General features: G+C 41.2%; 7 protein-coding genes, 1 long non-coding RNA gene and 1 other non-coding gene across 11 annotated transcripts; 3 read left to right on the forward strand and 6 right to left on the reverse strand.

Annotated features, from left to right (window-relative positions):
* Nucleotides 1-2252: 2252 nt before the first annotated feature.
* Nucleotides 2253-6281, forward strand: ccnk (cyclin K). Of its 2 annotated transcripts, none has more exons than XM_023952894.1 (11): nt 2253-2400; nt 2856-3085; nt 3288-3369; nt 3463-3594; nt 3701-3806; nt 3881-3938; nt 4071-4240; nt 4318-4526; nt 4617-4647; nt 4759-4827; nt 5126-6281. In XM_023952894.1, exons 1-11 carry the CDS (start codon nt 2392-2394, stop codon nt 5629-5631), a joined length of 1602 nt encoding a protein of 533 aa, XP_023808662.1. In that variant the 5' UTR covers nt 2253-2391; the 3' UTR covers nt 5632-6281. The 2 variants fall into 2 exon arrangements, with proteins under 2 accessions (XP_023808662.1, XP_023808661.1); XM_023952893.1 differs by having other exon boundaries at nt 2254-2400; nt 2853-3085.
* A 270-nt stretch (nt 6282-6551) lies between these two features.
* Nucleotides 6552-46118, reverse strand: ccdc85c (coiled-coil domain containing 85C). Of its 2 annotated transcripts, XM_023952895.1 has the most exons (7): nt 44687-46118; nt 20033-20112; nt 19164-19205; nt 11905-12006; nt 9983-10075; nt 9809-9907; nt 6552-8109 (listed from the first exon to the last, which is right to left on the reverse strand). In XM_023952895.1, exons 1-7 carry the CDS (start codon nt 45393-45395, stop codon nt 8020-8022), a joined length of 1215 nt encoding a protein of 404 aa, XP_023808663.1. In that variant the 5' UTR covers nt 45396-46118; the 3' UTR covers nt 6552-8019. The 2 variants fall into 2 exon arrangements, with proteins under 2 accessions (XP_023808663.1, XP_023808664.1); XM_023952896.1 differs by lacking the exon at nt 19164-19205 and having other exon boundaries at nt 44687-46117.
* Nucleotides 46119-46852: 734 nt separating this feature from the next.
* Nucleotides 46853-51130, reverse strand: LOC101165021 (cholesterol 24-hydroxylase). Its single transcript, XM_004083352.4, has 15 exons — nt 50901-51130; nt 50726-50803; nt 50522-50603; nt 50375-50448; nt 50209-50295; nt 49982-50120; nt 49787-49897; nt 49556-49718; nt 49392-49457; nt 49169-49241; nt 49014-49098; nt 48095-48205; nt 47846-47934; nt 47427-47493; nt 46853-47333 (listed from the first exon to the last, which is right to left on the reverse strand). The coding sequence occupies exons 1-15, from the start codon at nt 51047-51049 to the stop codon at nt 47184-47186; spliced, it is 1524 nt and encodes a 507-aa protein (XP_004083400.1). The 5' UTR covers nt 51050-51130; the 3' UTR covers nt 46853-47183.
* A 91-nt stretch (nt 51131-51221) lies between these two features.
* Nucleotides 51222-51294, forward strand: trnat-ugu. The gene has a single exon. It is a non-coding gene; the product is annotated as a tRNA-Thr (tRNA).
* Nucleotides 51295-52101: 807 nt separating this feature from the next.
* On the reverse strand, nt 52102-56839 carry LOC101165274 (cholesterol 24-hydroxylase). Its single transcript, XM_004083353.4, has 15 exons — nt 56269-56839; nt 56105-56182; nt 55930-56011; nt 55788-55861; nt 55607-55693; nt 55394-55532; nt 55201-55311; nt 54970-55132; nt 54792-54857; nt 54540-54612; nt 54368-54452; nt 53621-53731; nt 53391-53479; nt 53092-53158; nt 52102-52998 (listed from the first exon to the last, which is right to left on the reverse strand). The coding sequence occupies exons 1-15, from the start codon at nt 56415-56417 to the stop codon at nt 52849-52851; spliced, it is 1524 nt and encodes a 507-aa protein (XP_004083401.1). The 5' UTR covers nt 56418-56839; the 3' UTR covers nt 52102-52848.
* A 7603-nt stretch (nt 56840-64442) lies between these two features.
* LOC101155895 (isthmin-2) lies at nt 64443-74820 on the reverse strand. Its single transcript, XM_011491456.3, has 6 exons — nt 73988-74820; nt 70947-71198; nt 69565-69880; nt 67800-67937; nt 67639-67707; nt 64443-66118 (listed from the first exon to the last, which is right to left on the reverse strand). The coding sequence occupies exons 1-6, from the start codon at nt 74093-74095 to the stop codon at nt 65601-65603; spliced, it is 1401 nt and encodes a 466-aa protein (XP_011489758.1). The 5' UTR covers nt 74096-74820; the 3' UTR covers nt 64443-65600.
* Nucleotides 74821-74919: 99 nt separating this feature from the next.
* Nucleotides 74920-85559, reverse strand: LOC101165525 (serine palmitoyltransferase 2). Its single transcript, XM_004083354.4, has 12 exons — nt 85278-85559; nt 83336-83530; nt 83038-83192; nt 82395-82543; nt 82101-82225; nt 81052-81145; nt 80600-80705; nt 80298-80517; nt 79644-79770; nt 78154-78289; nt 77915-78044; nt 74920-76361 (listed from the first exon to the last, which is right to left on the reverse strand). Exons 1-12 carry the CDS (start codon nt 85419-85421, stop codon nt 76248-76250), a joined length of 1695 nt encoding a protein of 564 aa, XP_004083402.1. The 5' UTR covers nt 85422-85559; the 3' UTR covers nt 74920-76247.
* Nucleotides 85560-91596: 6037 nt separating this feature from the next.
* Nucleotides 91597-98881, reverse strand: snw1 (SNW domain containing 1). The gene is made up of 14 exons (XM_004083355.4): nt 98755-98881; nt 98179-98332; nt 97943-98104; nt 96831-96926; nt 96578-96684; nt 95517-95621; nt 95183-95252; nt 95013-95078; nt 94785-94901; nt 94555-94696; nt 94220-94322; nt 93882-93999; nt 93591-93754; nt 91597-92178 (listed from the first exon to the last, which is right to left on the reverse strand). The coding sequence occupies exons 1-14, from the start codon at nt 98766-98768 to the stop codon at nt 91986-91988; spliced, it is 1611 nt and encodes a 536-aa protein (XP_004083403.1). The 5' UTR covers nt 98769-98881; the 3' UTR covers nt 91597-91985.
* Nucleotides 98882-98981: 100 nt separating this feature from the next.
* Nucleotides 98982-102096, forward strand: LOC111947077. The gene is made up of 2 exons (XR_002872876.1): nt 98982-99588; nt 100994-102096. It is a non-coding gene; the product is annotated as an uncharacterized LOC111947077 (long non-coding RNA).
* The last annotated feature ends 39745 nt before the right edge of the window (nt 102097-141841 follow it).

Consider the following 141841-nt stretch of genomic DNA (forward strand, 5'->3'; position numbering starts at 1 on the left):
GAAAAGTACTAAATCATTATAATTTCCTCAAAAAAGCAGTTATTGCTCTATTAATGCTCATAAACATGCTCTCTGATTTTGGACTTTCAGAGAATACCTTTTCCACGACACATAAAATATTCTTGTTTGGCACTTCAGTAATGTTGGTCTTATAATGTTACTTATTAGAGTTACATTTCTACATATGAAATCTCACTGTAAGTATTTGATGTAACAATAAAACATGTAGATGAGCAATTTCTTTCCCATTTTTAATACTAGTGAACTTTAAGGACAATACACTCTTTCACACAACAGAAACGTAATCGCGAATACTTTTAGCACCGAAAAAATAAATCTATATAAAGTTAGAGGGAAAAAGACTGTGATTGTGAAAAGCAGAAACAGAATTAAGCAGAAAAGTACTTAAAAATGAAAATAATAAAATAAAAATCTAGGTCATAAACCTGTTGAATAAACACACAAACACAAATATGTATTTTTTTTGTGTTTATCTGAAAGATGTATACTGATGATTTTTGCTTTACAGTAAATCCCCTTTTTTAACCAAACTTTATTGAACGCAACAATCAAATACACAACAGTTCAAGACAACAACAGGAAAGGAACAAACCAGGCGGTTAATATTAGATTTTACACAAACTGACGCACAGATCGAATGTTTTAATGGCCTTCTTATTGTCATAGTTTCTTATTGTCTTCATGCATTGTTTGAACTCATTGATAAAGATAGAAAAATAAGGGGTTTGATTTGTAACTTTGGATTTATGAATGTGCAATTTGTATAAAAAAACAATAAGAGATTAATGCTGTATGATTGTTCTTTTTATGAGATGGACAGTGGGTGAGGCCAAACATAACATGTTCTAAATAGAGTCTGTGTCAATGTGGGCGGATATGAAATTGCAATCTTTAGACCAGAGACTAGTGGAAAAGGGACATGATCAAATAAATGTACAGCATCTTCAGGGTGTTCTTGACAAAAAGAGCAGGTGACATCAACATCCTTTTTGAACCTTTGGAGATACAGTTTGGTTGGGTAGACTTATGGATTAGTTTAAATGAGATTTCTTTCACTTTATTGGTTAAGAAATATTTTTCTGGTAGATTCCAGATCTTTTTCCATGATTGGTAAACTCAATTATTCCAATAAAGTACATAGGGAATGGACACAACATCCTTCTGAAAGAGTGAGCACATGCGGCGATTTGTGTTACGTGAAGAAGAAAAACAGATTTGACCTATTTGTATTTTAGTTGGGTCAATTGGTAATAAAGTTGGACTCTGCAATGATGTTAAAAATCACATTTTTCCACCAGTGTGTTACTGTAGCGTTTCCTCTTTTCTTTTTTTTCTTTCAAAACTTTATTGAAGATGTACAGGATACAAAATCAAGTCAGTTTTTAAGTACACAGATAAAAAAAGAATAACAAAATGTGCCAGGGGAACATAAAGAATAAAGGACGAAAAAAGATTATAAACAAGAGCAGTCAAAGCAGTAAGTTGCTATTCTATACATTTAAATAACGTTTTCTCTTCTTTTTTTTTAAACTTTATTGTACAAAACGTAAGTACGATACAAAACACAATTTTACTAAATAAAATTCAGATATGCCAGGGGAGCATACATACTAAATACATTTTACATAAAAACATTCAGGTTTCTGCAACTTTCATATAGACATACTGCTTTCTGATTAAGACTCTTGGAGATGTTACTGATATACATTTCAATTTGTTTGATTAAAATAGGGAAAAATAGAAGATGGAGAAAATTTAAATGTATGTATATAAAATTTGCCAAAAATAATAACAAGATTAACTATGAGTTTTTTTGTTTGACTCCAAATTTTTATTATGAAGGCCAAAAATTATATGTTCAAACTTTAGATTAAAGTTGGGGTGAATGCGATTTCTAATAAATTGCAAACATTTTTTCCAAAATATTCTAATTATAGTACAATTCCAAAAAAGATGGTCAATTGTTTCTGGAAATTCTTTGCAAGAAGTACAGTTAGGGTCAATTGTTTTAATGTATTTTAGCATAAATTGATTGGTGCGGTAAATTTTGTGAATTATTTTATAAGAAACTTCTTTCATTTTATTATTTATCATAAATTTTTGGGTCACAGTCCAGCCTTTCTTCCAGATACTGTCGGGAACAAAACGTCTCCAGTAGGTTCTACGTAGTACACGGTAACGTTTTCTCTTCAAGCAGCGCACGCGGTTGCTTGTGACGTCATGACGTCCGTCAGCCGCACTTGACGTTCTTCAAAATGGCGATTCTGTTGTGCCAGCGGGTGTTCTGTTCGAATCTGTCGCTAACTTTGGGTGAATAACTGAAGTCTCGTGTCGCGTTTGTGCTCTCCGGTTAATCCTGTCGTCGCCTACATGATAAAGGTACGTGCTGCGTCCTTCCGCCGGAGTCCGGTGACTCCAAATTTGACTTATTTATCGTAGCTTGTCGGCTCCGGCGGCTTTGCTAGCCGTTAGCGGGTACATTCATTCAGTTTCATCGCTTTACTGGCCGGCATGTTTTGGGAACATCCCCCCCCCCCCCCCCCATTATGAGTTTTTGTTTTTTTTCTTCAAAAAAAAATCCCAATTTTTAGGTTTATTTATTAATATACTTGCATCATTAAAGAGAAAGCGGTGAACACTGGTGATCATTTTCTAAGCTTTTATTAATTTGTGAATCTCTGGCTTTTATTTTATTTTTTGGACGTTTTTACACGACTCTCTAAATAAATTTAGGCCCATTTAAATACAAAATTGTATTTAAATCAGAATGAAAGAGCTACATCTGACTGACCAAAGTTGTCCATAATATCGACATTTATTGCTATTTTCAGCAGTCCAGCAGCACAGCAGGTCCATCCACCACCTCCCCTCAGTCAATGAAGGAGTCCAAGGACTTCTCGGGCGGCCAGTCCTTCCTGGATCACATCAAGCCGTGCTGGTACTGGGACAAGAAGGATTTAGCCCACACCCCTTCCCAGTCCGAGGGTCTTGACCCCGGGACCGAGGCCCGGTACAGGAGAGAAGGAGCCCGCTTCATTTTTGACGTGGGGACTCGACTCGGCCTGTATCCTCGATGGGTTCAGTAATCTGAGCAACGGGTCTCAGTTTGCAGCTATTTGAATGCATTCTCTGTACATTTAGCTCACTTGTTTATCATGATTGGGCGATTTTAAGGCTTCTATTGTGCATGAAGTAAACTCCTATGGTGAGGGATTTACTGTTTCTATGCTTCTGTCCTTCTGAAATGGATTCTTAACTGCCAGCAGACATTATGACACTCTTGCAACTGGCATCATATATTTCCATCGCTTCTACATGTTTCACTCCTTCAAGCAGTTTCCCAGATATGTATGTTCATGATTTATTTACTCTTTTGGTATTTTTTTTTTTTTTTCATTAACACAAAAGCTAATGTGGGATTTTGGGTTTGTGTTTCTACAGGTGACGGGTGCCTGTTGTCTTTTCTTGGCTGGGAAAGTGGAGGAAACGCCAAAGAAGTGTAAAGATATCATTAAAACAGCTCGCAGTTTACTCAACGATGTCCAGTTCGCCCAGTTTGGAGATGATCCGAAGGTGCAGTTCTATTTTAATAAACAGTTTTTTTTTTTTGAATCTTTCATGCCACACATTTCTGTGAGTCTGAAGTGCAGGACAGTCATGTCTGACCTTGTTCAAACAGGAGGAGGTGATGGTGCTGGAGAGGATTTTGCTCCAGACCATCAAGTTTGACTTGCAGGTGGAGCACCCTTACATGTTCCTGCTGCGTTACGTCAAACAGCTGAAAGGTGGGACGGGGTTCGTGCAGAACCGCTGCCCCAATGGAGCTCAGAAAGACTCATGTTTTGTTTTGGTGCTTCAGGAGACAAGAACAAAGTATGCAAGGTGCTCCAAATGGCCTGGACCTTCGTCAATGACAGGTAAGAGGTGCTGATTCTCGCATTGAGCTTTTAAGAATCTTGTAGTTGTTGCTAAATGTGTGTTTGAGTTAGAATAAATCGATCTACACAGTTGAGATAAGGCCTTCACTGCTTTATTTGCGTCCCTGGCAGCCTGTGCACCATGCTGTCCCTGCAGTGGGAGCCGGAGATCATCGCCGTGGCCGTCATGTACCTAGCAGGCCGACTTTGTAAGTTTGACATCCAGGAGTGGACCTCCAAGCAATCGTCGCGGCGTTGGTGGGAGCAGTTTGTGCAGGACGTCCCAGTTGAGCTGCTTGAAGGTTAAAAAAAAAAAAAACTTTATTGTTTTCCTCAAAAACGTGGGGCTTTCAGTCACAGCTTCCTTTGGTCCCTTCAGACATCTGCCACCAGATCCTGGACCTATATTCTCAAGGGAACAAGCCCATCCCTCAGCAGGTCCAAGAGAAGGAGAAGACGGCGGCTGTCACACCCACTGCGTCGCCGGTGCCGCAGGGGCAGCTCCCAGTTTCCAACCCGCCTCCCCCACCGCCAAAAAAGACGTCGCCGCAGGGGGGCAGTCCCGCACGGCAGCTCAAACGCTCCCACGTAAGCAGGAGTCGTCTACGCAGCAGCTGTTTAACATCATTACGAGCTGTCAGATGGTAAACTCGCTTTTTTTTTTGTAAATTCTTTCAGACATCCCCTAAAGATGAACCAAAGGCTCCAGGTGAAACAATTTCTTCGTTTTTTCGCAGAAAAAATCTGCAAGAGAGAATATTTTAAATATTTGTTCCGTTTTTTTTTTTTTTTATTAATTTTTTTAATTTTAAATTTGCAGAACAAACTGGATCAAAAATTCCCCGACTGGAGAGTCCCATGCCCCCACTACCGGCTGTTCAACCACCAGGTGAGCAGCTGTTCCTGAACTTCTGTTTGTGTTGAACCGAACAGGATTAGTGTTTATACTCCAGTTTGCTGATCTGATGGCAGATTTATTGTTTGCATGTTTGGCTAGATAGGAACTGAAGCTCATAAATCAGACTTATGTAATCAGTTCGTCTGTTTCAAAACATGCAGGCTGTTCCAGACCAATCTGATTAGGGCTTAATCCAAACGAGGAGGGCTCCTCTTTTCATTGTTGGAGAACTGAGGTCATTCGAGGTCATGAAACATCTAACTTGTTGTTTTTTCTCCTCCTGTACCAGCTCCTCCTGCAGAAGCAGAGCCAGGAAGTGAAGTGGCTCCTCCTCCCCCTCATGCTCCACCTCCCCACCAGCCCCCTCCCCTGCCCCATCGCCCTCCACCTCCTCCACCCTCCAACTACCTGATGTCCACCAACGCCTCGTACATGTCCGGAGAGGGCTTCCAGAGCCTGCAGTCCATGATGAAGACAGAAGGTCCCTCTTATGCCCCCATGCCCCCCGGCTATGCTCCTCCAATCCCACCATACCACCCGCATGTCTATCCACCGCCTGCAGCGCCCCCTCCAGGACCCCCACCGCCTCCTTCCACGTATCCACCTCCCAGCTTGGCCCCAAACTACCCGCCGCCGGGCTACAACAGCTACCCTCCGCCTCCGCACATGCCCCCCGGGATCGGCCTACCGCCTGCGGGATACCCTCCCCCACCACCCGTGCCCCCGGGACAAGCCCAAGTGCCTTTGCCGCCCCCACCTGGCATGCCCTTGAACCGTGGAGCGTGGATGAGATGAGGACGTTTGAAAGACTGTTGACACCTGAGCTGATGAGGAAGAGTGGGAGGTCTGTAAACGTTGCTTTTCTAATCTAGAAGGTGAATTCTCCAACACCCAGTAGCTCAACTTACAGTCACCGCTCACGTCTTGTACCTTCACCGCCGTCTGCTTTTCCATTGAAATTTCCTGTGAATTAGCATCTTTGTCTTTGATTTTTTCTATGAAATCCACCATAAAAACTGGGCTGCAGGATCTGAACGAACGTTTTCATTTTATACAAGCAACACTGGCTTCAGGAGTATTTGTGCTGCAGTTGAGACGCTTTTGTTTGAACTTCTGTTTTGTTTTTTCAATAAACTGTGCTTCACACAGTATTAAAGGAGAAGCAGTAGAGAAAAGATTTCTCATTTAAGTCTCTGGACCATTTCTTTTATAGGAAAGCATCGATGTGCTCCTTTATAGCGTTTTAATGACAATTCTGATTATGAAATCACTTCATGCCGACGTTCTTTCTTGAGTTAATCCCACAGGTTACTTTTGAAAAAGGAGTTTCAGAACGAAACCCACCAGTAAATCTGGCCTTTATAAATTCAATAATTGTTAGAGAATGAAAAAAGTTAAACGAATGTTTGAAAGTTACCTATAACATTAAAGGCGCACTTTAATCATCTTTTGATCCTAGTGGTTTTTTTTAGGATTATGCAGTTTTTAGCCAATAGTATTTGTTCACTTGCTGCTGATTCCCAACGATTTGAGTAAAGAAATACTCAAATTCAACTTTGAGCTTAACTTTTCTTCATACATGTCCTCCATCATGGGAAAAGTACCACAATGGTGTTAAAAACACCATTTTCATTATAGTGGTGCAGCTGTACTTATTCACCAGCAGAGGGCAGTGTGACTTAGGCAAACAACTGTTAAAAAAAGAGTCCACAGTGTTGTTAAGCAACTGGTTTATTTCATTTTCTCAGATTTGAATAAAAATGTTCTCATTTGTTTGTATCAGTGAAATTCATGAAAAGAAGTCATGCTAGTTGCAAGAATACACATTTATACTGTAGGTTTGCAGGGTTTTTTTTTTTAGTATATAGATAAAAGCATCATAAAAGTTAGAAATAAAAAAAGTTGGGTTCCAAATTAAAACGCATTGGAAAACAATGCGGAACATCTCAAACCAAATACCATTTATTTATTTATACAGTATCCAAAATTGTGTCATGGCTTCAAATCGGTTCCTAGAAAAAAGGACACTTTTAAAAAATAATACATTTATTTCTCTTTTTGACCCATTATTTAAGCAATGGGTCACTTCAGAAATGTTCTAATTTGGAACAAAATTGTTCTAGAGACGGGAGAGCTTGATGAACGGATCTGTTCAGGTACTGGTTGCTCTCGATTCTCTACGTTCACACTCAACAATAAATACACGGACAAACTTGAGTTTGTTCACTCTGACATCAACAGATACTTATTGTTTCAAAGTGAAGACTTCAAAAAGGAAGACTTGCCTGGTCTAGAAAAAAGCACGGACACCTGCTGAATCCAGAAAACCTCAAAATCAGGAAGAGGTTCGGATGGGATTGAACGTGTTTTCTTTTTTTTGCAGTTAAAGTACTACCGCCTTTGTGTGTGAATTCAGAAAACTGTTCAAAACGAGCCCAAAAAAACCCAAAATCAATGATGCTACAGCTGCAGGAGAACGGTGTCACCTGAAAACACAGTCACAGATGGGTGAAGGTAAAGCTGCAGCCCTCCAACCTGAGAAGGTGATTGTCTGGCATGCACACAGCATACGGGGTTTGTTAGTTTCTCTTAAAAATAAATAACCTGTGCGTTCGTCAACAGAAGCAACAGATCAAATACATTTTTTCAGGGTTTAAAGAGAGGAGAGGTTAAAGTTTTATGTGGAAAGAGAAGCAAACCCTGTTTCAGGTCTGGTTTTGTGCACTTCTACAACTGAATTCTTGATCGTATGGCCATGCTAGAATATAAAATAGATCAAATGGATAGTTCTAATGAAGTAGTGCTATGGTTCTATACATCATATACACGACAGTGATCCCCGTACATGAGCGAAATGTGCTAGATCACAGGGGTGCTTCACTTACACGTGACAGAAGGTCTCTACAGGAGGTCCTATCAAAAAAAATAAAACAAGAAAAAGTCTCTACGCAACATTGTTGCAGCCACATGGTCGCCTCGGCGGCGGTGGCCTGGTAGACGGTCACACGGGTGAGTCGGTGAAGCTAGCTGCCAGTTAACATAAGCCTGGAGGGATGAGGAAAGGTGTAAAAACTGTACATGTAAATATGGACGACGGTCCGTTCCTCTCAGCCAGTCCTGGAGCGTCTGCCGGATCGTGGGGGGGCCGCGGTACGGCTGGATCCCAAGTCGGTTGCTAGGGAACTACAGCGGCCCCTTGAACTGGTTCCCAGAAAGATGCTGTTTGACGGACAGCTTTGATCCTGCAGCGTCGCCCAATTTCCGCCACACCACCTGCACACAGGAGCAAAAGACAAAGTGACTCTCAAGCACCTGTCATCGGTGCGGAGAAGCTACCTCCACTTGAAAAAAAAAAACAAGGGGGCCCCCTGTGTTCCACAGAGCCACTATTGTCGCACTCCCTAGATTTCTGGCCTGTCACATTCCTCTGGAGAGGGCTAAAAGCTCAATCTCCCCCCCTCCCTATTAAGCAGATCTTCTATTCTGGACCAGAAAACGGGGGAGGAAAATGAGGGGCGGAGGGAGAGAAGTGCTCTTTTCCCTGCCGCTCCGCTTTAATTACCATGACAGCTCGAGTATGAAGCTCCACCGAGGGCCCCCGATGTGGGAAGTATGGATTATGGAGGGGGGGGGGGACACCGGAGAGGCTTCCAAGTGTCATTCCAAACTTAATGAGTCTAAATGATTCCCTCATTAGCAAAAAAAGAGGGCTCCTACCCGGCAAAATAACAAAAAAACAGGAATAATGGAGGTAAATATTCAAATATTAAAGTCTGAACTTCCAAAATAAAAGCTCTGATTATTGCTTTCAGTGCTTGAATACCTTCTAATGGGTTTAAATACTTTTCTGCAGGTCGCACTTTAGTTTTTTCGTTTTGTTTTCAGAAATGTTGCACCAAAGGTTTTTATTTAATTGCAGAAATGAGGTGAAGTGTGATCATTTGAGGAAAACGTGATCAAATGTAAATAATGATGAATGCTTTAGTCCCAACTGCCCTTATATGGAGTGATATGTATGCCACCATGTTGCAAACAAAACTTTGCGAATGAAAATACTAAATATTTGGTTTCGGTTTTTTCGGGCTTTTAAATTTGTTTTTTTCTACAAATTTATTTCTTTTTTTTGATTTCAAAAAATATTTTTGCGTTTGCAAAACAAATGTTTTCGCATGCATTGTGTGTCATCTCGCTTTTTTCCTATTTTTGATTTTACCGACAAAAGGTATAGTTTTGCGTGACAAAGCTGCCAAGTTTCTACAACAGGTTTTAGGTTCTATGTGAACTTTGACCAATCAGGGACCGGGATTCAGTAGTGATGGATGGATGGAAGTGCCAAGCATTTCAAAACGATGAAAGGAAAAGTTAGTAATTGCAGTTTGTGGGGTTTTGTCTTTGATATATCTGAATAGAGCTGTAAAAGTAAAAGCCTGGAGCGACATTCCCGAGATTTGCACCTTTTTTTGACACCAGGTCTTATCAAACTGTAGGTGGCGGGCATTCGCTAGTAAACGATAGAAAAAGAAGAAGCCCCTCCCTGTTTGTCCAGTGTGAACACTATATGTTAAATGTACGGTCAATGCGGCCGCTCCCCTCTACAACCCTTCTTAGCAAAAAGGAGTCTGTTTAAATATACTACAAGTATACTTGAATCTTACTTTTTATACACTATATATAAATTGAAAATGTTCTAATGAAAAAGTATTCAGTGAATATGCATCCTAGACTACATGTACATGGTCTATAGTATGTTTGCTATACTTCTACTCAAGTATACTTGATAAGATACACTTCAAATGTATATTTTGCCATGGGTCACATGGACCCAGACAACACAAAAACCTGTGCATGTGACGAAGGCTCAAATTGGAATTTTGACTTCAGTATTTCAGATTTTTCTTTACTTTCGCCATTTCTAACTTTTCTGGGAATCCGTAATTGCTATGGAATTGTGGGAAAAACATGTGGCACCCACGTTGCACATCTCCCGCACGATGGCCTTCTCCTTCTCGCTGAGATCGTCTTCATAGTCCTCCACAGCCTGCTTGTCCAGGTTCTCATGGACCTCCAGCACCTACAAAAAGAAATGTACGTTTTTTTAAAAGCGTAAAATAAAATGGTTATCTTTTCAAGGATAAATGAAATGTACCTTCATAGCATGCACCACTGCTTCTGGCTTCTGCACGCAGGACAGGTATCCTGTGGCAGGTGAGGATTCGCTGGTGGGTAGACGGCGCGTTGTCTACAAGAAAAAAACACACATGGCGTTATGACTTATATGTCAAAGAAGTAAGCATGATTTAGAAACTAGAAGACCTGCTCAAGTCCTCCTTCACATCCCACTCAGACGGAGACAAATCTTGTGCTCCAGCTCTGAAAATGCCATCCCCTTCATTTCAACTCGAATCACCTTGATTTGTTTCTCCGTTTTGCATTGAACTCCCACGTCTGCTACCTGCACAGAGTGATCTAACCTGGCATGATGGGAGCAGCCAGCCAGCAGAAGCACTGAGGGGAGGGGGGTTTGCTTTGACTCATCACACCCCCTGCTTCGTTCCAAACAGTGGCTCCCTGTTTGAGGGAATCAGAGATTTCTGGGACACAATGGCAGCATTCACCGCGACCTGGCATCGGGACGCTGCATTAGACACAGCTCCGAGGATCTGTAAGCCCCAGTTCAATACGTGTGTGCCCGCCGGCCCGCCGCGGCTCCTGGGAACCCAGATAACCCGATGGCACCAAAACAATAACCGCCCCGCTGCAGCCAAGAGGGACGATTGTGGAAAATGACAAGTCAATAAATTTCACGTCCGATAGGAAATATTTTGTCCAGGTTGTTGGGCTTTAGTCAGCCGTCTGAACTTCCACAAAACTGGAGAAAACATTTGATTTCTCCATCAGGAAATGACAAAAGTGAGTGGTTCTTCCTCATAGAGTTATTAAAGGCTACGTCACACAACCACTACGTACATTTTGCTCAAATTTTTCGTGTGAAACTTCGGCCTTTCGTGATACGCGCGTTTCTTGTGTTCATCGTTCGTCGATGTGTGCTAATGTCTGTTGAGGGTTTCGGCCAACGGTCCTTTCCTTCAATTTTGTTAGGAGCTGTTCAAAACCATTGATCAGTTATGAAGGTTATGCGTATTTTACGTCGTTTATATGCAACACACGGTAAACTGTACACAAATGTGCGTTATTTTTGCAAATTCCACAACCGTTCCATGTATCTTTTAAGACTTTTCCCGCATGTAACACCGATGTATAACTTTTATATCAATTCCAAATTATGTAATTGCCAAACAGATCACTAATGAATTGCATAAAAACAAATAATCGCGCTCGGTTCGTGCTCTACGTTGATTTCCGTGTTCTTTGCGTGGTTTATTCGGACGTCTTCCTGGATTCTAACGTGGTTTATTCGTGATACAATTTCAAGTAAAGACCACAACTTTTCTCACATTTTCCAGGAATTCACTTATGACCATTTTTCCTCCATGCTCAAATGTACGCAGTGGCGTTGTGGCATGGCCTTTAGGTTGAGCCTGTAATCATAATCGAACCATCTTTCCTCCTCTTTGTCCCTCTACAAAGGTTTGGTGCCGTCAGTCACGTAGCTCTGCTCTGAGCGACCTCCAGCACTCGAAAAAAGAAAACACAACCTGTGTCCGCCTTCACAAACACAGACCGGGTCGGGGCTGGAGGTAAGCTGAAGAGGGTCATTGCTTTCAGGTAAATTCTGTTTATACAGGCTGCAGAGAGCAGGTTATCTAATCCATCCTTGTTCCTTTTTTCACTCATTATCCGTCATGACTGAAGAAGTTTCCGTCCTGCCGTGCAACAGATAAAGACAGGTTGCCTGTGGAGGTTCAATTAAAGACGGAGAAGTGGATTAGAGCTCACTTAACTTGATTTCAGTGTGGGAGAACCACCAGCACAGTCCTCCCAAAGAACCACTGTCTCCGTCTTTAACCGGATTTCTAAAAATAGCACCATCGCAGCGATAGCAATAATTTACATCTTGATGTGAGAGTTCTCAGCGAGCATCTGCACGCCGGTCTCCTGGGTACCCACCACGTGCATGGCTTCCTGGCGCTGGGGCAGCGAGGATAGCTGGGACTCGGAGTGGTACAGAGTCATTCCCTTCCTCAGGGCGCGGAGGTCACCTGGGTTACACTGCAGGGAACACAAAACACACACGGCTCAACAACAACACACAAAAGACTGCAATGTCATGTGACCTAAAAATAGAGAAGGATAAATCAACACGCTTCATTCAAAGACAAAATGCAGACGTGCTGCTGCAGCGAGAAGCAGGTACATGACTTTGTAGGATGTCCTGAAGTCATCCAAGCTGCTTGATTTAAATGCATAAAGCTTAGGGTTGGTTTGTAAATTTAAATATTTATATCTGTTGCATGATGAATAATAAATAAAAACATAAATAAAAGCAGTGTAAAGCGTTAGTATCACCTGAAAGCAGTAGGATTTTAACACTTTGTAGTTTTTGTTCATACAGTTCATTGCATTATTGAATATTATAGGGTCACCTTATTGCAATTTAATATATATTTATACGATTTGAGTTAAAAAAAAATGATTGTCAAAATTTATTTGCTTTGCTTTAACACTGCACTTTCCAGGGAGGATTAAACTGCTGGAAAACACTGTGGAGTTGCAATGGCTGCTTCTTTGTGGGTAAAATTACAGATCACACACACAAAAATAAAAAGCATTAAACAAATGGCCAACAGACATTTTCCAACTTTTCTTAATTTGCATCTCCTCAAAAGATTCCAGCGTGCTCACATACTTTTACTGAGTATACACTGTAAATAAAATACTCCAGAATGTGTTTGTTTAGTCCACAGCTGATTAGAGATAAGATTTCGAACCTGCCCAAACAAAGTCAACAACCCAAAGAATGTAGCTCCAGCCTGGTCAAAGAAAACTAAGAAAAACGTTTTACACAAATTCTCCTTAAACATGTCTGTAAGCAAAAAGAAAAGATAGTCACATCGTGAGTAAACACACCAAAGGTGCCTCTGATTTTTTTAAAACCAATAACCATTGTCTGAGAACTGGACTGAGTGACTCCTCCCCCTGGCATTTCAAACAGGAAGTAACCACTGGCTTCAAAAAGTCAAAATCCCATAGACCTCTATAGAGAAATAAACAGCTATTAGTCATTCTATTTGTCAGAATACCCATTATTGGTTTGCCAATTTCTCTTGATAATTCTCAAATTTTCACTATGTATTTGTTTGCAGCACAAGTTATTTACGTGACAAACATGCCAGTCAGATGCCTCAGTAGAAGAAGGTCGAGCCAAGGATCGAAACCTTTTTGTAGCCCGCTTTCAAGTCGTAGGGGTGTGGACTTCCAAGAAGCTCAATCCTGGTGGCTGGAATGGTTGTCACAGCAACGAGAACTTAAAGTGACTCGGACCAAACAGTGCTAACTGGTGACGCATGGCTCAAACATGGCGGCGTTCATATCATGGAAAACATTGCTGCTTTTCGTTGGAGCATTTTTTTTCCTTTGGTCGAATTCTCAGATACAGTTGATGTCAAAACCTCAAAAAACGAAATTACCCACTCTAAAAACTTTCACAAATATGTTGGCCCTTTTTAAAAATAGTTTCTTATTTTTTGGCCACATTATCACACACGACTGAACATCAGTCGGTAACATGTCGGCACCTTCTCATGTTTTCCAGTCCTGCAGATGCGCTCCAACCGTCACAGTTTGTTTGAACCTGCAAATACCTGCACCTGCCGATACTCTGCACATGAGGACCCAGAACAAGGCTTGCTTCATCTCAAAATCTGCACCACACACCTGGCCTCTTCTCACTCTGACTCGCCATATCTGGCTGCTCAGAAGGCACTTCACTGCGGTGGGCGTTCCGTCATCGAGGCCTGCCCTCTTCAGATCCTCATTAGCAGCCCGAGACTACCAGTTCCTGGCGGCACTAACTGGCCCTGCTTGGCTTCATCGGCGGGAACATCGCGGTGACATTTCTTGTGTCACGCACCAGTGGAGCCTATGTGCAAGGCGCTGTGTTTGAACACACGTGATGCCCGGGAACTCTCAGGCTATAAATAACCCAATGAGCCGTGTGTGTGTTTTGTAATGTATTGTCTGTGTATTAATGCTCTTTGAGCCACATGCTCAGGTGAACATTTTCCCACACACCCAGCTGCAGTCAGCATTCCCGGAGTCTCTCTGTCTTTTGACGTTTACCTACATTTCCTTTGGCAAATCTATCGTTTGGGTCAGGGACTTGATTCCCAGCAGTTGCCAACGTCTCCCATTTCACAAGGTTCCGCATCAGAAGATCTTGAATATCAGGAGGAGAGTTGAGTGGACACGAATCCCAAAAATATCTATGAACTGTAGGTCTTTCATAGATGCCTTATTCAAGATCTGAACCTTTCAAAAAAGGGTTTGAAACAAGAGAAAGTTTTCTGGTAATTATGATCTACTATGGTTGGTTTGCTAGAAGTACCTGTAAAAGTTCTTATTTATCCAGGTGACATCTTGAAGTTCCGTCAGCGCATCTGGAAGATGATTTAAAAATTGTTTTTTTTTTTAGTCCCCAGGCCTCAACTTGATGACACGTGTAAAATCCCTGTGTGTATGGTGTTGGTCATGTAGCATTTTTCTGATTATAGAGGACATATAACAAGAAAATTAATATCAAAATTGAGCAGACAAATAATGCTGTTTGAATGCTGTGATGTAGCAAATACGCTGGGCGGCACCACAATTCTTCTTTTTTTGTTTTTTTCTGCTGATAACTTGCACTCGTCTGCCACCTACAGTGGGATGACACTTGATGATGAACAGTCAAAGCGGTGCAACTCCTGCAAATCTTGCTCCAGGGTTTCCGTTCCAATAAACGTTCATCTTAGTGTCACCTTTGTGTTGGGCACAAACCACAATTATACATTTCTCCTTCGTGATCAGGTTTACAACAGTTGGCACTTCCGTGTTACTACCAAATCCAACTGCCTGATTGGTCACAGTGCAGCGTTGTCTCGTTATAGCAGCCACGAAGTTCAACCGGTTGAACTTTCAGCACGTGATCAATGAACGCCTGTTCTGTATGTAGAGCCTGTGTCCAGACCTAAAAACCTGCATAGTGACGCGTGTATGCAAGTGTTCTGGACACGGAAGCCCCAAATTTGGGCCTACGCGCGTTTACATAGACTTTTTATTGATAGCGGCTGCCTAAAGCTGATGTGAACACAGCTTTAGGTTGGGGGTGTGAGGGGCTGTGAGCTAGCTGGAGAGCCCATAAACAGAGAGCTCTCAGCAACAGGAAAAGGGCGGCGGAGGGTGAGGGGGGTGTAGCTCTTCACCAATGATCCTGCCCACCACTTGGAGGCAGACCTCTGATCAAGTACGTCCACTGTCCAAAAACTATGTCCTAGAAGACGACACTGTTTTTTTTAATTTTAGCTAAAACGGCATAATGCTAGTTTAAAAAAAACACTGGGAACACTTTTAAAACAGTTTAAAAGATTTTCAGAATAGGACTTTAAGGGCGCAGGACACAGCCAGAACCGTGTAAGTCTGATAGGATTTTCAGATCAGCCTTATTCTAGTCACTTAAAGACCACCTCTACACTTCCAAGCTTGACTTGACCTTGACCACTGAGACCAAAAAAGCCATTTGTTTCCCTGACAGCGGGGGACGGTTAGCTAAACCTCAGGGTCTTCTGAACATCCATCCATCTATCACAGTGTCGTTGGTGCAGAAAGGAAGAAGCTGTGGACGTCACGCATCGGCTCGTCGTTGAGTTATGAACACAAGAGGGGAGAGCATCGTGATCCATAACTCTGAAAGGAGGCAATAAACAGAGAACTTTCCTTCACAGGAGAGGCAGATTTCACCTCAATACCAGAGCCGGTAAAACAGTTGGCGCTCATTATCATCTTCTAAATACCTCTTGGCAAAGTGTGCACTCCTGCCATAACCAGTTATTGTTTTCTTTCAGCTCCACATGAAGTTAGGCAACACGTCCACTGAGGCAACTAATCCACCGCAACAATTCCACCTGCTGCTGTTCAATCATTAAAGGAGACGTTACATAAGAAGTTAAGCAGCTAATGCGCTCATACGAAGACGATAAAAGGAACATTTCTTAACTTCACTTAGGAATTTCTTCAATTACGCACCAGCGGTCGACCATGCATGACGGATGGATGGATCAACCGCTGTAGCTCCTGTTTGTTAAATTATTCAGTCAGCCAGCCGTCTGGACAAGCCGGAACAGGTGCACGTCATTCATGCACCAAAGCATTGGTTCATTGCAGCGGCTAGATAAGATGGATGCGCTTCTTTAAGCCCTAAAAGGGCCAGTTATACAAAGCAGGGACAGCGGGTCATAAACACGGCATGCCAGCAGGGCATACAGAGGCCTGGACACAAATGCCACAAGGAACCCAACTGATTAAACTCCTACAACAGTTATCTGGTTCTGGGCTAAAGTTCTTTGACGGTTTAGGGAAAACCAGGAGGATAAATAGGCAGGTGTCTCATTGGTTAATTTAAAACTATCAATAAGGTGAGATTAACTTTGACTCGTTCTAAGAAATAAGCCAATAAAGTTTTACCTGATAAAATTTAGCAGGAAATAAAAAAGGTTTTTGTTGACAGGTTACAGTAGTTAGGGATTCAATCCAGAGTCTTTGTGTTTATCACCACATCACACCCCCCCCCCCCCCCAACTATAAATGTACACTGCTTTGAATTAAAACAAAACTAAAAATAAGATTTTTTACGTTTTTTTAGGGTGTTTTCAGTTTGTTCCTGCTAGAGAGTTTACACTAAAAATAAAGTAAAAAGCCCTTCAAAACATTAAAAACATAAGATATGTTAAGATGTTATTACAATTCAAGCTATGTTCTCACAGTCCATACCTAACATTTAGTTTTCCACATTTTAGAAAAATTAATAAGGTAATCAGCAGACGGATGACTAGACAGTAAATATTCTTCAATGGCACCAAATCAATGCTGGTGGAAGTACAAAGGCCAATTCTGACCCCATCTTCAAAGACATTAAAAGTGCGTCAATCCAAATATCTAAATCAACATTTTCTTAAAAAAAAATTAAAAAAGAATTTGCAGATTCTTGGATGTTATTTTTGTTTAACCAGGTGCACGGAGGTTGAAAAACTCGAGCAGTCTGACCTGAACCCTGCATTAAAATGGACAAAGTGCACCTTAGTCGCAGGGGGTTGACTTGTACGGGTTCAGCGGGTCTCTGGGTTGGGGGGGTTGTAGAGAGGAGCGGCTGCACCTTAAGAGGAGCACAGGTGCGTCTCGCAGTTCCCTTAAGACTCGTATGGCCACTTCAAGGGACGCCATAAAAATGCGACGTAGTACTGGCGTGCGTGTGGTAAGTGTATCCTGAAGTTTTTATAAGGCTAACGTAGTGTGCCGTGGGAAATAGTCAGGTGTGCTGTGGGAAATTACCCATTCACTGATCTAAAAACATTTCCCATCTCCAGGATATCAGCTCTGTGTTCATCCAAACAGGCCCTGATAAAACAGAGTAGTTAGGAATATGAAAGATCATAAAATACTTTTTTCTTTGTGTTAATTTGATTCTATTAAAGACATTTTGATAAGAATGACGGTACCGCGATTTAGCTGCAGCTTCAGCTCTGTTTTCTGAAAAGTCCCGCCCCTTTAACTGTCTCCACCAATCATCCCTGGAGGCTTAATCACACGTCATCAGTCTGACCAATCAGAAGTGGTTAAAGTCTTCACTTCCTTGTTCTGATTTAGCTCGTAAAGTCTCTCAGTTCCAAATCTTTAGTGGCGTAGCTTTCCACAGAATCCAGTATCAGACTGTGGAACAAGTGAACAAAACAATGAAGCTCAGAGGAGAGAGTCTGTTTGCCATCTGTGGCAGTTTTTGCACTACATCTCCCATGATGCATAGGGTTAAAGTGACAGTGTCTCAGCGCACGATGAGTCTTCCCTGTTAAACGTCTTGAAACCACAACAAGCACACATCCAACAGTTTTTAAATCTTCTTGATGAAATCAGAGGTCAACAGTTTAGTTCTCCTTCTAGGTTTGTGTTCATTAAACAGCCAAACATCCCAGAGTTTGGTCCAAGTCATCTTTCTAACTGAAACACTTTTCTAATAATGTCTGGAATATTTTATATGTTAAAGTTAAGAAGAAGTAATAACAACATTTAAGGAACAGACTTAAGGTGAAGTGGCCAACAGACACAACTAAACTAAATTGAAACAATTTAATCATCTAAGAAGAAGTTAAACATTAAGACTTCATCTTAATCTTAATCTTAACTAGTAAACCTTCAACATGTTCACTCTTTGTGTAGCTGCAGAGAACATAAATATAATCTGAGTTTTATGTGTAAATTTTATCAAAAACATTATGATCATATAATTGTTCAAAAAATTACAGTTGCCTTTGCACTAACATTGAAATAGATAAATAAATAAATAAAAAAAATTAAAATAAATCACTGTTTAGAAATAATATATTTGGTTTTTGCTGAGGTTAAATAAAATTCCATGTTAATAAACTGAAGGGAAAAACAACTACCAGGGTCAAATTTCAAATAATTTAGTTGAAAATTATTACGGAAAACTATAATTTAACTATTATTACATCTTTTAGAAAAACAGCTGCAACTTCCACCTTTTTCTGTCACAATTATCACAAAAATACATGAGAGATTGCAGAGGGACTGTACATCGATACAGACTATGAGTTTCTCCTTTTTTCTTTTTTGGATGCTGGTGTGCAGCGGAATTTTTGTCAAGGATAAAGTGTGCCTTGGTTGTTTGCTACAACCTGTCGCTGGCAGCGTACCCATGGAAAAAAATGAGTATAAACCTTTTTACTGTCACCCACTCACCCAAGGCACTATGACCTTGATATTTTGTGCTTGTCCCGTACAGGTTGGTCTTTTTTTTCTGTGTGCTAACAGCCCATATCCACCCGTGGGGGCAGTTGTATGACTAAAGCTCTGGCTCTTCCTCAAAAATCTGACAAAGTGGTACAAAACTCAACGTGCAGATGGGATTTCTGAAGTGTTGTTAGGATTCAGAGAGAATCTTTAGAAAAGCTTCAAGAAAGGAGTTTGTGACGATACCCATAACCGTGACAGAAATCATCAAGAGGAGCTGTTGCCGTCATTGTTTCCAGCTTCGTTGGGACAAAAAAAAAAGCTTTAAAGCTCAAAGGAGTGAAAAGGTCCAGCCACCACACAGGACAAGAAGTGGAAACAAGAAGTCAGCAGCAGAGCCAACATGCATTGACATTTGAGAAGGTTACCTTCTTCATCTGTATTTGTGATAAGCTATAGCGGTTATGAGCCTAGGGAGAGAGAACAAATGGAGAGGTTTCAACTTTCTTTATCCAAAAAAAACATAAAAACAACAACCTCAAATCCAGTTTGAAGAATGAGGCTCCTACTGTCCACCTAAAGACGTGCAGCATAAGCATTTAGACGCTAATTATAAGGAGCACGTCAGATGCAGCCTACACTCTGTCTGCCTTTGATTCAAGCTGGGGAACAAATGCAAAAAACAAAAACAAAAGGTAAATATAGGTGGAAAGAGTAAAAGCGTTCACAGTGAACGCCAACCTCTTTCTGTAGCCTGGCTTGCATTCAAATGAAGAGCGTTGCATCATGCAAAGCTGTGATGAAATTATTTATAAAAGGTTTGATGGGCTTTGCATGTAGTGAACTTTATTTCCACTAACGAGGAAGCCGTCAGTCTGGTGTCTATGGTGAAGTGTCTGAACACCTTTGGAGATTGACATGTGACCTCTTGGTGAACCATACCACCCCCCACCCCCCCACACACATTCCTCCCACCTCTACTCTCTCAGCTCCCCATCCTCTAAATTCTTGACGAGTCAGTGTAAGGTCAACTTTGAAACCCTTTTCCTCAGTCGCCGTCGTCGCTTAATGCCATCTTCTCATCTCTCCTCCGCTCCCCCAGCTCGTCGCTGGGGCTAACATCGCTGCTCGCTACAGAAGACTTCAGATGCATCATGAATTAAACATGGATAAACATCCTACGACTAACAAGCGGTCTGGCGCTCCTCATGGTACAACATCACGTGTGTGGGTGAGCTGAGCGGGAGGAGTTGGGAGAATTCCGGCCGGCACAGAAGTGGGACACGTCGGCCCTCACCTGCGAGAGAAGCTTGCTGTTATCGTCCTCCAGGATCCGCACTTTCGTCTCCAGCTGCCTGATATAGTTGGAGGAGGAATCTGGAAGAGAGACGAAGGAGAAGGAGAAGCCTTTAGCACTTCAAAGATCTCAAAAATGAAAAATTTAAATAAAAATAAGCAGGGCTAGAGTGGCAGAAGGACCGCAACGATTAGGAAAAGTTGAACAAGATCCATCCCCATCATGATTTCATCTAAGCTTTTAACAGTTAGACACACTCACTTGCAAGTTAAAGTAAAATTAGCATCTAAAACGGATAAAAAAAGTGTCTTTCACCTTATCTGCCATCCATGTGCCTGCAGCCTAATATCAAGAATCAACCACAGCGTTGATTGATAAGAACGGAAAACCTCAGAACTGCAGAGGTTCCTGCAACAGCCCATATAACATAAAAAAAACCTCCTTCCCTCCTTACGCGAGTTTAACTCACAGGGTTCAAGCCGGGGACAGGAGCTGTTTAAGGGAAGGAGGTGCAGTCTGACTCAGTGGGTGGCACGGAGCCCGTTATCTCCAAAGACATGTTTGAATTACACAGAGATAAAAGCAGAGTTGCATGGCAGAGATGCACTTTGACAGCCAGGCAGATGCACGCTGCTGCATGTTATTTAGCCTTCCTCCTGGAACAACAGAAACATGACAGAGAGGCAAGAAGAAAGCGGCCAGGAAGGACTGCAGCTGAAGACTAACTGGACCCTGAAGTCAGGGCTTTAGGCAGAGGAATTCAATTTGTTCCGTCCGTGAAGTAAACGCTGACCTTAGTTTGTTTGTCCTTAACCGAGACTAACAAGTTTAACCGCCACCGGCGCCGCTGGAAGACACGCTCATAAGATCTTCAGTCTCATCATAAATATCAGCCACTGTGAAAACATATTTATAAGTCCCAATCCGATCATTTATTGATCTACTTTTCAAAGGGTTTGCAGTGGTCTTTTCATTTTGATTCCATTATTAGCGAAAATCAAAAAACTGCATTTTTCTGATCCGATTTGGATATACGAAAACTCAGAAATGCAATTTTAAACTTAATTTTCTTATTATATGTCCTCCACCCTGAGAAAAATGCCACAAGAACATGTCAAGTACACCAAAAACCCCAAATTCATTAGAGTGGGTAAATGAAGCGAAATTAAATGTTGGGGTGGGATTTTATAAGCTTGCTTCTTCCCACTCCTTTTCAAGCAATAAATCAAACTCTACTTATACCTCAGTTAATTATCACTGTATTTAATTAAGCATATATGATTTAAGTGACATTTTTGTTTTGTTTTCTGTCTTTTTAATCTATGCATTTCATCATTTCTGTAATGAGTTTGATAAATATGTGTAAATTCTTTATTGCTTTGACTACAATGCTTAAAATCAATCAAAATCAATCAAAATCAATCAATCAAAAAACAGATTTAAAATTTGAAGAAAAAAAATTTAATTGTAAAAACAGTTTTAAACTTGAGAGAAAAACAGAAAATTTGGGGATAAATAACTATAAACCTAAAACATTTTCCTCATAAAAATGTTCTTTTGTAACAGCTGAACTTTAGTATTTTCAATTTTTGTTTTTATAATTTTTCTCTTTGCTTTGAATCCACAATTTACAATTTCAATTGTGTCTTGCTTCATAGGGGTAAAGCCTAATTTTCCATGGGGGTGGGGCTTTGAGCCCATTGGGTAGAAGTTATTTCCGCTCCAAAATGGCGTGTGTTTTTGCCGCCGAGTCGTTCCCTCCTCTGGTGTAGCAAACTTCGGGAGAGCATTTTAATTACTGCACGCCACATCAGTGGAGGGACAAAATGACGTCACCATGATGTCAATCACCCGATGTCAATCATGTCCCAGTAGCCAATGGGCACAAAGCTCCACCTCCAAGTAAAATTGGGGTCACTTCCAAAACAAAAAGTCAGAACTGAAACTGTAAATGAAGGACTAAAAGCGAAAAGGGAGAGAAAAATAAAAAAAACAATAAAACAGAAGCTGTTTTTCAAATGTAATTTTTTCCCAATTTCCAATATGTCCTACAAGTCTGCAATGTGTACTTTTTATCAAGTTTCTACTTTTTTAAACTAATATCTATTTTTCAATCTGGTTTTCCATTCACTTGAAGCTGATCCTAATTTTGACCCCAAACATTCCCACCTTTTCTGCAAACTCCCAGCAGATCAATCGAGCAAAGCCTGACAGTAAAAAGAGTCGAGTCAGCCTTTAATCCCGCCCCTGCTGGATTTTAGGAGACTGCTGGTGGAGGCCATGCTTGAACAGCTACAGGAAGAGGTTGGAGTGACCAGAGCTGGTAATCCTCTCTCCCTGCCTTGTAGCCCCTCTAATCTGCAGTCATCTGCTGGCTTGACCTGCAGCCAGATCTCAAGCCGATTAGGATGAAGGCTCCTCGGCCTTCAGCATATTTAGGCGAGCTCGCAGACAAAGAAGCATGGCAGATCGCGACGTGTTTTGATGATTTGATTCATAAAACTATGAAGTAACTTCTAAAATTGCACATCTATTTGTATTAGTTTGAGAGACAAAGTGCCGGAGAGCTCCACCTCTACATCAGTGATGATTTATAGCAGAAAGCATGAGGTCATCCCACAGCAAGAGGCTTTCTAAGTGGAGTTTGGATGCTTTAAAGTTGAATGGTCAAATTGTGACTGTGAACTGGCCTCAGGACGAGTAGTGGAAAGAACAGACGGACGGACGGACGGACGGACGGACGGACGGACGGATGACTATGTGGCCCCTAAGTGACAGCGGATCAGCTGCACACACAGAGCCATAGGGATCTGCAGACATCACCCACTCCTTAACACCCAGCTCTGGGGGAGTCACCCTGGTGGGAAAAGGGTCAGGCAATTAAAATGTTCCCCTGTTCCCCTCCTTTTATCCACTCCATCCCTCTGGCTTGTTTTTGTTCCCATTCCTCTCTACCCAGCCGGCGGGAAAAGCTGCAGATCATACGGGGATTGCACTGCTGAGCCAAAATAACTACCCCACACTTCCACAGAGACACATGCTGCTGCGTTTGTGGTACAGCAATTTTAGGAGCTGCCAACACCGTACAAGGAGGCGTCAAGACAAAGAAGAGTCAGCATAAGCATTGCATTTTTTTTAAACCCTCTGTGAATGTGTTCTTCCACGACTTAAGGTGCAGTTTTTGGAGGTACACACAGTCAGTGGTGCCAGTCCATCCCCCTCATGTCATGCTGCTCTGCATCACATCCGTCCTGCTGTGACCCACTTCCACGGGCCGCTCCCTCATGAGTTCTACCCCCCCCCCCCCCCAATCCACATCTAAAAGTCTATCTCCTGCTTTCTTATAAGGAACGGCATTTTTAAACGACTGGTCCTGCAGCTGCTAAGTGACGAGAAAAACAAAAACCACAACAACGAAAAAAAACTAAGTTGAACAAAACGCAAACACTTTAGTTTTAAAAATGGGTCGTGTCCCCCTCTGGCCCCTCTTCGCCTTCGACTGGCCTCCCAAACAAACCCTCCCCATCTGTCACTAACAGCTAATCATGCTGCTCCTGCATGACATCAACTTAGCATTTCCTAGTCAACATGTTTTTATTTTTCTTGAAGTTAATTCCAGTTATCCACCAAATAAAAATAAGGAAAGAAATCCAACAGCTCGGAAAAACTCCAGTTTTTATTTACTTGTTTTCGTTTACAGTTTCAAGACCAGGCCAGGTAAGTCTGTCTTTACTGGAATTGGCATCCTGAAAATGACATTGATGGAGTAAATAAAAAGACGGCCATCTTTTCCACCCATCTGTGACGAGCAGTATTGGAGCTATCCAGCCGTACAGCCAGACGAGGAAAACACAGACCTATCTGGATCTATTGGTCTACAAGTAAAGGCATCAGAATAGAGTGGAGCAGGGAGCTTGTGGCCCACCCAGCATATTTTCTCAAATACAAGGTTTTTCAAACCGCATTTTTTCATCTGCCCCCCCCATTCACAACGATTGGAAGAAGAAAATTCTCCAAAATTCACTTTTGAGTTGAATTTTCCTAATATATGTCCTCCATCATTGGAAAAACGGCACAAGCACAAGTTAAAAACACCAACTTTACATCAGAGTGGGTAAACAGAGTTCAGAAGAACCCATCATTTAAAAAAAAACACAAATGGTTCAAATATCCAAAAAAGAAAGGGTTCCTCATCATGTTGTGGTAGTTTGGTTGGTCTTTGCTCCCTGGAGTGAGATGATGCTAATTACTGGAGAAGTTCCAAGTCTGCCGTTTGTAACCTTCAGCTCATTTACAATGACACTTTACCAGTCTCTCAAAAAGAAGGCAAAAAAAGCATTCCATGTATTTAAAATATGCAAAAGAAAACTTTATACGTCATCAGATTAAGCTGTGTTTGCAGGAAACCCAACATTTTGTCAGCAAACTCTACAGTAAGTCTTTGTAGTTTTATAGTTTAACAGCTGTGCTGTTTGGGCTTTAAATTCCAGCGCGGGACAAAAGTCCTCTGGGACTCAGTTTAGTGGAGGTTCAGGAAGGTCAGCCTTCTAAAAGCAAACTGAAGAGTCCAGACAGCATGGAGGCAGGTGTGTTGGTACACGGGGGGGTCAGGAGAACCGCAATGGATAAGTGTGAACGTAAAACTGCACATTCAAATGAGGCTGCTCTGTTGGCTCCAAGGTCTTTGCAACATCAAAGAGGCTTTGGTAAAATTACTATTGTTAAAAAAAGGGCCAAGCCTTAGAACCCCCTCATGTTTTCAAGTCGGATCCCAAGGTTGTTCGGAAGCCCGCAGTGCAGGAAAAATCGCAGCGCTTTTATTATTCCTGCCTGGGCTCTGGCTTTCATCTCCTATTCACAGCTGTATCTCAGTGTTTTAGCACAGAGACATGGATATTCTCTGAGCGGTGCGAGTGCGTGCACGTGAATGTGAATGAAGGCACATGGCAGCGTGTTTGTGTGCGAGAGGGAGCAACGGGGTTTGAAATCGAGGTGTTTTTTTTAAAGCCATCTGCTATTGCATTGTATGTGTGTGTATAAGGCGGGACGGGGTTGGGTCAATTACCTCAAGATGTTGAAGAAAAAGAAGAAGAAAAAAAAACTCGCCCTCCCCTTCTAATTTGTCTATACAAACACCCAAAATGATGTGGAGTTCCAGACCCTGGTGCTTTCAGAAAAACAATAAAACATTTCTGCTAACTGCCAACTTGTTAAAAAAAAAAAAAAAAAAAGAGCTTGGAGGAGGGCGGATCCATGCTGGGAAATCAAACTTGAAAGAATCTAAAGGGTAAAAAACTGAAACAAAAGCACAAAAGGAACGCCTTTAGTCAAGAACCGATGGCAAGAGAGCAATAAAACATAAAAAGTAAGCTGCGCTGAGTGGCAACAAGCAGCTTTTTCATTGTTGATTTATTTCATCCTCAAACTAACCTGTGAATATTATCAGGATAGATTCAGTCACAGCAACTCTAACGGTTGGTTATGATCCAATACTGAAGGCTGTTCACAACATTAAAAAAAAAAAAAAAGAATGGATGACCCACCACTGTGTTTTGGAATACTTTAACTTTTTCTTTTGGATGAGCTGGAAAATACAACTGTAGTAAGGGTGAGGAGGTTCTGCAGAATCCACACAAGAGGCAGAAGACTTAGATTGTCACAAAACCCAAACACTATTCATGTTTTTTTCTTGGCTGTGGTCCTAACAAAACGTAACTTTTTTTTTTTTGCTCTACTTTCCTACGAACAGAAGAGTTGGCTGTAAAGTAGGGGTGTAACGATAAATCGACTTCATCAATAAATCAATTTCTATTCCTATGATCCAACCAGATTAATCCGTCTGAGGCAATTTGTTAATTGAATTGAACTACTGATTATATTGTATATTGGAAATTACCATTTGAATTGAGACACAGTAAGTTCATTTTACTATAACTTAGAAACATCTAAATGCAGCAGACGACATTTACATGATGGCCAATGTGCAGAAACACTAAATTTAGCAAAATCATGTGACCATGCAGTGTGCTAAAAATGAAGAGAAACAAAACTACGTTTAGTTGGAGGTTTTAAAGAGAGTTTGGTAACTAAAAGTGGTCAGTTTTACAGCAAGGACATGTTGAATTGGTCACGGCTCAGTGAAACTTTATTTTTTTATTTAACCTTTATTTACTCTGGAAATCTCCCATTGAGATTAAGAATCTCTTTTTGAAGGGAGTCCTGGCTAGGAGGAATAGAATAGATCGATTCATCAGCTGACGTTAAGCAAGCTGTCCAAAAACAAAGGAAAATCAATGGATACGATACAACGCACGCCCGCAGTTTTTGTCCGGGTTGGGATGCTGTTAGCCGGTTGGGCGGGCTTCCTCTGCTTGGTTGCACAGTGATCGGTCAAGGCCAGGGCAAGGCCGTCAAAGTGAAGAGGAGAACAAGTTAAGTGAGCACCCATGCTGCATTAATGAAGAGGATAGCAGAACCTGGCAACCCAAGCACATAAACCACAGGGCTTTAGAGGCTCAACTGACTCATCAGCTGGCAGAAGGCTAACCCCGTTTGACAAGATTTGGCACCAAAATTGGAGATTAAAAAAGTTGGCATTTTTTCAGTGCAAGAGAATGCATTTCGGGGAAGATGTGTGTTTGTGCATCACGAAAATCTGAATTTGTGTGTCTTGTTTGTAAGTTAAATATCTATTTCCTTATGTAGCATAATGTCCATCAGCAAACCGTAAATAAAAATAACTCAAAAAATTCCAAAAGGCTGTTTTTGCTTCAAAAAATCTCAAACCCATTTTGCCTAAATTGTTAAATGGCATGAATAATAAATTCTTTTTAAGCACTGTAGGTTCCTTCAGCAGAAATATTGGCTGTGAGGGATCCTGACCAGCTGAAAACTAAATATACAAGCGTTGGCTTTACTGCTATAGTAAGCTTCATCAGTATTTTGTTCTGTTGGAAAATATTCCGATTTCTACACAAGATTATTACCGAACAAAATATTAGAAACAAAAAAAGTACTTTTTGAATACGTTTGAGTGAAACTTCAATTATTTTATTTTTTTCAATTGAATCTCTTTCTTATTTTTTGTGCACTGATGAATATATTTGGCCAAAGCAAAGCGTAGCTCAGACAGAATCAATACTGACTTATCTAATTACTCGGAATAACCACATCTTGTTACGAGTAATCGCGCCATTTGTGGCTGTCAAGAGGTCAGGTGGGTCCTTTAAAGGATCAAGTCTTGCTGTCGTCTGTTTGTGTGGAAATCGGGGAACAATTTAAATCTTTCACGTCTCGCCATAGATCGGTTTGTCAACATCTTAAGTGGGGCAAGAAAACTGTTCATGGGAGAGATACAACGAACCCCCTTTTGAGGGCATTGCACAAACTGTCTTGCAAAGTGATGCATCTCTCTGCTGTCTCCTCGGCTCTTCGTCATCACCCTCGCAGGGTCAGCAGACATCTTTGCATGTCTGCAGGCGATAAACTGAAAATATGCATGCAGAGAGGCTAACCTCGCCGGAACTCTGTGCAGCTTCCCTGCATATCAACAGGCCAGTGTTTTAATGGGATTTAAATATCAATGTAATAGTTGATTTAAGGTTTGTAGCATTTTTTATTTATGCTCAGGCCTCCGAAAAGGCTGGTGCCCCATGCCCTTAATCCCTTGATTAGGCTAGAAGAACGGCAATCAGACAGCTAGTTTGGTATAATCCCATGAAATCAAAGCTGCAGGCTTATATTTGGTCCACACTGTTAATTACAGTCCACGTGTGTCTGTGCATGTGTTTGTCTTCCAGTGGGCATTCATTCAAAGACAAAAGACCAGATTAGTGACATTTGAAGATGGATTAGCTACCACCAAGTGTTTGTCTACAGAAAGTTGTTCTTCAACTTGGACACACTGCGCCTTTTTCTTCAGGAAATTTCCTTTCTGTTTAGAAAAAAACATTTAAATTCTGGAATATGCTTACAATTCCAGATGAAAACCGTCTAAAATTCCCAAAAAAGAGTAAACACCAGACATCACTTGTCAACATAACTGCCGCCTGACTGAAAGATGGGACGCGACATTCCCTTAAAACCAGACAATCCTTTTCTGCTTGCACACATGACGGAGGTCGGATTACTGCGTGTCTGCACAATCCCTCCTGTCCACGTGAATTCAGGCATCCTACAGCTGTTTCGATTGGATGGCTTGTTCCAGGGATTAGAAAACCTTTGCTAGCAGGAATTATGACCACTGACATGTTGCCCTGAGTGATCTTTTCCTAAACAACTATTTGAAAATGGGAGGAAAAGCAACACTTTTGTGTATACCCCTAGATTTTGTCACCCTTGAAAGCCTTTGAAGGGTAGGCTTACAAGACGCTAGTCTATGCCCCGCAGAAGCCACAAGCCGCCGCAGTGTGTAAACAAATACTGGCGGGCATTCTAGGTACAGACCGTCTTCTCAGAGCCCGCGGCCCTCTCTAACCTCATTCCTCTTCCAGTTACCAGGGTTTCCACCACCACAAAACCCACAGCTACCTCATCTGCATAAATCTACATTCCCTTTAAAGCCTGTCTGACTGACTGCTGAGTTGGCAAAGGTTGTGCTTGTGTAAGCAGAGCGAGGAGTTCGATGATAAAAACAGAGGACGGTCCATCCACAAGCCACAGAAAGCCTCGTCTTCTGTGTGGGCTGCTATGGAAGCTGCAAAGCACTGCTTTCTTTGAATTACGGTATGGGGAAAAACAGTGACGATAAACCAGCTACAATACTTTCTACAAATAACAACAACAAAACAAAGAAACATTATTAATTCCTGTGAAAGTGTGAAAAAAATCAAAGGAAACTATTGTTAAGTCAGTTAAGAATTTTAGTTATACAGAGCATTACCGGAGACGACAAAGTTTTAAAACCGAAACTGCATTTTCTCTGATTTAATGAAGCAAAGATAAATGCTCTGACAAACAAACGGCATGCGCTTTTGTGTCTGGAGCATTAAAAACAATTGAGCGTTATGGGACATTTGAAGGGCTGTTAGTCCAATAATTGCTACGGCCAAAGACCTTACGTAAAAGCTGCCCAAAGACAGTTATCTCATTCTAACCACAGCTCTGGAGCCTTTCTCTAGCTTCTGCAGAATTGTAGGGAAAATAATTGGTATCATTTAGCCATCGCCAGAAAAGGGAAAAAAAAACGGCAGAGATGTCTTTTACATCGGGGAAACGAGCTCACAAGATGGAAACTGGCTCACTATCAAAGGGAATTTGAGTGCAGCCCCCCTTCTGCGTGGTGTGAGCATCTAAAATTCCAATTCAGAGGAAAAGAAGTCTTACCAGGACACATCATCTGTGCCAGTGAGCTTATCCCTTCAGTCCTTTTCAGAGTGAAACTCAAAATCACTTTGACCTACTGCTGCAAAATGACTCCGGTGTCCCTATTGCTTTTCCCCAGGACAAGACAACCTGACACACGTCCAAAAAGAGACAAGTTACTAACACACACATTCTGATGCACAGGCTATTTTTAACCAAGAGTTTTGGTATGGACATAGCAGGGAAAAACAGATTAGTAGTGGATGAAAAAGCTCAAGTATGTGAATTTGTGGAAGCAAGAGTCTAAGTCCAAGGCGTGACGAAGAGTCAAGTGAGTGTAAATTACAGCGGTAAATAACCACCTGTGGCAAAGGAAATCCTAAACACCAACTCAAGCAAACATGAAGCCGCTCTCAGGTTGCGTTTGTTGACAGACCCGTCCCTGCTTCACACATCTCTCTGATGGGAGCTGAATGTCATCCTCAACGTGTCCACTCTCATCCATTTGTTTCCCTTTTCATTTATCCCGAGGCTTATAGTGTTCTTCACACGTGTCCGTTTGGCAGCTCTGATTCACAGTACCTTCAATTCAATCACTCTGCTGACAAAAGTCCATTCTGGTTCTGTGCTTTTTCTCTAGGCAAGATGGAAAGAGGAGGAACAAATTTCAATCAAACAAAAAACCAATATCTGAACAATGAGGAAGAAAAAATGCCAGGCTTTTTATCACCATCATAGCTTTATTTTATTCATTTTATTTTTGTCAAATCACAATAGATTTTTTCACCCCAAGAAAGGTGATAAAAAGGCGTGGCCTAATTTTAGGTAGACTCTAGTCTGTTCTGGAAAAATTCATAAAATTTGCTTCAATTAATCTCTACTATCAGATGTAAATTGCTGACGTTTTTATGACCTACCAAGACCTCTTGTGCTTATATCTCTTAGAATATAAATGTCTGGATTTATTCTTTTTTTTTTTTGTTAGCAAGGTGGAAAATGTAAAAGTCATTAATAAATGTCAAACGATACCAGAGGAATTAGAGGTGACCAACCAGGATCATCAAATATGTGTTAATTGTAACAGGACTAACTGCAAAATTACTGACAATGCTGAGAAAGATGCAAGTGCTTTATCGCATACAAAAAGCATCCGATCATATCTATTTTAAACCAATGGGAATCCCTACATGTAAAGTAAGGTTAAGACGATCAATCAATCCATCTTTTTATTCTATTCAGTATTAGACAATTCCAGTGTGCAGTTAAGAGAAGCATCAGTGATAGACTTCATCAATCCCTAAGGCCCCTTTTACGAGTCTCCTGTAACTAAACATTTACATTCAGAAAGATCTTGAAGAGGGCGCCATTAAGACACTATTTCCTGTTGAAAATGATACGGAACCCAGCACATAGGAGGGATTTATTGTGCCATTATACGTTATGCAGTGCTATTTCAAGAGTCCCTTAAGTGTTATGTCAGAACTGAAGCTTTAAATGCTTTAATAGGGCTAAATCATGTGTCTGTCTTTATAGCCATAAGGTTTATTAGTTTAGCTTACACTGGGGGCAAAGGCACACACAAATGTGTTCAAAAGTAAACGCACACGCACACCAAGAGGACACAAGCAGAAGCTAATTCCATTAGCAAGGGAGAGACTAAAGGTTTATGGCCAGATGGTTAACTGGCCCTGACCAATCTAATGAAGACTACAGTAGGGTAATCTGTCTACACACAAGCATGCATGAAGTGTTGGTCAGACAAAATATCAGTATCACTCCATTGCAATCCTCGTGTATTAAATGCCTCTTTACTATTTGGCCATTTATGAATATTTTAGGCAATAAAATAAAGTTGTGCACACATTTTCCAGCACCCAAAACCAGAGTTTTACAGTTCTTCTTGGAGAAATAAAAAAATAAATCTTCCCGGGAGGTTAAGGTTGTAGGTGAACATAAAGACATATCCCCTTACACCAACTGGACCCTCTTTAATGTCAAGCAAGGGTAGTAAAACACTTTAATCAATGCAGCATTTCTGTACCCCGATGTTGTCATACTGTGTGGACTGTACCATTAGGCTCAACAAATACCACCTATCGTTGAATAATTTGGTAGGTCTAATGGAAATACATCAACCAATAATTCTACCTGTCAAATTCTACAGTAGTACCCAACTGCCTGCCACACTTTACCTTCACGAAAAATATACAAAAATACATATTAATGATAGAGCAGGATGAAGACAGGATCTTGATGCAAGACCATGAGTGGAGCTTAGACCAAATCAGTAATGCTTAGAGCGCCATGTCCGAAAAGATTTGATGCATCCTGTGACACATTAGAGTCAGAACCCTGCCTCGTCAATCTGACACACGTCTTCTCTAAATACTTTTTTGGTTTGGTTCCCAGTGCAAAGAGGCAAAACAGCAAATTCATTGCCAAATTATAAATTAAGATCAAAGTTGTTTGCTGACGATGGGTTCTAAAACCACAGTACTGCTGGTAACATGAAGTATGTCAGCTAATTTGGGAAAAGAGCTGAAACTTCCAAGATTTTGGGTCTCACGATTTCTCTAGTGCAGCCAAAATGTATCTATAGTATCAAAGACTTAGTCAACAACCCTACTTTTAGCAACCCTATTAACTCCAGAACTGTACAAAACGAATGTTACCAGCAAGACTAACTTCACGCTGGCCTGCACAGTTGGGTCAGACGCTTCTTGGCCTCTTTTGTCATTTGTGGAGCCAGCTGTCCTTTGAGAGCCGCTGTGTCAGCTCACATCAGCAGTGGGTAACAAAGACCAGAGCAACACAGGTGGTCTGGCACAGTTGATCTAACTAGCAGTCCTGCAGTGATATGGAGAGCGCATCGCTACCAGAATCTAGTGGAAGATTAGGAGTGATAAAGTGGAATTAGGGGTAGAGGTTGGTCATGCAATAATTCCAAATAAAACTGATTTTGATGCTTCAAAAATAAAAAGAAATCAACGATAAAGCAGGTCTGAATGGATCTAAATAAGCCTTTTTTAATGGTTAGCAAACCTTTAATCATCTTACAGTAAAACCGCCAGATTAGTAAACAGGAACATATGCCTGCTTTTCATCCTCAAGTTCTCTTGGACTCCATAATTCCGTGTAAAAAGCTGGAGAGTTTTCCGTTTATTGTCTTTTGGTTCTAGTTGAACTATATTGGGCTAAGGCTACTTCCTGCAATTTTAAAAAAAGTTCTGGCTGGGCTATATGGCAACAGTAAAGTATTCCATAGGTGCAAACTAAGACTTCTTCAGTCAAAACATGACCTCTGTGATAGACTGGCGACCTGGCTGGGGTAGACAGCTTATCACTCAGCATGTTCTGGGAAAAGATCCAACATCCATGAAAGCCTGCACAGGATAAATGGAAGTGTAATGGACTGTTGTGTTTGATCTTCGTGGTGTCCACAGTGACCAAAAAGGAAAATAGTTGACCTTATTATAAGGCAATAATGACTTTGGATAAAAATGTTCAAAAATGGGTCAAACTGTTTATTTTTTTAAAGCACATGCAGTGAAAGAGCATTCAACTACATAATCTCGCTTGCCCTCTTACTTGACCCCATCACGGCTCTTCTCCTACATGGAATGAAAGCGGTAAAGGGGATTGTTCACAGATGGGCTTATGCAACTTGTTCAATGTTTTCATTTCAAGATAATGACAACTTGCTGCACCCACTGGACCTTTCGTCCAAGTATCTGTCAGCACAAATGCTTCATACCTACGCCCCCCTGAAATTTACAGTCTCCAAGTGGCCCCACCCTCACCCCGTTAACATCTGCAACCGTGCAACAGCCTGGATTTTATCAACAATGTTTCCCACTGACAACCATAAGTCATGAAATACAAATTAAACTCTTAAATAAGTCAGCTTTAAAACACATTTGAGATATTTGACCAGTTTTAAGATGAATTGGCTGTAAATTATTCCCTGCATCGCACTGTGTTTGATAGATTAAGGTATTAGCAAGAATGGAAAAAGTCATCTGATATCAAAAAGTCCATAGGGTTGGTGGAACAAACGTGACTTTGGGATTGTTTTTTAGACATGTTTTTGGGCTTTTTGGCACATCAGCAAATTAGCATTGATCACAAATGTGGATTCTTCTCTCAGTCACTCCTCTAATGAACCATAGTAAACCTTTTGCTTTCATTTTTCCCAACTATTAACTATTTCACGGAATGCGCTCGCAACTCAACTTTAATCTCGTTTCATGCTGCATAAACACAGTCTGGTCCTGGCCGATAACTACATCCCTCGCGCACGGCGCAGTCTCTTCTTTCATCCGAGCAGTTCAACTCTTGCTTTTATTGCTGGTGTACAGTGACAGTGCAGCGAGTCCTACGAGGAATTAAAGCATGTATTCGTCATCAAAAGGGAGCTTTAAAGCGTAAAGCAGTCCTGCCCAACAAGAGTTGGCTTGTTAGAACGTTTTCAAATGAAAATAAAAGCTGTCAAATCAAATTTGCCAACAAGTGGGTTGAGGAGTGTAGAGACGGAAAGCATTTAGCTGAATGAGAACGCTTTTGTGGCAAAAACAAAGTACAACACACATATAATACTGATTGAAAGTGTATAGTAACCTAGCAACAGGCAAAAGGGGGAACATGTATTATTTTCTGTTGCTCCTGGATATTTAACGGCGGATCTTAAATTTAAGATCCTTAGGTCTCCTTAGAAACCTCAGAACAATCGTTTTTTCTCCTTCCCCTCGACCCTTACATCTTGTGGTAAAAAATTGCACAGGTAAAAAGGCACTTCCGTCAAGTACACATACCACCATTTAGCTTCTTCTAAGGGCTTTAGAAGAGTGCTTGGATTCATACAGTGTCTATCATACGCAGGGCTACGTGCCATGTATTTAAAAGAGTGGTGGGCAGAGATCTAGCACTGGATCCTGCTCTCCAAATCCTTTTAAGCCATCCTTCCAAACCCTCTGCCATGCTGCAGAGAGCCACAGCACAGCTAAAACATCAATGGTTTAATCTCCTTACATCTTTTGTTGACTGAGAGGAGATTAGGCAAGATGGAGAGCACACATGGTAGGAAATAGCACACTATGAAATGTCTCCCGAAATTCCTCACGGCTAGCTCTGTTTATCTGCAGCCAATCGCGAATCTGAAATAACGATTGGTGTCGATGGAGACAGCCACAAGTCAAAGCGCATTCATCCAAAAATAAGCGGTATTTTTTTAGTTGTTTTCTGCACACAAGCAAAAGGTAGGTAATTTACAGCCGGAGAGGAGAAGCGTGAAAAAAAGTGAAAAAAGCTCAGTTTCTTTTGTAGCTGCCAAAGACCAGATCCAAATTTGCGTATTACCAAAAGAATAAAAAACCTTCAAACTTGCAATCTTAGCACCAGTCCCTCCCAATCTATGAAAATGAGTGGGTTTTCACATTGTGATGTCACTAAAGTGAGGAACAGCCCCCTCCAGGAAGAGTCTTTGCTGCCAGCCCCGCCACCAGACTAACAGACACACGCACATTCTCACTCGCTAGTGGTGATCGGCTAAACGTTTTCCTTTTATGTGCACAATATGCACATCCATCTTTGCTAAAGTTCAGATGTTGTTTGTTTTCGTGGGAGAAACGCAGACACGCTGCCGAGGCCGACTCTAGGATGATGACATGAAGTGGGCGGCGCCAACACAAAGCGAAAGACGGTGCCTCAGAGATCAAGTTGTTTTACTGTCGGGTAGGAAAATGAACTGCAATAATAACTCATATTTCACAAACAAATCATTTTTTTCATGTGCCAGAGCTAATATATTATCATTTATATGGATATAGTTTACTCTGACAGGCTTAAGAAAAGCATGAAATAGGCCCTTTTATGAGCAGAACTTTTTAATATTCAATTCTAATCTTGTGAATATGTATAAAATTCCACTCAAATTACCATCGGTTTAAAAGGTTTCCTTCCTTTAAAATCAAAGTAAGAGTTTAAAATCCAGGAGTTGTTGGGCCACTGACCATTGGTGGACGCAGAAATGGATTTTTCGTTGAAATATCATTCATTGACTGGAACTTTTTCCCTGACAATACCATTCTCCCAGAAGATCTCCAGTCCCCACAACCTGCAAAAGTCTTTTGGAGTTTGGTTGGAATGTTCCATATGAGATAAACACTTTGTTTATCAGCCTCTTCAGATGTGCATGTTGGTGCCTGATCCAAAAATGCACTGATATTTACTGTTCCTTCAATCTGTCACAAAGGAATAGAGATCCAAAAGGAGAAAAATAGACTTTCTAAAATGTGTTGTTTCACCTTTTATTTGCAGTAGGAGTGGTTGTCAAAAGAGCAAGAAGTGGCACAATTTTGACACTTCTAAACCAAATTCTGCAAGTCTCCTTTTAATCCATCAATCTTTATCCCATCCTCCTAAAGATATAATCACAGGAGCAAAGCAGAGCCAAGCAGACTGTGTGTAGACAGAAATTATCAGTACATCTGCTAAAGCGCTGAGCCGACATTGATGGAGCTGACGAGAATCAGTGTATGCCTTGAGATGTCTCCAGACTTCTGCAAAACACAAAATGTGTCTCTGGTTGTTCCACGAAAACTAATACTAATATAATTATCTTCTCTTCAGACGATGCATAGAAGCAGATGGAAAGATGAAATGCTCTATCCGTCTCCCTCTGGTGCCAGTTATTGATTTAGTCAGATAAACTCATTTTCTGCGAGCTTGCATTTTCATGAGATTATCAGCTTTTAGAAAAAAAAAAAACTTAATCACTGTGGCAGTCGGTAAAACTGAACCTTCTATGCTCTGATCTGGTCAAAAAAATTAGGATTTTTATCAGCCTGTGTAATTTCATGTCAGGCTCAGTTAAGCTGGGGCTTTGCGAACATATTGGGTAAAATTCCAGGCTTTTGTTTATATGATGATTTGCAACGATTGGCAATGTTCTGATTGTTTGTGTCTAATTTCATGAAGTCACTGCCATGAACTCATGGGTCTTGTGTCAATTCTAACAATGTAGACTCCATGTAAACCCCCCCAATCACTCTGAAGATTTTCTTGCCTTTTTTATACAACATCAAGTAAGTGACAGAAGGTCACATCAACAGATGGCTTTGAAAGTTGAGTAAAAGGGGGGGAGGAGAACAAATATCATCTTGCACCCCCCCTTGAATTCAAAAAGCTTCTCCATTGTGCTCCAAATATGATTACGACTTTCCAGGGTAAAACGAACAAGTTAGGATAGGGAGAAATGCTCGTTTTAGAACTGAACCAAACTGGTGCCTGAAAAAGGAAATCAGGCAGAGAAATGTTACCTGAAACCATTGCAAAGAAAAAAAAAAAGAATCCAGAGAATGAAGCAACAGTGTTTTAGACTGTTAAATTCATTCCAGATGCTTAAGCCGACCGTCAAAACTCCATCCCACCAAACCCCCTTTTTTCTACACACCAGTTCTAACAGCTATGTCTGTAACATATTTGTCTTGGACACTAATTCAAAAAAATTCTGCACATTTTCCAAAGATACAAGGCTTTTCGATGCATTTGCAGGTCTGAGAAGGGGGCATGTTTTTTATGCACCTTTGCATTTAAGGAGAAGGGATCTATAACTGTTAAATAAAGGTTGGTGGAATGTGACCGCACTGTGTAAACTGACACAAGGTGAAGACCTGCTGACTCCAATGTCACTGCAATCCAAATCAAACGGCTGACAAGCAGAAAATTCAGATGAACGCCTTGTTCCTTCCAGGCCTGGAAAGGAGCTGATGTCTTCCCTGTATAAGTTGCTGACTTTTAGAAACCTTGCGACAGTTATACTGTTGAAGGTCCCTGGGGGTGTTGCTTAGACAGACCTGAAGTGCTGATGGCAACTTTGTGGCCCTTTGCCAGTTGGGATCTTTGTCACAGTGCCACCTCAACCTAGGTATTTATGTAGCTCTCGTATCCAAATTTGCATTTTAATGACTTGTTTGGATCTGCTGTCGTTTGACATGAAGCATGGATCAATACAACACAGGCTAGCGGTTCAGTGTCACTCAATATGTACAGAAGGTACAGACCACGCTGTATAAGGAAAATCGTTTTTCAAATTATAAACTAAAGTAGTTCCTATTTTAAGCAAAGTATAATAGTAAATGATATAATTTGATTGATTTAATTTCTACTTAGATATATATATAGGCGTACTTTCCTTTAAGACCTACTCCGATGGAAATTGCGTTTTTGGCGTTTTCAACATATGTTAAGAAAATTACACTTAAAATTGCTTTTGCAATTTGAAAAAGATCGTATTTGTGACATTGAAAATATGCTGGGCGTGCCACAAGTTCCCTGCTCCATTCTGATGCACGTAGACGATTAGATCCATCTAAGTCTTTCCTCAGACAAGCCGGTATCCACGTTCAATACTGTGCGGCTGGATAGCTCCGATATTGCTCACCATTTTTATTGCACCAGTAATGTTAGGTTGGGGTTGTGAGGTGCTGTAAGCTAGCAGGAGAGCGTGTAAACGCAGCGCTTCATTATGGTTGAAGGGAAGGGGGTGCGGGGTGCATAATTACAGACGCTGCAAATTTTAAATTGTTTGATAAAAACGGTATAATCACGTTTTTGGAATAGCTTAAAGCCTAAAGTAGTTTTAAGCAGCAAGTCTAAAAAGGGCACCTTCAAGTGAGTTTTCCAATCCTCCCATCTTCAGGCTGTCTTCAACTTTTTCCTGCCCACTGATTCCTTAAAAACAGGGTTTTGTGTTTAGGTCATTGTTACAAATGACACAAAACTACCTGTCAGAGAGTTTGTATATTGGCAACTTTTAAGGTTTTTACAAAAACAAAACTAAGACAGTTCTGAAGGTCTTTTAAATGGCATTTTTAATGCAGTGGTGCTCCAACAACCCCTTTAGATCCATTCTTTGCAGTGCAAAATGCATTGTGCTGCACTGAGAAGGAGGGTCCATGGGCAAGGATGCCCAGTTTAGTTTAGTCTTTTTAGTTTAGCAATCAGTTATTGTATTTCATAACTGTTTTATACAATTGTGAAGCCCACTGAGACAACTGTGTTGTAATACTGGGCAATAAAAAATAAAATGTAATTGTGCTAAAGTATCTAAAGAAGATATAACTTTGGTGACTTGTCCAATAAATATTTTAGCACACACAGAACTGACCTCACTGGAGCTGGCATTATTACGCACGGGTCAACCAGCATGGATGGCGACCATGCCCAGACCCATAACCCATCCCCCTGCGCCTTAGTTCCCTCCGCTTCGCTGACTCTGGACTAGGCATGAGTGCTGTCCGCTCGCCCCACTGATCATCGCTGTCGCCTTGGCAACCGAGCACCCGGCCCCCTCCAGCAGCCCAACAATCAAAAGAGGACATCCACTCAAATCTCCACAGAAGCGGAGAAGAACGCAGAGGAGGCGCTGGGGTACAGGCTGCAGGAAAACACGTTTTTTTACAAAGTCACTTTTTACACAACGTAGAAGGATTTTAGATGAGCAGGTCTGTGTCCACATGTGAGGCAGTCATGTCGGCTTCGTAACCCCATTCTGTCAGGCAGGAGCCAGGTTTACGGGGATGACGAAGCAGAGGATCAGACGACAGGGTGAGATTCAAACAGAAATAAGAACGAAACCCAAAGAAAGAAATAAGAATGAAACCCAAAGACAGATATTTCCTTTTCCACTTTCTTTCACATCTCAGAAACAAGTATTACCATTAGTATCATGTGACAGAAAAGACAGAGACTCACTTCCTCTTTTGCGTATTATGGAATGCTGGACATCCTGACAGACAGGCTTTTTATTTATATTTCACAGCTGATGTATTTTTCACACACTCTCCAGTTTCTGTGTAAGCCCATGTGCGGGTTAGGGTTCTGCTTTTTCAGGTTATTACCCGACTGGACTTCAGGCAGACAGAAAGGATGCTGGGAATCCCTGTCTGCCTCAGTCTTGGGAAACTTTCAAAGCAGTCTCTGACAATGACAATTATCTGACAAGTTTTAACAAGACCCAATGTGATCATATTAGCTGCGGGGCTTAAAATGTCAGCGCTACTGCTAGTTCAGCTGTCTTTAGTGGCAGCGTCCCCTTCCTTCTTCTGAGGGAAAACCTTGCACAACACACAAATCGCTCTTTCTAAGTAATAGAGACATAAACTGAGAGTGCATCTTGGAACAGCAAAACAAGAATGTGAGAGTGGACAAACAGGATATCTGAGACAGAAACATCCTATTCCTGCTTAGTCACCCTTTCTTTAGATAGACACAATGACTTGAAACAACAGCAGAAAGGAAACACACCATTGTATTGTTTCCTCTCAAACAAATATGCAGCCTCCAAACAGGAATTTACCAATCTCAGGGTGGGACTGACGGAGGAATGTGCTGCTAAAACACACTCAATTAAAAATGTAAATGTGAGTCTTTCTTGAAAAAACTGACAGGAGAAAATAAAAGCAGAGAAGTGAGTTTGAATGCACTCAGTAATTAGCGTTAGGGCATTGAAGTGTGTGGAGAGCTGTGGCTGACTGGGAGGGCTGGTTCTACAGTTTCATTGTAAGTTTTTAGGTCGTGTCACTCCCCAGGGGTAAAAGAAAAGGAAACAGTAAGACAGTGAGTAGAGCTTCGAAATGAGAAAGGGGGTAGTTCACACTCACTGTTGCACCTCGTATATAGTGACACACATCAACGGCCAAGTGCTAATGACACCATTTTATCACTTTTCAGCAAGTTCATTAAGGGCTAATTTGAAGCAAATTGGGCCCAAATGGGCGGCTTTATGAAAGCCATGGGTTCCTCCTAAAAATAGCAAGCTTTTACATCGAAACACGTTTATGCAAAAGACTTGTTCCCTAACGGATAATACAAAGCCATCCTATCCAACTGGTTTCTGAGAGCCTCTCACATCGAAATGGGCCAACAAACTGAGATTAAAAGCTCTAAATGGCAAAGTATAAATGGAGCCGCTTTGTCATGATTCAGAACTAAAGCTGAGACATGCTACCTGAGCCTTGTAGTCTGTGAACGGACCGCTCCCTTTTACTCCTCGTTTAAGGTCTATAGATTTTAGTGTTGTCTAACTCATAGAACTCCTAACAAGTAGGTTGAAGAACTCCAATAATTATTCTCAAGTTCAAATGCTGTGAGTGGACTTTGTACCCAGAATTACTGATTTATCAAAGAGTTTATGGTCTTTAGATTTAAAATATTTGAGTCTATCAATAAGCATATTTACATTTAATGTTAAAAACATTGCTTCTATTTGATGGGTTGGGGTCAAATGATCTGTATTATTCTAAAAAAAAAAAGGCAATATTGATTGATGAAACCCATTGATGGATTTTATTTTAAAAATGTAATTATTTTGCTCGTTTCCGGTTGGGATGGGTGATACATAGGTGCCAGTATCGAACAATATTTGCATAATTTTAGTTTATCTGTATCGGTCCGATAATAAAAAATCTACCGCTATTTTTCTGACTGTTTTCAGAAAAACTTTATGTTTTGAACTGAATACTTGATCCTAATAGATTGGGAATATTATGTTTACAGTCATAGTCAATAATCGGCTGTTTTCAGGTAAATGTTATTTTTGACAGGGATACATTCTGTCAATGGGGAGCTTAGTTTACAGTTATGTCCAATATTCAATAAATGGTCTGAATTAGGGCTGCACGATATGAGGAAAACTCGCGATGTGCGATATTGGTGATTATTATTGCGATAACGATATAATTCGCGGTATATAAACAGATAGCAAAACAACCAAAAACATAATTTCCGTGTTCACTGCAACAGTTTAAAAATTATACTCCAAATGACCCTCGTCGACGTAGGAGGCAAACATCAAACATAAAAGGGCTCATCTGATTGATCAACAACGTAAACGGGTCCTTCCGATTGGTTAAATGCATAAAGGGATTTATTTCATTTGTTCAATATTTCAAGCTGCCATGAGATTGTTTTAGCAAATTTAAGGTAACCATTTATTGCGATTTTCGCCGTCTTTTGCGGTATGCCTATTGCACAGCTTAATGTCGCGATAACGATAAATTTGCGGTATTTTGTGCAGGCCTAGTCTGAATGCTGACAGATATATTTATATGAAAGTTTGAAAGTGATACTTGCTCCTATGAGATCCTTTGCTGAATGTTAAAAAGGTCAAGTACAATGTGATTGTCCAGTAAAAGAAAGTTGTGCATTTCTAATAAGAAACAAAAAGGAAATCTAAACTTTGTGTTTCTGTAGACACTTAATGATCGGTTTGGGCAAATATCGGTTATCGGTATTGGATGGAAAAATTATATCGGCCCATCCATATTTTCAGGGATGAAATCTCTTTTTTTGTTTGTTTTAAATGCTGTGGATACAACAATTCCACATGACATGCTTAACTTTTGATGAGCTGTCTGATGCTCTTGTGGCGCCCGCTGTGCAGTGCCCAAGGCAGCCAGTTCCTACCAAGAAGCGCATTGTCATCCGGTTGTTGGTCACATGACTCATTTGATTGGAAGAAACTGTTTCCATTCCAGTTTTGCCAAACAGGTCACTTTTGATGCGCTTCAAAAACCACCTCCCCCGTCCGCAAAAACTTTTTTTCCATAAATTTAAGTTTTTTAAAAATGGACATGTTTCCAGGTTAATTTATTAAGCAAATCCAATTTGCACAATTTCATGGAAACACAGCTTATGATGGTCGACATATACAGCAGTGACGGAACATACCAGCGTCTTTGTTCTTCCAAAGTTAACTTTTTTGTTTGAAGTGTTTCTCCTTTGCTGAATTCTGACACCCTTAAGAGATCCATTGGTTGGAACCAATCACCAGTTTTTAAAGTTTTTTTTTTCCGGAAATGTCCTTCCCTTCTGGTGAGTAACTATTGCAGCAAATCTGCAGCAATAAAGGAAAGGCCATAGTACACAACTTTACAGAACCTGGGCATCCATCCAATACTCTAGCATAACAATTCAGGCAGTGAATCATAGGTTGAGCCCAATTGAGAAACTCACTGGCCTTCGGCGAACACCCACATACCAGACTTTGTGGATTTTTATTGTTGTGGAATTGGATGGAGCTACACAGCTATGAGAGCGCAAACTGAATATCCTTTTTTTTTTTTATAACCCTGCATTGGTTATACAAGTGTCAGATCTTAGAAGGTCACACATCGTAAATTACGCTGATTCCAGTCTACACCCATTTCTCTGACTTAAAGAAACGGCATGTGGGGGTTATTCAGAGAGCCTTTATCAGGATTCTGTTTTAAAGGCACTGCCATGTGAGGATCTGCAGACAGTCAACATGCATTTCTACGGGAGAGGATCTTTATCAGCTCCTCTGGACAATGTCAAAGCGGCATTTTCCTGCTTCGCTCGGCCACTTTGTCTTAATCTCATCCAGCTCTCCACAGTTATAAAACACTATGGCGAGGCTTAAGGCAAGCTCCCCGGGACGGCATCATATTTCAGGTGGAATTATGTGTCATACCCTCAAAATTGAATGCAGACGTAGAGAAGCCGTATCCCATTTAGGTCAGGAAAATCACTGTATGGAAGTGTCTGATTTATGGGCTTCATTGGATAAACACAAGACTTGACTCTTGGCGCACTTAGACACAACCAACTCGCTGAAATAAAGAGGGGGGAGGTTGGGTAGATGTGCCAATTCTTAAGAAGTTCAATTAGGCAGGCGGTGGGATGTCTCCAAAGCCTCTGTGCCTTCCAACCAACCTCTAACCACCATCCACCCACTCCCACAGGACCAATGAAGAACCCCTTCACTTAAAACACCTCCACATGCACATATCTGTGCAATTGAACGCCTCCAAATGACAAACTCCACAGAAGAGTAAAGCAACTTGCCGAAAACCCTAAACTAGAGCCCCCACCACCCCTCCCATCTGTGTGTGTGTGTGTGTGTCATTTAGCACTTGAGTGGCAATCCTCGAGCTTGTCTCTTAAACGCCCAGGGGAGCCATGGCATTTGGACGGCATTAAATAAAACCACCGAGGACCTCACACGACGGGGGGGTGGGGGGGTCTGACCTCACAGCATGTTCAGATTTCAACTGGTCACCTGAGAAAAATTCAAAAGCAGAGCTTTCCGTCTACAGAGAACATGACCAAAGACGTACCTGTTGATGCATAAACCACCTGTGTGCATAAGAGGGTTCACGAATAAATCATTATCAAAAGGATAACGATTTGCCGTCAACATTTTCAGAAAGTTCATTTTTCGCTTGGGTATAAAAGGAGGAGAGATTTATGATCCATAACTTTGTGTTTTCGAAGAGATAAGATCCCTTTTTAGCGTTGAAGCAGGGGCTCAAATGAATCGGAGCTTTCTGTGTACAGGCTCGTTTATTTGTGCATGATTGCCAGCAATAAACGCACAACACCCCAGGGACATACAATGTCATACACATCCTGTAAAACAAGGGCTTAGAAAGCCACTACCCACCTGCATACACAATGCCGATGTTATGTAATGGGACAGGGGAAAAAAACTGTTAAGGTTGTGTTTGAGCCAGGGTGTGCGTTTGTGTGTCTATTTAAGAAAGGCTGGCTATTCTAGTTTAATTGTATTTTTAAACCTGCACAAAACTCCAGGAATGATCCTTTAAAGACCCACTTCAGCTTGTCATCTATTTGCAAAACATTGTAGTCTTTTAATCTTAGTTATGCCGCTTCAAGCCAAAATCCAAAAACCCTGTGTCGTTTCCTAGGATATCATTTCTGCAGAGCGGCAGGAGTTCATTAAAAATTTACCTCTGAGTTATAGGTGAGGACTGTTCCCCCTTCCCATCCCCCAAAATTGAGAGCTCTCTGTTTACACGCTCTCCTGCTTACAGCCCCCTCATGCGCCATACCTAATATTACCGGTCAAACAAAACCGGTGAGCAGCATCAGGGCAGGGAGGTTGTGGCCTGCCCAGCGTATATTCTGTCATAACTAGAATCTTTTTAAAAGTGCATTTATTAGTCTGTTCCTGATTCCCAACAGTTTGAATAAATAAATACTTAGAAATGTGATTTTAAGATTAATTTTCTTTTGATACGTCCTCCACCATTGTGCATTCTGCACTCTACAGATCCTGAAACTATTCAGTCAACTTTATTTCTTTCTGTCGAAAGAAATGCAGAATGTTCTTGTTGGCAAATGGATCCATTTGAGGCTATGTGTTCACTAAACTGAGACGGATGCTGGCATTTTCATCCCAGCATCCGTATTCATTTAAGCTCTTGTGAGGACGCTGATTTCTGGTCCAAAGGAGGCAGGAAAGCAACCATGAACCTCAAACCTGTTCAATCTCCCTCACTGGAGCCAAATGGTGGAGTGTGAACTGACCGTTGAGTCCGTTGGGGATGCTCCTGTGGTGATGCGGGGCTGAAAGGTCATCCATGGATCTCCTTATGGTGGGGCCCAGCTTACTGTTCTCAGGGGGCTTGTGCGTGTGGTTGTGGTGGTCCGGACTGCCAGCACTACCTGTGCTGGACGTGCTGCTCCCATCTCCAACATCCCTGACGGTCCCGGTGCCTCCGTTCAGGTTGGTCAGGCTGGACTGGCTGTCTATGGAGCTCCTGGAGCCCGCCCCGTTCCTCTCCTCATCCAGCATGAGGATGATCTCCTTCAGTTCGCAGTTCTCCCTCACCACGGCCTCCTGGGTGGCCTCCAGCTCCTTCAGCTTCATCATGTAGGCGCCCACCTCCTTCCACATGGCGCTGGCGGTGTAGCGGCCGAAGCGCTGCCACTCTCGGGACAGCTTCTTGCCCTTCTGCCGGTCGTCGTCCAGGAAGCAGCACAGCTCCCGGAGCTCGTGGTTGTCGTCCTGGAGCTTCTGGTTGATCTCCTTCAGACTCCGGATCTCGTGGAGGTGCACCTGCAGCCTCCGGTTAATGTCCTTCATCATGTTGCCGTGCTCGATCATTAAGGTCATCTTCTCGCCGTCCACCCGCCTCAGTTTCCTGAGCAGCTCCTCTTTGCTGCACCGCAGCAGCTCGTCGTCCGTCAGCTGGCTCAGATCATCCTTCGGCCCCTCGGACGGGCTTTTGGCCATGGCTGCCCGGCTGCTGCTGCTGCTGGGATCTTCTTCTCTGCTGGTTAACCGCCGCTTCTGGTCACTAACTAGTCAAACCCCCTTTTAACTAACCCGCAGGCGAGGAGTTGAGTTAAAATGCGAACGCATTGTCCGAAACCTGAACGTTATGTTCCGATTTTCAACAGGGCAGTGGAGAAATAATATCAACGTGATGGCAGGGCAAAATCCCAAGCATCAATTGAACGCCCCACTAATCTGGTTACAGAAAATCCTTTATTGGATTTCGTAAACAACTGTTGGTACTCACATCCCATCAATAACCGGGCTTAATTGAATGATTTTCGGGGGGGGAGGGGGGGTCGATTTCCAATCAGGTCAAGAAACAAGCGGTGAGTTCAGTGTCCAAAACGTAGCAGATAAAAATCCCAGCTGGTCCTCACTTCAGCAAAAAGATATCCAAGAAAATTACTCTTTAAGCGCTTTAAGAAAGAGGTGGTGTTGCCTTCAATGTTATTCCATTTTCGAGCTTCGGCGCGCGCTAGCCCCCGTGAACGGCGCTCCTCCGCGGATAAACCCGTTTTAGTGTGATGGTGAACAAAGTCCTTTCCAACAAACCAAAGATCCCCCCGCCTCCCCACTCGTCCGTGTCCAAACACTCGGGTTTGAAATCATTCAAGTGGATTCCGCCCGAGACGACCAATCAAGACGTGGGAGTGAAGTGGGCAGCAGGTACACGAAAGCCTCACAGGACCGAAGCTCCGCCCTCTCTTAAAAAGAAAAGCAACAGCGCGAGGCGTTCAGGGCACCGATGAAAAAAACGGAGACAACTATAGTTCAGAAACGTAAAACAATGGAGAACAGATAAGCAGACACACCTTGAATTCTAAAGTTTATTATTTTTCTGTGGCTCATTTGTCTTAGTTATCAGATCAAAAGTGCAACATTCTTGTTGTTGAACAGGTCAGTCAATTTAAGAAGAAAGGTCTCTTTGGTTTGGGTTCATGTGAATTTGTGTGAGATTAATTTGTCATGACATTTTTTAACTTTATTAACAAGTATTGCACATACAAAATACCAAATACAAAACTACACACTGTGCGCAAAGGACAAAAATTTCACGTTCGCCATGTGTTGTCATGACTTTTTTTAACAAAGTGGTTTACCTGTAATCACTATAAATACTGTTTACACGACCATAAGGATTTAAACATGACCATAAGGATTTTAAAGGCATGGAAAGTACTTAACAACATGCTATGACCTCAAATCAAACCAAAGAAAGTTGGTGTTTATTTTAATGCTGATATGAGGATTTTCTACATGCCAAAGCAGAGAGAGAGAGAGAGATGTACATTGCAGTTTAGCAGGTGCTTTAACCAATATTTATGACCACAGCGCCCCCATGTGTTCATTGTCAGATACTGACTGAAAAGACAAGATTAAAAGTACCTCAATGACAGAAACACAGACCAGACTCAGCTTTAAAAGGCTCTTTACTTTTTATTATTTTTTTATAAAATGACATAACTCTGATGTCGAGTGTTGCAGTATTGTTTGAATAGGTTTTGTTTGTCAATAAAAGTAATTACATAAGGTTAGCATTATTGGCTGAATCAAATCTAAATATTTATTTTAAGAAAATTGGAAAAGGGATAAATTCATTGAAGAGCACACAAATCAAGGGAAGAATAAGGTTTTAAAAGTAATTTTCTCAGCTGAAGCCAAACATAACATAAACTTAGAATCTAAACCCAACAAAGTTGATCACATGTTCCCATGATTTCTTCTTTTTACCGTTAGAATAACCTAAATGTCATCCTTCCTGTGTCTAACAGAGCACACAACTCCAGATTTAGGCCTGAGAGTGCCAGTGTCCAGAACCTCAAAGCTCTGTCCCGGGACCAGCTCCCAGCTGAACCTCTGGATCAGCTTGGCCATCACCACTTTAGCCTCCATCTGAAAACAAGAAAATACTTATTTAGCTTATTCACAATCATTATTATGTGTGTTATGGGTCAAACCATGGTTTTCTTAGCAAGCCGCACCCACCTGAGCAAAGTTCTGCCCCAGGCATGAGCGTGGACCGAGGGCAAAGGGGTAGTAGCAGTAATACGGCCTTATAAAACAAACAGATATGAGACAGACTTTATTATACACTTTTGCTTTTAGTAAAAGGAAATTAACATTTTTCTCTGTATGGACAAATATCTGAAGATGACAGGATTCAAATCAGAGCAATATTTGAAAAACTAGATGCAAAAAAACTCATTTCATAAAATATAATGGCCCATGAGAGATAGTGGCGAAAGCGTTTTAACAGCCTGAATCCACAGATAACTTTTATCTGCTTAAAAATGAGCCAGCATTACCTGGAAACATCAGAGGTGAACAGGTAGTTGAGACATCCTAAAAATAATTGACTGAAACTTCAAATAAGAACCTTTTTTTGGGGTCTCTCTGGTACTTACTTAGGAGCATCAGGGTGGAATCTGTCGGGGTCAAATTTTAATGGATCCTTAAAGAATTTTTCCATTCTTCCACACACGTAGGAGCTGAACTGAATAGCAGAAAACAAAATCACGCTTTATTTTTTGATGCCATTTGTGCATACTTATACTTAAGCTAGCTCACTGACAATCTGTCCTGGGAGTAAATATTGCACATACACATATTTGATTTATACTCAGAATTATTAAACATTATTGCACAAATCTCACCATTAAGTTGGTTCCAACAGGGATGCGAAAGCCATCAATGGTGATTTCTTCTGCAAGCTCGCGGGAAGTTCCTGGTACTGTCGAGTACAATCTCAGAGTCTCCTTTAGGACCTAAAGCATGGAAGGCTCAAAAATGACTCATACGCTCACAAGAACAAGATGCTCTTAGATGTGTGGGTTGTTCTCGACTAAGTACAGTCTTTTATTTACTGTACTATTAACAAGTCTGAACACAACTTTTTATGTTAGGAGGATTTTGTTTGAATGGCAAGTCGTTTGCTAAACAGGTCTGATTGCATTCCAGACCTTTCACCAAGTAAAATCAGCCCCCAAAGCCAGAAAAAAGTAGCAGCAATTTGCTTGTCCAAACTGTAAATCTGGAATTACTTTGATTTATCAGTATTAAAATACTACAAAAATTCACCGTTTTGCAGTCATTTTGCCATCCATTGTGGTGAAAAGGGAGCTGAGCCATAGGCGCCAGGCCGTGACTGAAATCAAGAGCTATCTTGTTGACCAGGTAAGAGGTCACCCAGAGAGAGTTTGGAGGCGAGCTGCTGCTCCTCAGGCATCAGGTTTAGATGTCTCTTAGAAAACCTCCATGGGGAGGTATCCCAAAGGCCCGGGTACGACCCAAGACATACCAGAGAGGCTGCATCTTTTGGCTGGCATGGGAAGGCCTAGGGATTCCCCCAGAGGAGCTGGAGGAAGTGGCTGGAAACTTAAAAAGCTAAAACAAATGGAATTCCCAGTTTCCAGATGTATTGTAAAACTGCGTGAGAAACACATGTCCCATTATTGTGTTTTGTAAAGTATAGTATCTGTGTGTTTCTGGAGATATAAATCTAAAGCAACATCAACAATATGCTTTAGACCCTAACTACTGGCTACATTTTCTGACATTTCCAGATTTCCGTACCTGTGAGAGGTAGACCAACTTCCCAAGGTCTTCATAGTTTATTTCCCGTTTCATCCCAATAACTTCTTCCACCTCTTTCCGCAATCTATAAAGAAAAAAAAATCCCTAATGTTATGCACAACTCTTATGTTGTACACTTCTTTTAAAGTTCTTACTCCTCAAGGATTTCAGGATGTCTTGCCAGCTCCATGATGCAAAAAGCCAGCTGATTTGCTGTTGTTTCTTGTCCTAAATAGAATTGCAAGGAAAGAATTCACATACTTAAAACATATATATTTTTAAATCTTTTTGATAAACCCAAACACCTTGTTTAATACCAAGGGTTCGCAGCCTTAAACTGAGTCCTAAAATGTTTGCCAACAAAAATAAGAAACTCACCCGCAATAAAAAAAGTCACAAAATTGTCCAACATGAATTCTTCGTCTTCTTCAGTCATTTTCTCTTCTAAATAAAGAAAGCAACAGACAAATTAAGCCATTTGTAAGGTAAATTAACGCAAATTGATGGGAACATCCAACATGTGAAGCTGTAAAGATCCTGACCTGCAGCAGATGTTTTAATGATCTGCGTAAGGATGTCCTTTGGGACTTCTTCACCATTTTGCATTGCAGTTTTCCTTTCGTTAACCCATTTGGCTCCTGTTGAACGCAGCAGGCGGCAGGCTTCCCTCACTTCCTTGACAAAGGGTCTGTTCTTTGGTTTGAACTGGAACGATAGCCTTATGATAGCAAGCTGCTGATTATAACATTTGCTAAGCAATGCATTAGTCGTACTTCGAAGAAAGAGTCTCTGACGTAGTACGTCATCCCTTTAAGACAAGTCTCAATGGCTTTTGGGAAGGGGGATTTTGTGTTCAGGAAGTCCAAATCCACACCAAAAGCAACCTAAGAGTTTTGATAAACAAGAGTTAAATTTGGGCCTGTTCTGTTTTGTAAATGCCAAAAAAAAATTTTTATATATTTCAGTACCTTATTGATGACATCAAGAGTAACACAGTTTACAAGGTGGAGCATGTTTGCTTCCATGTTCTTATCAGCGATTTCCGAGAGTCTTTCCATCAGTTTTTCTGCTGTCTCATTGAACGTTCCCATTAGACCTCTTAGATATCTGAACAAACCCACAAGAAGTAATGAACAATGGAGGATGATGAAACCTTAATGACTGTTGCACAACTTGCAAAAAACAAGAAACATACAAACTGCTGAAGGCAGGGTCCATGATCCGGCGCTGTTTGTACCACATTTCGTGATCTCGTGCTGTTACCAGACCATTGCCTAAAAACCTTTAAACACCAAAATTAACTGATTAATTTGATATTAAGATTATGCAGTCGGTACAGTGTAGGAGGGTTAATGGACTACCTTTGACCAAACAAGTAAAAGAGCTTCTTGTAGAGAAATTTATCTTTTGGGTGCTTTGATGACATCAGGATTTCCTGAAATAGACCAAAACATCAACTGTTATGCTTTTCTTATAACTTCTTTTCAAATTGTGCAATGTCTGTTTACCTTGGTGGTGTCTGGACAGGTCACATTCACCAAAACGAAATGTAGAACATTGACTCTAAAAACAGGTCCATAAATCTCTGCCCTAAAAATCAATTGAAGAAGTTGAATTTTTAAATGGGTATAATTTTGGTCATATACGCTGACATGATCTACTCCATGAAACCTTTTGTTGTTGTTTTGTTTTAATAAAAAGTGAGGTGTTACCATTCCAAGAGTTTGTCCTGCAGTACGCCTCCGTCTCTCATTATTCTTAGAAATGTTGGTGAATGTCCTAAGAGGAAACTGTAAAGAGAAGGAAAATGGTAGAAAAACGCCAGAGAGCACGACACCAGCAGGACACAGGTGAAAGAGTGGGGAAAAAGCTTTTTTTTTAACATACCTGTCTCTCGGTGGTCCGGGAATGTGGTCATACTTCATGTGAGTGTATTTGATGTACAAGCAGAAACCCAAAAACACGACTAGAAGAAGAATGAAAAGCACATAAAGTGCATTCACAAGCAAACTGAGAAGGAGGTTGAAGAACGCCATGACAGAAAAGGTAGTCCGAGCAGCAGATGCTGGAGGACAGTTTGTGAAGTGTGTCGGACCGACGATCTGCCTTTTGTGCACACCTAAAATTATGCAACTCCACAAAATTACCGGGTAAAGGTGCACGGATGAGTTGTATGTGTATGTAAATGTCCTCGGTGACGCGCTACTAGGCTCCATAGCTCAGTGGTTAGAGCACTGGTCTTGTAAACCAGGGGTCGCGAGTTCGATCCTCGCTGGGGCCTCATTCCTGGGAATGTGCACTTTTCTTGCAAAACAAAAAGAAAACCCCTAATTTAGTCAGCAATCACTTATCTATCATTAAATTGCTGTATTACTATTAATTTTAATGTATGTACGTATCAAATACATTTATTTGAAAAGAAAAAACATTAGCTCTGGCTCTAAATGAAAAACAAGTGACCTCACGTTAGAAATAACATTCATTGTGTCCAGTTATTTCTTTTCTTAGTTGGTGAAAAGAAAAACATGGCTGTGGCCATGTGTTAACAGTTGTTTGTCGATCATTGACTATATACCATATAACTGGATAAAGTGAGTGTAACGTCACCCAAAGAAAATGCCTTGCTTCTGGATCCAACCAAATGAATTCATTTTAAGTAGCCCTTTTTCTCCAATATGTCCTTCGCCAGATGAAGACTGAGAGAATGGTAATGGCCAACCTTCCATTATGGTTCGCTATTGCAGTGGTTGATAAAGAACAGAAGTAAGGTGTTGTGGTGGATGTGGCAGTTCCAAGTTGTGGAACTATCAGGAAGAAGGAAAATGAGAAAACCACAGAAATACCAGGGACTTATGAAAGAACTGGAGAAAGCTTGGAAGGCCAAGGGGACAGTGGTCTCCATAGTGTTCGGAGAACTCTGGGCTATAACCCCTAAACAGGAGGAGTGGCTCCAGCAGATCCCTGGAAAAAACCTCAGATATTCCAGCCCAGAAAAGTTTGGCACCAGGAGCAGCAAAAATACTACGTACTCAGGACCCTCAAGCCTCTGGTAGAGTACCTGAGGTTGGGATAAGAAACCACCCGCAGAGGCTTAGAAAGTAATTTGTATTTCATACAAAGTGAAAAAATTGTTGTACACTTGTATCATTTGAAAGTTGATTTCATTAATTTATATTTTTACGGCTGTTGTACCCCGCCTTCGCCCAACAGTAGCTGTGATAGGCTCCAGCAACCTCCAGATACCAAAAGGGAATTAAACAGGCTTAGAAAATATGTAATCTTTCTAATGAATAATAATTATACAAATTAACTTCAACAATTGAAGCTTCATACATGTGTGATTTAATATAACCCCAATAAACAATGATAACCTATAATAAACGAGCTCAAAATGGTGTATTTGATTACAATAGGACATGTGAAGGTCCAGTTTAGCAGATGTTTTTGGAAATATTTATGACCACAGCGCCACCATCTGTCAATAATCATAATTGGTTAAAAAAAAAAAAAGAGTAGATAAAATGTACCTTAACAGAGGCACACGGACATGAATCCACTTCTTTCCAAATTTCTTAAAATGAACTGCCTTAACTCTGATATGAAGTGTTGCATTATTATTTGAAAATATAGATGCGTTGTCACTGAACCGTAATTACATTAACCTCCTATTATTTACTAAAATAAACCCAAATGTATATTAAAAAGGCACATTCTTTGAAAACAATACAAAACAAAGTAAGACAAACAATGTTCTCAGCAGAGGAAAAACAAAATCAAAAACCAACAAAGTTGATCACACGTTTCTATGATTTCTTCTTTTTACTGTTAGAATAACCTAAATCTCATCCTTCCTGTGTCTAACAGAGCACACAACTCCAGATTTAGGCCTGAGAGTGCCAGTGTCCTGAATGTCAAAGCTCTGTCCCGGGACCAGCTCCCAGCTGAACCTCTGGATCAGCTTGGCCATCACCACTTTAGCCTCCATCTGAAAACAAGAAAATACTTATTTAGCTTAGTCACAATCATTATTATGTGTGTTATGGGTCAAACCATGGCTTTACTAGGAAGCCCCACCCACCTGAGCAAAGTTCTGCCCCAGACATGAGCGCGGGCCGAGGACAAAGGGGTAGTAGCAGTAATACGGCCTTATAAAACAAACAGATATGAGACAGACTTTATTATACACTTTTGCTTTTAGTAAAAGGAAATTAACATTTTTCTCTGTATGAACAAATATCTGCAGAGGACAACAAATATCAGAAGTGAGTAAATAGGATCGGTGAATGACTGATATCCTAAAGAAATGATTATTGTTTGAGTTTTCACATCATGCTTTAAGGAAAAACTCCAGCTTTTTGGGGTCTCTCTGGTACTTACTTAGGAGCATCGGGGTGAAATCTGTCAGGGTCAAATTTTAATGGATCCCTAAAGAATTTCTCCATTCTTCCACACACGTAGGAGTTGAACTGAATAGGAGAAAACAAAATCCCGCTTTATTTTGGATGCCGTTTGTAAATATTTATACTTAGGCTAGCTCATATATGATCTGTAAAATGTGTCAGGAGTAAATAAAACATTTGATTAATACTCTTCGGCCCAAATCTCACCATTACGGAGGTTCCAGCAGGGATGCGAATCCCATCAACGGTGATTTCTTCTGTGAGCTCTCGGGAAGTTCCTGGTGCTGTCGAGTACAATCTCAGAGTCTCCTTTAGAACCTGACAAGGTCAAAAACCAGTTATTCTGATTTTATAGACATTTTAAGATCATAAGATTACTTTGTTGCCTATAAAAGGATCAAGAAAACATAACTCTTGAAGTACATAAGTACAAAAACAGAATTATTTTGCAGATTACCTTGGGAAAACAACCCCCTACTTACAGTCATTCATTTCCTTTTGAAACAAACATTATTTTAACCATTTTTTATACATCTTAGGTCTTTTTTTCTCTTCTTTCTTTTATTTTTTAGTTCAAATCAATGCTGATGATAGGAAACCACAGCGCTTTTAACGGCACATTAGCTGGTGTTCTAAGTTACCGTGTGTATTATAAAACACTGTGAGAAAACTTGTCCCATATTTCAGACGTGTTGCTGCCATTTTTGGAATCTTTACAAGTAACATTTTTCGCATTTTGTAATAAAAAAAAGGAGAAATTGTCCATGAATTGGATCTTACTTTGATTTTCAGTGTATCACATCTTTTGAAAGTGTTTAGTGCCACAAAACACAAAGGTCTTGCTCTGAATTTTGGTATCTGTGTTTCTGGAGATATAAATCTAAAGCAACATCAACAATATGCTTTAAACGCCAACTACTGGCCACATTTTCTGACATTTCCAGATTTCCGTACCTGTGAGAGGTAGACCAACTTCCCAAGGTCATCATAGCTTATTTCCTGTTTCATCCCAATGACTTCTTCCACCTCTTTCTGCAATCTATTGAATCACATTTTTTTCAGAAAAATTCCCCAATGACAAACAAAATTCTTGCGTTTTGGTCTTTTTGTTGTTGTAGCTTCTCACTTCTCCAGGATATCAGGATGTCTTGTGAGCTCCCTGATGCAAAAAGCCAGTTGATTCGCTGTCGTTTCCTGCCCTGAAAAGACAAACAGGCTCCTTTGAGATCATACATCCGTGGAAATGACACAAAAATGATCAGGTTGTGATGTTGAACACCGTCAGTGAGGAAAAATCATTGACCTTTCACTTGGAAACTGAAAAATTATTTATTGATCCTTGTGATAAATGCTTGTCACTACAAAGGAAGAAACTCACCCGCAATAAAAAAAGTCACAAAATTGTCCAGCATGAACTCTTCATCTTCTTCAGTCATGTTTTCCTCTGGAAAAGAAAAACAAACAAAGGAATTTAAAATTACCCAAATAATAAACAGTACATTAACACTACTTGATGAAAACATCTAACAGGTAAATAAACCGGTACAGATTCTGACCTGCAGCAGCCGTTTTAATGATCTGTGTAAGGATGTCCTTTGGGACTTCTTCACCATTTTGCATTGCAGTTTTCCTTTCGTTAACCCATTTGGCTCCTGTTGAACGCAGCAGGCGGCAGGCTTCCCTCACTTCCTTGACAAAGGGTCTGTTCTTTGGTTTGAACTGGAACGATAGCCTTATGATAGCAAGCTGCTGATTATAACATTTGCTAAGCAATGCTTTAGTCGTACTTCGAAGAAAGAGTCTCTGACGTAGTACATCATCCCTTTAAGACAAGTCTCAATGGCTTTTGGGAAGGGGGAGGTTGTGTTCAGGAGGTCCAATTCCACACCAAAAGCAACCTGGAAGTTTTTTGCAAACATCTTTGAAGATTTGCATCCGTTTTGTAAATGCCAACTTAAGATGTCCACTGTGTTTCAGTACCTTATTGATGACATCAAGAGTAACACAGTTTACTAGGTTGAGCATGTTTGCTTCCATTTTCCTATCAGCAATTTCCGAGAGTCTTTCCATTAGTTTTTCTGCTCTCTCGTTGAACGTTCCCATTAGACCTCTTAGATATCTGAAAGTGCCCGCAGGAAGTATAAAGAACAATGATGGATAGTGAAACTTAAAAGTGATGTTAAAGGAACATACAGGCTGCTGAAGGCAGGGTCCATGATCCGGCGCTGTTTGTACCACATTTCGTGATCTCGTGCCGTTACCAGACCATTGCCTAAAAACCTGTCCACAAAAATGGATAAATAAATAAATAAATAACTGACTAATCTATAATCAAGATCAGGCGGGTTACAGTGTTGTTGGGATCATGGAATACCTTTGACCAAACAAACAAAAGAGCTTCTTGTAGGTGAATTTATCCTTCGGGTGTTTTGGTGACATCAGAACTTCCTGAAATCAGATTAAATAAAACTTCAACGCTTTGATCTATTTCTCAGGTGTGTGCAAAGTTTGTTTACCTTGGTGGCCTCTGGACAGGTGACAGTCACCATAACGAAATGCAGACCATTGACTCTATAAACAGGCCCATAAATCTCTGCCCTAAAATGAATGGGAAAAGTTGGACATATACTCTGTAAATAACCTCCTGTGCAATTGTTTGTTTGTTTGAATGGGGGAGAAAATAGGTTTTACCATTCCAAGAATTTGTCGTGTACAACTCCTCCGTCTCTCATGATCTTCAGGAATGTTGGTGAATGTCCTAAAAGGAAACTGAGGAGAAAAACGTGAAGACAACAAACGACAAACAATCAGGATACAAGGGGGCAAAAAAACCCAAACAGTTTGAACATACATACCTGTCCCTCGGAGGTCCGGGAATGTGGTCATACTTTATGTGAGTGTATTTAATGTACAAGCAGTAGCCCAAAAACGCGACGAGAAGAACAATAAAAAGCACCAAGAGCGCATTTAAAAGCAAACCGAAAAGAAAGCTGAAGAACGCCATGACAGAAACTGTTTCCTGAACAAAGGATCTTCAGAGACTGCTCGTTGTCGTGGAGAACTTCAAACTAACGATCTACTCTTTATACACACAAGGATTACGTAACTCCACTACATACGCAGTCCAAAGGGTTTTTAAAGTTTAAAGGCGGCGCGTGACGTCACATGAACTTTAGCTCAATCCTTTTGAGACTTGACTGCGATGACCAGTGGCTCGAGATCGATTCTTGCTGGGATTGATCGTTTATACTTTCTCTTGTGATCCGTTAACTAAATTTTATGGAGACATATGTTACTAAATTTAGTCATTACACATAAGCCTTTGTAGTGTTGTTTAAAATTGTAGTTTAAAACACTGTTGCATTGTGGAAAAACACTGAAGCCTATTTCAAGTGCTGATGAAAGTGAAAAATTCTTGAGATTCAAACGTGATCATTTTCTGCAAAATCTATGAGCCTTTGTCTCCCTCTTCTGGTTATTACTGCTGCAGCTGTCTTATGGCCTCTCTTTTTGGTTCCTGGTTTGTGTCCACAGGTGTGCTGGAGTAATGGCAGGGACCTTTAACACACCTGCCACTCATCTGCACACACCCTGGTTGTACAGTTTTATGCCAGCCCTTACCTGCCAGTCTACCAGCTAACATTTAGTGGAGTTCATCACAGTTTAAAGATTAGCTCTTGCATCGTTTCAGTTTTCTTTTAGACCTCATGGATTATTTCTCTGTTTTGTCAGCACAAAACAGCAGTGGCCTCTTCACCAGGTCATGACACTAATAGAAGAGTTGCATGAGAAATCCTGCAGGGTTGTCCTAAATTTAGTCAATTTAAAATAAAACACAAATCAAGACTCAGCTCCAAACTGTTCTTGGCCTGAAGGAAATCTAAGCAAAAAAGAAAAAGTCAGCCAATCTCAAAAGTCAGAATCCCAGGGTTGTTACAGCCAAAGGTTTTATACACCTTTTAATTATTACTCTGTTTTTCAATAACATTCTTTGTACTTGTCTATAGTTTTAATAAAAATTGCAAGTCAGAATGTGTTTCTTTTAATTGTATGTATGATGGATATATGAATACAGGGGTGAACAATTCTGATCCAGAAGGATCCCTAAAAGGATGCGGACCCATCCTACTACCTGCCAATAAACTGTCTTTTCACACCATGAAGGCTCATGTCAGGCATCACTGCAACCAAGATCAGTAGGTACATGGATCAATAAATGAGCAACACTCAAAAGGGCATTGGTAGACTCGCCAGATGAGCCAAACACCAAGTCCTGGTTGAAAGAACGATTGCTCAAGACTGCAGGTCACGACACACCAACCTGGATTAATTACAAGAAAGCCTATAACTCAATGTCCCACACATGGATCACTGTACAGTGGAGTTCAACATCAACAACACTTAAAGAGTCTTTACAGCAAAGTCAGTGAGATTGAGGAAACTACATTTGAAGCGATGATAAACTGGATGAGTGTCCATCAAATGTGGCATCTGCCAAAGAGATGCTCTGTCCCTATGGTTGTTCTGTATCTGAACCCCCAGTCACCTACATGAATGATATCAAGTTAAACGCTACGCGTGAGCAGGATATTGACTCCCTGATCCACACCATCGGGGTGGTAAATGGTAAAATGGCAAATGGCGTGTATTTACTTAGCGCTTTTCTACCTTCCTCGAAGGCCCAAAGTGCTTTACAGTCCCATTCACGTATTTACACAATGATGGCAGCTCAGCTGCCGAACACTGGCAACAACCTTCCACCGGTGGGGTTAATGTTTTGCCCCAGGACACAAGGTGGTATCAAACCTGCGATCTCCTTCAATCAGAGGTCGACTGCCCCACCGTGCAACCATCTACAATACTACAATACTTTTCTCAAACAACATTAAATGCTTTGTAGATATGAACTATCAAAAGCCAAGTGGAAAATAAATTGTTGCTGGATGACCTGCATTGTATTTGTTAGCTTCCCCCTGCATGCGCCATGATGAATGCACGACGTTAAAACCACGGAAAAAGTGTGAATAAACCACACATGAACACGTAAATCAACGCGAAAGCCAAATCTGGCCCAAAATTTGTGCGTCAGTTTTGTAATTTGAACGTTACATGTGTGCCGTAGACGTAAAATATGTGTAAACTGTGTGTTTTTCAACTAATCAAAAATGTTGAATAGATCAAAACCGAATTCACGTAAAGATGTAAACAAACATTTCGTGCATGTATCACGAAAAGACTGAAAATTCATACGTCGAAAATGTGCAACATGTACATAGTGGCAGTGTAATACAGCCTTAAGGGTAAGTAAAAGTGAAAAAGATTAAAACCAAGCAAATCATTTGGATTTTTTCCATTATTTTAAGTTGCTAGAACCTTCTGAGCAGGTTTATGGTTGGTGCTTTTAAAGTGAACAATTCAGAATACTGTACAAACCAAAACTAAACGTTCTTTTATGTCTTTATCTTCTGGGGATTTCTGAGTTCTAAGGCTTTAAAACTTTAAAAAGTTAGTTCAAAGTCATGTTGTCTTCTTTATCAAAAGCAATCCTCCCATAAAGAATTTTAGCACAGAGGTAACTCCACCAAAAATTGAAATGGGGAGAATATTGCCAACTAGAGCATGAAGTTGTGTAGATTGATGCGTGAAGTACATCAGCCCCCCCATTCAACTGGTGAAGCAGGAACAGCCTCCTGCCTTTTATGCAATTACACTCATTTTCAAGAATAATGGGATGTATGAGTCAGCACAGGATCTCAGATCTTTGTAGGGGGAAATAAACAGCCACGATGGACTAAGTGATGCGGATGGACATTGCCAATCAAATGCATGATTACGTTTATGCATGTAAATACATTGGCTGAACTTAAAGCCGGTTTGGAATGCTAAAACGAGCGGAACAGTTGTGACTAAGTGAGTGTGAAAGCTACATTGGCAAACTCTGGTCCCCTTTTGTGCTATAGATCCGATTCCCATTGGTCCCCATATAAATTAAATATTAACATTAGAAGATCAGTGAAAAAATATGACACAACACTGATAATCTTGTTGTATAAAACATTTAATTAAGAAGAAAAACAAAGCGATGAATCAGGCCATGAATTGCCGTAGTTGTTTCTGCACACACAATCAGATGACTTTTTAACTCCATCAACGATACTTCTGTACCTGCAGCAGGTGTTTTGGTCCACTCCTTCAACAAAAAATGTTCTAAACGTTTCAGAGCTCCTTCAACAAACCAGTGGTCAAAGCTCATAGAAGCCGAGTTGCGTTTTAGCGCATTCTCTGCTCCAGAATGTAGTAACAGTCTTTACTTTTCAACAAACCCTGCACAGATTGAAGACGCCCACCATGCAAAGCAGCTCCAAACCATGACCCAACCACCTCTGTGTTTCACAGAGGGGACAATCTTGTAAGTTTTTGCTTTCTGGAGCTAATAACTCTGGGTCATGACCCAAAGAACAAGGTCCCGAATACAAGCGGCTGAAATGAGCTTCCTTCATAGGGTGGTATGTGCGCTCCCATAGAGATATAGTAAGAAGTTCAAAGTAAATGGTAATGGTAAATGGCGTATACTTATATAGCGCCTTTCTTCCTACAAGGACAAAGTGCTTTACAGTCACGGACCCATTCACCCAGTCACACACACAGTCACTCACACATTCACACAGTGGTGGCGGCTCCGCTGCCAAACACAGGCGCCCGCCTACCACCAGAGGCAAGGTGGGGTTCAGTGTCTTGCCCAAGGACACTTCGACTCATGGGCGTGCAAGGCGGGAGGTGCCCCAGTCATCTGAGGAAGTGCTTCTGGCATGTTGGGCGAAGACCCCAGGGAGGACCGATGACATGCTGGAGAGACGGCACCTCCCAGCTGGCCCGGGAACGCCACACGGTCCCCCCAGGGGTGCTGGAGGAAGTGGGGGGGAGAGGGAAGCATTCCAAGATGAGCGGAAAAAGATGAATAGATGGGTGGGCAAACACCAAATAAAAAGCTATAGAATTAAAGCCACAGAACACTGATCCTTCTTTCTTGGTTTAAATTTCCTAAAATTTTAGAAAAAGAACTGTGGAATTATTATTTCATCCTGTGCACATTTACAGAAAAGAAACTTCTAAAATGTATGGTTGAATCTTCCAAATTTACAGACAAAATGCAAAATACACTGATCTGAGAAGAGATTAAAAACTCAGGGTAAAACTGAAAATAAAGGTCCAAAAGTTGAAGTACTTACTTGTTGTCACCAGCAGGTGAGGATATTTCCAATGTTTCCTTTAAGCATTTGAGAGACCAGTTGCACAAAGGTTTTGTAAATCATAATGGAATGACATCCAAAATGGGTTTGATGAGGATTTTCAGATCCAGGAGAAAATTCTCACCCAGTGTGTTCTCCTTAAACCGGCTGCTTTGGAAACGTCATACTACCTTTTGATCACATTGTCTGCAATCACCTTCAGGGTTGTCTGCATTCTTACCTGGAAAAGAGCAATCACATTTTTGGTTTGGCTCTGCACACAGAGCCAAACCTGCAGGCTAGGGGCTGTTTGATGCCCTTATGTCTGGCTGGCTGCCGCTGCAGGACCCCCAAAACCTGTTGGCCCCTCTCATGGCCAAAGGTATTCATTTGATCATTTTATCAGTGATCCCCCAGCAAACAGGAGTAAACAGACACATGTTTGTAAAGCCTGGTTTATCCAAAGAATGTGAGTCATCCAGAGGAAATTGATGTCCAGTGGACGAATATTGTCCTGTTTTTTTTAATCATCTTTGATCATCGACTGAGTGAGGAGTGTTCTAGTAAATCTTGAGGTTGCATGCGCTGAAAAATGTTTACACAAAAGGCAACAATGCGTTCAATCATATTTAACCGCATGTTTTCTTTTGCATGAATAGATTAAAATCTCGACATAAAAAGCTTTCTTAAAAGTTGCCAAAAAGTGACTGACATCCATGTGGTTCAAGTATATTTTATGATTTCATGGTGTGCTTAGAATATATCTAAGGAGTAGGACTACCGCTGTTTTTAGAGGATTTAGGGGACATCCTGGACAGGTTGCCAGTCTGTTGCAGGGCCACATATAATTACTACAGACCATATCAGACCAGGACAGCTAAGATACTTTAGAAAAATGGGTAACCTTGCAAGGTCAGAAACAAGAGGTTAAGCCAGTATTTTGCGTTAACCCTTGTGCTATCCTAGGCACTTTAACATTGGGAGTGGGGTCATCTAGACCCACTAGACAGTGCGCTGAACCTTTTTTCTTCAATGATTAGTGATCTTCACTGGTGTCCATGGATTACATGAAATCCTCTCCACCTTTATCCACCTTTGTCATGGTAGGGAGAACACGTCAATGGTCATCATGTGCAATATACGATACAATACAACACAGATTAAATTTCTGGTGGAAACACGCAGAAACATAAATAGGAATGAAAAGACACAAACATAAAATTAGAAAAAAAAAGGAACAATATTTACAATATAAACTAATGATGATAATAGCACTATGACTCTCAAATAAGGTAGTGCAATTGGCAGCAGATGTCAGTGTGCAACTGAAGAAATGAGTCTCTGTCATGAAGAAAAGCTTTGGATGTGATGATTATTCCATATCGGTTACCGTCACTGTTTACTGAAATCATGAATGAACGTTTTCTGAAGATAATCAATCATTAAAAAGCTCTTGATATTGTTACATGAAAGAATGATCATAGCCGGATTACAAAACTTTGTAAAAATATAAAATGAATTATCTCAGTAGGGGTGGGATTATATAAACTCGCTTCTTCCTACTACTTTCTAGCAATAAAACAAGCTCAGCATGTCTTTAGTTAACGACCACTATATTTAATTAAGCAAAAGTGTTTATTTTGTTTTGTTTTCTGTTTTTTTATCTATGAAAATCAATGAATCAATGAATGAATAAATCAATCAATTAAACAATCTTTAGTGGTAAAGATTTTACAGCATGTAGCTGGACTCAGTTGACTATGAAGAGGCTGGAAACTGTCTGAGAATTGTCTTGTCTGTTGTGGACGCTTGATTCGTTTGTTCTGTTGTTTTGTGTTTGCTGGTCTCAGCGGTTCACACGATGAGTCAACTTAAAATGAAACCACTGAAACTGAAAAACTGTCAGGCTGGGTTTTGATCAATTGGAACCCCCTCTTATTTTTGTACTTTATTTCATTGTTGTCGTCTTTGGTGGTGTATAGTAAGGACAGACCTTATAAGAACCTTGGTGGCCTTTATTCATTTTCCCACATAGGAACCTCTTTGTTTTTCCCTCCTGGAAGGCGGCTGCGTTTGGAGATTAGTCTTGTTGATCATCCCAGAACAAGGCCTTCCTCTGTGTCAAGCTGGCGAAGGTATGGGTTAACTCAAGCTCTGCATAATCCATACGGTTCTCAGATCGTCTGGCATTCTTCTCCAGGTTGAGCGGCAAAAGCATGCGTGTGGATGTGCAGACACGCACATGTGGGTCAGCGTTCACTGAGCCCCTGTCAGTCATTGTGAATGTAGACGTGTTTGTATGGCGGTGCTCTGCTCACATGCGATCTCCATGGGGGGTTGGAGTAACGGGAGTAGCCAGGTCCTCAAAGGGCCGTGCTGTGTGCGGGGTCAACCAGCCACAGAACACCCAGAGGAAATCTCATTTTCCTGCCAGCCTACAAAAGTAAACAAATCTTTAACCGCTGAGGGCTGGCACCGGGTCTGGGCCAGCGGCGCCATGTCTGAACGAATGAAACATCTACCAGGCTGAAGCCGAGGGCGCCTGACAAAAAGACTTGGACCATAAATCAGACCTGTCACTTTTCTTTTGTAAAATAATTCCCACCAAGGAAAAGTAAAAGGATTCTGGTGGCGTTGGACCCGAGCGTGACCACATCACACTGCCTCTGTGGCGGCGCGCACACGCCCTTGATAAGCTGCGAAGACAATTCCTCGCATTTCCAAACTGCATCTGCCCTTCATTCAGACAACATCTCATGGTCACCACCCGCCTCTTTCATGTTCCCCTCTGTTTCTTCAGCTTTCCCTGTCCCGGTTTTCTCCTCTGTCCACACATCTGCGGTAATTTATCTGTTATTCTGCAACAGCAATGTGGTCAGCATGTGTCTGGCTTCCCTCCACGCAGTTCTCATCTGGAAACCCGCCTATCACCCTTTTTTAGCCAATGAAACTCTTTTTTTGTTGTTGATGGACTCCCAAAATATTTCATCTTCAAGGTAACAGTGAACATCAGAAGAGCAGACTTCATAAACAAAAATATGTGAAGGGGTGGTTTGGACTGCCTAAGCCTAGTGGATTTGAGTTACTCTGACCTCTGAACCTTTAAATCCCAGTTATTAAATCCTTTGTAGGCGCAATAGATCAACCCTGAAACCAATCATCGCTGAAACTGGAGGAATAAGAGCCTTAAGAGGTAATGTCGCTTGGCTTTTTTTCCCCCTATTTATAGCTGAAACTGCAAAAATACACATTCTATGGCAAAGTTTGTTCCCATCACCAATCTCCACCAAAAATGCCTGCAACATACTGTGAGTCCTGAAGCATGCAGAGCTGTGGGCTGAGTGTTTATCCAGAAAATACCTGCACAACGCTCAGTTTTTAACGGCGCACACACAAAGTGAACCTGTAAAGCAAACCATGCACCCTTCAAAACCTGAGAGAAGCCATGCCCTAATTGAATCCCGTCATCGCCGGGCTCGGGATCTGTCGGACGTGGAAATTCGAGCTTATGGCTTTTATGGCGTTCTCATTAATTCTCACTGGGCGGGCACTAACTCACAAAACCACAGAAAGGTTTGTACAGATAACTAACTTCAGGACTATCCAGGGCCTTCCTTTATTGGTTCGAGGTGATGATCAAAGCACTTTCCGAAGAATTTAAATATTTAAACGGGCATTTCGACCGGAAAATCCTCTTTTTTTGTCTTTTGCAAGGGAACTTAAATGCAAACACGAGTTGTTTTCACAATTTAACACAACTGCAGCTTCATGTGTTGAAAAAGGACAAAGCAAGAAGAGAGTTAATGAATGCAATGTTTATATATATATATATATATATATATATGTATTTGTATATTTCTAATTCTTATTACAGATTCAACACAGAATAAAACTATATTTTTGTTGCGTGAAGTTTTCCCTTTGTAAATGGGTGCCTTCATTTTTCAGTCCATTAGTGCACCATGTTAAGTGTCAATTCAAACTTTTAAAAAAAAGAATAACAAATAAATACTGTACAACATTACATATGCAATACGAGTTTCAGAAATCACAAATGTAGCATGCTTCTCTTTATGCACCTTCATGCAACAATGCAGCATTTCCCTTCACAAAACACTTTAGTGGGAAAATAAAGTGCCTTCCTTTATGATCATGGATTCCAAAATAAGCATCTGGAGGCAGAGATCCTAAAAATAAAAATAAAAAGATGGGGGACGAATCCTAAATCCGTCTGTAGCGATCACGCAACATGTGATGCCTCCACCCTCTTTCTACAACATCCTGAAAGATCTTCAGTGGCGAGGTAATAAAAGAAACGACAATTTGTTCCCCTGAGAAGAATGTAACAATGCCACCACTGTAGAACGTCTTCGCTTGGTGGATTTAAAACAGGTTTTTATCTTTCAGATCAAAGGTTTTCCTGATGAAACCAATCTGGATGACAAAACTCTGGACGATCCTATGAGCGGAGCTTCCTCCAGAACCCAGATTGTCTAAGAATTTGAAGGCGACTAAAATGTGCATCCCAGTGAAACATGTAGCAGCTTTATTGATCTTCTGACGTTCTGTTTCTTTTCCTAAAGCCTCAAATGTGTGAGATTTAACTCAAATTCCTGTCATTTTAATCTTAACTTCTGCCTTACATGAGGAAGGAGAAGAAGCCAGTATGTGGACATTCTTACAGGCTCCAAAAGCGCAGCTGACTGTGAAAATAAAGTTTGATGAGATGCCAGACGTGTGAATAAACAAATTTCCTTCATCTTTATTTTTTTCCTCTCTTGTTTTTGTATATTATTGAGGCTGTAAGTTAAAATCTGAACAATCTTTCCAACCCTGCCTTTTTTTTATTGAAAGGTGGCTTGGGGTTATATTTCACAATATCAAGGCAGGCTGTCCCTTCTCAAATTAGGATTGGAGCCTTTGACTCTGAGGATGTTGGTAGTTTTGGCTCTCGTCCCTCAGTACTCCCTGGCTTCTTCCAGTTCATTCATGAAAACATCTTCGTGGGGGTTTTCTTGGCAGTGCAGTCCGTTATTTGGAGGCCGCACGGCATGGAAGCGGCTCCAGTCCCCTTTGCACAGGATCCAGGGCAGCATGTCGACTTTGAAGTGCAGCTCTTGAGAAAACTCCGTGCTGATTAGGTTGGGCGTGCCCGCACCTTTCCCGCGCGTGATCAGCCGCCCGCGGTCATCGTAGCAGCACTGCTGCGCTGCCAGGGTGGACGAGTCGCTGGAGAGCGCGGAGCGGATGCAGTTTCGGGCCGAAGGCTTGTAGACGTCCAGACGCTCCTTAGGGCCGCTGGCATCACGCCAGCGGAAGGGCCGACCGCGGATTTCGTCGTAGACACTGACCACGGTGTACGCCACTTCGAATGGGAAGGAGCAGGGGCAACTGGGAAGCTCGGACATGACCTGATGGAGGTATCTCTGCAGGAAGTCGCTCTTGCAGTTGAGCCACTTTTCACAGCTGTCCACATCTGACGAGAGGAAGCAAAATTGGGTTTGCAGGTATTTTTGCAGTTTCAGCTATAAACTGAGACATCTAAAGACATCTAAAGACAGACCAAGTCAACCCTGGTTATTGACATCTACCTCCCTGCTTGTTTTCCAGCTATCAGTGGAACCGGTTCTTAAAATAATCGCGGCATGGTTGTTGCTCTGTTTCAGAAACGCATGTTTGCCAAAAGAAAATCCAACATATAATAGTATTCTGTAGGCTAAAGGACTACATTTTTTACATTTAACAGCCCAGATTGTAAAGACCGGGGCAAATAGAACGCCGATATTTTGTAACAGCCCAGAGTGTGGACGCTGTTTTGGATTTGTCGCGTAGTAAAACAGGCTTTTCAGAATGGGCGGATCCTAAGGTACTTGGGGCTTGTACCACAAAATCCATGACCTTCTCCGGCTCCACTATATTCCTGCTCTGCTCACTGCTGGTTAATGGGATCAGGCAGGTTCAATCAAACAACCAATCAGAACCTGAAATCACCTTAAACAGGTCATCTGCAGCGAGTGGAGCAAGTTTGTCTCAGAGGACCAAAAGTTCCTTTGCCCAAATGTTCCCGCATTTCCTTGGATCATATGATCTTGTGCTACACTGCAGAAACACTTGCAAGTCAGAAAATAAGTAAAACAAGATTCAGTTTTTGTTGTGTAATCTGTTCTTCAAGCAGACATCTGGATGAAGCTGCTTTGAAATATTTTGGATTCAAGTTCCTTCTTCAGAAAATTATGTAAAACTTTTCTGATTATTTTTTTCCTAAAACCCAACAGAATGCCAAAAGAAGATTAAATGATTTCATGCAGAAAATATAATAATTGTTGTGTTTTTTAAACTTTGCTGGATGTATGTTTGCAACCTTCTTAAATAATCTTATTCGAACTACAACAACAATCATGTTGTAGCCAAACTTTGGCTTAAAAACAGCAAATGTTATGATATTTAAGACTTGAACTCAAAGGCAAAGACTAGGAGTTTTCGGTTTTGTGAACTGTAGAATAGAAAATAAATTTTATTGATCCCACTTGTTGGATATTGATAAGTTACCAAACCCCTATAGATAAACTATGTTTATTTGTCTAACTTTAGTTCTTACTTTTTTGTCAGATTGCAACGGTACAGTCTTTGCCCAGCAGTAACCGGGACAGGCTCCGATGACCCCATGACCCCAAAAGGGGTATAGCGGGTTAAAAAAAAAAAAAGGATGGATAGATGGATTTGCAGTGCAGACGCAGCAAATGCCTAATATTCATGCCCCCAATGGTTGTTTTACTTTACTGACATTAACATGAAATGCGTATTTAACTAGTGTAGAGATTTTAATTTGACTTGGCTTTGTGGATAAAGAGTCAAAGACTTGTTATTTTCTTTGTGTCATCTTGCTGAAAAATGTTGAAGTCCGTTTAAAGACCCACTCTGATGAAAATGGTGTTTTTGTTTTTGATTTGGGTAAAATAGGTAAGACAAAACATCTTTATTTAAGCCAAACTCTACCTGTTCCAAAAGGCTCTGTGCCGTTCTCCATCTCGAAAGGAAAAGGTTCCACAACGGCGTTGACATCGCCTGAAAGAGAGAACGCCTTGAATCAGCTGGAAACTCTATTTTACTCTTTCTTCTCTTAGTCTTCATCTTCAAAAGGGAACGCATCGTCTCACCTGGACAGGGGTCCAGGTCACACTGGGAAGCTTCGGTCAGAGTGCAGGAGTAACCGCAGGACTTGGTCCTCTTCTTCTCACCGTGTCCACAAGTCACTGAGCAGGGAGACCAGGGAGTCCACTCATCCGAGTCCTTCTCTGCACCACAGAAAGCAGATTTAATTATTCTAAGTCATTACAGGAATCATCACCCTAACCGGCATTTCCAAAAAAAAGGGAAATGCTGGAAAATAAAACGTGTGAGCGTCTCATCCAGTAAAGCCGTCATGATGCCAGTTTTCACCATCATGACCCGCATTCTTTCCAAGCGGGCTTCAATACAATTAAAGGGGGAGAGGAGCTGTGCTATGACTGGCTGCCTCCATCCTATATACTTGTGGTGCTAATAACACTGAGAAGAAGTCATCGCTGATTAAAGGCGAGGTGGATGCAGAAATACCAGTCTGGGTGGAGTCGACACCCAGTTTTCTTTTGTGGGCTGTGCCAGCAGGCCGAGGCCGTAAGAGCGCCAGCTCCCAGGAGAGACCTAATTACAGAAGATGCTAAGAAATGCATCCTTTATTTACATCCACCAGATCTTTAGATGGTAGTGGAGCTATGGGGATTGTCGCTGTCAATTGCTTCACTGCAGGCTATTTGAGATTTAAAATCTTGGTTTTAGACATTCAAAATGTTCTCTTTGCTCTACACCTTTTCAAGCCTGTCTCAAAATCAGCACAGTTGAGATTTTCCTTTGTCTCATTAAGAGCTACAAATGAGGAAATTGACCATTGAAAAATTTGATTTAAGACTCAAGAAAACTCAATTTTTTTTTTGGTAAAAGGTGTTATTTTAAACTTCAATTTCATTATGTTGGAAACCAAAAAGTAGATTTATATTCTAAGAACAAGTGGTATTTTAGATTTTATGAGGATTTATCAAGATTGACCACATTTTGTCCTAAAATCAGTCATTTACATTTATTACACTATTTTTTTTTCTAACTTTTTCCAAAATAAGATACAATGGGCCCATAAATACTAAAAAAAAGCATGTCATTTGCTTAGAAGTGGAAAAAAATACTTATTATTGGGCTGTTTAAAATTCAATTTGAAGTTGTTCTACCAAACAGTTCAAATCTGTTTTTTTCCCCACTTTTATTTTTTATAATACAATATGGTGTAAAGTAAAAATGGACAAATGATAGTCCTACTTTATAGTGATTTTCTTCTTAAAAGTCTTTTTCCAGAGACTTATCTGAAGGATTCTCTTCCTTTGTCTTTTCTGACACTGACCCTAGACACCTCTTTTCTCTCATCGTTTACTATTTTTATCACTGAATAAGTTGTCTGTCCAACATGAGACACAACACAAGGTCTGCAGAGCCCCTCAAAGCCCCCCGACATTCTTGAACTGCCCTGAAAGGCTGAGCCGCGGAGGGTTGAGAGGGCTGACGGGGTCCCGGGGAAGGATGAAAGAGGCGGTCAAATGGCCCCCTGCCATTCAGTGTTCCCATTCTGCCCTCTAATTGTTGGCGAGCAGAGGGATGTTTTGTCCCGGGAAACACGCTGCCATTAGCGAGCGCATCTTCAAAAGGTCAAACTCTGCTGCCAGGATCGACTTCAAAGGAGCTTGCGGTCGAGTGCTCGTACTGCCTTGCTCGCTGGCTCAGAGTGACTGACTGCAAAGACAACCTCCATGCCGCTCAGTTCCCCCTGCCTTCCCCATCGACATCCCCATCTGATTCATCGCATTTTGCAGGGATGTTTCAAATGAAGGCGCTCACCGTAGTAGCTCTGCACTGGATCCCAGCCTTCGTTCCAGTGAGCATCCCAGTCTCCACCCACCCCACTGGGTAAGGGCTCCTCACTGCCATAATCTATGGAGTAATCCTCCTCGCCGTCTTCTTCCCCGGTTGCCTCCGAGCGGCTGCTGGTGTCCTCGTTGGAATCGGTGTAACTCCAAAAGAGCGGCCAGAAGAGCTTCTGACCTCCGATCCAATCGACGGTGGATGACGGGGAGGAGGGAGGCAGCCAGTCTTTGTCATTGGCCAGGTCCATCTCCACCTCCATCTGGGGGTCATCCACCACCTCTATGCTTACCTGCGTGGAACATTTCAATTCAAGTCAAATTGATTCCCAATTCAAATGAATGTCTGTTTGGTTATGAAAAAACATGTTTGCACAAATAGGAACTTCAACTGAAAATTTGATTTAAAACATTGTGAATTTTAAATTCATAAAATCGGTTTGATTTCAATAAATCTTTGTTAGTAGTCCCCAGTTACTGGAATGGATGCCTTTTAAGTTCTAAAGTTCTGTTTTTGATCTTCATGACTTCTGTTTTGTTTATTTTGTTAACATTTGGAATTAACATTCTGTTCTATTCCATTCTCCCATCCGTGCATTTTCCATGGCAGAGAGGGAGGAAGCTGGAGTGTCTGGAACAACGTTCACGACAAGAACATCTGTTCTACTCAATTCATTATATTTTAAATCTCAGCTCTACAAGAGTCTGAAATCTTTCAGGAAATCCAAACAGTACCAGATCTACTTTCTTTAGTTCTGCGCTCAAGCAGCTTCATCACCACACAGACTTTCTTCAACCACAACAAGGTGAGCGGACGGGAGCATCCAGTCAATCAAGCGATCCTCCCGCATCCAGAACACGAATCTCCTGGTTAACAACATCTCATTACCTCAGCGCGACTCATCCTACATGCCACAGTGGTTCCGCTGATGGAACGCCGCGGGAATCAAACGTACCTGTCTGTTTGAACGGCGGCAGATGGCCTCTAACGAGTCCACCCCCTGGCATCTTTCAATCAGAGCAGATCACAGCGGGACTACCTGCTCCAGGAAGCCTCAACAGAGTTTTAATCATCCTGACATGATGTCTGTGCGTGATCTCCATGTAGACTTTAATTATTATGTTCTTCTAACCACATCCTGATTACACTGACCAGAGCTGCAGGGAACACCAGTCTTTAAATACGTTCAGTTTTTGGATGCTTGGAGCCAAATGACAAAAGAAAAAAGGAAAAAAATTGTTCCATCACTTGTTTACCTTAAAAAGCCAACTTTGTCTCCATGACAACACAAAAAGATGAGAACGTTCGTCACAACGCAAAGACAGGGTCCAATCATACTATTTTCACATTTAAAATACCTGTATGTTGGGGTTCTGCAGGCTTATGTCCGCATTAGCGAGGTCCGGGAAGTTGTTTATGTCGAAGACGAAGGGGTTGGCGTCCTCCTCGGGTTGGGGCTGAGGAAGAACGCTGACGGAGCGGTGCTGTGGGTGGGACCACCTTCTCTGCTGGCCGTGAGGCTCAGGATCAAGACTCTGAACCTGGTTCTGCTGCTCCAAAGCCTCCGGTCCCAACTGGACATCGCCACCATGAAGGGAGTGGCTGTGAGCCTAATCAGGAAACATGGAGATTCAGTGTTTTATTGAAATATAACATAAAATGAAGAATAAATAGCCGTCTTTCTCTCCAGCGTGATTTCATTTCTGTGTTTTGTTCATGCCAAGTGTTCTGAATTTTAAAGATAGTGAGTCTTGAAATGGACAATATGGAGAGGAGCTGTTTTATTTAAACAATATACAAGAAAGGTTTGTGAAAAAAACTCATTTATAGAGGCTTGATATTCAAGAAAACACTGAAAGGTTGAGGTTTAAGCCACGATGAGCTATAAATGCTTAAAAATCATGAATGAGGGAGCACAAAAGAAGCAAAAAACATCAAAAATGTTGGTCTGATAGTAGAATTACTGCATTACTTTAAGTTTGAGAGGCAAATAGGATTCAAATGTTTCCAAAGAAGAAAGAGAGATTACATTGACTGCTTTACATCTCGGGGTTGGGAGATAAAAAAAAAAAAAACCCCGAAGCAAAACTCACTAAGTGATCAACCAGCCCTCATTCTTTTTCTGTCCTGTTAACAAGCATGGCCTCCAGGCATGCGGACAAAGGGGGTCCTGTGCCAAAGAGATCCTCTGTTAGCTTTAATGAGAGGGGCTGGGATGCGGGACCCCTGAGCTGATGGAGGGGTCCGAACCTGCTGCCACAGTCTTCAGCTAGACTCGTCAGGTTTTAGAAAAGATGAAGGAAAAGGAGAAAAAAAAGCCAGTTCGGATGTCAGGTTTTTCTTTTTTTAACCACAATGTCTTTTTAAATAAAGTTTTTTGGTTTTTGTTTTATTGAGGCTTGTCATGGAGCAGCTTTGAGTTTTGTACAGAATAAAATAGCTTATTAACAGTCGGTGACTAATATTTGTTTTAATAGCAGACTATCAAAATATTAATAATGATTAATCAATTATTTTTTAGATCTTTGTTTTAAATTCTATTTAAACCAGCATCAGTAAACAACATTCTATCCATTATTTTTTTTTTTATTTCTGACAGAAACCTGAAGGTAATAAACAGGAGTATTTTTGAAATATTTGGAAAGAGTAAAAAATAAAAATAGCCTCTGCATTTAGTATTTTGTCACATCCTGAAATCTGTGTGAATTCCAACGGATCGACAGAAGTTCCTCTCAGCGTCTGAGCCGGATCCCTGACAGCTGTGCGTGATCTTCCTCTGCCTGCCACCATGCCACCCCTCAGTTATAATAACAAACTTCCACAAAGATGAAAAAGGCCGAGTCCAGAGTCCTGAAAGAAAGAGGCCACATGCTTTTACACCCTCCTCTTCTGGTGTTGCTTCACATCTGGATCCTGTATTCTTTCGCCCTGTATATCACCCCCCCCCCCCCCCCAACTCTCTCTGATCCTCCTCTTGGTAGTGGAGCTCCTCTGATCAAAGGCGTGATGGCCGGTGGCATGCAGTGTGTTTAACGAGGAGCCTGCATGGGAGCAGCAGGGTGCCTCCGACTGACCGGCCCTCCCCCCGCCACCATCCTGGGGGGCACGGCGCCCTGCTTCCAAGGGAATAAGAATAACCACACCCGTGTGGAGCTACTGTCGCTGGTGATGGCACACACCACAGCGAGGGTGGATGAGGCCCAAAGGGGGTGCAGGAGGGTCTGAGGTGAAGGGCAAAGACCAGTCGGTGGGATTTGAGGAGGTGGGGGGGTGGGGGGGTGGGGGGCAGGCTGGGAAGGCAGTCCTGATTTATACGCACACAAATATCAAAGCGCCCTGCACTTGGCCGTTTCCAAACCATTACAGAGGAACAATAAACCATGGACGCTCTTTGATGATGATCCACGTCGCTTGCAAATGGAAACGGGACAACAAATGCATGCCTGCTGGAACTGGGGCGAGGCTGTGGACGCTGGGGTGTGCGGTGTGTGTGAGCAGAGAGTAAACAGGGCCAACAGGTCCTGGGTTTTTTGTAGAAAGAGGCCACCGCTACCCTCCTTACTCGCTCTTCGTGGCAGAAGGATGGGGGTGAAGGCAAAAACAGGAAATTCCACATTAACACAGAAAAAAAGAGCCCGTGTAAACAATCAGATGAGTGACACTTGACCTGAGCTCCAGTGTGGGAGATCTGCCTTCTTCTGGTTACATAAGCAGTGTCCTTACTGGGCATCGAACCTTTCCACCCACCAGAAAACTCAACAGGTCACAGGAAAATGCAGTCATCCGCTCCCGAACTTCCAGAGAAGATGGATTACTTTTCTCTCTTTCATTGAATTCCCACTGTTTTCTCTCTGCCACCAGTCAGACGGATGATGAGAGAGAAAGACTCCGGCTGAAGGCGTCCGTGGGAGGCCACACAAGACGAGGAGTTCAAAGGCAAAAGAAGGAACCCCAACGCACACACCATCAGACTTTGATATCCAAATATGTCTGTGTAGCACAAACATTCCCTTTGGACACGCCACACACAGCTTGGCATGTGCATGTAGGGAGTTTGGATTTATGATAGCAGGGTGTATGCCCAGAGATTGCAAACCTTACTATACATGGAGAATTGAGCAGCAGCATGGAAAGTAAAGCATTTGGAGATGTGAAATTATTTATTTTTTTTAAAAAGGTTAAAAGGATCAGATCGAAAACAGGAAAAAGCACCTTTATTTAAGGATTTCCACTATTTTATTATATAAAAGAAAACTTTTATATTTTCTTTTATTGAGTTTGCTTCAAAGTTGAAGATAAGTTGACTAACAAGTGTGACTGAAGCAGGTTTAAGAGTTCAGCTCTTGCAATCAAAGGTAAAAATAAATGAGAAGATAGAAAATGCATGAAGGAAACTTACTTTGTGCGCAATGTTCTTGCGTCTGGTTGGGAATCCTACACCCAGACCGACGAAAAGGATCGACCAAAGCACGAACAGCATTTGAAATCTTGCAGTGCCTTGACGCATGTTTTTCCACCTCCGTGTTCCCCGTAAAGGAAAGTTCTCAGTCTGGAATGTAATGCTTTGAAAGAAGCGCTAAAATTCAGAGCTTTCCTGCTTCTTCAGGACAACCCCGGGTTTTTTTGTCTGTTTTTTCGCACCTTGTGACGATGCGCACCGGCATCAAGAGCTTTTCCGTGCGTTATCCATATCTGGTGCCCGCGCCAGGCGCAATAACCATCAGTCTTTTTGACGAGGTGAGCTCCGCTCTTCTCTTCCCCATAAACCCAGCAGCAGGAAAGGAGCTTTTTAAGCACCAAGGAAGGATCACCTCGTCCGCACCGGCGCGCTCTTCTTCAGCTACTTTGGAACTGACTCACTCGTCGTGGGTGGGTGTTTTCTTCCAACACAATGACATCTGGAGTTCACAGCGTGCCTTTTTTTTTTTTGCTTAATAGGTTAATCCATTATCAAGCTGAAGTTCATTCATCGGTTCTGCAGTACGCGAGCGCGCGTTCTGCCCAGCCGACCGCTTTGCGTAAAACCTGCGCCAAACTTTTACGCACGCAGAGGTTCGGGGTGGGATTGCTCACAGCTGCATCGAGTGTGCGTGAGGGAGGGGGTGGGGGGCTAGATGACGCGCGGTCATGAGATGAATATTCCGTCATTCAAAAGAAGTCACTTTAATTGAAAAAAAAAGCCACATTTGTACCAGAATATCAAGACTTTTGGGTGGTTTATGTGGAAACCTGCTTAATTGTCTGTGACTAACCCCTTCCAAAGGCTGTTTGTGGAGAACGTGATGTGTCCTTTCAGTGGATCCGGGAAATAAACTCATTTCAACAAGTAGATTCAATTAAGCGATTTTAATCTTTTCAAGTAGTTTCCAACAAATTTGTCAACATGGCTCTAAGACTCCAAGAACACTTTTGGAAAAGTTTTCAGTGCATCCGGAAGTTCACAGGTAAAAGCTGTTAGGATGTCAGACTTCCAGGACATTAAATCTGCTGAAATGTTTCACCTAAAAAATAAAAAAAAAATCTAAACAGAAACTTTGAGAACACAATTCAGGTTTTTTTACATCACATCAATAATTAAACATGTAGTAAAACCATTTTCTGTCCAAAGTATTGGACTGCCTGAAATGTTTTAGTCCTTCTGTGTCAAAAAGACAAAAAAACAAAACAAAACATGAAATATGTTTAAGTTACATCACTGTTTTTGGACATAACAGGAACATCTTGCTAACAAGAATCCAAACTAAAACCCAGAAAACAGACGGATGTGAAATTTCCTTCCAAAGAAATGCTTGGAACCATTTTCCCTGAACACACTGCCCTCTTCATGCCAGCATTAGAAATGCCCGTCAGCGGCGCAGAGTTCAGGTTAAGACATGAAGTCACAAACGGATACAAAAAAAAGCCAACGCTTAAGGACGTTTGAAAATAAATAAAGCGGCCTGCCGTCTGTACGTCGGATGAGCGACACCGTCATGCATACAGATGGAAGCTCAGAGTCACGCAGCAGCACTTGTGTGAGAAGAAATGTGGAGGTGAAGAAAAGGAAAAACAAAAAAAGCCACATTTGTAAATGATTAAAGGCGTGCAGGTGTAAACAGTAAATAAGGCCAAAAACTAGAAAAGGCGCCAAATACTCAGTCTGATGCCCTGGGATTCCACGGTTACACGTTTAAGATCATCTGCTTTGCATTAAAGGAAAAAAACAAAAGAAATAAAAAGGTAGAAAATATATCTATACATAAATATCCTTTGGTTAGAGAAAGAATCCAATAAACTCTACTCTGTTCAAGTAGAAGAGATTGGGAAGGAGATGAAATATTTGTGTTTGTTCTGCTCCTTTAGGGCAGTGTCACAAACATTGTGATAAATAATATTTACATTTGTTGTGTTTTCCTCTGTGAGCATCACCGCCGTGACCCAATTCCTTTTTTCCTTCTTTTGCAGAAGCAGGAATTCCCGTCAAAGCTCCGCCTCTTATTCTGGTTCAGGAAGAAGCTCCACGTTTGGGTGTTTTATTGCACAAATGAGATCCACATTCAGTGTGTGCACAGCTGTGCGACCTGATGAGGTGGGGGTTTTCTGTCACAGGTGAGACAAGTCTGCAGAACTAACGGGAAGCGTTTTAGGCAAGAAGGGGGTGGGAGGGCAGACGGGGCGACTCAGTCCTGAAGCAGACTTTCTTCGTACGTCCATCCTGGCGTGGAGAGAGGACGCTCCCGTCTGGAGTACTTCAGCTGGAGCAGGTCGCCCACTTCACTGATGGCTCTCAGCGCCTGAACCATAAAGCACAAACAGAGACTTTACTTTAGAGACACTCTGACCAAAATGCTGTTCTTGTGGAATTTTTCTCACAATGGGGAACAAATGTAAAAAAAATGGAACTTTCTGAGTATTTCTTTGTTTCAATCCTTGTAAATCAGATAAAATAATTCCGCCGGAAAAAAAAGGTTATTTGTGACACAAGCTCCATCTCCACTCCATTCTGATCATCGATGATTTCTATTCCTGCAATCCAAACAGACGGATCTGTGGCCGAACAGCCACGCCTCTGGCAGTCTGCCCCGGCTGTGGCTACATCAGTAGTTACCATCACCAAGCATGAATGAATAATGGACACATTCTAAGGGCCAAGCGCAGAAAAATCCTCATGATGAAGTTGTTTCAAAATGAAACAAACTTGGAAAATACCATCAGTATTGAGTATTTTACTAAAACCTTAAAACTTCGTGACACACACGTGACGTCAGCCAAACGCGATCAGTCCATCATTCCTGTTCAATGTGTGGAAAGACTTTGAATTTAGCAGTCATGTGACCGTCCAGTGTGCTGGAATGTTCCAAGAATGTCCCCTATGGATTCTTTGGATGTGGAAAAACAACAGTGGTCTGAACTTCAGGAAACTAACATGTGAATTGATTTGACATTCATTCTTGTTTACTTGTTTGTTTGGACACATATTTAATTCCCACTTCAGTATGCAGCAAGAAAACACAAGGAATCTGGAAAACTTCATCTTCGTTGTTCAGTACCGGGTATTTGTCTCTTGAGTCACATTGGTTGAAGTTTTGACTAAAGATGTTCAGGATCCATTTTAGGTCAGAGTCGTGTCAGCGACCACAAAATAGGGCTCAATAGCTCTAATATTGCCCGTCCTTTCTGTTGCACCAGCAGTGGTTGGTGAGTCAGAGGTGAGTTTCTAATGAACTCCAGCAGAAACGGTCGTTTTTGGGGGGGATTTTGGCTAAAAACGACATCACCGTACTAGAAAGACCACTGGGAACACCTTCAAAATAGATCAAACAAAGAACGAAGCGGGACTTTTTTTCTTTTAAAGGTTCTGTTTGGACAGAAGCGAAAAGCATGAAGTCTCCATTTCAAGACTTCATCTGAGCAGAAACTCCTTGGCTTTCTTCTCCGCCAGAGTCTGCATCGGCATTGCAACACACTGCAGGACACCTGGAAACCATTTACCTTCCTCCTGATCTTTTTTTTTTCTGATTCCACAGCTTAAGAACTAGAAAGGACTGTTCTCTTTCCAACGACAAGAAGAAGAAAAAAAGACAAACAGCTCCTGAATGAGCTCCACAAAAGGAGGCTGACGCTCTTCAAATCCATCATTACAAACAGCGCTGAGGAAATAAAAGCAACGTTTGAAGCATCTGGAAGGAACAGAGACCTGGATTCACACACAAAGATGTAAACACATAAAGCTGTCAGTCAGATAGAAGATCAGCTGACTGACGGAGCGCCGGGATCGCCGCACTCCCATCACTCTCCCGTCGTGAAGAGGATCAAAGGACGGCGTCTGGAGATTCACGAGGCTCACCGTGTCAAGCATTTCTCTGGTGTGAGCGGCCGACACACAGAAACGCGCTCTGGACTCGATGATGGGCGTGGCCGGGAAGCCGACAACCACGGTGCCGATGTTCCTCTTCAGCATCTCCCGGCCGAAGGCCCTGAGAGCCGAAAGCAAACAAACTCAGATTCCAGAGATCCAAAGAGAAAGGAGGCGAAAATAGAAGAGAATAGAGAAGTTCTGTTGGAGTGAAACAACAATTCACCTACCCGATTTTGGCGGGCATGTAGAGCATGAGGGGCACGACGGGCGAATCGTCGTTCCCGTAAATGATAAATCCCATTTCCCGGAGTTTCCTGCGGAAGTAGGTCGTGTTTTCCGAAAGCTGCCTGAGACGATCTTTACCTGGAAAGAAGAGAAGAAATCAAAAGTCTGGACTTTTCCCGCCAGCTTCACTAAAAAAACAACTTTACCCTGATGGACTTTTAATAAGGTTACACAGATTTGTGAAAAACTTTATTCCCGTTGTGGTTCAGTCCAAACACCAACTGATTAAATCAAAACAAACAAAAAAAACACACTTTTCTTTGTTTCAAATGTCTGTTCTCACTTAAACCAAAAAAACAAAAGGTTCACCTCATCAATTCTGTGTTTAAAACCTGACAAACACACAGCAAACACCTTTATTGCTCTTGTTAGCTACAAAAGTTGGAAACTTTACACGTTCAATCAACCCGTTTAATCCAAACGAAAGCCATTATTTATAGAATTAAGGCACAGACCTAAAGTCCTGTTGGCTTTTCGTCTTGGCTCACTTACAACACAACAGATCCAACGTGAAAAAAATATATTAAAGTCTCTGTTTTAAAGCCAACAACAGCAAGAAAAATCTTTTATGGCGTTATTGAGAGACGTCTTTGAAGAGAAACCAAATTCCTGCAGATGGAGTTCAAAGAGCTAAAGCTGAACAGACGTCGGCGCTCACGTGACCGTCTGACGCACGCGGCGGATTCCCTCGGTCCCGGCCGCACAGATAGCATCTCAGGCGAACAAATCGCCGTGTGCCGCAGAGTGCCAGCAGCAATAAACATCTGCCTTCCTGCACCTCTGGAAAAACAGCAGAACCGAAGACGCTTCAAAGCAAGCCGAGTCCCAACCGTTCGCCCACAGATCCTTTCTCACTGTCACACAGAAAACCCACACGTTGATTTTCACAGTAAAAGCATCGCTCTGTCCTCATGTGTCCCGACTAAACATGCCTTCGTGTTTCCACACTGAAGCGGCGAACCTCTACCAGACGGCTCGGCTGTCACTTTGACTCTGCGTCAGCACGCCAGGCTTCAAAGGCTGAGGCTGCAAACAATGACAGAGCTGCAACCAAATCAGGCCGCTGCTCCTCTACCAGAAAAACCAGCTGCAAGGTCAGCTGCAATGAGGCTTCTCTTCTCAGAAACCATCTGAAGGAAGTCTGGGATACAGTGGAAACACCGTCAAGGCCTCTATTCTTAAACGTAAAACCGATATTTTAAGGGGTTCCATCCCACGGCAGGTCTTTGTTTGAAGTTCTTAAATTTAAATAATTAAAAAGACCAGATTTTTGATTAAACTAACACTAGTAAAAGTCAAAACTGCACTTCAGGACTGACAAATAAGGAACCGAATGCTTTACAGCAAGACCCGAGAGAGTGCCGCCATCTAGTGGCCAGTTTGAGCATTGACGCTCTGGATCTATTTGTAATTCGCTGTTTTTGGCGCATACCCAGCGTGCTCCCGTCCTCTCCCATGATGATCTTCATGGAGGAGATGATCTGCTGAGCCACAGGAGGCGACATGGACGTGGCATACAGGGCGCTGTGGGAGTGGCAGCGCAAGTAGTCAATCAGCTCCTAGAAACGAAAAAATTCCCCACATTCAGCAAGACATTTAGAACAATCTGTCATCCGTTTTTAGGTCTTTGGATTAAGAATATCCCGTTTTTAGCCAGAATCAATATAAAGGTGTTGTTTTCTAGGAATTTGCCTCTGGGTTTTGGACTGTTTGCGCAGTGCAAGTGCAACCCCACCCCACTTCCCCTCCCCGTTGCAGAGAGCCCAGTGTATTTTCTACGTCCCAAATAAGGTATTTTTAAAACATTTTTTTCCCATCTGCTCCTTATTCACAACAGTTTGAATGAAGAAATACTCAGAAATGCAATTTTAAGCGTCATTTTCTGGATACATGTCCACAAGGACGCGTTAAAAAATCTCATTTTCATCGGAGTGAGTCTTCAAAACCCAAATCTGGAAGCTCCCTTTTTGTTTGTTCTGTTAGCGGCAGTATCAGTGCGCGACACTAAACCAGGACATTTCTGCAGCTCCTGAAGGTTAAAGTGCCTTGACTGGCAGCAGGAAGCTCTGATAAAACCCTCACAAACCTTTCTTCCTCCGATGTATCCGCCAGCAGCGCCGAAGCTTTTTGTAAACGTTCCCATCATGATGTCAACATCTTTGGGGTCCAGGCCAAAGTAATCCACTACTCCTCTGCCGTTGGGCCCCAAAGCCCCGATACTGTGAGCTTCATCCAGGTACAGGTACGCCTTGTAGCGTTTCTTCAGAGCGATGACCTCCGGCAGACGCACGATGGACCCCTCCATACTGTCAAGTCCAGACAAAAAAAGGGCATTGATGGAGAATCTCAGACTCTATCTGGAAGCGAGCTGCCGTTTCCTCTGCACACCTGTAGATGCCCTCCACCACGATGAGAATCTTCTTCCATGGTCTGTGAGTTCGCGGCTGCCCATGAGCAATAGCGTCTCTCAGCAGCTTCTCCAGGCTCTGCATGTCTGGAACAAAGAAAGAAAAAAAGAAAAAAAAACAAAATTAATCAATCTTTTGTGGTAAAGAGACTAAAGCAAGCCACTCTTCTGTCGTTTTCTTTCCACCTCAAAACAACGAATATCTCGACACACCTGCTCCTCAGTAAAATGGCGAGTACACGTGAACATGTTTGTACTGAAAGGTGGATTGAATCAAAAGGGACACGCCCATAATTACAACGTCCCGCGTCTGGGATAAAGGGGCTTGGAATCAAATGCTTTTATGAGGCTGGAAACACCCCCCCCCTGAGTGTCCACGTCTGTTTGATCACAGAAACATTCGTCTCTTGGCAGGAACAGACAAATCACGCACTGTTGTGTTTGAAGACGCGGATGGTGGAACCTGACAGCCGGGCGCCCAGAACCAGAGAGGCGTGGTTCAGCTCGTCACTTAAAATGAGGCAACCCTGCAAAAGACAGACAGACAGACAAAGCTGAAAAACTCCTACAAACCACAGATTTCATCAGCAGTTTTGTTTTTTCTGTTTGATGTCTTCAACATTTACCATTTCATAGAAAATTTAAATACTTTGATTTGTGCCAGCATTTTTCCCATATTTCCATAAAAAGGATAGTAGGACTTTTAAACAAACACTAGTGCATTTGCAGATACAACTGTTTAAACGCTTGACAGACCTACTGCTACACAAACCTTTGGTTGTTCTATTATAGAATGATGGCAAAGAAATGTGTGCAAACAAAAAATGACACAGAAACGTCATTTTTGAACAATCGGGCGTTGAGATCGTCGCCTGAATGAGAAGCGAGTCCGGAGCTTCTTCTCTAAACCTCATTCAAGAAGACTCACTTCTGCATTTTAGTTCTTCATTGCATTTAAATTAAATCTCACAAAATCTTTAATTGACTTAACAATAGAAAAACTCCAAAGCATTGCCCAAAGGTTTGCTGCAATTGTTATTTAAAAAAATAAGCTTGGACTACTAATAATCATAGTAATGAACATTTCTAATCATTTTTCTGACCAAAGACAGAAAAAAAAAGGTTTTTCTGCAGAACTCTGGGTTCTCCGTGTTTCTTTCTCTAACAGTTTCCAGTAAAGGTGTCATTGTGCTTACAAAGTGCATGACGAGCTCTGCTGCTTGACTTTTCTACATCCTGTCCAAACGGAAAATGTCTGTTGACTTTCCAGATGCTTTGCATTCAGAGTGTTTGGAAAGTTTTGGACAGTAGAACAGGCTGAACTTTTCAGGTTTCTTCCTGTTTTTTTCTTCTTTTCCTTCTTATAAGCCCCATGCAGGAAGAGCTGCTGTTGCTTTACGGCGGATACCACGATCGCTCAGGCGGCTCAGCAGATAAGAATCTCAAGCAAAACAAAAGGAGGAAAGGAATCAAATTCCTCACCTTCCCAGTGAGAGGGGGAATGTTCATGGAGTTGGTGGCGAAGCCCATGCCGAACGCCATGGACGACTCGACTCCAAGAAACCTGGCTACCAGCTGCTCCAGCTCTTCATGGATATCCAGGTTTCCTGGAAACGAGAGCTTAGAGTCACTCACTTTTTTTTTGTTTAGTCGGCTTTTTGGCTCCCTTCAAACATGAATAAAAAAAACCAGGAAGCTCGGCATGAAAAACGATGAAGAGCTGAAAGGTCTTCTACTTGCACCTCTGGCTTTCGTGAGTCCAAGCCTTCTCCTTACCGATCTCGCAGCGGGTGCTGGCCACGCCAACGCCGTACGCGTGTGTGGTTTCGATGGCGGCGCTGGCGCAGGCTCCCGTGTTCTCGGCGAAGCCGAGGTAGTTGTATGAACCCATGTTGATAACGTCCTTCACCACCTTCCCTGTGTGCCTGAAGGGAAAACCTGGAGTCAAAACGGACGCTCTGGTTGCTCCTTAAACAGCTAAGCTGATGAAAATTGTGTTTTCAAATGGAGTTCTGCCGCTCTGCAGAAACTATGTCCTAGAAAGAAAAAATCACAGACCACTGGGAATGCTTTGAAAATGGATCAAAAGATGATCTGAGTGGAACACAGACACAATTATTTCTCATTTTCACATGAAACCTCCTAATGTGATAAACAAGAGAGAGAAAAATGTAAACTATCATCTCTACAAGACACTGTTTTTGTTGACTCCTGTTCATAAACAATGATCCTTTCAGGCAGAGTCATGACTTTAGTCACTCATATCAGCAATACAAGGTTCACTGACGTCCATCTCGCTGTAGTATTTGACCTTTGGAAACAGGGCGTGTGGAACTACGTCACCTGCAAACAACCCAGTCTGGAGCGGTTAAGTGTAGTTTTAAAAACAAAAAAAACAAAGAAAAAGTGAGGGAATTACTCGAATGTCCAGTTGTAGTTGTGCGTAACTCTCTCCACCAAGTCCACTTTAGCGCCAGGGACGCTGCAGATGGGTCGGTTCCAGTTGTCTCGGATCCTCATGTACAAGTTTCTCGTGTAGAAGTTCTCAAAGTCTTGATAGAGCGGGACAAAATCCTGCACAGATGATTAGAACGTAGACAGCAAGTTCAGAATGCAGATAAAGCCGGATTCTGTTCTGTACACCGCAGGAAGCACAGTGTTTATTATGTGACAAGATAAATGGGATGAGTATGCATCTGCGTCCAGACATTTCTAACCTTCTGCTGCTCCCTTTCATGGGCGATGTGGCACTTCTCGATGTTCCAGTGGCGCAGAAAGTCTCTGAAGTAGCCAAATATGGTGAGGATGCCGTAGCCCATGTAGGTGAGCACCGCCACCAGCAGCGGGGTCTCCTCAAACGACTCGGAAAACGGCTTCTTATACAAACTGGAGTTTGGGGCTGCATTTTGGCTCTGCGGGACAAAAAACAACCAAGAGGAGGCTTAGATCCCACGTTTATTCAAGCCAGTTTAGCAACGCTTAAAATATAAACACATTCCATTTCTTAGGAGTGTTTATTCAGCTCCTCCCTCTGAATACAGACACGATTCATCTAAACGTGACATCAGTTTACTCCTTAATTCTCACATCCTTCTAGTTAACTGAAAAAAGCACCACGCGCTCTGTTATTTACTTTCTTGGTAATAGTCTAAAAACTATATTACAACACATGCGTTTCTGGATTTGAAGTCAATTATCTGAATGAATTAGTGTGAAGTTTGACTACATTTGAGCAAATCAACACTTTTTACACTATCTGCTTTGCAGCTTAGTAAGCAGCCCTCTCATGTGATCAGTCATGCTTCTTGAAATAATAATTTAAAAAAAAAGATTGCCTCTTAGAGAGCAAAAATGTAGAGACCCACTCTGATCTTCTTTTGATACACTTTAAAAGTGGCCAAATAATACAGGGAGGCATCGGAATGGAGCGGAGTTCGAGTTCGGCGCATTTTCTTTGTCACACATGCCATCTTTTCAAAATTTGATTTTTTATTTGTCTGCTTCTGGTTGATAACAATCTGATAAATAAATATGCAGAAATGTAATTTTAAGCTGAATTTTCTTAACAAATGTCCTCCATATTTAGACAATAGGCCACAAGAACAGCTTCAGAACAGAACTTTCTTTGGAATGGGTCTTTAAAGAACTCTGATTTTTTTTTTTAATACAATAAGTGACAGAAAAATCAACGTTCTCCCAACAGGTGAGGTAGAAAAACTAGTGTAACTTTTACTCATATTGTTTGTACCAATGTTCACTACATTGGCTGAAGAAATATGGTAAAAACAAAACCAAAAGAACGGCATCATTCAAAAGTATTGTTCCCTTTTAGCTGCAAGTGTTTCGAAATGCTGCTCAAGTAGTGTAAATGTGTGACTACAATGCAAACTATCCTGTATTGAGTAATCTGAGAGTGCGGTAATCCCAGCTATAATACCTCAGTGTAATGGAATTTTATCTTCTTATGTCTCCAACTTGGGAAATAAATAATAACTACAAGGTGTTTCTAAACTCACCTGCACACAAATATTTTCTACTTGGAAAGGACCACACCCTTCCCTGCCTTAAAAACTGTACAGTCCCGCTAGGTGACCGTTGTAAGTGTCCCACGAACAGTGAACGCACCCCTGACTAACCCAGAGGAAAGACAGCCCTGTTCTTCGTTTAGAGTCAGTAAACATAAACCTGTTTACTGACCAAGCACGGACAGCAGGGAAACAAGGGAGTTTTGAATTACACACACCCTACAACAACCACCCCTGATCAGATGACACAATAAGCAACAGTGAAGCTCAATCTATGGAAAAGTCTTGTGAGACCTTCACGACCCGCTCGGATTTTTGTATAGGACTCAAGACTTGTACAAAAAAAACCAACACATTTATTTAGATAAAAATCATTTAAATGAACTTATTTGTTCGACACAAGAAAGGGACTTTTTTAAACAACAAGTCAAAATAATCAAAATAACCAAATAAATAAATAAATAAATAAATAAATAAGGTAGCTCTAACGGCTAACATTCCTATCCGCCCGCAAAACAAAACTCACAACTTACACATTATTACTGTATAATTTTAAACGTAAATAAGTTTTTTTTAATGTATAGAATTTAAGCACTCCCGTCTATGACATCTTCTGGGTACTTTTGGGCCTTACCCTTTCCGTTGGGCGGCGATACTTCCGTGGATGTTCGAACACACAGTGGTTCTTCACGAAGCCATTTTTGCCCGCATTTTTCCCACGTAGGGTCCGCTGACAGGCTTCCCCGTTGAGCAGCTTGCTCCCAGAGCTTTCCGTCATCTTCACCGATCGACCGCGCCTTGAAATGTCACGAAATAAACGGCGGCGGCTTGTGTAACATTAACCGTAAAGTCCTGAATGAGATAGGAGGAAGACGGATTTAACGCCCACCGAGGAGCGTGACCGCACGAGCTCGGAGGAAAACCACGCCCATAGGTTCCTTTTTTGGACCAATAGGGTCCCTCCGCCGAAAAGATCGTCTATGTAACAACCACGTTGATAACGTTTACAACTCGGTTAATCTTTTTCGGATAAGAGCACGTACGGCTCGACAACCGTCTGAGTCACGTTTGATATTTAGGAGTTTATATATACATATACATAATGGTATTTATAAAGAACATAAAACTATGTTGTTTTTTCTTAGCATATTTACACTAAAACATGTGACTACACAGCAGGATGAAAGCACACGATTTTTTTTTTCACTCAGAGTGGGCCATCTTTACGCCTCCCAGACCATGAATGTGACCTGTAATGAGATTTGCTCAAAACGCCCTGAATAACCTTTTGCAGTGACGCGGTCTTCCCTTAACTGAGATAATATTTAAGAAAGGTAAATACTAACTCCCAGGCGTTTTTCATAACAAAAATCACGATATGAGGGTGGGTTATAATATGATTCGGATGATGAACTTTGTACAACCTTTTCCCAATAAATGTTTGGAAAATATCTTATCAGTTTTCCAAATACAGTTTTATCTGGACGTGAGTCACTCCTCATATTGACGGGATATAAACACGACAGGATCACTGGTTGACTGGAACTTCTGTAACCTAGCGAACTGATTTTCATTTAGGATGTGAGTGCATTTATCAAATGCTCAGTTCCTTTTAAATATCATTGGAATAAAAGACTATTAATAATGAATATATTGTTAAATCAAGAGTATAATAGTAGAACAGAAAGCATCTGTTTGGTCTCATAGAGTGATAAACTCGCCTTTTCTTCCGTGTTACACATTAACTGCTTTGTGTTACTCTTCAGAGTTCAGTAAATCAGAGTCGAGAGGATGTGATTTTAGCAGAAACAGTAGAATTTCCTGAAATCTGTAGTGGATGTGAAGGCTTTTACTTCCTGCTATCTTCCTGTTTGTCGGGTGTGTTCTGCTGATGAAAGGCCTGCCAGCACACGCTTTGCTTTGTACGTGAGCAACTCCACGTTAATGTCCCATACATATGCACCCTGCTCGGCTCACTATTTGCATGTATTTGGTGGTTGGAGCATTATTTCCATGCAGGCTCGTCAGGTTTTCTGTCTTGGCTCCACTCGATGGCACTGTTGGGCTGCAGAACTGTAATCACAGGAAGCTGAGGAAGAACTAAACTGGTCTGCGACTCACCAATGAAGACACTGACGGTAACATCAGATAGTGTCGTTTTCCAATTAGCTTTCAACCTTTCTCTCAAGGCTGCAACCTTGAGTTACTCCCACTGAAGGATTTTCTTTAGTAACCCATGACAATCGAGCTTTAATAGGGTCAGAAAGGGGATCAGAAAGGAAAATAAACTTGCTCACCCTCAGATAAACACAATATCATTCCAATAATCCAAAGACACTGTACTTTTAGTGTATAAGAAGACAATTTAAATAAAGGTTTTATGGTCCTGTGATGGATAAAGGAGCATCTGCACACTCCTTAAATGGGACAGGAGATGCCAGACGTTGTGCTCCTACATGGATGCTGCAGAAACAGGATTTCCTAGTCACCATTTCCCAGAGTCCTTGTTGTTGGTTGGCGTTGTTTATTAGCCTGGATTTCCTTGGAGAAAGCAGAACAGGAAAGAAAAACAGTAAGATGATGGGGAAAAAAAGATGGGAGAAGAAGGAGTTGGAGAGATGAGTGCTGCGACTTTGTAACATTTTTTATTGTGGAATTTTTTTTATGGAATTTCATTCATACATGTTCTTAACATTAAAAGTTGAACAAAGCTTAAATAGTAATAAAAAAAACATTGTAAAACAGTTAAAAGAGTAAAAAACTCCCTTTCAAGAAATCTATGATTTGATGCCTAATTATTCTGTTTGACACATTTTCATATGGATTTAAAACTCTGTTTGTTTGTGCATTATTCTTGCTTTGATTGCTTGAAATAAACCATTTCCAATCCAATTTCAAGAGTTTTATAGGGGCAAAACAAAGCATTGTCTCGTGTTTTTCTCTGCCACTGTGGTACAGAGGTAGAGCGGTCAACCTCCGATCAGAAGGTCAGCTTTCACCTCCACATTCTTTGTGGTGGTCTCATCATCATCTTGCATAGCAGCTCTGCTACCATCACGGGTGGGCAACCCCAGCCTCTGGTCTAGGGCCAGTGTGTCCGCATGAATTCCAGATTATAATCTGGATTAGGTGCGTCCAGCCGCTTAGACTATGCCAGAGCAGAAGACAAGCGGGAATGCCGCCTTCTGCCCCCAACTCAAGGTTGGGAGAAGTTCATCCAAAAGAGGCTGAAAAAATTCACTAAACACACAAAGGGAGGTGGCAATCAGTTCTAACAACAAAGAGAAACTGGCATGGTTCAATAGTGACAGCCTCCAGGCATCTTTATTAAAGAAGTCTCCCTAAAATTTCACACAAACATGTTTTTGAAGGCACTGAAGGATTTACAAAGACTCCTTTTCTAATGAAATCTCCCATCTAATGCAAGAGAATTTCCATTTTACAAATAAATGTAGTTATCTAACCAAACATAATTTCCCTGTTGAGAGGAATCCTTATTACACTATCATAATTGCTGCATCTTCATGTCACAACTGATGCTCTTACCATAAAATTTAGATAGTGTGTCATTTGCTTTTAACTGAAGATGCGCTCCTGCTCTCTGTTGCAACTCCCCTGCCTTGATGTCATCTAATGAAATCATCAGGAGAATCAATTTCTCCTCCTTTTTCGTCTGGCAGCATAAGATCCATCACCACAGGAAGTGGAGGTAAGCAGCCATTTTTTATACTTCAGTGGCCTCTAAATGCGTAAAATAACAAATGATGCAATCACAACAGTACACTAGTAACCTTGTAAAAGGGGGATATTAAGGGACGCTCTCATTGGTCAGAATTATCTCCTGCACCGTGCATGTGGGAGTCACATCGATTATTTATATCAGTAACAGTTTTATCATTCTCCAAACACCTGCAACAACAACACAAATGTTGCATACTGCAAACACCGAAGTGAGAACGTCAGAGATGGACTCAAAAATGACAAGATCCTCCTTTTGTTGCATCATCGACGCATGAGGAATGCAGACGACGTTTTTCCAGAAACTCCCCTGGAAGGTATTTTGCACCAAATGCTGGAAAAACACAGCTGTCGATTCCTGAGAGAAAATCTTTGTCCCACTCCGATCGTCTTTTGATCTATTTTCAAAGCATTTTAGTTATGATTATGCAGTTTTCAGGCTAAATTAAAAAAAAAAAAAGTTGTTGGCAGGACTGTTGGCACAGAGGAACCCACCTCCCCTTGCTGAGAGCTCTCTGTTCTAGCTCTGCTTCTAGCTTACAGCCCCTCACACCACCAGTCGAACATTTCCGGTGCAACAAAAATGGCGGCCAACATTGGAGATACAGTTTTGAGCTACATGCTATCTCCGACACGGAAAACAAAGACGCAGATAGAGCAGGGAGCTTGTGGCCCGCCCAGTGTATTTTCTGTCACAAATAAGATTTTTTAGATCTTTTTTATATCTTTTTCAAATTACATTCTTTTCTTCTGCTCCTGATTCACCCCAATGTAAATTAAAAAAAAAAAAAACAACTCAAAAATTCTTCATTTTCTTAACATATGTCCTCCATCGTCAGAAAAATACCACAAGAATACGTTTAAAAACACCCAAAACACAATTTTCTTTAGAGTGGGTCTTTAAAGCCCCCATGGTTCTCCAGCACTGCAGACCCAGTTGCCCCAAAGTAGGCTGCACATTTACGGACACGGCCATTAGAGATGGTTACACCTGTCTTAATCTGCCCTCTGTAAAAGATTATCCTTATTGGAAGTCAGTCATGGGAGGATGGATTCTATGTGGGATTCCGCTAAGGCAGGCGTGACAGACAGATTGACAGGCTGACTATTTCACAGAGAGCAGTAGACTCTGTCCAGCTCCAGCTTGCCTCCGTTGTGATTAATGAGCTTTGGCTATATTGTATGCACAGGTGAAAAGCTAATGACTAGAAGGTGATTGAGTGGCAGTGGGAAGACAGGCTGCTCAAGTGTGAGAAAGTGCCAGTGGATTTGGCGCATTTTAATTGCAAGGCTGTACTCGTACGTCTCGCGGGACTGAACTAAAATCTGTTCAAGTTTGGCGCCTTTTCAGGGATGCAATAAAAAATTAGAACAAATATTTGAAAGGATGATTCTTAGAAATTATTCCTTAGGTTTATCAGCTCTATTTTAAAATGAGCTAAACCTTTATAAAGAATGGAACACAGCAGCTAAGACTGTTTTCAATGACCTAGTTGAACTTTAATGCGGTGAGTTTCTAAAACAGACTTTAAATTCAGCAACTCTTGAAAAAAGAAAATCCCTCTGAGATGGATGTGTCCATTTCCATCAGGTCCAGATCAGCTGCGATACAATTATTCACCAAACATATTGCTTTTCTGCCTCGGGATATAAGAACGAGTGTGGAATGACACCGTAAATGTCCTAAATAAACAGATCTATCGTTTTTCGCATTTCATTACAGATGAAAAAGATGTGCAGCAACAACTCAAAAGAGTTTATTATCCCTTGGTTGTTGTCTTGCAGAGCAGAGATAAGGAGCTATCCATCATGGAGCTCGTCTACGGCTTGAGGATTCCATTATGGCCCAAACAATGTGTTCAAGGTTTACATGGAGAAGCCCACAAAGGCAAAGCCAAAGAACCAATTTCCCCTTACCTTCATGAATAAAGAATCTCATTCATCTTCCTCTGTGCACATTTAGAAAGGCAGACAACAGCTAAGCGGAGACTCATTATCAAGCTGTCTTCAGCATTTCAGCGGAAAAAATCCCCAGTTGATGGAAGCTTCTCTGCAGTTAGGAGATAGGAAATGTGGAAAACAGGAAAGCTCAAATCAATTGTGTTGACTTCCACTTTTTGACGTTTTTTTTTCTTGGTTGCTGCATAAATGTTGTCTTCCTAATGATTCGGTTACTCTTCAGGTGGGATTTTTTTCCCTAATTCATTTGTTCGTTTAATACCTGCAGGATGGACCAAACTAAAACGCCTTTTAATCTCATTAACTGCTTTCTAAACAGCTATGATCCACATTTCTGCAGCCGGAACGGTTCCACGTCTGAGTTGGTGGTGGCTGTGTGACATTTGGCCTCAAATTGCTCGTCCGTACACTCATACCTGGCCAAAAAAAGGGATTCTGATAACACAGAGCGGACCAAAGCAGGACACAGATGTCCTGCTTTGCAACAACTAAGGAAAAAGTAGACGAACAAAAAAAACCTAGAGAAGTGAGTCCTCTAACTGGAGACTGATGTGATGAAACATAGTTTATAGCTGTTCTAAAATCTAGATAAAGCCACCCAAACCCCGGTCATGGAACTTGGCTTTTGGGAAATCGGATTTATGCTGAAATATATTTAACTTCAACCTCTCTTGACTATTCTGTGAGCAGGAATGCGCTGCTCTTATTTCTAAAAATGCAATTTGAAGCTCTACATTTCAAAGACGCTGGTAAAAAGTTGATAAAATTGTGTATATCCCCAAAAAGCTCCTAAAATTGCCCTAAAAAACATGAATCTCACAGACATAAAAGCTGTCAAAGCCCTACCGGGTACGACTGAAAGATCGTTCTGTGCCGTTTCCCGAGTGTGCTGGGTCGTGTAATGCCACGGTGATTATTTTCCAAAGCGCGGGGAAAATAAAACTGTCAGGCAGCATAAATCATAATTAAGTGAAATTAATGGAACCAGCTCGGGTCTAATCATCACATAAACCACAGAGGCCGTTTTCAGTGAAGAAAAAAATAAATAAAATAAAAACTTCGCTCTGAGAAATTGATGGCAGCTCTGAATGCATTTCAGGTTTTTAATCATCTGTGTTAATGGGCTGCATTAGGCAGGAAATTATTAAAATAATGGCAATCTTACAGGAACAAACTGACAATTACACAACTAATAAACTTTGCAAAACTTGAAAGCTTAGTTGATAAGAGTGAAGCACATTTATGAAGCACACAGGGTCTGTTCCATGTACAGGATTTATTAGGATTTGTTTATGATCTCCATACGGTCCATGTATGTTATGCTCAAAAACACAAAGGGCTTAAATAAAACGGCTAATAAAAAGTAGAGCAAAATGGGAGGAAAACAAGCTATTTAACAGTAACAATAAAGGTTTCTGCTGCTGCAGTTTGCCGTTTTGTGAAGCTGATTTTAACAAGCTGATGCACATCTGCTGCAGTTTTTGTGACCATACGGATCAAACTGGGAAATCTGTGGCGGGGAAAATGGAATCGATTCTACAGAAGCTTTTAAATTCTCTCATACAAAAAAAAAAACAAAAACCTCTTTTTCTTTTCCTTAAAAAGACAACTTTACACATTTCATCCCGTGCTGTGAATGGCGCTCTCACTCCTTCCTGCGTTTCTTGTCATGGTAGTCGTCTTTGGAGCGGTTGCTGGTGGACGGCCTTTTGGAGCCGCCGTGCTGCTTCGCCTGCTCCAAGAATTTGTCCAGACCGAAAGGATCCTCCTCAAACTGGACCGGGCCTTCTCGCCTCTGTCCATGATCGGCACCAGAGAACTCTTTGTCTGGAGCAAACCTTGAATTACAGCACATTGTTAATCGTTAATCACTCGTTTCTATAATCCTTTATAAATTTACTGACAAAGTTAAAGTAAAACAAAAAAAAAGTTTTTTTTTTTTGCAATTATCCTTGACCCAAAAGTATTTGTATTAATTTATATATCTTTATGCAGACCTAATTTCCTTAAGAAGCATTCTAATAACTCCTCAACCTAGTGGTGCGTAACCGTTCTCAGGCGACGACCCGGTTTAATGTCAGACAATCTTTTCGGGTCTGTGCGAAGATGAAGAAGTAAAGTTCATCTTCATCCCCAAAACATCTGCAGCAGGTTTTAAACTTTAGTCGAACAATAGGTTTCGAGCAGGAACCATTTCGGTGTGATTTAGATTTTCTCCTAACCCATAACTGTCAAAGTGGAAGCTACAAAATCAGACGCCAACTTCAGCCGTGTCCAACTTTTAAACGTCCAAATATCATCCCAAACATAAATCCACTATTTGAACAATTTTATTAGCAGAATCCTCGTAACATTCGACAGCCGATTGCCTAATATTATACATTATTATTATGGTCTGTGGTAGGCCTGCACAACATACCGCAAATTTATCGTTATCGCGACATTAAGCTGTGCAATATCCATACCGCAAAAGACGGCGAAAATCGCAATAAATGTTTACCTTAAATGTGCTAAAACAATCTCATGGCAGCTTGAAATATTGAACAAATGAAATAAATCCCTTTATGCATTTAACCAATCGGAAGGACCCGTTTACACTGTTGATCAATCAGATGAGCCCTTTTATGTTTGATGTTTGGTTGAAATTCCTGGTTTTTGTCTGTTAAACGCAGAAGTCTTTTATTTTGAAGTCAAAGGCTCTTATTCGGGTTCCTCACTGGATCTTATCTATAACAAATGTTCCAAGTACTTTTTTTTCCAGCTTTTAATTTAGCGAAGCTGCTTTAAGAAAGCAGCGGATGTATTTTCCACACGTGACCGAGCGACTTGAGTGACGTGTGGGAGAATCCTGTGGTTTTCCAAAATAGAACTTACTTCAAATCTAATTATAAATAAATTGGACAAAAAATGTGGGATGTGAGGTTTTTTTTTTCTTTTTTTCCTCTGTAGCAAGTGTTCTACAGTTGGGGACCACTACCCTAACCCGTTAAATATCAGTTATGCAATGTTAAAAGTAAGCTAGTATAGACTTATTTAAATGCACTAAATCATCATTAACCCTCCCATTTGTTTCAGGACTGATCCTCCTGAATCAATCTGACAATACAAAAAAAGTCCCACCAAACATTATTTAGATTTGATTATTAACGTCCTTATGAATCATTTCAAATATAAGTGTATTTTTAAGCTAACGCGTGATGTTTTAATGAGGATAAGTCGCTGTTCAAACAGTTTTTTTAAACATATCTACCTGTTGTGTCGCATTAGTGAGTCAAAGTCATCAGCGTAGGTATCTTTATCGATGTTCTTGCTGGGCCTGTAGATGTTGGAGGCCATGTCTCTGGCGCCGTGGAACGGCTGGTCGTACACATTGTACGTCTCGTCTTCACCGCCAGCGAAGCCGCTGTCCATACCCTGGGAGGGGTCAAACATGATCACTTTTATGGGACAACATGCTTCTTCATTTTAAAAGAACTCGTCTTTTATTCAAATCAACATAACATGCGTGAGCGTGCTACAGCCGTTGCCTAAAGGGATTCACCTTATTCTGGTTGAAGAGCCGCTGATCGTACTGAGCCTCGTTAGAGATCCGAGGGTTGGGTTTGCCCAGAGCGATCAGCTCACTGATGTCTCGGTCTTGATCTCGCTGCAGCTTTGACCTGAGGCGGAAAATACGAAAAGACATCTATAAACAAAAGTCAAAGCAGCCAAAAGGAGAAATAACGAGAGGAAAATCTTGTTCCATCATTAATAGAAAACTCATGTAGGTAAATTAACTTTCATTTGGCATTTTATGATATGACACCATAACCACATCCTGATCCTCGTCTTGCATGCAGTCTAAGGAACTCTCTACAAAGCAGACATGGGATCCAGAACCTCTTATCCGGAGCAGCTCTGGAGATGTTCCTGTTGTGCTGCCTCTCTTTTCTTTTGTCATGGCGGATCATGTCGCGCTCGCCGGCCTCGGCGTCCTCGTCACCTGCAGACGGTAACCGTGATAAAGGAGGGTGGCACAAAGAGGAGAAGAAGAAGAAGAAGAAAGTGGATGTAAAGTGTTTCAGTACGGGTGAAATGAATCATGGGAGTTAGAAAATACTAAGACAGTAAGTCATCCAGGATGGAATGTATATGATGGAAGATGTTTGCAACAAACATCTAGAAAAAAGAACAAATTTAGAATAAAAATAAATAACAAAAGTTCCAAAGGTCACCTTTGTCATGTTGATTTTTGATTCCTGCCCTTTGTTCTCGAGCCTTTTGAGCCAAATCCCTCAGCTTCTCCTCCTTCTTTTCTTTTTCCTTTTGAGCAATCTTCTTCTCCACCTGGGCCCGCATCTCCACTGCCTCTCTAGCCTAAAGGACACAAAAACAGATCTCACTGAAGATAAATGTGCAAACTTGAAGGTGTGTCATTTAAAAGGCTTAAGTGAGGATCAGCTACCTTTCTATCAGCAATGTAAAGGGCCTCGGCCAGCTTGGCGAAGTTTTCGTTGATGTGAACGGTTTGCAGACCCCTTCCGTCTGCAGCTAGACGTTTGTCCAAAGGGATTGTGTAGCCCTGTGGGAAAAGAAACAAACGAGCACAAAAAAATAAATACTTTAAGGTTCCAGGTACAGTTAAAAAATAATGACATCTTGCATAACAAGGAATCGACTGGATGTGAGTCACCTTAGCGTTTTTCCAGTTGGAGATGCAAGGAGGAATCTTCCACTCCTGCTGCTCCTTGACTGTCATCTAGAACAAAGTGAGAAGGATGTTTTTTTAAAAACATGGTTTTCTTGTATTGTGCAGCATGAAAACACAGACACCAAACGGCTTCTCTTGTTTTCTCAGACTACCTTTCTGCTGGGGGAGTGCATGACGGGTGCCGGGGGCGACGGAGGCCCTCGAGGAATCTTTTTGTTGATTCTGAAACAGAAGCAGGAAATTCAATCAACACTTCTTTGGCTTTCAAACACTTAAAAGTAAACTCCACCTACATTCCTGGATATGTTTCACTTTTTAAAACGAATATTTTATTAACTCTGCTTTATACATAAGGGAAGAACTTTAAGATTTTATAAACTTTTTCCAATGACAAATATTTATATTTGATGTAATTCTATTTCATTCCTAATAGTGACGTTCCCCGAATGTTCTCGGAAATGCAGCCGAGGCCGGACCTTCACTTACTTAAAGCGAGGAGGTTCCATGGGGTCTTTCTGCATTTCCACCATCCGGATCACCCTCTGTTTAGCCCCCGAGTTAAAAGCCACGCCTTGCTGGGACGGCGTGTACCTAGAAAAGGGAAAAAAGTTACTTTTTAGTGAAGGGGATTTTCAGCATCTGAGTCCATAAGTCTTGTCTCATGCAACTTTAATTGGTGAAATGTTAAAGCCAAGCGTCACATGAATACATTTGTTTGATTTTTTGCAAACCAATGAACAGACAAGAAGGTTATAACAGAGTAGTTTGTTGCTTGGACCGTATGTGAGGTGGTGCAAATGGCCAGGAGGCTCTATTTCAAAAATAGAAAAAACATTTGCCCCATCAAGTGGAATTTGTAGTAAAGCAAATCAGTGACTAACTTAGATCTGTACTAAAATGGAAGCCATCTTGGAACACAATACAAAAAGTACTACACAGCAGACATTACACAACAGTTCCTTCAGGACCTTGATGACATTTTTGTGATTGCTGAGGCACAAAATGCCTAAAGCTGTGATATTATATAATAATAGTTCTCCACCAAAAGCTGTAGGAGGAGAAATATTTGAAAAGTTGTTTATTGAAGGGGATTTTATTTAACCCCATGAAGGGTAAATCAACATCTCCATATACTCTCTACACAACTTTCAGTCGTTTTCTGCAAACGTCAGGTGGAAAGGTTCTCGTCAATCATCGACTCGCTGGTGCTTCAACGCAACGTTGAAGGAAACTTCCAGCTTCAATATTTGCAAAATGTTGTGATAGACCGACTGTTCAATACTTCCTTTTGTTGTTTGATATAGTTCCAGAAGTAAGCATGTTCGATTAGACAAGAGATGTTTATGCTTCAGCCTCTACGCTTGATTGGTGGAGAAAGTGTTTAAAATAAGAGCAGCTGGCAAAAGTAATTGGGCAAAAACGTCGCAAGAATTGGTTGAATTCATGTGAACTGGTGTGATTGCAAAATCCAAGAGGATCTGATGGAACAACAAAGAAGTCCTCGATCTAAAATAGAAGTACTGTTTATGATTCAGGTAAATTGCTACCTGATATATTGTGCAGGAGCGAGTTTGTCGGCGGCCCGGACAGGCATGGCTGCAGCAATCTTTTGCGACACCTGCTTTTGTAGAGCGGCCCGAGTCTTCTCAGTCAACTGCAAAGAGCATCCATCCCCAACCATGAGAAACTACACATGCTTACAGTAATTAAAAACAATAAGTAAGGGCACGCTGAAAGACAATTTCACCAAATCGGATGAATGAATCCTGAATGTCTGCACGAGCCCGAGCAGCAAATTACCTCTTCTACAGCCTCCTCATCCGGCTTCTGAAGGCCTGAAGCGTCTTCATTAAGAACTTCTTTTGGGAGCAGATCAGTGTACTTGCTGTAAATCACCTACAAAAATCAAGAAGAAAATTATAGAAATAATCTCACTCAAAATTTACCAATATGGCAAAACATGCAGACTCATAGAATAGGATAGATTGTGTAAAGCTGCGTTTACACTAAATGCCATTTGCGCATTAGGAGTGTCCAGTTTTAATGTTAGCTTAACGTAAAGAAGCAATCAGATTTGATTTTGGAGCTGCACACCAGTCTGGCAGCCGCGCGCTTTTTTGGCTGTTGCGGTGCGTCAAGAGTTCAAAAATATGAACTTCGGCAAACAAGATGCGCCGCGTCAACCAATCAGGGACTCCTCTTCGGACCGGGATGCGTTGAAGATGTTATAAGTGGATCAAGACACACAAAAAAAGGTCCTGAATGCAGAACAGAAAGTCGTCAAACTGGGTTTCCCTTTCAGGAGCAGATGTGGGAGTCTCTGGATGATCTCATTGATCAAGACATGGAGACGTGCCTATCGACATTTTTGTAGAGCTCTTCAAAGTAGAAAAACGTGATATCTCAACATCATCCCTGTCTGCAGCAATGAGGCTAAAACCGTTTGGCGGTAGCTCCTCCCACATGCGTCTGGAGTGTCGTGTATGAACACCAATAGAAATGTAAGGATCAAACATGGTTTTTACAAAAAACAAAACACTATAGTGTGCATTTTTTTTAAATGACAACCAAACCAAGCTGTATTACCAAAGTTAAGATTAGGTCCCACATTTCTGTGGAGATTCTGTCATCCAGAACATCGGTTCTTCAGCTGGACTTTTAGAGGTCAATTTAGAATCTGTCAAGTCATATAATGAACCTCTCATGTTAGTTTGATAAAGTTCATCGTGTCTTGTATTATTAACTGACTTGTTGGTTCTTTTTTATGTGAAAAAATACAAATAAAACACAGCCGTGTCTGATAGGAATAGAACCAAGAAGTCAGAACCTCTCATGTATTTGTGGACACTAAGAGCAAGAATAGGGTTTTAAAGCTCCTCACTGACTGCCAGAAAGAGGAAAAGCTCAAGTACCTTATCCTTAGCCTGTCCTTGTCTGGCAATGGCATCATATTTGATTTTCCCTTCTGCGTCCACTTGAACTGCCAGGGCGTTAGAGGTCTTCTTCTTCCTGCCCATCTCCAGAGGAAACTGGGCCACGTGAATCTCTGGAAAAGCCCCGCCATCTCCGAAGTCCTAGGAACACCCAGAATGTTTTGTAGAAATGCGAAACTAGGCAGTGAACCAATGTGTAATCCATTGAAGTGCACCTCAAATGCACGCGGAACCCAGCCTTTTCTGTGTCCGTAAGGAGGGGGTTCTTTACGGGACGCAACCAGCGCAGTGGAATAGGATTTCTGGGTCCGAATCCGCTCTTCTGCTTCCAGCTGGTCCTGAGACAGCTGGGTCGGTGCCGGTAAATAGCTGTGCAAAACAGGTCCACATAATGCAGTTTAAAGACAACTTAGCAAGTCGCTGTAAACGCGGATCAGCGTGAAACGACGTCAAAGTAGCAGGAACAAAAACTGCAAACCTGAAACGTTAATGCAGGTAAAGAGGTTTATTTAACACGATATCAAATACATGTGTTTAAGTAATAGATTAAACAAACAAGCTAACTTCAGAAACGGTCGTTTGAGGGTACAAGCTAATGCTAACCCCGTCTCACTAGTTAGCACTAGCTAGCATTAGCTAACATCATAAACACAGAAAAGAGCGAAACGTTTAAAGTTTAACTAAATATTTAACGTTTAATATTAAACCAAATAAATGTATAACAAACACAGACAGAAACTCCGATCGCATTTTGTGCCTTATTCGCCAAAAGGCCTCACTTAGAGACTTACCTCGTCAGAGACATTTTCCTTTCTTCCTGAACTATGAAGTGAGCATGCGCAAGAACAGGCCGTAAGCGAAAAAGAGAAGAAGGTTGCCAGGTTTGACAATTCTAAGCTCTAATACATATCAAACCATGTCCAGTTCGATAAAAACAAAATAAAATAAAAGTACATACTCGTTTTACAACATTTTATTTGTTATGTTAACTTGTTAAGTTAATTACATAATAAAAGCCAATGCACACAAAAAACAGGCTTTCACCCACCCAATGAAAAAAACACGAAACTTTATACATACACTTGTGCTTCCCACATTTTTTTCTAATTATTAAAAAACCCTATATGTTGTATTGGCCAATCATCTATTCATCTATAAAATAAAGTTATTAAATATTTAAAATAATTGAAATAACACAGCCTTTATATTTTCTATGCATACAAATTTGGACTTGCTTTACTTCTGACGGCCGCTTATCCAAATTCCTTTAAAAATAAATTACACCCTGTACCAAATAAGATCTTCTGGCTGCATCATAACTTATAAACTATAAGAACTTTGTCTCTGAACAGCAACTACACAGTGTTGTGGCGCAGAGGATCAGAAAAAGAGCTTTAAGGCTTATTTGAAAAAAACAAAACAAAAAACACTCAGACAGTACACTACAACTCTTATTATTATTTTGTTCCAAACTTCACATTTATAATTTCTTCAAATCATTCCCTTTTTTTTTTTAAACCTTAGAGCCACAATGGATGGACATGTGGCTCCATAGCCTCAGGTTGCAGATCCCTGCCCTGGACTCAGCAGGCCAGGTTCCCAATGAAGAAACACGGGAGTCAAAGGTAAAGTTAAGAAGTTAAAGCAACATTTAAATTACACAAAAAACAACAATAGAAAAATAATAATTTTATAAAAAAACAAGGATGACAGAATAAAAGAATGATATGCTTGAATAAAAAAAATGCATAAATGTTTTTATAAATTACATAAGGATACTTCAGATACATATTTTGTTACTTCAAAAGAGGATTTTTTTTTGGTGGATGGAAACTTCCTCCATTTCCTTTGGATTGTTTTCATATTTAATAAAAAGTATCATTCATATTCAGGAAGAGACTCAGACTGCCAGAGAACTTTTGCTGAAACAGAAGGAAATCCCTTAGGATCTAATAGAAAACAGGTAGCCACCTTATTAAGTCCACTCATGGATAAGTGATTTCATATCCTGCTTTCATGCAGATGTTGCGAGTCTAAATCCTTTTTCTGTCAATCTTAAAGCCTAAATGTATATTAAAGCCTGTGATCTGTCAATAAGGTTTTTCTAAGATATCTAGCAGTTTGCACTGCTGTCGTGCAGAGACACGAATCCTCAAAATCAATGAAATTCTTTGCCTTATTTTTATTTCCCACCAGCGAATGTTGTCTCTTGATTTCATTAAGTTTGTTCCTCTTCATTTTGGATCCCATATTTATCAGGATTTTGTTCTCTTTGGTATAACTTGAAATTATAAACAAATGCGATCAGGAAACAATGGGGTTGATTTACACTTTTGCACAGGTATCCCTGAAATTTAGCAGAAAAGTTTGAACATTTTTTTCTGAAATTAGGGATCAGGGTTACCTCGAAACCAACAATTTCAAATCCTGACACAAAATCCCGCCGAATTTAATCCCAAATCTAACACATCACCGTAAAACTGAAAGAATATGGCATCCATGAATAATAAAATAAAATGTAAACAAACAAAATAACAAAAACACACAAAGCAAGTCAACAAAAACTCCAGATATTAGAAATAATTTTTAATCTTACCACATTGTAAAAAAAATAACCAAAATTAACTATTTGCTTTTCTTAATTAACTAGCGTTTTTGTTTTTATTTTAAACTGGAAATGTCCTCAATTTGGTTATTTTCCCCCAGAATTTTTTCAAAAAGTCAATCAACACTTATATAAAAGATAGCATTTTTTGTTTGTTAATGTGTTCAAAAGAATCTAGAAATGAATAATGAACCAGCCTTTTGTCTGTATGTCAATCTTATAAATTGATGCTGGAAAATTTTAACCTCCTTTTTATATTTATGATGCATTAATGAACGTTTTACCAGATAATCCCAAATGTGCAAATTGAGTGAGTCTTGTTATGAAAAGGGGAAGTCATTATTTTAGATTTTTTTCTCTCCTTCCTCGTCTTTCTGTCTTATTGCTGTATTATTTTTTTTAAAACTTTTTTTTCTCTTTCACAGCTCATTGCTGGGTCTGCCTGCAGGTAATGCTCACCTACAAGAGATGTCTGAATTCAAACACTGTAAATGCTGTCTGTCACAGACCCATAATTAATACGCTCAACTGTAAATAACAGAAACAAGGTTATGTCAAAGGCGTGGATGCATCAAACTTTTTTTTTAAATCTCGGTGGTTGACAATCACATCAGCTGTTTACTACGATGTAAGAATGAAGCCTACCCCTCCATTGTTGTTATTTAAAATTGAACATGAAAGTTTGAAAAGGTTTTTAGCCTTGAAATGTTTGGTATAACATAAATATAGCAAGAGTTATGATATATTTTTAAGTGGAGCTTCATGTGTTTTTTAAAAATTATTATACAGTTTTTATCTTGTTTGTCTCTACATGTTTGATCTGTTTCTTATAAAACATAAAAACTGCTTGATTACATTTTTTCTTGTCCATTTTCAGCTCCTCCCTGCTGGAAATGATTCCTGTCAGATTTATGTTTTTAGCAATAACCGCTGGCACAGATTCAAAGTAGAAATTCTGAAAACACATTTAAATAGAAACTCATGTCTGCTTTTTGGGAAAAGATGGAAAAGACTCAGATTGGTTGTCAGACTGTCTGCCGCCCCTCTGTTTTTTTTTTTAAAGGACGTCCACACATCAGGAAGGATGACACACAAACACACACAGGGAAATACTCCTGAGTATTTTTACTGTAAGCACTCGTCAAAGTGAGTCAATACCATTATGGGATGTATTTTCCTCATTGTTACCCTTCAGACCTTCAGCTCATCTCATACAGCTTCTTTACCATGTGCCACCTTAGATTTTGGTGAGTTGGTCTATTACCTGTACTCCTCAATCGTCACAGAAGGTTACGCAGTGAACATCGGCGCTGCAGCTGGTAAATCTGATTGTATTATATGACCTTCTCTGCACCTGGAAAAACACCATTTGTAAATCCGGTGGACAGTGTGCCTGTTGGTAATCCCCGACTCCCTATTGATCCATAATGCTCCCCTATACCTTTAATGCCTGTCCCTGGCATGCTTTCTTGGCTGTGCACAAAGATTTAAACAGTAAGTCAAATCAGATAACTGGAAGGATGGAATATTTAGAAGGTAGAGCTATTTTAACAGCCATTATATGTGCCCTCTCAGTTTTTTGCACCAACCTTAACCTTGCTGTAGGCACGGGGAATGTTATCAGACCTTAATACTCTACTGTCAGCCTCGTTCAGTGTTTGTTTTTATCAGGAGTCTAGAAAGAGACGGGACCAAATAAGGTTAGCAGAAGGATTGCAGCGTCTGAGGCCTTGTATTTCCCGCAACAAGGTCTTAAAGAAAAGGGAGCCCCTTTCAGGTTTGTCTTTACAAGAACACCTCTGTAAGTAAAAGAAAAGAAGCTTTTTCTGTTATAATTGCTTCAGAAAGTTGATGATTCTGTGAGCATATGGAGGTTTGAGGGAGAAGTCTGACATCAAGCAGATTTATTGACACATTTTTCATAATGCATGTTGATGCAAAAAGGGTAAAATGTTCCTTAAATGAAATAAAAAGAAGATTGCAATTATTTCTTCATTAGCCCCTTCATCGTCTAATGAACCATGTCATGAGAGTGTGTTCATGCACCAGATGGCGCCGCTGCTCAGTGAAGGATGAACGCACTTCCACTGTTTTACCAGACAAAAAGCTGCAGGTGTTTCCACAGGTCTGAGCTCTGCTCTGCTGTGTCTGTTTTGCATGAAAATGAGACAGGCAATGAAAGGAGATGTCTCACCCTCGTGGGCGCCTGTGTATTATCAATGTGAGTGTGCACATCAGCAAACTGTGCCAGGAAATGCACGACATGATGGAGTGAGAAGGAGGGTGCCAGCAACAGCCAGTCAGCGCCTCTTTACATCTGCAGGCGGGTTTTCTGAGATATGGTTCCCCCTTCTCTGTTTGGATTGTCTCCATTTTGGACAACCTAATCCAAGTGGTGGGAGAGAAAATGAACTCCAGCATCTCTTGTTTCCCCTCATTTGGAAGAGATCCTTAAACTCCCAATCAGCAAATAAATTCTTAGAGAGCTTGTTACAGGCAGAGCAAACAAAATCTCATTAAAAATTTCTCAGCGCACAAACCCTTTCCCCACATCCTATAAACCCAGTTTAGAGCCACATACATACTTGTTCTGTTGCTGCTCAGCGTGGATCTGACCTTGAAAATGGGGATATGCATGCAGAGCCAGTAAAGGCGGCAGCACCCAGGGCTGATCTCCGGAGCCGGCTGCTCGATGAAGGGTGCTGATAACGAGCCGCAGCAGCATCTCCAGCAGTGGAGATATGAATCGCTCCAGATTTCAGGCCCCTCTGTAAGCAGGGAAGGATTTGAAAAGCAACACTAAGCACAGATTTGCAGTTCAGCCTCATTTTCTGCACCTCTTGATGTTCATTCCGAGGTAATAGTTCACTCTGAGGGAAAGGGAATGTGAGTTGTGCCGCACACAGAATAAAAAATCGGTTTTATCATAAACTTTGCTGTATGTGTGCAAAAAGATTATAGTATATATCACAATAATTCTCACATTTTAATTTAAAGAGCATATGTGTCTTTTGTATAATTGCACCTGTAAGCTATTGTTCAGCAACCAGTTTGGTCCGAACAGAGCCGTGTCAGCAAAACAAAAAGCACCTTGGTGTAAATGTGTTGCTCAGGTGTCTGAAAGCACACCTCTCTGTGGTCTTTGAATGCTCTTTAAATAGCCAGTCAGCCTTTGTAAAACACACAGCACAGACCTCTGGTGAATCAGACAGCAGCTACTTGCTGGCATGTTAAACAAGCCGTGACCCTGGTGAAATCTCAAAAGCACTGAGGTGACGTAGCTGCTGCTGCACCACAGACATGCAGGGGACTTCTCTAACCAGTCTGTTTTCCAACAGAAGAATTTTTATTTTTCATTTTTCTGTCAAAGGAGTGAAAAATTACCCAGTGGCCGCCTCGCTTGCAGTATAGTCTTTTACAGGCTTTTGATAGTGTTTGAGGTGAAACGGTCAGTTCCAGATTGTGTCCAAAACTGTTCATTTTATAACTTTAAAATATTATATCAAGAAATTCCTTTTCTAAAACTATCAGTTCATTTCAAAAATTGGTATAGAAATCCAAGCTTGAGGACTAAAGGTCTCTAGTTAGCATGCAAAAACCTTATTTTAGTCATATTTCATCATTAAAGTCAGTTGGTCTTTTTTTTTCAATTCAAAAATGCCAAATATGAAAAATAGATAATTAGAAAACGTCTATAATCCTCTGTGGCGAAGATGCAGAAGATATTTCCTTTATGCGACTCCAAACATCAAGGCTGTAGTTATGCAGGATTCATTGCTCACGAGAAAAGAGCACCACCATTTCAGAATGGTCTGAGGCTCCTGCAGCCCTTTTTCTTTATAGGTTTCCTAATAACATTATAAAAACAGAGAGGAGCTGCCAGTTTATAACATTTATTGGTGCTTTCCTATCAGTATGACCACAGAATAGCTTGAGGATTGATAGAATGGATTGTTTTATCTTTGTGATCCTGCAAATCTTAAGTCTTAGTCACACTCTGACAGGGGGATTTAAGGTGTCTGGAGGGGAAAATATAGGCAAACCTGTGCACAGGTGGACTGCACGAAATATCAAGGACGTAGACGGCTTGGTGAGCCCAAAGAGTGAAACTGTTCATGCACATTTTTTACTTTTGACTGTTAGCGACAGATTGTAGCAAACGCTTATACAGCATGCAAGGATAAGTAAGGGGGAAGTTGGGCAAGTAATTGAAAATTACCACACGCACGACAATGGCATGTCCCATTTTTCTGACGTCCCTTAAGGTGGCCACATGAGCCCTAAGGGAACTACAAAACAGACCTTAAGATGAGGCTGCTCCTCTCTACAACCCTCCACAGGTCTGGACAACCCAGAACCTGCAGCATGTAACTGCATGAAATGTACCCTGGGCTCACACTGCATCACACAGCTCTAATTAAGCTTTACTTAACTTGAAAAGTGTGACAGGTACTCACACGACATCCAGTGCTCCGAATCCGTTTTGTTGGCTTCAAAATTTGGCCGCAAACTGGAGCACTTGTGAAGTGCATCTGCTACATTTTTCAAAATAAAACCAATTTTCCGCTGTAATCACTATATTTTCATTGTGGTGTAAACGTTACATAATTTCCGCTGACACAGGGTCACAAAGTGTGTGGTAGTGCGTCATATTGGTCATTTAAAACCATGGACGACGAGAGGTTGATCACAGAGGTCCAGAACTGTTCCACCCCATCCAGCCTGGCCAAGTGGGCCCCGATGGGCTGGCTTGCTACTCTAGCCAGCCACCTGGTGGACAACATAGCTATCAAGCCAGCACCGTGAGTGCCTACTTAAGCCAATGTGGGCAAACACAGGTGGGACCACCAAGGGAACTTCAGACAAACCCATTTGGGGCCAACTTTTTAACCACATGGGGCCCACTTGGGCTTGCTGGCTGGAATCCTTTATGATACTGCTTATCCTTATAAAAAGGATGTACAGCCTATAATATTGGCAGCCATCCGTAGCCAATATAAGTCATCTGCTGTAAACAGTCCAGCTCTGGTGCACCGGAGCTGGACTGGATGCAGTGTGAGTCCAGGGTAAGGCTTTAGGTTAGGGCCTAACCGTTAGGCTGTCTCACAACATTTAAATTATGTGCAACAATCCCACAAACTTTTTGTAGATCTTAATTGAGTTCTTAACTCAATTTCAAAACAAATTAAACCAGGAAACAGAACACCTTGTTCAACAAACTCCTCATGAGACTTTTTCTGGCAGTGAACATGTGTTTTTCATAACTGTGAGATAACTTTACCTGATACTTGCTTGTAACTTGAAATAAATTAGATTTTTCTGCTCACCAGGGTTCAGGTAAGTCTTCAAGAACAGTGTAATACATTTAAAGTTTATTCTATTTTTCTCTCACAAATCATACAAAGTGAACCCCATTCATTATCAACTACATCATTAATGTTAAATCCACTCACTTGTATTTGTCATGGATCATGATTATATACATTAATATACTAAAGTGTGCTCCTCTTTACGGCCAACGAGACACTTTATTCTAACGTGAGAAGGCTGGCTTCACCCTGCAATACATTTGCGATTGACTTATTTAAGACTTTCTTCTTGATGCACGCATTTCGCTCTAAATTTGTCCACATTTCTCTTGAATCTGGAGTCCATTCCTCCTTACTTAGGATCTGTCGGCTGTTCGAAAATGGACCTTATTATTAAAAGTGCAGATTAAGTTGAACCAGGGACAGCTGTAAGAGACAGAACATGTAGTTTTATAGAGGAGATGCTGCAGTGGGACCACTCCACCTTAACCTCTTGAGACCAGAGCTCTCGTTTTTCAATGTTGTAGTCACAGGGCCCCAGGTAATCAGAATGAACTGCAGAAAAAATAAAACCCACAATGTGATGTCCTTGTATGTGGACGCCAGGTCTCAAGAAGTTAAGAATTTCTGACAGTTGAATGAGAGGAGATGTATGCATCGATGTTTTGCACGCCTGGTGGCAGGTCAGGTGTTATCATCTCTAGAGGAGGATGGACCATAGCTGTGCTGTTCTGGTGCACCTCCTCCTGGCTGTGCTGGTAGTTTTAGAGATGAACTTCTTTCTTATTGCCGTTCTTTGCACGGCTTTAATTCACCATAACAGTAGTGCACGTATCATGTAATATTGACACTAATGTGGTCAATGTTGAGTTTTTTTATGCTCACGTTTATTGCCCAGAGCATTTCAGAGCACAACAGCCATCTCAGCTGGGAAATAATTTTTCTAATTTGCCTGAGCATTGCAATTTTCCAATCCTTTGGACTTTATTTATACGGTCTATATGCTACCATTACATGTGCAACCGGGGTCACAACCATGAACCAACACTGCATTTAATAGAATCTGGAAAACAAAAGCAGCTGGCTGCCTCCACCCACTATTACCGTTAACACTTCAAACATGGAAATGGCCACTGAAATGGAATGTAAATAAATGTGTTGCAGGAAATGGAATGTTGCCAAGCAGAACAGTTACATGTTGTTTCAATTTGTTGTTACATACCAACCTATACACTCGATTGTATAAGTTTCAAAATACAGTCGACTGTTAGAAACTGCAATCTGACAGTAACCCGTACTGATGGTATCCCTCCTCAAGCTGTAAATCGGCAGCAGCATTTACCAACAAAGCCATTAAAACCACATTTTAAAACATAAGAAGATGATAAGAATGATGATGAAAAGAAGATGATAAACACAATTCTTGGATAATTTATCCACAGGAAACTGGGCTCAGAACACTTCAGTTTCTGTAAGACAATTTGCTTCAAGGGACTCGGATTGTTAATCATATCTCAATTCATTTAAACACGTTTTGCATTGTTTTTAATTTCAAAAAGTTTATTTAGCAGCTTTATGAACAACCGGTGAGCTACATTTTCTCTGCTTGGTGACAAGAAAAAACAAAAATCTGACATAGCTGCACAAAACTAAACCAAACAAATCTAAAAAGGGATTTATGAAGTCCAGTTTTCAACAGCCATCCATTCAGCATTTTAATAAAATACCTAATTTCCAGGTTTTCTTCCAAGTTCATGTGATGAAATACCAAGTAATCCTCCCCACAACTTACAACGTAGCATTCAATTGAATTCAAGGTCAAACAACTTTACTGGTACTCAAGAAGGAAAATCAGTTCAAACATTTTCTGAACATAAAAAACCAGAAATGGATGGCAACAAACACACCGGAAGAGGACAGGCCATCCTGACACACCTGCTACTCATCACTCCTCCGTTATCTAAGACTGGTTCCTCCACCTTAACCCTGGCAATCTGTCCGATAACCTTAAGTGGTATTGAGCCCATCTCTGAATTATGCTGATCTCTGGCCTGTTAGTGGAACCAGTAATTAAAATAATTGTGTATTTTGTGGTACAAGCATCAAATTTAGCATAGATGTACCCCCTCTGCTGGACCCTAATTAATTAGTAGGAGACATTTAAAACCCTAATGAGGGGGTATTTTTTGTCTTTTCAGATATATGACCAAACCAGCAAACAAAAGACGAAATAAAAATCTTCATGAAAGACTAGTAAAGCAAACACTTCTGTTACAGACCTCTCCTAGTTCTGTTAGTGCATTCTTTGCTGGCTTTGCTTGACACTTCATCCACTGTGAATCAAACAGAACCAAACACTCAGTTTTAACAATGTCGACCTTATTCCCATAAACCAAACTTGCTTGAGGTTTTAATAGTTGTTCCAAAAATCAATGACAAGTTCCCTTTCCCCCCCATATTAAGATCTAAGAAATTTTTACAAAATCCAGAATGGTCCAACTCTATGAAAGAAAGTAGAAAGTACTTTATTCTAATATAACCGAGTATCTTCCGTCTTTGTGCAGCTGTACAGATTTAAAAGGAACGGAGCCGAACCACAGCTTGTGTTTGAAGCCACACATCTGACAATGCTAAACTGAACCAAGATCTGCTGCTTTCCATTCATTAGGAAGCATAAATGCAACAATAAAAAACAATGAGGAAAATTAACACATGTAGAGAGCTTGTTAAAAACGTAAACGAAAATAGCAAAGAGAAGTTGTGCATGTGATTATGGCCTCTACAAGAGCTTGTAGATTTCATTTACGGTCCCCAACTTTACATAACTGACCAGGTGAAGTTGCAGAACAAACACATAATTGACATACGCACATGTGGCATATGTGGCATATGTGGATTCACCCGTACAGGTTCTGCAAGGGTTTGGGTTATCTGGTAATTGTCTCTTGTAAGGAAATGAGGAAATGAATGACAATGTCGACTCATTCCCATAAACCAAACTTGCTTGAGGTTTTTAATAGTTTTTCCAAAAATCAATGCCCTTACACCACATAAGAAAAATACTAACAAGCCCCTTGTGGTTCAGGGAGTTGAAAAAAAGGAAATTTGTACGACACACCTGCGTCTCACCCACCTCACCCTGACTTTGCCTCTGCTGTGCATCAGATGTTTAACCACTTTTTCAGACCTTTCTAACTATGAGTGTCTTTTGAAATGGTGCCAATAGTTTTTCTCCCTATTTTTTTGAGAAAATAATTCACCTAAGCAAAATATTAATGGAGTGGAGATAAGCTGGGAGCTGTAAGAGAAAAAAAAAAATGGGGATGAGAAAGACACCGATGTGAGGACTGAACCAAAGTTGTGTTGTACGCAATCGGTGTATTAGAATATTTAACAGAGTGCTAAGATAATGCAGGTGTTGGGGTGATAATTATCAGGAGGAGAAAGCCATTAAAAAGAGGCTTAGAATGAAAAACGTGACGCCGTTAGCAAAGGTGAAAATATAAGGAAAAGGAGGAGAATTAAGTTGACCTGTATTTGTGTCCACATATGGTTTGAGATCTTTTTACAGCTGGAATGAGTAAACAAAATATTTAGAGTCGTATGTAGCTAATACAAAATATAAATACACACTTTATAAAGCTGTGAGTGTAGTAAATGAACTTTAAGTCTTTTGCTTTTCTTCAAGCATCCAACCATTTTCTCTAGCACTCACCGTGGAGGTCAGCTCTTCTCTTGCACATGCAAAAGTTCATTTATTTTGAATTTTATCCTTTCCCTTTTTTCATATTTATGTCAAAGGTATTAAATTACAAATAGGGCAAGACCAGTAAAGGCAGATTGGACAGTGGGGGCGGATACTCATTTACATCTCCGAGGCAGTCAAGGGTGGGAAACCCAAATGGAACTGCCACTACTGTCTCTCGCTTGATTTTATTGGGCTCTCTAAATTAGGATTGTATGAAAATAAACCTTAAAATGGATTTTCAAGGCTTCCACACATAGCAACAACTCAAGCTTGCAGTTCAGGCAGTGGAGGACTCTGAAGGATCACAGGATGTGGGTTTCTTTGCCTGAACTCTAAGTAATCCATGCATGAGAGTAAAACAAAAAGCATGAAATTAGCTACAACTCTCTTCCTCTATGAGCCCCCAAGACATTATTTGCATCCTGGTTTATTTGTTTTGCAGAATTTTCCATTACAATTAATGCTGCAGGAAAACGCTGATTCAATTCATTCCCAGGCAGCACCGCTTCATCGTACTGCATCCCGTGTAATAAACATAATTTGCTCCTGCATAAAACCAGGGGGGAAAAAAGCAGTGTGATGATACATTTTGGGTTTTATCCATTTATTTTGAACTGATTGCTGCTGAGAGGTGTTAAAGGTTGTTTTGAGTTTGAAATTGCATGTAAAATGGAGAGAATAAGGGTGCAAGATATCTATAAAATGTCATGGTTTTATCTAGCAACTCGTCCAGCTATTTAAATGTCAGAAAAGGAGGAGATGGAGAGAATCATCGTTCTTTGCTCCAACAAGGGAGGTGCTTTGATTTCCGGGATTGTGAAGGTGATAGATAACAAGACATGATACATGCAGCTTTTATAAAGGAAATGCCAATAAAAGGCTTCAAAATGATTGTTTAAGGCTTCTTCAAGTGGCTTTTTGCCATACTTCCATCCACCATTCCTATCTGCGTCATATCTGCTGAACGTTCAGGAAAAAAATGATAAAACTCTTTAACTTGGCTTGACTAAACCTTTACCTGGATTTAAAAGTCTTTTGTTTTGAGCAGGGTTTCAGTGTTCTGCAGACAGGTGCAGTCAAACGTGGGAGCAGCTAATAATGACTGTTTTCCTTTGGGATGGTCGGGGACTTTGAGGACAGCAAATGATTTAAGACCTGAGGGGGGAAACACTCAGAGTCCTTCCTAATTTAAAGTGATAAAGCATACCTTTGAGATGGAAACCTTTCTTCTTCATTTTGTGTCTCAGTCTTTTTTCCCTCTCTTTTCTGTTTTTGTTTTGTTTTTCTTTCTTTTGACCAGTGGAAGCTTTTATTTAGCTTTTATTTACACCCAGCGTTGTAGTTTCATTCTTCTATATTTATAATAATCTATAATCATCTATTTTCAAAGCGTTCCCAGTGGTCTTTTAATTATGATGATGCCGTTTTTAGCCAAAATAAAAAAAAATTGTGTTGTTTTCAAGGAAATAGTTACTGCAGAGTGGCAATAGTTCGTCAGAAATTTGCCTCAGAATTGTGGGCGGGACTGTTAGAAACCCCGTCTACCTTCCCACCATCCATAACTGAGAGCTCTCTGTTTACAAACTCTCCTGATAGCTTACAGCCCGTCACACCCCAAACCTAACATGCAAAAAAATGGCGAGCAATATTAGAATTTTCCAGACAAAAACTAAACTGACAAAAAGTCCAAATCTGCAGCTAATCCATTTTAAAACCCTTCACAGAATTCACTACACTGGACAGAGGATGTTCAAGATGGGTCTCAGCAACTCAGACATTTGTCAGCACTGTGACAGTAATCTACCCGACAGTTACATGCATGCACTGTGGTTCTGCACGCCTGTCCCGGCTCTCTGGCAGCAGGTATGTGCCGATTTATCAGTCTGGGAGAGATGCTGTAGTATCGCGAGACTCAAAGAGACCGGTGTGGCAACTCAGCTTGGCGGTGCGTAAGTAGCAGAACAAACATTTCACTGGGGCTGGGATCGGCCCTTCCCTGGCTCTGGGGCGGGACGGGACAACCCTCTTGGGGCCCCCGGGCGCTCTGGGTGTCATCCGCTTCGGCTGCGGGGTCTGGGGTGGGGTGGGGTGGGGGGTCTTGTCGGCCCTGTCCTGTGGGGGGGCATTCTGGGGGAGGGGGGGGGGCACTATTGGTACGGGGCAGGGCGGGTTGACGGGTCGGGGTCTCCGCTGAGGCCATCGGTGGTTTCCCCGGCCGGTTGGCTGCCTCGGTCCCGTCGAGGCCTGACCAGAGCTCTTCTAGGACCAGCGTTTGGGGGTGGGGGCCTGGGCTTGCTCCGGGGGGGGGGGGGGGGGGGCGGCGCTTTCTGGCTCCTCTCCCTCTGTGTGGGGTGGGTGGTGCTGGGCCTGGGGTGTCGGCGCCTCCGGGGGTGGGGCCCCTGGGCTGGGTGGGCCTGGCCCCCTTGCTGGGGGGGCAGCTGTTTGACCACCGGGGGACAGTCTACCAGCTGTCCCCAACTTACCCCCTTCCTCATATAACCTCATAATAGGGTGAGGGGGTGGGGGGCTTAGCCTGCGATGAGCCTTGGGGGGGGAGGTTTACTAGGCAGTGGCCCCCCCTCCTATGGTTGCCGTATGGAGTTGGCCCCCCCTCTTTCGGTTTTATTTGCACCTTAGACATGTAGGGCCCTTGGTAGGGGGGGTGCTTGGACATCACTGCCAGCAAGCAGCAGATGTCCTCCTAGCACCCTACCCGCCAATTTTAACCGCACCTTAGACATTTAGGGCCCCTTGGTGGGGGGGGTGAGGGGACATCACTGTGAGTAATCAGGAGATGTCCCCTTAGTGCCCTACCCGCCAATTTTAACTGCACCCCCCTTAGTACACACACCCCTCCCCCCTCAATATATACATCCCAACATAAACACACACACATGCACACACACACCCTCTTAAACACACATACACGCACACACATTTTGCAAGGAAGGTGGGACCTAGGACCATCTGTCCCCTGCCTCTTCCCTGGTGGGGGGTACGGGCCCCTTTGCAACGGCGGCCGTGTCCCCGGGGTGCCGGCTTCCTGGGCCCTGCGGTGCTCTCTCCACGCGGTGGGGGGGTTCACATTACATCTGAGCCGGGGGTGTTGGTGTCCCTGGGGGGTGGGTTCTGGTCCTTGCTCCTGAGCGCTGGGCCCCGCCAAATTTCCAACTGTGGCCGAGCCTGGTCGGGCCATATTTACAACACCCCTTGTGGGCCCTCTTTTTTCCCCGGGGTTCCCCCCTCCTGGGCGGGGGCGGTGGGCCCCTGCCTTGCTCCTCCCTGGACCAACCGTGGGCCGGGCGGATGGCTGCCTGGAGTGCGGAGCGGGTCTCCCTTGGGGGGTCCTGGCTCGTACCTGGGGTTGGGGCGGGGGGATGCCCAGAACTCCTGGGTGGTGGTGGGGTGCTCGTTTGGGGCTGTGGGCTGTGGGCGTCCCTCTCCGGTGGGGCCCTGCGTTGGGCTCTCCCGGCGCGGCGGGGGGGCTGTTCTCCTGGTTGGGCTGGGGCGGCCCTCTCTTTCCCTCCGTGCCTCCCTGCTCTCTGGCTCTGGGGGCCTTGCGGCGGTCCTGCTGGCCCTGGCCTGGGTGGCGGGCTTGGTCGCCCGGGCGGCGGTTGTTCCCTGTCGGTTTCCGTGTGGCGTGGGGGGGATTCCGGCTGCCGCTGCTGCTGCGGTGGGGGTCTTGGGGTGGGGATGGCTGGGCGCTCTCCCTCCTTCTTTACACATTCCACCATCCATTTTAGAAGAACATGAGCACTCACCTGAGCACGGGTGTTGGCTCACCTTTGCACTGGCGGTTTGCGTGACTGAATGACTGAAATGTTTCACACTAGTTGGTTTTAAGGCATAACTATGCGTGTGAGCACTATCTGTTTTGTGTACATGTCGACAGATGGACATTTTTGCAGCTAGCAGGTGTGTTTGACACTTGGGTGTGTGTGTGGACAGGCTCCGCCCTTTTTGTACTGCATTTGAGCCTTACCATGGTGATTAACAACCAGTAAACTTGTTGCTTTATGCTGCTTCATGGTCTTATCCCCCTTCCCCTCCTACTATCACCCTCCTTCCCCCCCTCTCTCTAACGTCCCTCTCTCTTCTTCCCCTCTTTCCTTTTCCGTCCGGTCCAACACCAAAGATCTTCAAACATGTTTGAAATTAATAAAGTTTGGCCTCAATTACAAAAGGGGTTTATTCAGACATACCTTTGGTTTGTCTGAAGATTAATAACCCCTCTTGTTAAAGTAAAATATGTCCAACACAAGAGGCCCTCAGCTCTCATCTGTTTGCCCAGCTGTTGGACAGGACAAGTTAAAAAAAAAAAAAAAAAAAAAAAAAAAAAAAGAATTTTCCAGACATACAGTTTTAGCCAGATGCCAGCATGGATGAGGAAAACAAAGACAACCTTTTTTTTTGTTACTATTTTTTCTTAAAATTGTATTCATTACTTATCATTTCTATAAAACAACAAAAAAAGAAGATGTTAAACAAACAGACTACGGGAAGTTGGAGTCTTTTTTGTTTTTAATTTGGGTACCTGGAATTAAGCAACAAGGTTCATTGATTTAATTTTTTTAACCAAATAGTTTCTAATAGTTTTTGAAGTTGATTTGTTATTTGCTTTCTTTAATTGATTGTTTTAGATTGTTCCATATCGCAACTCCTTAACCCTTGTGCTATCTTAGATGAACCCCCCCCCCTCCTTACATTGACGTGTTCTCCCTACCATGACAAAGGTGGATAAAGGTGGAAAGATTTCATGTAATCCATGGACACCAGTGAAGATCACAAATCATTGAAGAAAAAAGGTTCAGAGCACTGTATAGTGGGTCTAGATGACCCAACTTCCAATGTTAAAGTGTCTAGGATAGCACAAGGGTTAAACTGAAACACATATTTCTTTTTTTTGTTTTGACTCGAAATTTTGGTAGTGAAAAAATGTTGCAGCCTCTTTTTTAAAATCTATATTTTGTATTGTGTGGCAGGCAATTCTAGTGCGCTTTATGCATTCATTTTAAATACTTTGCTTAGCAAAATCTTTAAGTTTTAAATGTTTTTAACTCACTAAATAATGGATTGGATTGATTTCTGTAATGGTCTTTACCAGTGGTCCCTAATCGTTTAAACACCACGGACCGGTGTGACGTCAGGCGTTATTTTCACGGACCGGCCTGTGCGATGTGGCGAATGATTATTGTAGTGCCGCTACGATGAAGGAGAAAAAAAGACGTGACAAGTCAAACTCTGAGCTTTTATTTATTTTCCCCTTGGCAAAGAAACTTTCCAAAGACGTTTGTTTTTTACTCATTTTGCTAGCTTCCGGGTTTTATTTTAGCGGTAACCTATCACATGACCAAGAAGAGCGCCTTGGCCTGCGTGCGTCAACAGTGACATTGATGGATGGAACAGAGAATTGGGCGATTTTTCAAAATAAAACGTCTTTCAGATTCCGAAAAAATAATAAAACGGAAGTAATGTTAGTTATTTATTCTCTCTGTGCGGTCCGGTTCCAAATGACCTGGGGGTTGGGGACCGCTGGTCTATACAACTGGATACATCAGAATGGAGTTGAATAGTGTTTGTGACCTATCACGTGTGTTATCTACGTCACAAATAAACTCTTTTCTATTTTTGTTTGCTCCTGAATAACAATTTGAATGAAGAAACACTCAGAAATGTAATTTTAAGCCTAAATATGTTTACATATGTCTTCCATTATCAAAAAATGCTACAAGAACATGTTGAAAACACAAGAAACACAATTTGTAGTGGCTCTTTAAATTGTGTTGTCTTGATATTTTAAAATTACCCTTCAAAATTGGCTTCTTTGTTATTTGGTTTGAATGATAAACCCATTTTTCCCCAAAAAAGACATCAGTCTAACTCTGTAACAAAAAGTTTTGGAGAAAGTTGACAAACTAACAAAAACCCTTTATGCTGGATTGACTGACAGACACGCACAGAGCATGCATAATTGACAAAGTTCTCTTTCTCTATGTGAAATATCTTGGCTTTTAGAGAGTGGAGATACTGGCCTGAGAGCTGTGACAGAAACAGGTAATGAATTGCAGAGTAGTGTGAAGTAGACACTTCATCAGGCCGTGCATTTTCTGAACACACCTGCCATGACATTGAATCAATGAGGGCCATCATTTGCCCCTCATTGCAATTAATGTCACCAAAGAAAAGCAGAATGTGAGATAAATACTGAGCAAGGATGAGAAGAGACTAGAGACAGAGCTGGAAATGAGCGGTTAGCAAGGTTGAAAAGCAAAGCTTTGGTAAGTTTTGATTAGATGATGTGTTTTTGCATTAACAGAGGGAATGAGATCATTGTCAGTTTGCACAAACAAGTTAAGAACCAATCAAGAAACCATGATAAAATGTGATTTATTTACAAGTTCAGAGGAACAATCTTAGGCTTTATAAAACTTTATTCGAGCCTTGAAGCTGCTTTCATGTATCAACGTTGTTGTACTTTTCCATTTGCACTGATGAAAAGCTAACAATTCTACGTATTGTGACAGATAAAACAAACTAAAAAGAGCAGTGACAAAAAGTAAATAAAGTAGATAATACCTTTTGATATGCTTAATCAAATATTTTCTGTCTAGGGCTTTAGGTAGATATTGTCGTAATGCTTATGAGAAAGATATCAATTGGGTGATTAGTGAAAAGGTGGCAAAGGTAGCTTTCCTTTTTTTGTTCACACATGACTTCCACATCAAGAGGAGCCAGCTGAGGTGGCTCAGGCGTCTGGTCTGATTTCCTCCTGGACACCTTGGGAAAATGTTTTAGGCACATCTCACTAGGCGGAAATCCCAGGGAAGACCCGCTGGAGAAACCATATCTATCTCCTGGCCTGGGAATGCCTCGGGATTTTCCCCGTGGAGAAGCTGGAGGAAGTGGCTGGAGGGAGGAAAGTCTGGGCATCTTCGCTTAGACTGCTGCCCCTACAAGCTGGTCTCAGATGTGCTGAAGAAAATAGATGGATGAACATATGACCCATTACACTAACACTTACACTTTTCTATTTGATACATTGCAACTCATTTTTACGTGTTGTGATACACACATTTCACTGTAATTTTTGACAAAACCTGTCATTTTCTACTTCTTGTTGATATGTCATTCCTATATACTTTTGCATCAACTGGTAAGTCAAGATTGAGATCATGTTTATGCAGTTTTTTTCTTTTTTAGATTGCTAAGTTTTGTATCCAGCAGACTTTCCTGGATGTTTGTCCCATATCCTGCAGCTAAAGCATCAACCTTGCTTGCTCATTCAATTTGTGTTCCGGAGTTAGAGCTTCATGATTTCCGTTGCTTTCAAAGTCTGGTAAACACTATAGGGGGAGAAATCTGCTCCACCTGGAGCAACTTAGAGCTGAGAGCCTACCTCTGAATATGGAGCCTGCTTACATGCTGGTATCAGACCTCTATGATCTCAAAGCATACAAAGTTATTCTATTTTGGAAGAGTGATAATTTGCTCTTATTTTGACATTCTAGGTGTCTTCAGTGTGAACACTCCATTAAAGTTTAAGATTTTTTTTGGAGCTTCATAGTTAAAAAAAAAAAAAAATCTTTAAAGGCTTTTATTTAGTTAGTTTGGTTTTGGAGCACCCCACTCATGAGACACAATACTACACCTAATTTCAGTCTTTGGAGCTTTGGTTTAACCTTGCAGTGACTTTGACGTGCCTGTCTATTAGTCATATTTTTGAAAGAATGCTGGTACATCAGGACCTCAGCACAGAAGTTATAAACATGGTGTAAATGACTGATCCTTCAAAAATGTAATTTCTTTTCTGAATGTGGGATTTCTGTGTGCAGCCGTCTCCGGCCTTGTCTCTATTGTTGCTGTCACCTTCGGACTGTTTTTTGTCTTTAACTTAGCGGCAACCTAGAAACCATTTAGAGACTGGGCTACAATGGAAGGCAGTTCTAAAAAATGAGCTGTGAGTCACAACTTCTAGTATTTTGGTAGCATATCTGTTCAGCGGTTTGGCTGCTAGAACACAACAGTATTGTTTTTTAAAAAGTCCCCCTCCAATGAAAATCCAGTTTTTTGTTTTTTTTTTAAATTGTGAAAATCGTGTTTTTTGAGTTTTTGACATGTCAGTGTGGCAAATCTCTTATAAAAGAGAAAAAATGTGATAAAATAAATATTTTGTTTTTGCATTTCTAAGTATTTCTCCCCGGTATAGCTGTCAATCAAACGGTCGCAAAGATGCTCTGTGCGAATTACTGAGCCATTGTGATGTCACAAGAGCCCAGGAGCAAATGACAAAGCGGTACAAATCCTTCATATCTTGCTTCTGGCTTTTTGTTTTCACAGCTCTGTTCCTATAAATGTTTGTCTTATTGTCATATTAATCCAGCCGGGCACAATCCGCAATTACTAATTTCTCCTTCGTGGTCACTTCTGTGTTTTTGAAAAGGACGCTATTTGTCACTATCAAATCCGATTCCCTGATTGGTCACAAAGCTGCATTGTCACAATTTAGCATAAAAATGTTCAATTGGTTGAATTTTCAACAGATTTGTACGTAGAGCCTGCAACCCAAATTAAAGATTTGCGTAGCGACGCAGGATCACGTACATTCCACACAGCTGATGAAGGAAGCTCGTCAGCGGCTGTATTCCTGAGAAGGCTGAGGAAGTTCATCATGTCCCCAAAGATCCTCAGCAACATCTACAGCTGCGTTGTTGAGCCTTTTTTTAACCAGCAGTGGTACGGCAGCTTTACCACCATGGACCGCAAACGCCTTCAGAGGGTTAGGGTTAGGGTTAGGTGGTGAAGACTGCGTCCAAGATCACCAGGACTCCTTTGCCCTCGCTGCAGAGCATCTACAAGTGCAGGGTCTACAGGAGAGCTGCCTCCATCATCAAGGACCCCACCCACCCGCAAAAAGGTCTGTTCACTCTCCTCCCCTCAGGATGGAGGTACAGGAGAGTGAAGAGCAGGACTACAAGACTCAGGAGCTCTTTCTTTCCCTCTGCCATCAGACTCCTTAACAGCTGACAGGAGTCTTTGCACATACTCATTGTTTGTTATTACTGCTCCCACACCTTAATATTCAGCAACATCCATGTGTATCACACTGTTTACTTCAAGAAAGTCTCTTTTGCACAGTTATTCTCAACTGAATTCGCACACAGCTGATTTGTATAAAGGTTAATTTTCTGCATAGTTATATTTTATATTTGGTGTGAATGTTTCAGATATCCTGTAAGTATCCTACCCTATCTTTTATTTAACCTTTAACTTCATGGCATTCAGAGGGAACAGCTAAATAAGCATCTCATTGTACAGGGAATCCGTTTCCTTACTATACATATGACAATAAACCCTTTGAATCTTTTCATTAATGCAGAGAGCCAAGGAGCTTTCACTTCATTCCATGACCTAAAATTTTAAGTATTTTCAGACCACTAAAGTTTAGGAATTTTCATACTAATGAAAGGCTCTTCTGCTTTCAGATAAACACTCATAGGGATGAAAAGGTTTTTTTAGAATGTTTTTTTATGATGTAGAAATGATGAAGCTTGTTTGCAAACCTGGGAGAAGCTGGATGTCAAATACAGGCTCTTATTTGTGCTACAGGTTACTTGAAGTAGTTGCCAGGATAAATGCACGAAGAGACTTTAAGTAAACATGCAGTTTGACCACATCCTACAACATGTCCAAGGTCTTCAGTTAAGGTTTAAGAAGATCAACATGCTACCACAGATGATGCAAGCTCTGAACAGTTTGCTCAACCTCAAAGAGATATTGGATGGCATGCAGTCTCATCTCTGCAGCCATTAGAAGCCGACAGATATAAAGTCAGACGGAGACCAAATGGCCAAAGGCAAACATCTATGCCACCTATGTGAAAGCTTCTGATATACCAACCACTGCTGTCAGATCCTGTGATATGGAGGAAAAGATACATTTTAAAGCAAAATAAAAGGAGTTCAACAGGATGGGATTCTCTGCTAAGTGTAGCTGTGGAGAAAACCATGTTTTTGTACAGCGTAAATGCTTAAAGCAAATGGGAATGTATGGAGGAAAAAAGTATAATATTGAGGTTTTTGTCTCAAGAAGAGGCAGACGGCTGGATCCAACTGCAGCAGGTTTACTAGCACAGCTAAAAACTGCATTGAGCTTAACTGACTGTTAGCTCGTCTCAATACTTGTTAAATAACTGTTTGAAATGTATCAAATTCTGGGAAATTTCCCCTTAAACACATATTCATTGTCAAAAAATATAGGAAAGGACAACCTATAATTGAAGACCACAACCTTTATTCATAACAACAACGCACTTCAGTTCAAATATTATCTCCCTACAGAGTTAAAGAAAGTTAAAACTCTACTTTACCCAGAGGCCCCGGTGCAATGCCTCTGCAGGAGTCCTCAGCTGGCCCTCGTTGAACTGCTCCATCATGAGTTTTTCTAAAGCAGCATGACCGTGAAAGGAGTTCTGCTCCACTGAATGGCCAAGGCAATTGGAAAGTCAGGCGGATCAATGAGTCTTCAGAGGCTAATATCTAGGAAGAAAAACTAAGGTCCGTTCAATACGGGTTTTAGAAAACAGCATCGTTTAACCTGACTTTTTTTTCCTTTTCAAGATCGGAAAACTGGACTATTAAGAGTCCACACGGATGTGCAAATAAGTAAACAGCAGTTTGCCCTAAAGATTGGATTTTGCCAACTAAAACTCAACTTCTGAATGACCGGGTTTTAGTGTGACTTGGTGTTTTTTCTGTGGCGAACATTGTCAGGACGTGAACGGCTGCACAGAAGGAAAACAGCGATGAGTAACCTTCCCTTTCTGTCCTCATCTGACACATTGAAGTTGTCCATTTTCTTTGAGCTGCTGTGCTTGACTGTACATTTTATGTACTGAAGCTGAAGGCATCAATTACATCTCCTTGCTTAATGCTTAGAGACTACGTCTCTCAGCAGCCTGGGAACGCATCCCAGAGTAGCAGGAGGAAGTTGCGGGTGAAAAGGAAATCTAAGCATCTTTGCTTAGGCTGCGACCCCTGTGATCTGGTCCCAGTTGAGAAGATGGATGGATGTCCAATGCTTCTCCAGCAGAGGTGTGCGTAAACCAGAAGCAGGAATCATGACTAGGGTATCATCATAAGCATGTGGGAAGATTCATTGCAATGCCACGTCTTGCTTTCCCCGCCTTTATGTGAACTGTGAGGTCGGATCTGATGCATTCTAGCTGTACACATTATTGTGGCAAAACCATTGTTGCTTCCCGCTCACGTACTGTGCTCTGGCTCCTGCAGATTCCCTCCTGGTCTGCACCGCTGAAGCCGTCTGCAGACCTGTCTGAGCTTGACTATAACTGCAAACCTGCATCACTTTATCCTTTATATTTCAGCACTGTGCTGCACTTAGCTAATACTTGCTCCAGCCTGCAGCCAGCTCTTCTGCCGTCTACAAGCTGCTGCTTTGGCTTATGTTTTTCTTTTGTGAATTTAGTTCAGAAACATGTAATCTGGGTTTGCACAGTTTGTTTTTAATCATGATTTGAGCTGATTTTAATGTTGTATTATTTTTGCTTTGACTCTTTAAAAACGTGTTCTGCAATCAGTTTAGCCTTGTAGTCCTTTTCTTGTTAACACTTTTATTTACATTTAGTTCAGGGAAAATCTGTCTGTCCTAATGGATTTGTGTGTGTGAGTGTGTGTTTTTATTGTTTACTTGGAACCTTACAGAGATTGTCAGAATCAGAATCAGAAGCACTTAAATGATACCACATGTGGGAAATTTGTGCGCTACTATAGCAGTAAACATAAGAGAAAGTAACATAATATAAAATAAACAATAATATAAAAACAAAACTGTAGCAGAAATGTAAACAAATGAGGCGGTATAATTTAAAGACTATTTACAAACAGGTAACAACGTGCAAAAATGTGTAAAGGTCATCTGTTACACTGTGAGTTCTTGTAAAGTTGAATTGTGTTGGGTAGGAAGGATTTTTGGTATCTAGCAGTTTTTGAGCGGAGCTGTCTGAGCCTCCTAGAGAAGGAGCTCCGCTGTTTACCCAGAACAGGGTGGAGAGGATGGTCTGGGTTGTCCATGATGGATAAGATCTTGTTCAGTGACCTCGTCTCCATCACTGCTTCAAATGTTTCCAGTTTGCAGCCAATGACAGAACCCGCCTTTCTGATCAGCTTGTTCTGTCTGTTGGCGTCCCTGACTGCAATGCTCTGTCCTTACCTTACCTGCTACAGAAGGAACATTTGGTGGACTGGTTGTACTGCTGCACTGCGCACGGTGGCGCAGTGGTTAGCGCTCTCGCCTTCTGTGTGGAGTTTGCATGTTCTCCCTGTGCATGTGTGGGTTTTCTCCAGGGACTCTGGCTTCCTCCCACCATCTAAAAACATGCTTCAGGTTAATTGGTCACTCTAATATCCATAGGTGTGATATGTGTGACCCTTCAACAGACTGGCAACCTGTCCAGGGTGGCCCCTGCCTTTGCCCACAAGTGGCTGGGATAGGCTCCAGCAGCCCCATGATAAACAGAAGAAAATGAATGAATGAATAGTTGTGCCGCTATCTATCTAATAACCTTTATATGTGTTAGAATTCACCTCCTAGGTTGTCTTTCAGTTTATCCCCAGCTATGGCCACTAGTTCTGGGTTTTAATTGTTTTCATAGTAAATTGCCAATATTTTAAATTAAAATCTTTGATAAGATTGTGATATACTGGATATTTTTTCCTCTTTTATCCAACAGAACATCCATCATGTGAAAACCCTGAAGTTTTTATGCAGTGTACCGTCAAACTGCTGCCGCCTCACACAGTTACTTCCAACAGTAGAGGTTCCAGTGTCCTTTCTGAGCTGATATGATCTAAATGAACGTAATCTTCCAGCACAGAGAACAACGCTACCCGCCTAAAATCAACTCTAGACAACAAACCCCTTTTCCACATTCTTTTCATAGCAGTTTGTGAATTCTTGGTTCTTTTTGTATTGAAAAGATGTTTTTAACCCTTGAGAACACTCTGGATCAAATGTGGTCGCTGCGCCCCCCCTTTAAAAAAAAAATCGATTTCTATTTTTTATGTTCTTTTTTTTAAACGCTATTAATTGCTGCTGCCAGTAAATAAATAAATAATACATATTTTATATGAATATATATAAATAATTTTCTCGTGATTGCATCTACTAGAAAACACATTTTGTTTTGTTGTGATCACGAGATTATGAAGAATGTAGCATCCTTCTCTCCCTTTCCCGCACAGAGATGCAGAGACGTAATTTGGTTTGAGTTCTTTATTTTGTGGTTACTGTAGGCCACAACGAACGCCGTACAGCTTACATCAACAACAGCCACAGAAAAATCCCCAAATGTTGTTTATTTTCGTAAAATTTTGGATTTATTAGTGGAGCTACGCTCCTCAAATGTCTTAATTTCATCTCATCGACCAGCCCCTCCTTTTATTTTCCTTTTTCAGCCAAAAACTGAACCGTATAAGCCCAAACCTCCGAGAACAGGATGAATGACCCTGAAGAGCCATAACAAACGTCTCTGTCTGGTGCGTTCACTGAGCATCGGACATTAGCAAAACCCCAACAGCCACACTCAGTCCACTACAATACCTTTTTCATTTTTCTACAATCTGCAGCAAAGAAAAGCAGCTAGTCAGAGAAAATGTTGGACACCAGAAGAACTGGCCAATTTCGAATTGATCGATTTAATCGTGGTCTAACTTAGGCGGAGATTGTCATAAACAACGTTCAAATGAGTCATTGTCATTTGATGAGAAGGTTGGCCTGGCTGCAGCTGCGCAGGGGGCTGCAGTTCAGGGATTCTGCGGTTGTCAATTTCATTAGTGATCAGATGAGGGGGTCAGGCCGCCGACATGGTTACAGAGTGATGCATGAGAGGGGCAGGATGGAAGGACCGTTATCACGAGAAATAAAACCAGATGATCTTGTTATCACGAGAAAACGAGCAGTCTTAACCATGTTCCGGGTGTCAAGGCTATGGAATGTGGATCCAGAGCTGCATCTGTTCAAGTACTGATCAGCATTTCAAGTGTGACAAGGCAGAACACAGGACTGGACTCAGATGCAGAGCTTAAGGATTTAATTTCTTGAATCAAGAGAGAAGCTAGCTTTGGCAGGTGAAAGCACATGACAAACAGGCACAGGACAAAGGGAAACACAGGCTATAAATACATGAGGAGGGGAGGCACAGGTGGGAATGATCAGGGATGATGAGGCAGACACAGGTGTGGGGAGCAGACACAGCAGGAAGGGGAAGGTCTGGAACGAGAGGTAGGTTAGACTTTCAAAACAAAACAGGAAACCCCACACGAGACAACAGGAAACTTGACGAGACATGACAAAGTGTAACCTCAGCTTTAACTAGCATAAACAAGAGGTGGAGGTCACAGTTTACAGGACAGACGCATGGATGCCAACTAGATTTTAGAGTCCACAGGGTGATGGTAATAACACATTTATTTTATGGCAAAACTACATAGAAACCCTGATGCGGCAGAAATGGTCAATTCTGAATCTGCTTTACAAAATCCAAGACATATTGAGAAAAAAAATATTCCTGCAGAGGGAAGTTAAGAACTTTCACCTTGACCCTGTGGTCAACCAACCCAAATAGTACTACTACTAATAATAGAAGTTCTCTGAGAAGCTGCCACTTCCTCACCAGCTCCATCAACTTAACCTCATTCCACAGGAAAACGTACTGAGTGGTGGTGGATCGCTGATATAAGCATCAATAGCTTTTGCCTGGAGACACTTCACAATCCTATTAGAAGTAAACAATGTGACCCATTTCAGTCATGGAGAATCAAAACACAAAGGTGCAGAAAAACCTTGATGAACCCATGAGAAATAGTTAATGAGTTTTGCTTTTTCTGGAGCTCTAGAGCACCATTTTTGTCTCAGCTAATAGACGAACAAAAAGCTACAAGCGGGGTAAAAATGCAAAAGGGGTGCCCAAAAGTGTTTAACATCTACAATATATTTACTCATTTCCCGTTATTGTTTAAAACAATATCCTAAATTATTTCGGAATTACTGTGTCAAGATTTCACAATGATTTTTTAAACTTGTTTAAATAAAATAAGACGTCCTATAACAAATGAGCATTTAAAACAGCACTTACATTTATTTGATATTTTTCCTCCTGAAACTGATGTCACTGTTGAATGCAGTCATCTTACTAAGTATTTCTGACTATTCATCCACGCTCTGCATCGTGTTCTTCAAGGTTGACCGGGCCTTCTTTGCCCCCCTGGGGATACAGGAGGAACACAGGGAGCAGATGAAGGGTGCAGCGCTGTCTGACCGACTGAGAATAATAAAAACCAATGACGGGACTATGCTTTCAAAGTTTCAGGGAGGGGTTTTGAAACTGTTAGACGAGGGCTATATAAACCAAAGCGGCACTTCAATGCAGAAAATGTCTTCTTCATGAGGCTGTTTGTGGGTTTTTTAAGGTAATAAATCAAAAAAGGCCAAAATATGACTCGGCTAAGGGAGCGTTTTCTGCAGAGATGAACAGATTAAAATTCCTGCAAGTTTCTTCTTCCATGAACAGTAGAGTCTGGGAGTGCTGGTATAACCCTAGTGCTATCTTAGATGACCCCACCCTTACATTGACGTGTTCTCCCTACCATGACAAAGGTGGATAAAGGTGGAAAGATTTCATGTAATCCATGGACACCAGTGAAGATCACAAATCATTAAAGAAAAAAGGTTCAGCGCACTGCCTAGTGGGTCTAGATGACCCCACTCCCAATGTTAAAGTGCCTAGGATAGCACAAGGGATAAGACAATATTTTATTATTTAATCGTTCAATTTTTTAATCCTCTATACATTATGTCACCCAACATTTGAACAGTGATCAAGTCTGGTTTCTATGACATTTATGACATGTTCCCAGACGATTTGGCTCTGGGTCCAATCAATTAATGGTTAATGAAAAAGATGCCAGCTTGTGAAGTCCATTTTATCCATTCTTCTTCTTTGATCGTTCAGTTCTGTGTAGGATCGTGAGAGTAAGTGGAGCCTATCTAAGTCTCTTCTAGGGTACAGACATGGAGTGGCCCGGGGGATACAAACCTTTCATCTATGTCGATAACTACGCCCATTGGGACCTCCCCCTTTATGGACAAGCTGTCAATGTGTTCGAACCCGGCTGCAAGTGCAAAGTCTGATTCTAATCTGCATTTGAATGGAGAGAAGAATTAGGGAGGGGCCAAAAGGTCAATCCTTGTTCACTTAAAGGTACAAAATTCAGATAAAAATCAAATATTCAGTCTTACATATTTCATATACATATATATTTCATATATTGTCAATACGTATATTTCATAAAACAATAATTATTTGGACAGGTCCCTTCATTGAAAATTGGAAAGGTCCGTGTTGTAACAATGATGTTAAATCATTTAGCTTTTTTTTTTTGAAAGGCTTTGTTTAATATCCTGTTGTTTTTTTCATTGTGATCAACACAATTTCAATTCTTCTGTCTCCCTGAGGTGAGGAACTCCTCAAAGCCTTGGGGCTGCAGCAAACCACCCAAACAGAGTTGGGGATAACTCTTTTCAAACAAAAATTCCCTCCAGGCTTTTGTGCTGCTTGTCTCTGTTTAAACTAGAGCCTCTTTGATCAATGTAACCTTAATTTCAGAGCATGGAATATAATAACAGCATTAGTGTTCATTGATTAAAGCTCAGAGGAGTAGTTGCGGAATGAATAGACTGGAATGACAAAGACGTGAAGAGACCCTCAAGGGACAAGGAAACATAAGTGAGAGAAACACTGACGCTAAGGGTGACTTGATTGGGGATTTTTTTTCTTATAAACATGCTTCCAGTGATTCTGCTGGTAAAATTCTGTGTTTTTTCTCGTTAAATATAGGCTTAAAAATACATTTATTAAAAAAAGGTCTTATTCATTTTTAAAAGTGAGTATTTCCCCCCCAATTTCATCATTGTGCTTTATAGTTTTTGCCTCACATCACCAGCTTGAGTCTTAACTGAAGTCGATCTTTGTTGTGCTGACAGGATCAGTGTTTGCACCCAACATGACACTGATTTTTGTCAGTTATTTTATGGTGAATGGCATATACTTTTATAGCTTTTTTACCTTCCTCGAAGGCCCAAAGCAAATTTATGCTATTTCACTAATTATTTTTCACATATGTGCATATTTATGCATTTTTCTTTTATAAAAAAGAAAGTTTATTATCATCAAAATTTCTCCCATATCACAAATGCTGAAACAGCAAGTCTGCAACAAAAGAGCAATGGTCAGGGAGGGGTGGAGTATGACCCAAAATGCAGGCGACTTCATGGCAAGAACTTAAAAACTTTCCACTTAAAAGTGAACAAACTGAGAGCAAAGAACAGTGTGACAAGCAGTTAAGCTGAAAATCAGACACTTAAAAGCCCCGAGGGTAATTAACATAAATGATGGCAGCTGTGGATCCTTAACAACCCAATCCTGGTGTGACTGTAACAAGACACGACAGAGACCACGATAAACAGAGCTAAAGTCAAACAAAAGGGTCCAATTCTCACATTTTAATACTTGAAATAGCTTTTTCCTATTTTGCTTAACTACTAATGATCTTAACAATATATGTATATTTTTCAATTTTTAATTTGATTATTGGATGCCATACCCCCCTAAAGGTTGACCACCAATAGGTCTGCTCGTGGGTTAGAAAATCACCAAATGAAGGCAGATTGAGCACACTTTAGAAGAATTTAAAAAGTGAAACCAGGGTTGCCATTTACACTTTTTTTAAGTTGGATATAAGCATTAATGGATGTACAAACGACTCAAGGAGCAGCACAAACACTGTAAGTCTGTGTGCATTTTGCTTTCCTTCTCTTTTGCATTTTTAGATGTTTAAATGTGCTAATCGTGTCAATACAAACATTAATGGCTCTGTTTGTACAAGAACTGTTGTTGGAGTGATCAATGATGATATAGAGTTTGAGGAAATGAAAGTAGTTTAACTCATATTGACACTGACGTCATGGAAATGTTCATCTGAAAGGCACAGTTTGATGTTTGTGTCCTTGTAAAAGTGAAAAGCTTCAATGATTCAAAGAGAACTTTAATATGTTTTGTTTTAATGTGGCTCTTGGAAATAAGTTCTGAATTTTCTTTGACAACCTGGATGTCTCTCCTACTAAACCATGCAGAAGCATATGAGCAGAGCCATATTTAACTGTGATTAACCCATTTGCAAAAGAAAATTAAGACCCCCCCCCACATAACATTTTAGTTGGCTGATTTTAATACAATAAAATACAATCTCTCAAATCATTGTGGGATAGTTTAGTCCCATTCTCATTTAGTTTTTTTTTCTTTTACCGGCATTCATGTCTGACAAGAGCGTTTAGGTTTTAATGAAGCACTAGTCTGCTCTTTGATTGGGTCAATACCTCCAATTCCTTTCTTATTTGGATGAAAGAGTGTTTGTTTTTCATTTTTTCCTGTTTAGTCCTGAATCCAAACCGTGTAATTTGTTTGGATTTAAGTGAATTAATGAAGTAGTAGGCAATCTGGATTTAATGATGGGTCAGTAAGCATTCTGTTTTTTTTTGTGTTTGGGCTTGTTTTAATGCCACAGTTAGGACCTAACGGCCTTCTTTACGGCTAAGGTTTGACTACAGATAAAGGTCAGGGTTCTCAGCTCATGAGAGCTGTTGGAATTTTAACCAGCCGTTTTTTCACTCTGCATTTCACACACTTTGTTCTTTAAGTTTGGACTGATTTATTCCATGTTTGTGGTTGTTTAGAGCAGTGGTCCACAACCCTTTTTGGGCCACGGACCTGTTTAATGTCAGACAACATTTCTTGGACCGATCCAAATGGGGCTGACTTTTCCCTTTTTTTTTAAAGCGTCTGCTTTACAAAAAAATAAATTAATCTATTTTTCACATTAAAATGCAACTGCATGAAATTTTGTTTAAAAAGACAATTTGATATTGTCTGTACATGTTTTACAGATGATGAAGTTAAGTTGTTTTTTTGTAGAAGTTGATCCTAATTTGTGAAAATTCATAGAGGCAACAACACAGTTTTTTTCCCATCATAGCTCAGAGAACTAAATTAAGGCTCAGATTATCGTTCACAGCATAAAGATTAATATTTGTTTTTAATTAAATATTGATTTATTGTGTAATTCTCTTGCAGAGGAATATTTTCTGTGCTTAACAGATGCCTTCATAATTTTCTGTAGGAAATTTCTTATGTTTCTTTTTCCACACATCATTAACTTAATTTTATTAACTCTTCATCAAATATTTGCAGCCAGTTTAAACTAGGACTCTCTGTTGGCCCCATTATAGATTTTCCCTTTTAAAAAGTGGAGGTTAACTGCAGCCACTGCTGACTTTTAAGGTGTGATGGATAAAGTAAAATAAAAGGGACACCACTGTCATAAACCAGTTTTTTTTTTAATTTCTCTCTAAATATAATATTAAACATGAATCAGCAGTGTATGAGACTTAATTATGCGTGTACTTGGAACATTAGTCAGTTGCTGCATAGTGTGCAGGGTGGGTCTGGTAGGTGGGAACAAATCCATACTTCCAGGAAGACTGCAGCAGGTTTCTTTTTCCTTTGAAGTTTAGGATTCCGTTTTGCTAAAGGTTTTTGTCTCTCCAAATAAACTTTCCAAAGATATCTTTTTACTTTTTTATTTTTCTTTATTGACTTTGTTAACGTGGGGCTTTTAATTTGATGGTCAGAGCCGCTTTAAGACAAGTGGACAGTTGAGGAGGCAAACGACTTGACATGCATCAAGACTAAGTCATCAGGCAGAATCCAGTAGGTTTCCAAAATAAAAGTTCCCTCGGAATCAGAAAATAAACAAAATGGAAATAATTTGAGCACCGTATGTATTTTTAAACTTGTCTGCAGCCCGGTACCAAGTGACCCACAGCCTGCGGGTCGGTAGTTTTTCATGGCATTTAGAACAAGCAGGCACTTAATCTCAACATGGCTAAATTACTGATTTCTTTTACATTTTATCCAAGACCTCCAGTCCATAAACTTATTTTTTTCTATTTAATGAATTGCTAAATTCCTATAAATTAAGCAGAGTTCTCATACAGGATGATTGTTTTAATGTAAACTCAAATTTAGGCCTCAGGAGGAAGAAACATGACTTTATCTGGACTGTTTATAGCACAACCCTATTATGAGGACTAATAGGCCTCGTTGTAAGTCAATGCAATGACCTGAAGCTAGCTGTACAAATGTTTGAGTGGGTGTGTACTCGGAGATACTGAAGACAATAATAAATGCAGCAAATCATCTTTATCTGTGAGCAGCACATGGCTCGCTTAAACACTCCACACTCAGTCATCCAGACCCTAATTAACTCCCTGGAATTGGTTGTCATTTTTTTTCACTGAGTGCTCATCCTGCCATTCAAAGAAACAGCAGATCCTCTATTTTTTTTTGGTTGCTTTTTTTTGTTTTTATTCGTTTGGCAATCCGTTGTGAGTCTAGGACTAGCCTGCAGCAGATTTACACTCAGCTTCCACTCGTACTGATCATGCTAAAGTTCACGCAGCATGTTTAACAGTCACTGATCCCAGGTTAAACCAGGTTTTGAAGCATACATGATCAAAAAATGTGCATTGAAGTTTAAGCTTTTGCTTTACTGCAGTATTATAGCTTCAGTTTTGAATTCGACTCTTTCTTTATTTTCCTCCTCCTGTTGTAAAGGAAGACAAACTGTGTGAAAACGTCTCAGCTTGTTCTCCAAACCCTCCATAGAGGCACAGAAGTTCATTTCCTCACACACAGTGATCCAGGCGCTCTTGTTGTCCCACTGCTTGTGCTGAATACACATTCCCACGCCTTCAGAGGGAACCGCTGCAGACTGACAGACGGAGGTGGAGGCCAGCCTTGTAAAGGAGGATGTGACTACACAAGGGGCTTATGGGGAGTAAAAAAAAAAGGAGTGTGACAGAGACAAGGGCACATGTTGGTGAAGGGGAAGCTTGTGTTGTCATGTTCCACAGCAGCTCAGGGAGTATGAGTTAATTTAAAGGGTAAATAAAAGGAGAAGAAAAGCGATGAAGCTAATGTGGAATGAGCTAAAAACCGGAAACACTCTTGCTGGATTATGAGTTTATATGAGCCTGACTGGGATTTAACGTCAACAATATTGATTACTAGGTCATTTTAATCTATTTTGGTGAGAATTTGTTATTTTCTTGGTATTTTTCTCAACCAAAGGTTCCTGTTTCCCGAGCCTTCTCGAGGGAGATGTCATGCAGCAGGTTGGTTGTCTCTGTCTGGTCACACAAGTGCCTTTACTATCCTAATACGCCTCCATAAAATTTTTGATTTATTAATATTCACCTTAGCTGTGTTTTCGGTATGAAGGATAGCAGAGATGTTTCTTCTCCCCGAATGCTAAATGCTATTTGTTCGAAATCACTTTGAAAGGGTAATTCTGCCTTCTGCCACAATAGCTGTCTTTTAAACTAGCCAGGAGTCTGCTGAAAAAGCTTCACGAAACTGCACTTGTATTCACAACAGTATAATGATGGTTCCCTGGACAACTAGGGATGGGTTAAAAATATTCTTAATGAACATCAAATCTGTGTATATAAAAAAAAAAAATCAAAGTGACCTTTGCGGTTAATGGGTGTTTTCTAGCACTCTGTCCAGGAAAAGATAAGTAATAAGCAAATGTCCAGCCAAGTCTGTCCAATAGGATTTCCCTGGTAAAAGCTGTTGGGGAGTAGAATCGGGGACTTCGATGTTTGACTGAGTTCGACTGTTTGAAATGCTGAGAAGATCTTCTGTTTTATTCTTGAATAAACAGAAGTCAGATTCCGCCCTTTCTTTATTTTTCAAGTTTATCTTTACTCAACAAAATCCCATCTTTGTCTGTAAAGCTTCACTCAAAACAGATGAAACCAACTGGGGAGGAAAACAAGCATTAAACAGTAATTAACAGGGAGGCAAAGTTGAAAATGATTAAGATTAAGAAACAGATTTCTACGGCCTCAGATGGGAATACCAACTTGGAGGGCTGCTCATTTCATGTTTCGAGCTCAGCATTACATCGTGTGTAAAATACAGCTGACCTTTTTCAGGACATGGTGAACTGTCAGACTGTTGAAGTCATGAGCCCAAAATGGAAAAGCAATGTCCCTCGAGACGTCCATAGGAGCAGTTGAGTGGGCAATTAGTAAATTTTGCAAAGGGATTTTGGTTGTAAAGGTTACTGTGACCCACCCACCATCGTCTCTGCGTAGCCATTTTCTCCCTTTGCCTTCATCTTTCCTCATCCCCTTATCTCTCTTCACCTTCGGTCTGTCTTCCGCCTTTTCGGGAAATATTTCTTCTCCAGCTTATTTCCCACGAGCCTCTTTTGATTGCACAATTTTAATCACCCTGTAAAGCTGCTATGGTGGCAGGTAGTGTGTATCCATGCAAAAAAGATAATCCAACATCGCTTGTGATGACATTAGCAAAACGCAGTGAGCGTTGAGTGTGTGTGTGTGTGAGCAAACCTTTGCCCCCCCCCTTTTTTTGAATGATTTAAATCTATCATAGCAGCATTTAAGAAGCCTTACATTTTCTTTGTTGCATCAGTGACATTAACACAAAATGTGAGATACTGACTATTTAAAATCAAGTTATCATTTTAACAGTTTCCCCACCTGTAGGGTGTCTCTGTCTGCCTTTCTGTATCCTCGTTCCCCCCAACAGAGAATGCCCTCTCCCAATTCAGTCAGTCATTTTTTTTTCTACATCACAAAGGAATTTGGATTTGCCTGCCAAAATACGCAACGAAAAAAATATGGATTGGCATCCAAATTTATTTTCTTGCATGTTAGTCCTTGAGTTTTTGCATGCTGAATGCAGGAAGAGGTAGCTCCTGCAAAAAAAAAACCCACTCAATTTCACACCACATAAAATATGCATCAAGCTGCTAATTGCCTTTTTGGACATATTCTCTGAAATTCTGCAGTCAGACGTGCAGAAAATAACCCAAACAGTGCGGCAAAATCCCAATAATATTTTGGATTTAGCCAGTCTGTTGCAAAGGAAACTCATTTGTTGAACTAATTCACCAACCACTGTCAACCACTGGACCCCCCCTTTGCCTACATTTTATCTCTCTTTCCGTTTGCCTTCATATGTTTCCTTGCCTGAACCTCTCAATGGTGATTTCCCCCACTCGGAACCACGCTCCATATCCCTGGTCGCTCTTTTCATTTCTCTCCTTCGCTTTATCTTACTCCCCATGCACTGTCTGATGATTTGCACTCGTCAGGTTCATCCTTCACCTGCTCCTTTCTTTTATCCTGCAATTTAATTTCCTTTTTTCCTCCTCTCTGGTCTCTGTCTTTTTTATGCTTTTAATACCAGTCTAAATTCCATCATGGAGCACTGCCTTAATCATGCAGTACAGTGACTGTGCAAATGTTCCTCATAAGTAGCACTAAAAATATATATGTTGAGGTGCAGGATGATATATATTGTAATCTATATGAGCCTTTGGAAGCCACTGTGACCGATCATGCAGCCAAGCATAGAGCAGCAGACTTTTTCCACAGTCTATCAGATTTGCACCGAAGATGTCATACTGATAACAATGCTGTGCTGGTTTTCTTGGCAGCATAAGAACAATCTTTTTCTCATTAAGCCTTCCTGCACTGCATGCAGGGTTGAAAAGGGACTAACTCCTGGTGTCTTTTGCCTGTTTTTATATCCTTGATAACAACCACTGATGATGCATGAGCTGTGGAGGCAGAAGCCGAAAAGTGTAAACACCAAGTAGATGGAGGTGACATTTGTTGTGCTCATGCAGAAAAGATTTTTTCAAAGAACTAATATTTGTAGAAACAAAACAGATCTGGGTTATTTTGTTCAGGACATAAACTACAGAACTGTAAATATAGTCTATAGTTTTCTGTGTAAGCAAATACATTTCAGAAGACAGGATTGTAGTTTTTTTTGTCTTTCCAGTTTTTTTTTATCATTGTTTTTCGTGTACATGAATTCTATCCCTTCATTGCACCTAAAACTTTTAAATGCTTGTTTTTTTATAGAAAAAGAAACTGGATTTCTATTATTTAAAGCAAATTATGAATATTCAGTAGAAGGGCCACTGGTGGTGTTAAATCATTAAGCCTTAGTCACACATGTACACTGGGTTGATCCGTACAGGTTTTAGGTGGTTCTGGTCGGAGGCGGATCACAAAAGGTTTGTTTCTACTGAGGGGTACAGTCTTGTCTGGTTTGTTCTGTTTTTTTCTATTTTTTTTTTTTTTTTTTTTTGACAAGGCAATTCAGTTGAGCATTTCCGCTCAAAGTTGGACAGTGACGGCGCTATCAACAATGACGGTCATCCAACAACTCATTTTTTCTCTGCTTGGCTTTGGCCCGTTGAAAGAAATGTGAATGAACATTTTCGCTCTTCACATAGTGGTATACGACCTTAATATGTGCCCCGTACAGGTTTGCCCATTTTTGGGGCACAGATAACCCGGATCCACCGGTAAGAGCAGTTGAGACTAAGTTGGGACTAAGGCTTTCAATGAACAAGGAGAGAAATGAATAAAAAAAATAGTTAGTTGATTCCTACATGCAAGTCAAATCAACTGCCTGAACACAAATCAAAAGGCCACAGCTGCTTGGTAGAGGTGGACCAGCCCACAAAGAAACTTTGATCAAAATAAAAAAAAAAACTACCGGTAACTAAAAGGAAACCTGCTACTTCTACTTTCCTGCTGGCTAACACAAGATGAACATATACCATATAACTTTTTTGTGGTTTGTGCATCTTCGGACTTCTTGTGTGATTGTTTTATCCTGGATCTTTTGTCACTTAACATTTTTGTCTCACTTACTTTGATCCACTTGTGTGCCAGTGCACTTTAACAGAACCACACCGAGATGCACTAGCACATCCTTTCAGATTTTTGGGTCCAAAATGTATGGAAATCCACTCTCGCACTACTTTTAGAGGTTAGGGAGGTAGTAATTCTAATATTTTTGCAGCATCCCCTTACTTTCCCCCAATGTTTGACTTGTATACTTTTACGATGTAGCTTAAAAACATAAAACTTCAATATGAACAGACTTCATGGAAATGTTTACAGGTCCTTTCCATCCACAAAGAAATCCAATCAAATCTGTTGTTCATTGATTGTTCTCTCTTTTGGGGTGTGAAACACTGAAAACCAGAAAGTTTTACCTTTGGCCACAGGTGGTGCTATTGTACAGCCTAAAACCAAATCAAAAAACTGCACAAGTCTTGTTTTTTCCTCTGTCCTTTAGTTGCTGCACTCTAACTTCCCTTTTGACATTCTTCAAGAGGGCACCTCCCATCATGCACTGTCTGCCTTTTTCCTTTTGAATTGCTCCCAAAGAGCCAAGGGCACAGAGTCAAACACACAACTACACTGAAGATTTGATTATGTAATTCATTATCCTTCTTGGTCTTGATTGGATCACTTGGTTGGAGGGGAAGCAGATCTGGCAGACCAGAAGGGAGTAGGAATAAAAGACAGTTTACGCACGGTACACAGATCAAAAAGGACTGGCAGGGAGAATGGTGTTTGGCACAATGTTCTGACCGAGCTTATTGCTTCACATAAATATATGTAGACCTCAAAATGCTCAGATTCTTTGCATAAAATGTGTCTGAGGTTGGTTTTATCCCTGATGCAAAACAACAAAAAAGGAAAGCAGAATTTGTTCACAAAACCTCTATAGCCACTGAGATTCCAAACACAGAAATGTTTGGATAGAAAGTAAAAATGTGTGCTCTCTGGAACGGAAATAAAGTCAACAAATGTTCTGATAAACCAAAGTTTGACAGGTGTGGTGAAAGAAACGACTTTAATAAATAAAGATGGAGGCGAAATGAACAAACTGAGAGGATGTCATAACTGCAAAGGATTAAAATATGTTTTTGGTGTTTTAACATGTTCTTGTGGAATTTTTGTAATGATGGAGGACGTGTATAAATGAAATTGAGCTGAAAATGGCATTTCTGAGTGTCTTATTTCAAATTGTTGTGAATCAGGAGCAGACAAAAGAAATACCATTTGAGAAAGCTAGTTCATTGGTGGAATGGCAGGTCATTGGCTCCCCACTGTGCTCCTTTCTGATGCCTCCTCTTGCAGACAAATGGGTTCATGCACATCTTTTTTTTCCTTGTCTGCGTTGGAATCTGGCACAAAACAGTTTTGCTGGGTAGCTCTGATATTGCTAGCCATTTTTGTTGCACTGCTAATGTTGTTGTTGAGAGCAGGTAAACTGATGGATGATGGGAAATGGTGGCGGGCTTACTCCATGCCAACAGTCCCGCTCACAACTCAGAGATGAGGTTGAACTCTGCAGAAACTAAAAAATAACGACATGGTTAAACTTTTTTTTAAAATCATTATTGTTATTATTATTGACAAAAAATGACAATCGTAATAAAAGACCACTAGGAATGCTTTTACAATAGATCAAAACATGATTGGATCTTAAATCTGTTTTCTTTGTGGTGTCTGCATGTTCTCCCCATGCATGGTTGGGTTTTCTCCAGGAACTTTATTTTCCAGCCACAGTCCAAAAACATGCTTTGCAGCTAGACATTGGTGACTAGAAATTGCCCTATATGTTGGTCGTGTTTCCCTGCAACAGACTGACAACCTGTTCAGAATGTACTCTGCCTTCACCCAACAGTAACTGGGATAGTCTCCTGCAATCCCGTGACTCTAAAAAGGATTCAGCCTGTCCTGAAGAAGGATGAAATAAAAAAAAAATGTTTTGTTTGCAGTACTCTGATCCATTGAGACGTAAATTCTAGCGGGAAAGTCTTGTTTTTGCATAATTGACATGTGGCCGTGAGCAGGGTGTTTGCAAACATGTTTACCGGACACCCCCCCACACACACACACACCACAACCACCATCAGGACGTTTTGGGTTTAATGTCTTGACATCTATTGGATGAATTGCACTGGAATCTGGTTCCTTTGCTCATCCATTGTTATTTCCCTTTTACCACTTTGATTGCTTTTTGTGTCTGTTGTTTTTTACTCAGTCAGCACTATATTTAAAGTTTTCTGCTCCGCATGCGTTTTCATTTGGAGACTATTTTCTTTCCCCTTTCCTGCAAATAGTACTTGTCTGAACTCAGACAGGATTAGGTGAATATCAAAGCAGCGCCATGTGACACTGTGGTGTCAGAGATACGAGACACCTCGGCCTGTTTACAAATTGGCGCTGGTAGCTTGTGACATGACTTTGAAGCATTTTTTTTCTGGTTCACAATCCTTGCGCACAGTTTTGCCGTCATTTAGCCACCACATTATTTTCCCTTTGAATGGTTCTGCTTGCTTGGGGTATGGGGCTGCACCTGGGATGATTATTGTTTTAATTTGCCCACATTTGACAATTCTTTCTCACCATTTGTCTGCTTTGTTTTTATGTCACCTAAAAAGTGTCAATAGTCCTGCTGTTTCTGTTCCTATATGATCTTTAAAAGTTAAATTCTGATGATTTTTTTTTTTTGTCCAGCTGAAGTCCTGGACTGCAAAGGACCATTATTGCTTTCACAAGCCCCACCACATACACGAAAACTCGCAAAATCTACTAACGAAACCAATCTCCAATGGAGGATTAAAAACCATAATGGGATAGCCACAGGACCTATTGCCTGACGTTTTAAAAAAAAAGTGTGAAATATGGCTATTTTAACATTTTTTTGCACAATTTGGGAGAAGAAAACTTCTGTTTGAGAGATCTTGATTAAATTCCTCACACAGCCATTTTTAATTTTATCAAAAAAAAAAAAAACTTTCTATGGAGATAAAACCAACAAAAAAGCCATCATTTATTAAAATAAAGTAATTTTCTGATCGAATGACCAAGGTGGGGAGGGCAAAAGGGGGTGGCAATGGCAGGGGAGGGCAGGGTCTGCAGGCCATACAATGCTACACACTTCTTTTATGATTACCTTCTACTAGAATCAAGAACATTTCATCTTCAGAAGTCTTTAAATTTGCTTTAATGTGACCAGACATGTTCTGTGCACAACACATCTTTAATCTGCTTTACACTGAAGCATGTTTCTAGTAAGGACTAACTTTAAGCTGCCTTTTGATCCAATCAAGACCAGTTTAGTCTCCCGACACCTTTTTTTCCCTATCAATAACATCTCGTTATAGAGATCAATCAACTTTACATCGATCACTCTGTGATTAGCAAATGTGCATGTTTCATTTGAGTGCTCACTGGCACATACATACATTGTCTAAAGAGCACACACAGGCATATTTATGATAGATCATTTATAATGCAGCATCATTGTGATAGCAGGCTGCCATTATCAGCTCCAGACAGCCATATTTAATCTAATGAGCCTCGGTGAGACGGAGCTCCTGGCTCCACGGAGGTTGAGCAAGATGTGTGGAACTTAATCCGCTCTAACACAGATCACTGACTTATAGCGATCAGCTAATAACTCTGCCAGCTCTCTCATTAACTGCTCTCAGTAACTTTGGTCTGGTGCCCATGAACTCAGAAGACAGTCCTGACACATGCAGCCCCCCCACCACACACACATGCCCTTTACAATACACATCAACTGTGTTTGGAACTGAATCTATTATTTTGCCCCTAATTTAAATCCTTGTCTAAAATGTGTCTTTTTAATGACATATTTTAACTGATCTCTTGAACTTCAATATATTGACATATTAATATATTTTTTTCTGTTCCAGATCAACAGACCAGTCACACACTTTTAGCACGCAGCAGTTAGCAGCGTCTATAAACTTTATTGCAAATTTATTGCAAAAAGCGTTTCAACCGTGGTCCTGAAGACCAGCGACTATTGAAATCGAAGACATTAAAAAAAAAAATGACTTGATGACTTGACAAACTTTTCTGGTACCAATCGGTACGCAACTCCATTTCCAGAGAAACTGTTCCATTAACTACTTTATTTTCCTCGTCTGAATTGGAATCCAAATCAGTCCGTCAATCTCCAGGGCTTAGCTGGTTTGTCGTCAGACTTTTACAAGCGTTATTAGAGATGCCTTGGCCCGGATTTGCTGGAAGTGGTGCAGGATTGTTGGACGGGCATGCTGCCTCTTTCATCTTTTCACGCGGTCCTTTCTCTTCTGCTACAAAATGGGGATTTGTCTCTGCTTTAAAACTGGAGACCAATTGCTCTACTGTGGACCGACTACAAGCTGCTCTCAAACGTCTCATCCTTTTTTCATTCATCTTCTTCTGTTTGTCCCTTTCGGGGTCATGGGGCTGCCGGAGCCTATCCTGGCCACTTATGGGCGAAGGCAGGGGACACGTCTCATTCAATAGGTTGAAAAAGATTTTGGACCAACGCCGTTGAATCTTTGCTCATAAAGTTACGGTTTAAGCTGACGGGGTTCATGCTGCCTGGGCTTCTGCATAAGCTGCCTATTGTGGTCTTTGCTTATGCTGATGATATTTCAATAGTTTTGCGCCATTAGAAATATGTTAATCTTCTCTGTGATTAAGTGTATACCAGGAAGCGTCTTTGGCTAATAAAAGAGCACTTAGCAGCGTTTAGGGCACTGGGTGTATTGCCGATTTTCACCAGGAAACCTTGGGTCACTGAGGTTTTGTTTTTTCTTTTAAGGGTGTATTTGGGCATTAATGATTATCAAAACTGGGAGGGTGTCATGGTGTCATGGAGTGAGTGCCAGACTGTCTAAATGGAGACACCGTTCTAGAGGGCTGAATTGGGATTGTCTCCTGCCGGGTCCCGCAGGACCCAACGCAAATCTCGCGGGAGCGGGCCGTTTCAATTTTGCTGCGGGCGGGAATGGGCGGTTAAAACAATCACCGCGGGATAGGGAGGTTGCCTTGCGACACGATGGAGAAGATGTCAATAGATGATGTAAAGGACCTCGAACGAGGTATTTACAGGAGTGGTCCCCAACCCCCGGGCCGTGGACCGGTACCGGTCCGTGGGTCATTTGGTACCGGGCCGCATAGAAAAAATAAAATTACTCACATTACTTCAGTTTTATTTATTTCGGAATCTGGAAGATGTTTTATTTTGAAAGTTGCCCAATTCTCTGTTCCCTCTGTCTGTTACTCTTGATGCAGGCCAATTCACTCTTCTCGGTCACGTGATAGGATACCGCTAAAATAAAACCCAAGAGCGAGCAAAATTAATAAAAAACATACGTCTTTGGAAAGTTTCTTTGCCAAGGGGAAAAGGCCCAGCCAGGAGACAGAAGAGGAGCATTCGGCTTCCAAAAAAAGAAATCTAATATCTTTAATAGACAATATCAGGAGTCCTACTTAAAATTCAGATTTATCCCATGTTTAAACGTTACCATAGCGACCAGAGAGTGTTGCGGGCAGAGACGACGTTGCTCATGTCATAATTCATGTTTATTTTTATGTTTAGAAAATACCAAAGTTTTCATGCAAGTCATATTATTTTGTTGTACTGTATTGTCGGTCACGTGCACGGTTGGTCTGCTATCGGAGTTCCTTAGGCTGCAGCCAAGGGTTACTCTCTGAGCTGGCAGCACAGGGAATTATAGAAATCAATCCCCTTTGCTTGCTTTGGTCAAGATAGGGTTTAGCACGGGTGTTTCTTTTTGCCTATGGGTCCTTTCATCTGGCAGTCATGTTGTTTCACCCTTAGTTATTTCTTCCTGTTGTGTTAACTTCTTTTTAGCACCATGAGTGTGGGAAGGGGAGAGGATGATGACACCTTTTCGATGTTCAATGTTTAGCGTGTCAAAGTAAAAGCGCTGAGCACGTTTTATCACGTGTCTCTGCCTTTATTGTAGCGTTGCTGCAGCGTGTGTCCGCCACATAATACACCGGTCCGTGAGAATTTGGCCAGACATCAAACTGGTCCGTGGCGCAATAAAGGCTGGGTACCGCTGATTTACAGCACAGAAGCTAAGCAAGGAAAGTCTGACTTTTGGATAAGCTTCTCAATAGTTTTTATTTTACATGCAGGCCAGGGAAACGAAATAAACAACCCCATGAATCTCTTAAATAATATCAATACAAAAACATGTTGTTTTTTTTCCTGCGGGACGGGAGAAGACACAAAATCAATGCATCTTTATTATTGTGCGGGAATAAATTCTCAGAGTTTTGCGGGAGCAGGCAGGAGTGTAACACATACGTTGCAGGAGCGGGCGGTAATGGTCAGAAATTCGGCGGGCACGGGCGGGATAAAGAAAATAGTCCCGCACAGGGCTCTATACCATACCTGCTACCACAGCTTGCCTACAGAGCTCAACTTCTTGTAGTCTCGTCATGACAAGCATCTGTTTCCGGTCCAGCACGCCCACCAGGATCTGATGGGGGTCTCACCGTTTTGTCTGTTCTGGACGTTTGGAGAGTCCTGCTCTGCCAGAGAGGTGTTATTCCCACCCCAGTACCGTGACTGTTTAAAGAACCACTGTTTGGCATGTTCAAATGACACCAGGTCAAAGGTGTTGATCCATTTATCTTTAGGCCCTATCCTGACTCTCCAAATCCTCTTCAAGAGATAAATAATAACTTGTTATCATAAAGCTTTCTGAAGTCTGAAAGAGTTATACAGATGGGAATCAAATGAATCCATTCTGAATTCATACAATTGATTTATTAGTAGAGGAGTGACCAGGCTAGTTTCTTTGAGGCTAAAAGATTTATTCATTTGAGGTGAGCTGTGGGCTCGCAAAATAATGTAGAAATGATATCAAGTTTGAGTCTGATGAACTAATGAGTCATGTAGATGTCTTCCAGATTTGCCAGTCTCATTTTATTGAGATAAGTGTTTGATGGGGAGGCTGTTGATAATCTTTATAGCAGTTTTAATGGACCCCCATTATTCCTTTGTTGCTTTAGACAGGGATTCAAAAGCTGCTGATGGCAGCAGCTGGCTGGCAGACACAAAATTGAGTTTTTTATTATTCCGCCTGTTTACCTGCATTTGCACTTGCAGTCATTCTGGAAGCCAATAATTTTCCCTTTTTTGTTAGATGTTTTTTAAAATAAATCAGCAACCAATGACCAGATTTCTCTGAAGGCTTTGCTATTTGTTTACAACTGCATTATTCCTTCCACGGTATGCATTTGAGAAAAGATGGTACATTTAAAAAAAGGATCAGTTTAAATATTAGTTTTATGATGAATAGTATATAAGCTATACACCTACTGTCTCA

Source organism: Oryzias latipes, chromosome 24 (assembly GCF_002234675.1).
Source record: "Oryzias latipes chromosome 24, ASM223467v1".
Lineage (NCBI taxonomy): Eukaryota > Metazoa > Chordata > Actinopteri > Beloniformes > Adrianichthyidae > Oryzias > Oryzias latipes.

What these genes read in the sequence shown, in the direction of transcription:
- ccnk (XM_023952893.1), top strand. An exon ending in AGTTTGGAGATGATCCGAAG is followed by an intron (nt 3,595 to 3,700) that starts GTGCAGTTCTAT and finishes TTGTTCAAACAG; the next exon opens with GAGGAGGTGATGGTGCTGGA. An exon ending in GGCAGCTCAAACGCTCCCAC is followed by an intron (nt 4,527 to 4,616) that starts GTAAGCAGGAGT and finishes AAATTCTTTCAG; the next exon opens with ACATCCCCTAAAGATGAACC.
- ccdc85c (XM_023952895.1), bottom strand. Translation starts at nt 45,395, where the DNA reads ATGGCCAAAAGCCCGTCCGAGGGGCCGAAGGATGATCTGAGCCAGCTG. An exon ending in CATCCCCAACGGACTCAACG is followed by an intron (nt 20,113 to 44,686) that starts GTCAGTTCACAC and finishes TCTCTCTTCCAG; the next exon opens with ATTCCTCCTCCAACTATATC. An exon ending in GCCAGGAAGCCATGCACGTG is followed by an intron (nt 10,076 to 11,904) that starts GTGGGTACCCAG and finishes TTTTTCTTGTAG; the next exon opens with ACAACGCGCCGTCTACCCAC.
- LOC101165021 (XM_004083352.4), bottom strand. Translation starts at nt 51,049, where the DNA reads ATGGCGTTCTTCAACCTCCTTCTCAGTTTGCTTGTGAATGCACTTTAT. An exon ending in CATTAAAACATCTGCTGCAG is followed by an intron (nt 49,458 to 49,555) that starts GTCAGGATCTTT and finishes TTCTTTATTTAG; the next exon opens with AAGAGAAAATGACTGAAGAA. An exon ending in CTGTTGGAACCAACTTAATG is followed by an intron (nt 47,935 to 48,094) that starts GTGAGATTTGTG and finishes TCTGCTATTCAG; the next exon opens with TTCAGCTCCTACGTGTGTGG.
- LOC101165274 (XM_004083353.4), bottom strand. Translation starts at nt 56,417, where the DNA reads ATGGCGTTCTTCAGCTTTCTTTTCGGTTTGCTTTTAAATGCGCTCTTG. An exon ending in TCAGAGACTCTTTCTTCGAA is followed by an intron (nt 55,133 to 55,200) that starts GTACGACTAAAG and finishes CTATCGTTCCAG; the next exon opens with TTCAAACCAAAGAACAGACC. An exon ending in CTGCTGGAACCTCCGTAATG is followed by an intron (nt 53,480 to 53,620) that starts GTGAGATTTGGG and finishes TCTCCTATTCAG; the next exon opens with TTCAACTCCTACGTGTGTGG.
- LOC101155895 (XM_011491456.3), bottom strand. Translation starts at nt 74,095, where the DNA reads ATGCGTCAAGGCACTGCAAGATTTCAAATGCTGTTCGTGCTTTGGTCG. An exon ending in TGCAGAACCCCAACATACAG is followed by an intron (nt 69,881 to 70,946) that starts GTATTTTAAATG and finishes TGTTCCACGCAG; the next exon opens with GTAAGCATAGAGGTGGTGGA. An exon ending in TGACCTGGACCCCTGTCCAG is followed by an intron (nt 67,708 to 67,799) that starts GTGAGACGATGC and finishes TCTCTCTTTCAG; the next exon opens with GCGATGTCAACGCCGTTGTG.
- LOC101165525 (XM_004083354.4), bottom strand. Translation starts at nt 85,421, where the DNA reads ATGACGGAAAGCTCTGGGAGCAAGCTGCTCAACGGGGAAGCCTGTCAG. An exon ending in TTCCCCCTCTCACTGGGAAG is followed by an intron (nt 81,146 to 82,100) that starts GTGAGGAATTTG and finishes TGTCTTTTGCAG; the next exon opens with GGTTGCCTCATTTTAAGTGA. An exon ending in GTGGTGGAGGGCATCTACAG is followed by an intron (nt 80,518 to 80,599) that starts GTGTGCAGAGGA and finishes TGGACTTGACAG; the next exon opens with TATGGAGGGGTCCATCGTGC.
- snw1 (XM_004083355.4), bottom strand. An exon ending in GGGTTCCGCGTGCATTTGAG is followed by an intron (nt 98,105 to 98,178) that starts GTGCACTTCAAT and finishes GGGTGTTCCTAG; the next exon opens with GACTTCGGAGATGGCGGGGC. An exon ending in TTTACATTGCTGATAGAAAG is followed by an intron (nt 94,697 to 94,784) that starts GTAGCTGATCCT and finishes TGTGTCCTTTAG; the next exon opens with GCTAGAGAGGCAGTGGAGAT.